The sequence below is a fragment of the Alligator mississippiensis genome, chromosome 5 (genome assembly GCF_030867095.1).
Source record: "Alligator mississippiensis isolate rAllMis1 chromosome 5, rAllMis1, whole genome shotgun sequence".
Classification (NCBI taxonomy): domain Eukaryota; kingdom Metazoa; phylum Chordata; order Crocodylia; family Alligatoridae; genus Alligator; species Alligator mississippiensis.
The window spans coordinates 187,753,908-187,867,559 of NC_081828.1; the positions used below are offsets into that span (position 1 = coordinate 187,753,908).

The 113,652-nt window shown below is 43.6% G+C and overlaps 1 protein-coding gene across 1 annotated transcript; it reads right to left on the bottom strand.

Moving 5' to 3' along the window:
• Positions 1–13,817: 13,817 nt before the first annotated feature.
• PRTFDC1 (phosphoribosyl transferase domain containing 1) lies at positions 13,818–80,673 on the bottom strand. The gene is made up of 9 exons (XM_006258399.4): positions 80,509–80,673; positions 73,810–73,916; positions 70,951–71,134; positions 35,598–35,663; positions 22,784–22,801; positions 21,214–21,296; positions 20,738–20,784; positions 17,333–17,409; positions 13,818–16,767 (listed from the first exon to the last, which is right to left on the bottom strand). The coding sequence occupies exons 1-9, from the start codon at positions 80,560–80,562 to the stop codon at positions 16,720–16,722; spliced, it is 684 nt and encodes a 227-aa protein (XP_006258461.1). The 5' UTR covers positions 80,563–80,673; the 3' UTR covers positions 13,818–16,719.
• Between the last annotated feature and the right edge of the window lie 32,979 nt (positions 80,674–113,652).

The window sequence follows — 113,652 nt, forward strand, 5'->3', positions numbered from 1 at the left end:
GAGACTGACATAAAAAAAAAATTGAAAAGAAGTAGAAGGTAGTGAATAGAAGCCATGTAGCAAAGGAAAACCCTAAGCCAACAATTTGAAGCAAGATTTCTTCTAGGAATTACTTCAGAACTTGAAACTTTGAAAGTAGTACCAGCACCTGATCCTAAATTACAACACTTCTGGGTTGAGGGCAGGTATGGAGGACAGAACTGAAGCTAATGTTACAATCTCCTGGCTCTTTTTGCATTCTGGGATTGTGTAGGCACTGCTCAGCTCCGCCTGTAGATCATAAGAACTTCATAGTTGCTACAATTTATACTTTGCTTTCCATCACTCCCTACTGTCCGTGGGGAGCAAGGAATAGCCACAGCATGGTGCACTGTAGAAATACCATCAAATCTGTGGTATGAGACTAGGTTTGGTGTGAACTTTTTTGTACCACCTTTACTATGGAGACTTTCCAGGGATGATTTTTACCCATTTTGCAGGTGCTTTATCTTGCCAAAGTGGTACAAAACTCAGTGCAACTGGCCTGAATGTTTGGTCATAGCTAAATATTTTGAATTGGTAATACCATAACTCAATACTTGAAATGTGTATTAAGACAGCTTAGAAGTGTTTTCCACATACAAAAGTAAGGGAAAGTTAGCCAGGGCAGAGATACAGGCATAAATGAGAAAAAAATTGTAAGAGAAAAACAAATTCATTTAAGATGGGCAAGCTGATGTTAACAGACCTTCCAGCAGAATTTAATAAAAGCAACCCACTAGTAAGAAGGGAAATTGAGGATCATCATAAAGTAAAAGCAAACTGTAGAAACCATATCTAAACAGGATGTGGAATAGACACAACCAGGAACCCTGCAACTAAAATACAAGGTAGAGTGTTAAATCCTATGTTTGAGAAAGTGCAAATGGAACGATGCACGTGGTTTGTTTGCATGCACATACTTAGGTGTGTGTCTACACCAGAACTTTTCATTATTGTGATAGGTTGCCTGGGATCATAATGCTAAGGAAAGATCCAAAATTGCAAAACCCTGGCAATGCTTAACTAAATAGATCATGATCCTTGGTTCAGTCACTGTTCTGAGCCATAAGTCACAGGCTTTTCAAGACTGTTTGTACCAAAGGGAACACATTGGCCATTATACACTGTGGCCCATATGAAGACATCTGTGAATATTTGCAATACATGCAGCTTATTAGCAATGATATTAAATTGATTATTTTTTTGGATAAGATAATAATGTAAGGAGAGCTTTGGGTTTTCTTTTTCTATTTGTTTGTTAAGAAACCAAAGGTAGGCAAATATTTGTGTATTATTGTCTAGTATTGCCTCTTAAGCTTGTATGCTGGTATTATACAATTAACTGGTAGTGTCAAAACTCAGATAAATTTTTAGTCAAAAAGTAAAAAGGCTATGAAATGAGCCCATTGCCATAAACAGCAGGTCATCCTATTTTAAAAAGCTTTTAACATTTTCCAGCATTGTTGAGATTTAAAGTTCTAGAAGAGCTGGTTTTGCTTGCTGTGCAGGTACTTCCATTTTAATCCACAGAGCTATAGTAATGATCATATGGAGACAATATCTGAAAGAAGAGACACCTTGACCGTGTCTGTCTTTGGTCAGTGTAGCACGGAGAGAGAGGGGAGAGAGTAAGTTCCCTTGTACCCTCCTCCTTACTAGACCAAGTTCTGGAGCCCATTTCTGCTGCCACCAACTTTGCTGGCATGCTTCCTGTGCTGGCTCGGAGCTGACCCTTGCCCTTTTTGGAGCAAGGGTTGGAGCCTATCTCTATCACTGCCAGCTTTGCCAGTCTTGCCTGCACAAGCACAGAGCCAAGTGTTCAGGCTGTGCCAGCATGGGGCACAGCAGGAAGCCCTGAGCAGGGAACAAAAAGCCTGGGAGCATGATTTGGAGTCCCGACTCTACTGCAAGCTTCCCTCAATCAAAGAGGCTTCACTCACCTGCAGGGGACCACAACACAGCTGTGCCAGAAGCTTCTGACCATGACTGGCTGGAGTACCTTGGAGGCTGGTATAAAAGAAAGGTGGGAGTGAATGTGAGAGTCCTCAGATGACAGACTGAAGATGCACCAGAAGCTGGCGAGGGGCAGAGATTGTGCCTACATTTTTGTTTGGTCATCTGAAACAGACTTTCAGAGATCTTGGGAGGGAAGGCAGGAGCCTACTTGCAAGGACTGCACCCTGGCCAAGCCGTGTCTTTGAAATGCTTCCAGTCTGAACTGGGGCGCAGCTGACTAATTTAAGACTCAGAGGCTTGTGGAGGGAGTGTAGGGGTAGAAGAGGTCCCCGTAGTCCCTCAATAGCCTTACTCAAGACATTGTCTGTCTGTGCAGGGTGGAGGCTGCCCTAGCCTGGGGCCCAGGGGGAGGAATGTACCTGATGGACCAGACAGCATGAAGGTGGTGACTGTACTAGAACTGTGGGAACCACCGTAAACAAAGGGGCAGACAAAATTTGCCAGAGCTACGAAAATGGGAAGGTCCCATTGAAATAATTCTACCTTTTTAAGATCAAGTCGTGGTGGGGGAGTCTAAAGGTGGGGCTGCACCTTTCTGTCTGAGGACACGAACAGGCAAGTCAAGCTGGTCTCAGCTGCAGCCTGTTACAGTCCATTTCAGTATCTCTCACTAAATTGTATCCTTTAAAGCATTGTAGAGGATAAAGACCAAAACTTCTAAAAAGTTTAGGGCCGTCCATTTAAAAGGTATTTAGGTGCTAAAAATGACCAATGGACTTGGTTGGAGTTAGACATCCAACCAGCTTTAAGCACTTTTGAAAACTATAGGTGGTGCTGGTATCTGTGGGGGCTTTGAAAATCTGGCCTTTTCAATCCAAACATTGGACTGGGTAGACAAGTGAAAACATAAGTTAGGAGAAAAGGTGTTATAAAGATAAACAGGTTTATAAAGAGGCAGCAGCAGTGAGAAGCTGAGAGAGTGGGGGGATGGGCGTGAGCACAGGGCCTGTGTTGATGCCCAGGGCCAGGGCCAGGGCCAGCAGGGGCCCAGGGTGGGGCAGGAGGAGTGTGGGCCTGGGCTGGCACATGGGACTGGAGCAGCCAGTGAGGGAATGGGGAGAGGTGGTGGCACTGACAAGCAGTGGCGAGAAGCAGCGATAACCAGTTATCTCCATTTACATTCATTCCTATGGGCAAGTGGGTTTCGCTTAGTGCAGTTCTGCTTAATGCTCGGTTTTTCTGGAACCAATTAAGAGCGCTAAGCGGGGGTTGCCTGTACTTAGTTTAGGAATTTGATGTATACATGAGGTGCTTAGTTGGGAGTTTTGTTGTTCAAGGAGTGGGTTTTATGAGTGCTTTGGATGAGGTGAGGATGGTGAAAGATTTTAGAAAAGGGGGCAGTATGAATAAATGCACAGAGATGTTTGTGAACAGAGCTGATGAAAAATTAAGGCTGATGTCACTAGCAGAGCAAGGGAAAAGGAATGCAAAGGGAGACAAGGTCAGGGAAAGAGACAGCAACTGGCATGGGTGCACAGCATTGAAAATTATGACAGGAAGTTTGAACACAACAGAATGGGGAACAGCAAAGTGACTCAAAGGAAGAGTGTGTTTATCAGGGGGAGGACATGCAATGGAAAAGATAGACATGACAAATAGAAGAGAGTCAAGTCACTCAAAAGAAAAAGATATGGTAAAAGTGCAAAATAATTAGGGGACAGCCAGGCAATTTAGGTGGAGGATAATAAGGAAGGGGTGAAGTCTTGAAAGCACTGTAACTTGGTGACAACCAGGATGTGGATGGAGCATGAGAAGTACTAACTGGCAAGAGTGCCCTGACTGTACACTTGAGTAACAGAGGAAGTGGGGATGGAGGAAATCATGATGGAGAATAGGTAATAAGGAGAGCTGGGGGAAAGACTGAGAGCTCAATTTTGGGGTGACTCTTAGCCATCTGAAGAAGAGAATGTCAGAGACTGAGAAATGTAGGTTTAGGAATAAAATAATGTAAGTGAGAATTATTATTGCAATGGGAATATTTAAATCTCTAAAAGTAGGTGAAGTCGCCTGAGAATAGGACATAAGGGGAGAAGGAAGCTGGGCCTACAAACAGAATATTAAGGGATAGTTAGCAGAAGAACTAGATATCAAAGGACTGGTTGAAAAATGGAGAAACCATATGAGGACGTGTGTCCCAGAACCCAGAGCCTGACCAGATATTGAGGAGAAGTGAGTGATTAGAATCCTAGTCAAAAGACAGGGAGAATTAGAATGAAGTATCAGACTTACCTAGAAACAGGTCATTCAAGTCTTTGGTCTGTTGGCCATGGAGAAGAGACTGGAGTGGATCCACCAGTGAATGTGTACAGAGGACATCAACAGTGGTAGCAGATGGACTGCTCAATGAGTTTGGAAATAGGTGAATTTCAGCTGGTAGGTTTTTTCCATAGTGATGTGAGATACCGATACCGGAAGGGGAACTATGCCAGAAGAAAGATGGCTAAACTTTGTTGAAAGGGAGATACCATGCCTTCTGATATGCTTCATGCAGAAATGACACTATTTATATATAAAGTTTTCTTCCCCTTCTTTACTGTACCTTTGGTTTTCTCCCCCTCCTGCCTTTCCTTCTCTCCCCCCATTTTCTTTCACTCTTCTCTTTCACTTCCATTCCTCTGCAATCCCTCTCGGTCCACTTTGGAGAGCTCAGATTAAAAATTCCACTCACCCTAGAAGTACACGTACTTGGAGCATTGTGGAAGGTGACCTGGATGAATGGGATCTTGCAGATGTCACCTTACAAATGTGGGTGAGTTGGTAGCCTTTGAAGAAGGGAGAACTGCAAGAGTTGCAGAAACACCATACTGTGACACTCGTTGTCCTTGTTGCTAACAGATTTTAAATATGCTTAATTTTATTTTAAAATCCCTTTGGTTTGTTTCCAAAAATATAACAGTAGAGAGACTAAGAGGCTTGAAAGGCATACAGAAAAGAACGCTGTGTGCCCATCAGCATGCCCAAACATTTTGGTTTGTTCCCAGATCTGAGATAACAGCTCTGCTATGAAATAGTCGTGAGCTGGAAGATAATTCTGGCTATTGAGACGCAAATGAGCACATCTTATGCTGCTGCAGTATTTCTAACTCCAGTATGCAGATTGTAGCAGGAGCGAATTCAGGGGCGCTGTGCTCTCTCCTGTCGCCTCCTTTACTGTGCCCAGGTTCAGACTTGCACCCTACTATTCTCGCCTGCCACGACTTTGATTGTATGTGAGTTCTTTATAGGGAGGCTACCTTTCTTTTGCTTGGCTACAGTTCCCCTGCTTCGGGTGTCCTGTGTACCCAAGCCTTGTGGGCTATGCGTGTACAACACTGTCTTGGCCTACACCCCTCTGGCCCTTCTCTGCAATGCGGCCCTCTCTCTCACAGGGCTCACCGCACCGCTACCCCCTCTTCTGGGGTTTCTCAGCCACCCCTCTCTGGAGCTGGGGTCTGTAAACCCCAAACACTGTGCCCTCACTGGGGCTGGGGTCCTCACACTACTGCAAGTCCCCTATGAGGCCTCCTCCATGCCCTTATAGCCTCACCCAAACCACTGGTCTAACAATAGCAAACATAAACTGTAACATAAACACCAGCCTCTCGGCAACAACTTAAACATAAGCCACTAGCTATAACTAGGCTCCGGCCTACCGGGTTTTCTCTCCTACCATGGTGACCAATGCTGCTCTGGCATTCAGGTTCTCTCTCTTCTGGCAGGGAGCTCCTTCCTCCTTAGCTGCTGGTAGGGAACTGCCTCTGGCCTCCTGCCTGTGCTTTATATAGGGGCCAGGCCCTGCCCCTTTCTTTAGCTGGCTAGGCAGGTGTAAGCCATTAGCTCCCTTCGGTTGCCTCAGCAACTGGCACCTGAAGGGTTATCCCAGCACTTCTCGTAGCAGGCACCCTAGTGCCTTGCTACACAGATAAATAGCTTTTACAATGGAAGAGGATTTATCCAGGTCAGATTTAAAACTATAGGTTCACTTTATTCCAAGATTTACCAACATGACAGGGTAGCCTGGCTAAAATACTTACCTGGTATTTTGTTCCTTTCCCCCAAAGGTCACCAGTCAAAGTTCAAAACTATTGAGTGTTTTCCAGACTGAGTTACATTTATAGAAAAAAGTCAAATATAAGAATAAGTCTCCTGAACAGAAAGGAAGAAGGAAATCTTGGTACATCATGGTTCTGCTTCAGGGTGTTTTGTACTGTTTTCAGTCAGGCCTAGAGCACAGGAGCTGATGTTATTTTCCATTCCTCAAATGACATTCATAATATTTAGGTTTTGGCACCATTTACATGAAGAAAGGTGACACCGTGATATATTTTAAAATACATAGGGACAAAGGCAACATTATTTTGAACTTTAAAAACATGTTTTCAAAACATGCCTGTAAAAATACCACCAGAATAATGAGGGGTATGAATTATTTCCTTTTGAATAGGCAAATAACATTGTAATGACATTGTATTTCTGTAGGAAGAGGACTAACTACTACCAGTGCTTCAAGCTGAGCACATACTTAAGCCTTTGCAGCACTGGGGCCATACTTATTAAAATATAGTATATATAATAATGTAGTATTTAAATCTCTAAGAGTAGATGAAGTCACTCAAGAATAGGACATAGAGGGAAAAGGAAGCATAAAAATGTAGTCTATATAGTAATGTAGGAGTCATGTGACAGTCTGGTAGCCTGTGGTACTGTGGCACCTCCATTTAAAGAAAGAAAAGGAAAAAGCTTTTACTGTTTCACATTGTCATAAATAAGTTGGTATAAAATAATACAGGATTCCTCCTGGCACATATTCAGCTGGATTCAGAGCAGTTTAGTGAGCGTGCAGGGCTGTATGTTCATGTTTTATCAAGAAATTTATACAGCTTTGGAAGCACTTCAGACATCACGTTACAGGTTTGCATGGCATTTAACAAACTACTAACATTATGGGCCAGATCCTATTCATCTTGTTAAATGCCTAAGTGAGATCTTGTTCCACTCTTCTCAAGTCCCTGAAAAAAATGTCAATGCAAATAGGTTGGTGGGTTCTCCTCCTCCACACTGCACTGCTTTTTGTGATTTAGTCTTAAGAGTAAGTGGATGACGCATGAGAAGAATAGATATGTTAACAGTTTTTCAGGGTAGAATAGGCTAGAGTTTAATCCCATTGAGATGAGATCTGTTTAAAACAGTAAAGGGCTAGAACAAACTTTTATACTGAAAAGTTTAACATACTCCATCAAAGTTAATGTCTTTAAGCCTTCCAGCCCAGTACTTTGTGTAACATTAAGAATTGAACTTAAAAAAAATCTTTTAGACTGTCTTTCTAATCCTTCACTCTCTCTTGCTGGTGTTTATACTAGTAGTCATTTCTCTTGATTCATTGAATTGCTTATTTGCTGAATATTTTGCAGATTTGCTTTGTTCACGTGGTCTGTTCTGGCTCTCTCCCCTTGCACTTCACTTTTCTAGTTTAGTGTATATAACAGCATTCCTAATTAGAACTGTGCCTTCCTCCAATCCCCTGGCCTGGACTCCTACCCACTGCTCCACTGAGGTCAATGGGAACTGCTGGTGTTCAGAACACTCTGAGGATCATGTCCCATGTGATTTACATGTTGAGGTTTAATCTCCAACATAGACTAGACAGTGCCAGGACACTTTTCCACTAGCCCTGGTCTGTTCTTTTATAAAATTAGATTGGATAGAGGACACTTTCTTTTCAATTATTGTTTTCGTTTGTCTTTTTTTTATGTCTTTTTTTATAACTCCTCCCCCACTCCATTTTGACACATTTCATCCTAAGAACGATTCTTCCAAATGCTCTCCAAGTCTCCTGAGACTTTCACTCCAGATAGACATCCAGACAAGTTCTGTGAAATGTCCATTGATATCCAGAGTCTAGTTCAGCTCTCACCAAATAAGTCATACCAAATTTGCCTAAAAATAAATTTGAAACATACTTCAAATGTTCATTTCCCACCAAGTGATTTATCAATATTGAGTATAACATTTCTTAAATGCTTCCTACTTCTATGTAAAATGGTATTTCCATGCTAAGGATAATTAATAATTATTAGTAAAAATGTGCATAATGGAAAATGTTTCAAAATAAACATTTTTACCCATGTGTCCTTAAAAAATATGTCAGCAGGTGCACATTTCCTTTATATTTTGCATTTTATCTGCATCTAAATTTTACCTTTTATTTGCATGTCATAATGTCTTTTCTCCCCAGAGGACCTCAGACTGGCATGGTTTACCAAGCCCCTGAATTTAACGCTCTACTTCAAATTCTAGTCACAAGGTTCCTGGTCATGCCTATTTCACATATTGCTTTTTGCCGGCTCCCCTTGACTTTGGATTTCCTTGGATACAGTTCCTGAAGTTTGGTTTTACTTTATGATACTCAGTTTCCCTCCTTACTAGTGGGCTGGTTTTATTACGATCTGCTGGAAGGTCCCATTTAACAAACTCGCCCATCTTAAATTTTTCTCTTAAAATCTTTTTTTCATTTGTTCCTGTGTCTCTGCCCTGGCTAACTTTCCCTTATTTCTGCATGTGGAAAACATTATAAGCTGTCTTAGTACACGTTTCAGGTATTGGGTTAATAGTACATGTAGGGAAATGAAATTTAGGGAAAGCAGTATTTCATGGTAGACCCCAAATCACTATCTTCAGTTACTGGCCTACTCAAAAAGTTATAGACATCACAATTTCAGCTAGAACCCCAAACTCTCTTTACTCTTTGACTCAATGCTGAGTCTTCTCTGGAGAAGTCATATTTTCCCAAGACAAGCTCTTTTTCCAGTATGCTCATTGCCATTACTAACCCTCTATCTTGGGAATCTTTCACCCTCTTTCTAACCAGAGATGATCATGCTAGAACAGTTCTACTGCCCTTTAGAATTTTCCCTCTCACAAGAAAGATGTCTCTAGGACAGGGTTTTAGGTTTGGTACTGTACCTTTTCTCCTAGCTGTCCATAGGGATTTTTTTAAGTGCTGCTCAGTGGTCTGTTGTGGCTGCAAGCATGGTACAATCAATCCGTTCTGTTGCTTCTTTAGAGTCCTCCAGAACCAGACAGTTTGGAGTAATGAAGCAATTCTCTTCTAAGGCTTCGTCATGTGGAAGAGCTAGCCACTAAATGAATAATTATGATGGGCATATGAAATTGGCACCAAGGCAAGTATTATTTCCAGTCTGCTTTATTTCTCACCTTTCTCATGGTGGGGACTGTGCCCTATCTTCTTCTGTTATTTTATTAGTGATGGTTAAAGACTGACAACTAAAATAACTAATTTATCATCTGGCTCAGTCTTGGAATCTTTTCCACCCTGTTTGTATGAGCCCATTCATGTTTTCACCTGTTCTTATCCAAATCATGCATTTGTTGCTCACCCCCCTTAAAGTCATGAAATTCATTCACACTGTAAGAAGGAATAGTAGAAATGTAGTAAATAGGTTAAATTCTCCATTACCATTTTTCCCACCCAAAAGACACTTGGATACTTCTATTCCTGAATGTTAAGACCCATCAATGGCTTATGCTTCAGTCACAGCCCTGAGAAACAGAGACCACAATCTCTCTTAGTCATTCCACTACATATGTAAATTTCGCTCATGAAACTAAGAGAAAAAGAAGAGAATAGCAGATACCTTTCCTAGTGTGCTTGCATGCAGCTGACCTCAGAACTTGCATTTATGTGAAGTCTTACACATATGGAATCAGATTTCTACTCCTTGGGAAAATTCTTATTAATATAAAAGAGCAGAAAAGACTCCCGCAGTTTTCAAATGAATGCCTTTATAAAATAGAAGGGAAACCTTCTCCTCTTAACGTTAACTCAGATCTTTCCCTCATCTTGAACCGAGGGAAGAAACATTTCTTGAAAATAGTCTTATAGGGTGCTTTCTCCCCTTCTGTCTCTTCTTACTTCAAGCATTATTAAAAGGTTTGCTTCTGTTCCTGGGAAACCATTTCAGAATACAGATGTCCTTATAGATTCATTTTTCATAGCAATCCTTCAATGCTAAATTGTTGCAGTCTGTTTTTCTGTTAGTTCCACAGTCAGGACCTGCTGGCTGAAATAGTTTTAACTCTGCATAGTAAAGGCTAGTACTTAGCAGAGTTTTAATATTAATATGAATTCAAGTGAACACTTAAAATCAATACATGTATTCCAAGGCATACCAAAACTACATAACCCTGTTGGAAGCAGAATGTAGGTCTGCATGAATGAGGAAACTACCATTCAAAATGTACTGTAATGTGGCCAAACATAGGCAAAAGCACCACTCTTCAAAGGATGATAAGCAACAAAAAAAGCCAGGTTTTTAGTTCTTATAACTCTGTTTCCACGTATCTGTCTTACATTTTCCAGAAAAAAAAATCTGACTTTACCAAAAGATCTTTGCCTAAGGAATTTCAGGCTGATTGATACAGTTTTATCAAAGTTTGGGGACTAAATATTAAAGACGGGATTATAATAAGTAGTGAGTGTCTACCTTACCTATGGAGATACTGGTCTCTCTCCATGGTCCGTAGAAAGACTTGCCACTAAATATATTTTCTGATTTTATTTTTATAGTCTTATGAAAGAACACTGCATCACTCCTACTGCTCCTCTTTGAACAAAGATATATTTGAAATCCTAATTGTCCACTTCACCGGCTCCTTTCCAGCTCTGTACTACTTAGTTCTTTCTGTGTTTTTACGCAAAAATAAAAATAACCAGCTTTTTGTTTAGGTATTTATAAATCTGAAGTAGCAGTCACGTTGACTCTGCAAACACCACAAGCCTAAATGCAGTAATTAAGGAGATAGACATGAAAGAGTGCAATAGAGAGAAAATGCTTTCCTACTCTAAATGCTTGATTCATTCTTTTCTTTCTTTCCTTCTTGCTTTCTTTCTAGCATTTAGGTGGCTCTCACCATCATAGTACTCCCCTAATATTCCTCAGGTGCTTATCTCTGTCCAATAATGAACCCAACAGAAAAACCTCCCACTATAACAGGGGTGGGCAATTATTTTGGGCAGAGGGATGCTTACCGAGTTTTGGCAAGCTGTCAAGGACCGCATGGGTAGCCCCACCCCCTGACAGGTGCCCTGCCCCTGGTCGTCATCTTAGGACCAGAAGTCCCTCCCCTTGGCCCTGGAAATACTCCTTTCAGCAAGGGGTTGTGCCATCTCAGAACCAGAAAAATACCAAATTATATTCTAAAAATCAAACATCTACAACATTCATTAATTTGATTTCAAAAAATATTTTTGTCCTGGTTTACATGTGTTTGTGTAGTGTACATTTTGAATGAAGTTTTACTTTTGTATACTGCAGGGGGATGGGGGAGTGGATATGTTTGTGGGGGGCTGTGGGTGTGTGAGGATTTGGGAAGGGTGTGGGTGTGTATAGGGGTGGATAGGTGTGGGGTGAGGGAGCATGTGGGGGTGTGTGTGGATATGTGGGGTGTGGGTAGGTATGGGGTTTGTGGGGGGTGTGTGCGGGGGAGGAAGGCTGGGAGTGGTGTGTATGGCAGTGAGAGGCAGGGTGTGGGTGCATGTGTATGGTAGGGTGTGCTTGAACACACACACATATACTGTGCCTCCCCCTCTCCCCCACCCTCATTACAGAGACAGACACCCCCCCTCCCCCCCCCCCCCCCCCCCGCTCCTGGCTCCAGGGTACTGGCGCAGCCCTGTGCTCCCGCGGTGCGGCAATGAAGCCTGTGGCCATGTGGTGCTGGAGCAGGCATGAAGGGAAGCAGTGAAAGCCAGGGCAGGCAGAGGCTTCTGGTTGGGAGGGGGTGAGGGTGGGGCAAGGCCGGGCCAGCCTTGCTCCTGAATCCTGCCAGCTTCCCCTAGGTCCTACTGCCCCTGGCTCCTGTCATCTTTGACAGACAGCCAGGAGCAGATAAATATTAATTTTCTAAACTTTTTATGTGCCCTGTGGCCTGGATAGAATAACTTGGTGGGCTGGATGTGGCCCACGGACCATATTTTGCCTGCCCCCACTCTATAACATAATGGTTTTAGGCACTAAAAGGGGTTAAAAAGTCTCACCCTTAATAAACTTAATCAGGAGTTCTTGGAAATCAGTCATGTTTCCACACCATTTAGCCTCGTGTTCCCACACTTCCCAATAATGACCCATTTTGAAAACTTTTGCCAAATAAAAAAAGTAAAAAAAACCTTGTAATTTAATTTTATGCAAAGAGAATAAAACAGTTCTACTGGAAGAGAACTGGATTCTGGGTTCCAAAAGTTGCTTATGCATTTCAATATCATGTGACGTTATAAGATTATTCAGAAGGCGGCAATAAAACTCAGGTTTCTAAGCAGCACTTGAAAAAACGTCAAAAAAATCTGTCAGTGTGACTTCTTCTAAATTTTGTTTTAAAGTGATACAGAAAAAAAACCTGTTTGTGGATTAAGAATTAGCATGCCAAGATCCAATTCACACTGAATTAGTAGGGACATGTAATCAGGATTTCTAACAGAGCTATACTCAAAATGATGAAGTGGGCGACACTACAATAGAAAAAATATCTAGTTAGCCAATGACTTGTAAAATATAGTGAGTAGAGCTAAGCTTCATTATACATGGCAAGATGAAGTCTGGATTTGTGCCCTTTTAGATATTCTACTTCCCCATATTTTTATTTCAGTATTCTTTTTTTAACTGAAAATTTAATTAAGTACTGTAGGTATCTGGAGTCAATTATAGCTTTCATGCCTGCCAAGTCTGATTACAGCATACTTTTTCACTGCCATGGTATCTTATCTGGAGAAAATGAAAATGCAAACACATGCAGAGTAAGTAACTTGGTCTTACTTCATACCCTTCAGTCAAAGAAATAATAGCAAAAATTACAGATGCAGTATCTTGACCAAAATAAATGTAATTCCAGTTGCAGAACAATGATGTACTGCAACATGAATAAATCCCCAAGTTAAGCATGATGATGTGCATAAACAAAACAAACCTGCCTCTCATGGAAACATCTGAGACTGTTTTCAGTGCTCTATAACTTTTGCTACTGTAAGCATTAATACTATTTTCTTAGCAAATATTGGCATTTTTCAAATTACTCCAAGAATTTAATGTTAAAATTCTCCTAGAATGGACACAGGCTTAGTTCAACAAAATTAAAGTCATTACCAGGCAGAGTAAAAAGACCAGACATGGTTCTATTCTTACTGTAAACAACTCAAATTTGGAAATAGATGCACCAGCAGATTATGCAGAAGTAAAAGTCTCTCTGGATCTAGAGACATTTTGTATTATTTAAACAATGATTTTTCCTTAAGCAAAAAAATCTTTGGAGTACTTTTTCTTGTGTGAAATCATCAATTAAAAATACAGCTCTTAGGAAAAAAGGAAGTGGCTTTTTCCTCGTTTTGCTTTCTCATCAGAAAATTACTGCTTTCAGATATTATTGGGACTGAACCAACTCTAAAGCATGAATGAACCAAATGAAGTTTGAAATCTGACCATTGATACAGTTTGTGTAACGCTGAACAAAATTACTGCACGTGTTCTTCAAAGAAGGGTAGGGGAGAAGTATCTGAGTGGTAGAGTGTACAAGAAGAATGCAGACAAAAATGGATGTCCGCCAAAACCAGAAACATGTTGTCTAGAAAAAATAACTGATTGTGAAGAACATCCTCTTTTATATAATCTACCAGATGTTGCTGAACTGATTTAAAAAAAAACAAAACAAAACATAGAACTAGCTTATGAGTCACAGGGTACAATTACAGTTGAACAAATGTTTATTGGCGCTTTAATTAAAGCAAATTGTGAGAAGTGGAATCAACATTTTTATTAAACTAACTATACATACAGGTATGATTTTTTTAAAAATTGTGCACATTTAAAACAGCCTTCTATGAAGAAAATGAAACCAACATTAATCAAAGAAATATAATATGTTGAATGAACAGCCCAGTCAGTTCCACTGGTGGTATTTTTGAAGCAGGTTATTAAAGAAAGTTGTTGGAAATGAATTCTTCATATGGAATTGCTTTATGCAGACAGAAAAAATAAATGCATGACTTAGGTGTGGAATGGCAAGTCAGAGGTCTGGAACTGCTCAATGGTATAAAGTATGGAATCAGAAAGGAAAATCCTTTTTAAGTCACAGCAGCTACCCATGCAAATTCTCTGTATAGAAATGTATTACCATCTTAAAAGTAGCAATTGTCTAGGATATCTGTGATGGGATATAAAAATATACTGAGAATAAACACTTAAATTCTGACTACACAATAAATGTGATTTTTGATAGTTTTCAAAACCAATATATTTGGGCAGGTCCTGATTTCTTTTTCTTGGCATTCTTTTCAATTTTACTGTTAGAACAGTAACTGAACTAGAAATAAGAGCAGGAAAAGGAACCATGAATGTTCAGTATCACTCCTGCACTTCTATTAAAATATTGCCTCCACAGATTGTAACTAGTCAATCCCTACCATTACAGTGACAATTCCAAGCTTTTACTGATTTGAACTTTCAATTAATTATTTTTATACAAAAGATCTATCTTTAAGTAATTTTACATCGATGTTTCCAAGTTCCTGTTTCTTTCCTATTGATGGATCATAACAGCAAATGACAAGTCATGTTTAACAGTGCATATTTAACAGATGTAAACACATACTACTACATACTACTTATGGTAAATCTAGAACTGGGTTTAACAATGGCTACATCCAAAATGTTCTAAAACTAATAAACCTATAGAAAACTAAAGCTTTGTACAGGAAAAATAAAGAGCTGCAATACTCTTTGCAAGTTCCTCCAATGAGAGGGGTGGGAATAGGTTGAATCCTTTTTGAAAACAGGATATTCAAGGAAGGAAAACATTTTCCAAGAGAAATCCAGATTATAGGCAATGAAAGGAATGAGCTAAAACATTTCCCTCCCAAACCCAACAGTTTTATGCTCACACTATTTTAAATCAGTAATGTAATAGGGCACCTATAAACACGACATGTGCTAATTAGCATGCATCAGAGCAAACTCAATTAATTGAGTCTGCTGGAGCGTGTTAATTAGCAGCAGCCTCCATATCATGTGTATTCAGCATCCCCGTATTTCAAAATGGCAGCAGGGGTGCTTTAACTAAAGCTCGAACAAGCTTTAGTTAAAGCATGCCCGCCACCATTTTGAATCTCTCAGAGCCGGTTTAATTAAAGGCCCCCCCCTCCATCACAGAGCACATGTACAGATGCCCCTAGATTTTATCCAAACAAGTACAGTTTTATGAGCCACAGGGTAAACACATACAGTATGTTTAGAGCACTAGTTCAAATGCACATTTTTAAAGAGCTGTTAAGGGCTGTGCAAAAAATGCTGAAGTAGGACAAATCATAAACAATTGTATAACGTAACAAGTGTTTTTACTGTTTCTTTATTAGTTTATAGGAAACTGGAGCCTAATAACAATATGCCTCATACAGTTCAGAATAAAGCAATGGTGTTATAGTTATTTACCCTACTTTGGCTTCCTTTGGGAAGTTATTGAGAACAGTTGTATACAGCACATAATTACATTTGTTTTTAAACTAACACAACAGGTAAATTAACAAACTTCTTTCAAACATGATGTGTAAGGAAAACAGGAAATCTTTAGAGTTGGCAATATTTATTATATTAGTTTTTATGTTACTGTGTTTGTTTTTTATAAAATGTTATTGCTTTTATGGCAGGACTGTTAAGTCATGTCTGCATTTATATATAAGACAACTTACTACAAAAATAATGTGTTAATTTGGACATACTATGAAAAATAATAGTTATAATGGAATAACTGCCTGGCAAACAAACTTTTGTGCTTGATTGAGTTTAATGATTGAAATATGCACTTGAGAACATTACGTTAATTCTGTCACTTTTTTATGACCTACACGAATAAAAAGATGCATTTGAGAAACTGAAGCCTTTCTGCCATTGTTTTCTTCTAATTACAATTCATCTAATTAAAATTCAGTGTATTAAATGCAGTTGAGTAGATCCATGCATACATGACATATCATCAGTCCCACATCTTGACAGTTTAAATCAAGAGTGTCTCATAAAGGTTAATTTCATATCATCATTCAGATTCAGTGTATTATTCAGTTCAAAAGATTATAAAGGAGTAGATGATAATCGCCTTCAATAAATCCATTGATATAAAACTTCATGTGAAGCATAGTAACACAGAATTAAAAGTGAACAATATTTCAAATTCAGTTGTGTCAGATTTGACCTGGACTAAAGTGATGCTTAAATGTCTGATTAACACATTTCTGTAATATTAGAAAAAGATTTAGAACACAGAAAGTAATGTTTGAGCAACTATATGCAACACTGAAAGGTATATTAACTGTAAAACTGACAGGTGGTTTAGAATGACTTACTAAATGTAGGAAAGTTATTCACAATGAGTGTGGAGGCAGATAACTTATTAGTCCAAAGAGATAGCATATTGTAATTTTAATATTTTAAAATCTACAATAATTCAAAAAGCTCTGTATTTTGCATTTAGATAGAAACATTCACTTTTCAATATCAGTCAATATCCCTACAGTAAAACACTTTTTATACCAAGTTGGGTAAGACATAGGACTGCTGAATTTGTCTTCAGGGAGATGATTCAAGGAATGTACTTAAAATCCTGGTTCACTGTATTTACAAATCTTCAGAGTAGAAAGGTGTTAATTCAGACTCTGTATTTTGCTTTGCCCTGGTCATTGATGACACATATGTGCTGGGGAAAAAACCAACAACATTGATTGCAATAGCATATATTGTCTGTACTAGGCTTTTGAATTGGTCAGACTCAGTTAACTGCTATTTTGCTCTGCAGAGACCTAGGTATGAGTCAAGATCCCAGTCTCCCACACTGACTATGCAATTAGTGAAATGCCACCAGAGGCAGACCACCATGGGAACTGCACGAAAAGACTCAGGCCTTCTTTACCCCTGTTTCATTGAGATCAACATTAAATAGACAGAGGATCTGAAAAAAATCCTAGCAGAAACAAGTCCTCATCTCTCCAGACTTGCAGAGGATGCTAGTGTGGCAGAGGTGATTCATTCGATTTGTAGTGGAGAGAAAAGGCCTGAAGGAAAGGGTAGGAAAGAATCGCTCAGATTGCTCAACCATCTTTCAGGACACTTACAGAATGGTGTTTCAATTCCAAAGGGAATTCTATGCAGTCCTCTTTGCTGAGGTTCATGGCCATAACAAAGCCTCAAAAAATGGGCAAATAGGCTATTCACAATTCCCCCCACATGAAAAAAATAGCTTGAATATAGTTAGAAACACTTACATTTAGATCTCTGAAATACTCATTGTAGTCTAAGGCATAGCCTACCACAAATATATCTGGGATTTCAAAACCATAATCTACATGGAGAAAAACAGAAAACATAAGTGATGTCAAATATGTTAACAAACATTAAACAAACCTTAAAACTACTTAGATGTGCTAGTTCTTTTATCAGGAAAATATATGCACATGGAGCCAAATTCTAAGCTGTGTTAGTTTTTGGCTTGTAGACATGTATATCATTACAACCAATGTCAGCTATCAATATGGCCAGCTGTGGCCCATACACAGCTCCTGTGCAGAGCCTACTTGTGCCAGAAGTGTGAATAATTCGTATAAACAAGTAGGAGGCAGTGGTGCACAGGACCACTGCCAAGTCAGTGGTCAATTTCTGGTCAATTACACTACAATTTCTGACCCCTATATCCTGCCCTAGGATGTCCGTCTGTGGTTCGTTATGGAAGGCTGCAAAATGGCCTCTCTGACACTATGGAAAGGAGCCAGAATCAAAGCAGAAAAGTCCCACCCAGGTTAGGATGCAGCTTCTCAGGCATGCACATGTGATAACTATGTAGTACCATACCACAGAGGAAGCAATTTAAACTTTAATTCATAGGGAATTCAAAGATCCAGCAGTACAGCCTATATACATTCTTTTTTGAGAGTAGCAAACACAATAATGGTATGTATGGACATTTGGGGAGGTTAGGGGGAAGGTTAGAGCACATTAAAAATGGCCACCTGATCCAACTTAGTTCGCCCATGTGCAGATCTAAAGTCAACCTAACTAGGGATCTAAGTGTAAGTGCAAACTGTACAGAAACTCCAGGAAGGTTATATCACTTAAAAAAATAATGGATGACCTGATCTAATTTAACTGCATCTCAGAGGTGCACTAATTTAGTTCAGGTATGGGAAGACTGACTTACTGGGGAGGTACCAGCCTCTTCCCGGTGTGGGGGCTGGGCTGGGTCAGGCTGGGAAGCTTGGGGGCGTGGGGGGGGGGGGTTGCTACCCCAAAATTCACCTTAGCCTCCTCCCTGCTGTAGCCACCTCTCCCAGTGCTGCTGTTGCCTACCCACCCTGTGCAGCTGAGCCTTCCCTGCTCCCGCCTGCTCCAAGCCGAGCCCTGGCCCAACCCCCCACTGGGAAGAGGCTGGCACCACCCCTGCCAGGAGTGCCGTACCTTTGCAGGTTCACCTGTGCGGGGCAGGCAGGTGGTAGTGGCACAGGGAGAGGTGGCTACAGGAGGGCTAAGGCAAATTTCAGGGTGTCTATATCCTCATCAAGGCTTCTCCTAGCAGTGCCTCTGCCTATCTAATTGAACTTCTGTATATATTCCTAGCACAGCCCCAGGGCTCATCCCAGCCCCGGGGCTGTGCTTTTCCTACTGCCCCCCTCCCCTGGCACCGAGCTAGTTTTAACTCCTAGCACCTTCCCCCATTCCCAGACAGATACCCCTCCCCCATGGACCAACCAGCCCCCACCCCGAGTCTGTCAAAACTCCTGATCCTGTAAGCTGCTCCTGAGGCCAGTTTTACCAGTGTTCACCAATGCCAGGAGCTGATGGGTGTAAGATGGAGTGGGGGAAGGGTTGCTTTGCCAGGGGATGAGTTGAGGGAGCAAGAGAGTCCCCCAGTCCTGCCAATACCTCCCCTTGTGGAGCAGCCAGCCCCTCCAATCCAACCACTCCGACTTACTTCAGTCAGGCTCTAGGGTTAGTGAACACTAGTAAAACTGGCCCTAGGAATGGTTTGTGGGATTGGGTGTCGTTCGGTGGCATTGGGGGAGTCTGGGGAAATTTGTTGGGATCAGACAGCCTCTCAGATTCCACAATCCCACCCCCCCACTCAAACCCACAAACCTGTACCTCAAAGCCCCCTGCAGACCTTGCTAGCCCCCCCAATTCCCTCAACCCACCCATGAACCACACCTTACCTGCCCCTCCCCTGATTTTTAGATTGGGGGCCATTGTTAACCAGATCTAATCCCGAAAACTGTTAGTTGTAATGTCTATACAAAGCCTATGTGTATTAGACTAGCACCTACAGTTGCTAATTGCTGTACAATTAAAGACCCAAATTCTACAAAGATTTAGTGAAAGAGACCAAGCATTGTGGTTAATTAAAGACATGTTTTTTCATCAGAATACAAATGAGGAAACAAAACCAAACAGAAGCAAACTGCCTGCTTGTTGCTTTTTAGCTCAGGGTCGTCATTGTTAGAAAATTAGGGGGTCTCATTGTAGGAACAACTGGCCTCATTCATTTAACCTTACCTAGGCCAATAAAATATATACTTAATAGACTAGCCCAATTAGATAAATTAAAAATATTAAAAAATGAGAATGATGTACACAAGGTGCTCCAGAGTGGAATGCCAGGGTGCTAAGCCAAGTTGCAGCAAATGCACTTCCTCCCAACCACACAGATTACACCAGACTTCCTGGCCCCTCACTCTCAAGTTTCAAACTAGTCCTCTACCTGGATTAGAGAAGTGCCATTCTCTCTCTTACCTGCCTTCCAAAATCCCTCCTATCCAATACTGGTACTTAATCTTCTCCAAGACAACCCAGCTCTTTCAATTTTTAGCCCCTATAATTTCTACTGGGTCATTTATTCTAATAAGCCTATCACAGTAATAGCATCGTGCCTGCCTCTATGCATCTCTGATCACACAGCATCATACAGAGGGCAATAACTTACCAGGTACCAACGTTTCAAAGAAAAGGTGGATGCTGGCTAGCAGCAGAGAAGCAAGAGGTTGGCAAATCAGAGAAAACAAAGAAGCCCAAGAATGTAGCCCAATGTATCTTGTGCTTTTCTCAGAAAGTTACCTGCATCTCTCATTGGCTGGTTGGAGGAAAGGCTAAACATGCTACCCTTTAAGTAAAAGTACTTTTCTAAAGCAAATAAAATGTATATCCTTTTGCCATTTAACAGTTAACTTGCACATAGGATGCAGTTCTCTGTTCAGATGGAATTCTACAGTAGAGTGCTAGGAGAATGTTCTTTTAAGGTATGACAAGCAGCAAAGAAAAGGCTATAACAACCCTTACAGTTGCCCAAACATAGAAGGAAAAACCCTGAGTTGTCATGGATAAAATGTAACCAATTAGTAACTTTCAGATAAACTTTCAAATAAGACAATAGCAAAAAAACCAAAACAAAACAAAACAAAACAAAAAAACTTTATAGTGCCAATGGCTAGGACCCAATAAGGAGATCAGACCTTCCAAACCCCAGAAAGTGGTCATTCCTATGCAGTCTTCTAATTTCACAGGCTATTGACTGTAGGAGCTGAACATTTTGTATAATGTTAGTAGAACAATATGCAAAGCTATAGCTAGCGTAATGTTAGCTTATTGTACCGTGATGTAAAGGAAGTTCTCATAGGAGCACTTACAGTCAGGTCTGAACCCATCGGGCTGAGATGTTCTTTTCACCAACAAACTATCATTAGAGAAAATAAAATATTTTTTATATAAAAAGCTGGATTTGTCTGCAAAACGTACATTTAAAAATGTGTTAATTTCCTTGAAATGCCTCAGACGTACAGATTCCCCCTCTGTTTTTGCCTCTCCTCCCTACAATGTACTAGCAGAGAAGAGATGTGTGTGTTCCCTTCAAATATGATCATGCCACTCTTGAAACGTCTAAAGTGGTCACTGTAGAGCAAAGCAAAACCATCTCCTCTCCTCTTCTCTAACTCCATGTATGTGGCTTAGTTAGCTGTTCCAGCAGTGCTCCCCCGATATATATAAATGGTAGAGGACTAAAACAAAATCTTAACCTGGGCTCCTCCACAGAAAAGCACGTCACTAGATGGGCCTTTATTTTCCTTTAATCACAGAACATGATTTTTGTAAATGTTTTACTCACCTTGCTACCTTGATCATTTTTGGCTCACATTTTTCTATGTTATTAAGCAGAGCCTTCATAGTCCTTCCTGTTCCAATAATATCCTTTGCAAAATATGAAAAAAATAAGTAAAATATAACAAGCAAAAAACAGGAAATCTGAGCAACAGGAGAGATGTTTTGTAGTTTTTTTTTAATTTCTGGGGAAATGGGGTTATTTTTTTCCTACTGTAGTGTAGGTTATATTCAAAAAAGGTTGGACGGAAGGCTGTTTTTAGGAGCAGGCATTTTCCCTACTGGGATACACTTCAAGAGAAATACCAACAGGTTGGAGGACTCCTGCTTTCTCCTGAGAAGGATTATGTTCTAGTGCCCTTAAATGCAGTTGTGGGTATTTCAAACACGTCTATCAGTGTTCTCTTAGGAAGCCTGTGATCACAGTATAACAGTCCTGTAACCAAGAGCAGAATGTGGTCCTAAAGAGCATTTGCCAAGGCACACAGAACAATACAACAAACAATCCTCTCAGATGTGTGCTTCCCCAGACATGTGCCAGAATATAAACACATTCCCTGAACAATAAATAAATGGTTATACAACAGAATAATCACATAGAAAGCACCTGACAGCTACACTTGCTAGGTGTGTAATTTCCACTTGCAGCCTTCAATTACCAAATAGTTTTAATATAATTTGCTGCATGGATTTTTTTTTTACCTTGCTGCAGGAATGAGCGCTAGAGAATTCCAGAGGTCCAGCTGTGTGGTTCAGGCAACCAGTGGTTTTTATACATTCATATTTTATCTCCTGTACTGAAAACCACTTCAAACCATTATTAATTCATTTTGTGGCACCTCCCAGACAATTCATTTTCTCACCTTAAATAGGCAGAGTTGGCCTGAGATGCTTATTTTACCCCAACCAGTCCACCAAATGCCTCCTATGTTTCCCGCCCAACCTTTAACGTATCTGTTTTAAAGAGAATTACAGACACAGAGAGTTTGCAGTGCCAGACTGGTGATATCTTATTTTCAGTATCCCTCATTTTAAGCACCAGATTCCACTGAGCCACTTTCTTTTGAAGTGCTGGCATGGTGGGGTACTCCGGCATGGACACTGCAAATGTAAGCAACTGTCTTACCCAAACGGCCTGTGGAAGTGACATGCAAAGCTCAGAGGCTGTGAGATATACACAGGACCATGTCATTTTACCAGCCCTAAGTCATGAAACTAAACAGTTTAAGGACATCACCGCAGCAGGTACCCTTGTTCCCCAGGCAACTGAATGATTCCTAGAAGCAAGCAGAAGTCTGTCTCACCACCAGAAGGAAGGTGGTGCAAACACATGTGCTCCTGGGTATCTAAGGATGGTTCCCAAATGGATTCTCTAGAGCAGCACAAATATGGTTTGATCAGTCAGCCAGTCACAGGTATTGGGAAGCCAAGGGGTCAGCAAACAAATCGACTGCTTCCTATTTACTGTTCTCCCAGCTCAGGAAACCAGAACATTATTGTGAGTAATATTTTAGAAGCTGACTGCAAAACTGTGATTTTGTTGTCTACGTGCAGCATTCCAGGAAGAGCCAGCTTACCTCCACAATCAGGACATTCTGAAACAAATAAGAGAAACTCAGTTATACAGCAAGCAGTACAAACTACTTCACAATTAAAATAAGCAGGCATTAAAAAACAAAAAACAAGACAAACCAGAAAACTTCGACAATTAACTTAGAGCCCTTGTACAGGTGTACAATGGGTTAAGATGCAGAAAGTGCTCCTAATATCATGTATGCTGAATAAGAGCCACCTCAAACTGTTCTGCGCTGTGATGAAACAGGCAGCAGACTGTAAATCCTATGCACAAAAGTAGGGAGCAACAGAGAATGCAATTGGATGAGAGAAATGTAATTGAGAATAAATTCATTTTATTTCAGTTTGTACAAACCCAGACTATCAATATGTTTTCCCCAGAGTCACACAAAACTGTAACAGCAGTAGCTTCTAAAATAAGCTAATGGTTTATATGTTTTTCTAAAATCTGTGCTTTCTGGTATTGGAACTGGGGGACAAATTGTACCAATCTTACTTGCATTGAGAAGTACCATCCTCCTCAACTATTCCAAGTAAAAATCAACTCAGAATAAAGTACCATTCAATGTAAGCACAGTAAAATCTGGTCCTACATTTGTGTAACCAGCAGCTGATTTTGCTGTTGATACGGTTCTGCTAGGTTAATTCATCCTCACACTCAGAAACAAGGTAGCTAAGATGGTTAATATTCTTCTATGAGAAGCTGGTCAGGCTGCAGTTGGAGTACTGCGTCCAGTTCTGGGTGCCGCACTTCAGGGGGGATGTGGACAACATCGACAGGGTCCAGAGGAGGGCCACCCGCATGATCAGGGGGCAGCAGAGCAGGCCCTACAAGGAGAGGTTAAGGGACCTGAACCTGCTCAGCCTCCACAAGAGAAGGCTGAGGGGGGATCTAGTGGCCATTTACAAACTAGTCAGGGGGGACCAGCAGGCATTGGGGGAGTCCCTGTTCCCCCAAGCACTACCAGGAGTGACAAGAAATAACAGTCACAAGCTGGCAGAGGGTAGATTCAGACTAGACATCAGGAGGTGCTACTTCACAGTCAGGGCAGCTAGGATCTGCAACCAACTTCCAAAAGAAGTGGTGCTGGCTCCTACCCTGGGGGTCTTTAAGAGGAGGCTGGATGAACACCTTGCCAGGGTCGTTTGACCCCAGTACTCTTTCCTGACATGACAGGGGGTTGGACTTGATGATCTGCTCAGGTCCCTTCCGACCCTACTAACTATGAACTATGAACCTATCAATAATCATCCAGGCAATTTGCTAACAGGCTCTGTCTATACAAAAGTGATTTGCAGAGGAATGAGACAGTCTTAGAGAATTTCTCTGTTATGAAGGATGATGAGGACTTGAATTTCCATACCCTTTTTGATATCTTACTTCTACTGTTAAGTTCCAAAGCAGTGCTTCTCAACAGGTGGGTCAGGGCCCACATGAGGGGCAGGGAGTGTTGACAAAGTGATTACATTCTAATGTAAAGGAGATCTGACTTCCTGATTCCCCACGTACTCTTTAGAGTAAAACATTCCCTGCCACAACCTACAAATACATTCTATGAATTCATCATTTTTATCACAGATACATTTTCACTTTTACTTTTATAGTTTGCATCAGGGGTATGTCTTTGAAAATCTTTACTCTGAATAATGGATTAGCAACTGGGACAAATTTAGAAAGAATGTTCTCTAGCTTATTACCTTTCAAGCTAGTGCTTTTATGACATGAACTGGAAAATTTCTATTATAAAGCATGTAAGAGGAATCCTGGCTTGCGATTAGCTAAAATGCTAAAAAGAAGAGAGTCAACACATTTCTACTGTTTACTTCCTCAGAGGTCACTAAAATATGGAGCCAGGTTAACTAATAAGATGTGTGCCTTGTGACTGACAGTTGTATGTGTTGTGGAAACTATATTTCACCTCCAGGAAGTAAATAATAAATTATTTCAGACTTGTGACATCATTTTCAATCTGAAGAGTTAGTGTCAAAGGAAAAAATGGTCCTACTTTTGAATTTAGAGAAGGCTTTTAAGGCAGAAAGCTAAGTCTGCTCCTGGGTCAGCACAGCACAAAGTGCTTTAACATGGTCAAATGCAAAATTGTACATATAAAACCGAAGAACATATGTCATACTTTACAGAGGGAAGGAAGGGAGATTCTATCCTAGAAAGCCCTAACTGAAAAGGACTTTCTGGCCATAGTAGGTAACGAATTGAACAATAACTCCTAACAGAGTACTATAGGCAAGAGGACAAACATAATCCTTGAATGTGTCAGCAGAACAATATTAAGTAGATACAGAGGCAGTAACACCTTTGTATATGAAATCATCTGTAGAATAACTAGAATAATTACCAGAATAAATCCATGAATATACAAGACCTTGATCAGCCCAAAGGATACATCTGTAATATATACATTAAATAAAATGGAGCATGGCAAAATTCCCAGATGTTTCTGAGAAAGCCACTCAGAAGGCATGTAAATATGTTTATCCATAACCACTGAGAACAAAGTTCAAATACTGGAGAAGATAAGGATTCCACCCACACCGGAACCATTCACTTTTGAGGAGTGAGATGTTAACCTCAGACACAAAATATCTCCTATCTTTCTCCTCAATTCATCTGTAGAATAAAATTTTATCATCATCAACATATGAGGACACACATGTGTAGGAACAGGTAAGCATAGTAACTACTATTTTTTGTCAGAAGATTTCTAACATTTTCATTAATGATTCTTCCTAAAGCTCTCATGATGCTTGACCACCATCACACTCAGAAAATTCTTCCTCATCTCCAACTTAAATTTCCTGTGCTGAAGCTTGAGGCCACAGAGGAAAAACCCATCTTCATCCTCTCTATAGTTGACCCTAAGGTATTTGAAGACTGTAATCAAATCCTCCCCCTCCCGCCCCAATCTTCTCCAGATTAACCTTAGCTTTTTCAGCCTTTCCTCATAAATTATACTTCCCAGGCATCTAATCACTTTTGCTGCTCTCTGCTGGACTCTTTCAAATCAGTCTACATCCTTCTTGAAGTGTGGGGCCAAAAAACTGGACACAGTACTCCAGGTAAGGCTTCACCAATGCTGAACAGAGCACAAGAATCAATTCCTTTCATTTGCAAGTGACACTCTTGTAAAGTAAGGTAGAGAAAGGGGTATTTGAGGTTTATGTCACATTGGTCTCCCTCAGAGAGAACTTCCGACTATTTACTGGTGTCCTTCACCTAAGCAAATCTTTGGGTCTATTTATTAAAAGGATATTAAAAAAGGAATGGAACAATAAAAATGATGTAAAAATGCACGTAATAAAATCAAATAAACTCATTTGGCCCTGCAGACTGGATGAGTAGTGCAGGGTCAGTCCATGGGCTGGATTGGGCCTATAGATCCCCCTTCTCCCCTTTCCTCCCACTCTCCCTGTGCCCCCTTCCCGGGAAACCAGATCCAGCTATGTGGTGCCCAGGAGGCATGCTGTACAAGTCAGTCCCCCCTGCAGCCAGTGCTCCACTTGGTCCAGGACCTGTGGGGCATATGGGTCAATTTACATCCAGGGGCAACACCAAGGGCTGGATGACAGGGCTCCATGGGCCGGGTCAAACCTGTGGGCCATCTTTGACACCCATGATGTAGAGGAATGCTAGAGTTTCTTTCTCTTCCTTTTTTTATTTGAAGAGCACATACTGAGACATCTGTACAGAAACAGTAGAACAGTCTGAACAAAAAGAGTTAACATAAGCCAGGGAAATAATATTATATGAAGGAAGTTATGAATTGATCAATATGATATATATACACACTATGAAATAATTGTCACCACTGAAACGTTAGCAGTAATGGATACACTCTGTAACTCTATTACACAAACGAGGTACCACTTTCTTTTAATTAGTGGATCTTATTCAATGACAAAATACAATACAAAATTATTTGCATATAGTTCACATTTCCACAGCATTTCTATTATAAGTACAAATACAGTCTTCAGTTTTCCCACAAGTATAAAATGCTATGCTCTTATGTTTTACAACAGTCCTTGGCATCTTGGCATTGTCAACTGCCTTCACTGCAGTATCTGAAGGAAGTCCAGATGAAATTTAAGTTCCCCTGCTGTCTTTATAATTTGTAAACTGATTTACTGATGGCCATCTTAATATAGTTACATGTCTGGGAGACAGCAGATGCAAGCTAAAGAACAGAGCTCATGAAAAATACCTCCTCACTAATAGCTATACTGTACTCCACTCATATGCATACTGAGTAAGTACATGATATGGTTAACTCTATGATGGTCCCAAGTTCTGCCTATTGCTTATGTTGTAACATTGGTTATCTGTATATTAGGCCTGTGCGAGTAGGCAGCTATTTGATCCGGCTTTGGATCTGGCCACTTTGGATGCCAGGGATCCGACCCAGAGTGCCGGACCGGGTTTCTGCTTTGATCCAGCCGAAGCAGCTCTGAAGCCTGGGAACCGCCTCAGGAGATCCGGCCATAGGGTATAACGGGGAATCGATGAAATATCAGTAACTTTGTTGTTTTTTATCTGATTTGGATGAAACTTGCAAGGGTGGTAGCCTCTGCTGAGAGAATGAAGCCGACCCAGTTTCAAGAAGATCGGTGAAGGGGTTTGTGGGGAACTGCACCCCAAATTTTTGAAAGCAAAACCTATGTCACGTGTATGTATTATACCCCAGTGGGGTGAAAACTGCTGGGGTGATGGCCCCTGGTGAGGCCACAAAGCCTGCCAAGTTTCAAGAAGATTGGTGCAGGGGGTTGGGGGGAAACTGCACCTCAAGCTGCAGACAACCAAAACTCATGACATGGGTGACACTGCGTGTTAAGGTGCAGCAGGGTGAAGGCTGCAGGGATGGTAGCCTCTGCTGTGGCCACGAAGCCTGCCAGCTGTCAAGGAGATCAGTGCAGGGGTTCTGGGGCCCTGCACCTCTAGGCCCTGACAGGCAAAACTTGTGACATGGGTGCTTGTACAACTGTGTCTGTCTTGGGGAAGGGTGTGGAGGTGGGGAAGACACTACTGCAGGCCTGGCTGCTAAGCTACTGTGTTACCAGTTACCAATCAATCATGATCCACTCAGGGACCAGCTCAATACACAGTAGCTAGCTAATGTAGCCAGTTAATTAGCTACAATTAACACCTACAAAACCACAGACTAAGGAGGGGAAATAATGGATACAGACAATCAACTGCCCCAAGACAGACACAGTCAGTTGCACAAGCACCCATGTCAGAAGTTTTGCCTGTCAGCAGCTAGAGGTGCAGGGCCCCAGAACCCAGAAGCCCTGCACTGATCTCCTTGACAGCTGGCAGGCTTCGTGGCCACAGCAGGGGCTAGCAGGCCTACAGCTTTCACCCTGCTGCACCTTAACACACACAGGGTCACCCATGTCACGAGTTTTGGTTGCCTGTAGCTTGAGGTGCAGTTCCCTCCAAACCCCTGCACTTATCTCCTTGAAGCTTGTCAGGCTTTGTGGCATTAACAGGGGCTACCACCCCTGCAGTTTTCACCCCACTGTGATGTAACACATACACATGACATAAGTTTTGCTTTCAAGAATTTGGGGTGCAGTTCCCCCTGAGCCGCTGCACCGATCTTCTTGAAACTTGGTAGGCTTCATTCTCTCAGCAGAGGCTACCACCCGTGCAAGTTTCATCCAAAGCAGACAAAAAACAACAAAGTTACTGATATTTAATTGATTCCCCATTATACCCTATGGCTGGATCTTTGATGCGGCTCTGAAGCTTTTCCGAAGCGGTTCGGAAGCTCAGGATCGCTTCAGAAAGCCTAACAAAGCCAGCGCTTTGATCCGAACATGCTGCTTTGGATGCCGAAGTGTCCGAAGCTTCTTCGCATCCGAAGCCTCGCACAGCCCTATTGTATATCAGTATATCAGTTCAGTTCATATACTACTCAGGAAATCTTTGGTCCCACTGTCTACTGTGTAATGTATATTATGTTATTTTTAACTACATCACAGGTAAAAATGACTAGGAGTTGTCAAAGTAAAGACTTGGAAAGCAGTCTTGAACTGACTACATCCAGTTCATTTCTAGGCTGCTGTTAGCGGTATAAGTGGCATCTTTATACATACTCCGGGGGGGGGGGAGGAAGGAGCATGCTAATTAGTTAATCGAGTCTTCTCTGCATTTAATCGAGTCTGTTCTGACATGCTGTAATTACAGTGCATCAGAGCATCCTCCCCACGTGTACAAGCACCCAAGGTTCTCTGAGAAACAGGATCAGGAGCCTTAATAGATACAAAATGCTTAGCCCATGCTGTGCCTGTAGTTAATAAAACCTGTTTACTTTATGTTGAGTTAACTGTCTCAGCTACTGAATATCCTGACTGTGAAGTAACCAAAGAGAATGGTAGGCATCACCTTGGAAAAGGCACAGGAGGCATAAATGAAGACTTGCTAACTAAAATTAAAAAGTGGAGGAAAAAAACCTGATTAAGTACCTACCTACACACACCTATATTCACTCATAGTTATACTCCAATTTTCCTTAGTGTTTAAAAAATAGGAATATGAGGTTAAAAGTATATAGCATTCCCACATATATAACAAGCATGATAAATATAGTAAAATATAGGTATGTATATACTATACACACACACACACACACACACACACGCACATATATGCTTTTACATTAACATAACATTTTAACCCTATGCCCCTATTTTTAAACATGAAAATAAATCAGACAATGAACTCCATAGAAAATGTATCCAAGTCAACTTCATTATAGAAGCCTTTATTATAAAAGTCTCCTAAAATTGGTTAGGAGTTATAGCACAGAGAAAGTAATGTAAAGGACAAATCCTGCCTGAAGGGGCTTTAACCCACATGGCCAACCCCATAACTTTAGAAATTAATCATTATAATTTTTCTCTATCAGACCACTTCATGCAGTAAATTCTATATCCGTGGCTCTCTGCTTGCAATAATCACTCTTTTTCTATTCTGTACATAATTCAGAAGTTGCTGACAATACCGTGAAACGACAAAGTATAGAGAGAGGCAATTTGCAGTGGTACTTCACAGTCTTGGTAAAATTATATGCCTGTTGCAATTTTTAGTGAGCTATCACTTCTCAGTCCAGTTTCAATTTAAACTAAACAATTTAAGATATAAGTCCTTTTATAGTATTAGCACTATGAAAGGAGTAGTTCTTCTGCCAAATGGCTTTTGGACATTTATATATAAATTGGTTTGATTTAATTTTTTTTAAATTTCACACTGAATGTTAGGAATCTTAACCATTTTTCTGAGTTCAACTTTTATTCCTTTCCTGAAGCATGCTAGGGATAATTTTCTTACAGTAAGCATCATGTCAGCTATGACAAATGAAAATTAAGCAACTATTTTAGCCATGAAATGAGCTAATGGGACACTTTAGGTTTACCATGTTAACTGTTAGAGGAAAGCCTTTCGTTGTCATGAACAATTCTGATTGTAGAAGTTGATTCTTCAGCTATACCAGTACTCTTAATTCCAGCAGCATACTTAGGGGTATGCTATCCCAGTAGCATACTTAGGTGTTGGCGAGAGGTGCACCTGCCCTGGGCACCAAGTTAAGAGGGGTGCTGGAATCACCTCCCATGCTCATAGAGTCTGTGCCCTGGCAGCATGGTCATAGCAGTGAACTCCAAAACAGTTCCCAGCTTTAAGAGCAACATCTGGGTAGGGAGAGCATGTGTGGTGGCAGCAGCAGCTCAGCTGAGACTTTGTAGGAGACCCAACATAGTTAAGGCTGCTTCTCCCCTTCTCTCCCCTCTTGCTCTCCTGCAGGGTTTGCCCCAGGTGAAACTCTGTTTGTTATGCTCCTGCCAACAACATTTATTTATGATCCATGTCATGAAGAATCTCCAATAATGGCTCCACAACATTTTAATGGAAGTCATTTAAACTGCAGAGCCCTTTTTTTTTTTAAACAGCATGCAGTCCTGTACTGTTAAATCTCTTCTCCCAGGGCATTTATTCTTCATGTGGTTTAAACTTGTTGACTAATTTTTCAAGGTTTTAAACTATTTTGTAAAGCAAAAGCCCAGTATTTGGAGGCTTACTGCAGGCTACATACCCTCCTCCTCCCCCACTTAGGAACTACCTTTGATAGCCCAATTGTTCTTTTTTTAAAGCATGCTTGTCTTCTTACAGCTTTCTCAAGCATGCAGTTTGAACTTGAGTAGGGGATCATCATCCTGCTGAGCATACTCAATGATATTAAAGGTTCTAAGATGATAGCCATTGATAAAGAATTTTTCAGGTGTGTTTGAATTATTTCTCCTTAAGAATCAAGACTAGCTGAAGTTGTAAATATTATTACTTAATAAAATGCATTCTAAAACTAACTAACACTTGAGCTTCTATTGGGCAAGGTTTCCAAAACAGCTTAAATTACTTATACTAACTGAACCTTGAAGGAACCCGTGCACTTCACTTAAGCATTTTGGAATACATGGTCCTTAATCATTACCATATTTACTTACATACCACACAAAACTTTTTGCCGAAAATTAGGCTTCAAAAACTGGGGCGCACATCTTAAGCAGGGAAAATGATTTCCTGCCCTGAGTAGAAGCATGTTAGACCCTGCTGCTCCTTTGTCTTCTCTTTCCTTCAGCAGCTGCATGGAGGGGGAGACAGAGTCCAGCAGGGGCATGTCCAGGAGGGGTGCAGTGGTGCAGTCACACACTGCTTTGATTCTTGCTTCTCCAGAAGTTTAAACCAACTGTCTAGCAGTGGCATTTCTATTCAGGCAGTGCTGAGGGGGTCAACTGACTTCAAGGCTCATTGTAATCTACTTGATTTCAGCTAACAGCTCTTCACAGAAAGGGTTAAAATAACAGGTTTTACCTGAGTAGGAAAGGGAGAGTGAATGAGCTGAAGATGAGGCTCTATGCCTGCTCTCTGCAGCCTTAACTCTGGGAAAAAATTTTTATTCATTCTGCCTTCCCAAAAACAAGGTGTGCGTCTTATTTTGGAAGGGGGGTGTGGTATAAGAAAACATCGTAAGTGAATATTTTTAATCTTTGCACAGTAAAAATACAAGTCAATAAAGTCACAATATTCTGTGAATATTGCCCAGAGGAGGAAGCAATATTGCACTGACTGCAACAGGAGAAATAAGTATCAGAACACTTGAATACTACACTTCAATCTGCCACTAGTATATTCTGTGAGCTCAAACTGGTCACAAGGGCTAAAATTATCAAGACTGGATACCCAAGATTAAGCACTTAATTTAGAAACCTAATGGAAGGATTAGGACTCGTAGTAGAGATGATATCTTTTATTAGACCAACAAGATTTTTGCAAAAAAATTTTCTTTAATTGCAAGCTTTCAGGCCCAAACACCCTTCATCAGGCATTGGAGAAAAGATTGTAAAAGTTCTTCTGCATAGAAATGATATGGCTACAACTTGGATACCTAATGGAAGGATTCACATATACTTCTGTAGACTTAAATCAGGCTTCAAATGGCCTGATACGCAAAGTATGCTGTGCACCTAAACTCCCAGTGAAACTGGTAGAAGCTGAAGGAGTTCAGCATCTTTGGAAATGAAGCTGCTCAGTCAGATAGTCAACTCTGTATACTCAAGCTTAGAAATGGGACAAATTCTATCCCAGTTTTCTGTCTACAAAAAAATATAACATTCCTGTCTGAGATCTATAAACTTCTTTGAAATACTGTATTTATCCAAATCTAAGATAAACCTGAATTTCAGACAACCCCCCCAGTAATGAGATTCTAAATATAGAAAATTTATAAATTTGTTATAAGTTTTCAGGTATAAAATCTAATTATTGGAGTGTTGTCTTAAATTATCTTCCACTGCTTCAGCACGTAAAGCAGTGGTTGGGGGCTATGGGGAGTCAGGCACCCTTTTGCCTTCTGGCCCCTCCACTTTTCCCCCTGCAGCCTTCCTGCCCCCCTCCCCCACAGCCTCTGCTTCCCCACAATCTCTGCCTGCCCCCCCACCCTGCCAGGCTTACTGTCGGATGCTGCTCAGGCTCTATTCTCCTGAGTCATGGAGCAAAGCACACTGAAACACAGCCCCTGCCAGGCCAAGGAGAAGCATCAGTGCTGCTGACTTGCTGGTCAGGGGATGGAGTTTCCACATGCTCCATGCCTAGGAGGTAAGTGGTGGTGGGGGCCATAAGCTGCAGAGGGAAGCGGAGAGGGGGGCAGGTAGCTGCTATGGGTCTGAGTCTGGCCCCAACCTGGGCTCAGGCCAGTTGGAGCCACAGCAGCTGCCTACCCTCCCTGCTTTGTATACAAACCCTTCACATCCCAACTGGGTAAAATCGATTTGTCTTAGATTTGAGTAAATATGGTATTTGCATGAAATCTACTATATAATGACAAGATATTTTATCTCAGTGTAAAAAAATATTTCATTTTCCAAATTCTCTTTTTAGAAACGTGCCGTTCCTCTCAGAAACCCCCCCACCGAAGTCCACAGAAGTTTTGCTTGTAGGTAAATCTGGCAGTTTTTGCTATGTTCTGAAGAGGCATAGTAGGCTGTTTTTATGGTATAGAATATTTGCTTCTGGGTTTATTATGTAGCATTGAGAAATCAGTTCTCCAAAGCTTCCAATTTCCTAAACATCTCAAAAGCTTGTTATAATCTTCATGTCCACATAACATAACATTTAAGTCCACAATGGGAAGCTTTATATAATCAAGACATTTGAGGTCATTCAGATTTTTACTTCTATCTTTTATAACTGAGAAGAAAATAAGTATGAAATACAAGATGCTGTTCTTTTTGAAACAAAGTGAAATAACAACAATTTTTTTTAGGCCTGAAATTGATACACTTAAAACACACACGCATTATACACAAAACTATGCTAAAACATCATTGAGGCTGGCTGGCAACGTCTAATACTCAAAACTCAGGAAATGTCAAAATGAAGGATGCCTGTGTCAGCCTAATTCAGCTCCCCTGTTATGTAGTAAATTTGGCACTTACATTACTGCATCAAGGCTGCTGGACTAAATAAGGGAATAATTAAATGCCCCTTTGTTTATGATAGCTGATATAGCTGCAAATCACTGTCCAAGGACCAGATTGCACACAAACCTTGGAAATGGCTGGGCTATCCAGTGCAAGAAGGTATCTGGAGGTCTTATAACGAACACAGGGTCAGGAGACTGATTTAAGTATGTTTCTGTGAGCAGAAGCAAACAGAAGCAGAGAAAAAAAGTCCAAAGAAAAGCCAAAAAAGAGGCAAGAAACGTACTGCAACACTGCCCTGAAACAAGGCAAAAAGAGTTTTTAGTGGCTGAGTTCGTAAACCTTAATAATGTTTCTTGGTAGCTGGAAAGAGGCTCGGAACTATGAGAAAGGAAACTGCCTCCTATTTGATTCCTGCTCTGTTCAAAGAAATGCTGAATATCATCGGCAAAAACAAACTGAAAACCTCAAATATTGACTATTTGGGCCAGAAGGAGTAATACTATTAAACACTCTTTTCCAAGCCAGTCCTGGTTTCACTCCTCTGTCCATTATCTGTCCTGGCTTCTCTCATCAGTCTCCTTGTTGCAGTCTATCACTCCTTTACCTCCCCTCCTCCTGCTGCCATCTCTCTTTTCCTCCCTACACTGAAATCAGACTAGTTCCTCCATTCTGCCAGACTGCCACCAGGACCACCGCTGAGATCACAGAAGAGACAAGAGCCTACTTTCCCTTGCTGTGCCTGCTCGTACTATAGCCAAGAACAGCCAGAAAAACTGGAACAGCATGAGCCCAAATTTTCAAAGTGGAACCTCAAAAGTTAAAAATTTGAAACAGCAGCTTCACTGCTAGAGATACTCAACACTCAATGGCCAAATCAGCCATTTCAAAGTCCGGTTTTGCCCTGGTTGCCCTGGGATGAAGCATGTGCAACGTGCAGAATTTAGTCAGCATGAAGAGCTGTGAGAGGTTCAGGCATACCCAGTGAGGACAAATTCTTCCAAGGCAGGGCTGTCCAGCTTCAAGTTTTATTTGAACCAGATATATTTCATAAAAGTAAATTAATTAATTAATTGCATCTTCCATGCCTTTTTCTCAATGTGAGAGAACACAAAACAAATTACTTTGCTCGTGTTACATTTTAATCTGATTTACAAAGGAAATTGATATTATTCAATGCTAGTTAATACAAGAATACCTGCATGCATAGTACAAATAGCAAGATGAGTATTGCCTACATTCAGTGAGGCTCACATTTCTTACCATTTTTCACAAAGACCATCTGCCTAATGAAATCAGTCTTCCTTCCTCCTCAAGTACTGATTTGTATTACTAGTCCTGAATCAAAATAGTATTTTAAAAGATTCAGCTATTTCTTTTTAATCATCACTATATTCAACCACAGCAGAAAAGAAACTCAATCATACAGAATGTGCAGATTGCCTAATGTTGAAAATAAAATATCCTCTCATTTACTTAAGCAGATGACAAGTCCCACAGTTGAACTATATAGTTCAAACTTTACTAGAGCTTTCAAGTGCAAATAAGATACACAAGCTAAATTCTGCTCATCTACAATCTTATTGAAAGAACTGGTGTTACAGAGATGTAGTGGCATATAATTTGGTTCTATGTTTACAGAAAGCAATAAAAATTAACATCCATTTTCATGAACCGGTTAAATAGTGGAAGTGCCAGAAGTGGCTTTTAGTATACAGTTAATGTACACTGTGTCCCTCCTTCAAATAAAATTAGCCAACCTTTCCCAAGAGCTTTTTGGTTGATACCTCTACATTTTCTCTCTTAACTTTAAGATTAACAAACCTTTCCCCTCAGGTCTGAAAGATCATCTTCTCCCATTATCTGCATATCTTCCATAGACTTATCGTTCTGAAAAAAAGAAAGGCAATACCGTAAAATTTTAGTTAACTGATTGTTAAAGGCGAAAAATTAGTTTGGGATCTTCTGAGATCTCAATTATCACTACTTTATGCTAATATCAATGTTGATATTGGCAGAAACATTTCTTGAGCTTGTCTCTTTACTTTGTTTAGGTTAAACAATTTTCTCCTTAATGGCAAATGTCTTTACTAAGTTTTCTCTGTCATTCATGTGATACTGGTTTTAATTCTAATTTCATCTATATGTAGCTTTCACCGAGTTGGACAACATTTCTTAATATTTTAAGGAAATGATGTTCTCATGTTGTTCATTCCTAGCTTGACAAATGTAAAACAGCATCATTGCTTCCATACCTCCACTTCTTTACCTCTCAGTACAAAAGGAAGAACCGAAACATATGCCCATTTCACAACAAACACCTGTGACCTCTTCTTAGCAAAATTTTAATATAGCCAAATACGCCAACAGGCATTACTCATGATGTATGTTAGGCTAGTTTAGAACAAATGCACTTGGCTAATTCTAGTAAAGAGAATCTGAGTGAATTTACCACCCCTGTGTGATGGACTATGGGTTTTGTTGTAATAGTTGTTTTAAATGTGTTCATGTTGTAATACTGTTGCATGTTCCCTGGCTAACATGTAAATATTGCCCACCAGAAAATTAAAGGAAACAAGGAAGCCATTTTACACCCCAAGTCTGCAAATTATCAGGAACTTGATTAAACCTCAATTTTATACCAACTCATGTATATACACATAAACATAACATTGAAATCTTGATAACGTCTTTCAGTAACCCTTCACTCAGGGACAGATCCAGAGGGTATGTGGCACTGCACTAGTGCTCTCAATTTTGGCTCTGCAATGCATGTGCACTTTGTGCAGTGAGTTCTTGGAGCTCACTGGCATGTCAGTGAAGCTCCTTCTGGGAGCTCTTCACGTACTGTGAGCTCTGTGAGCTCACCAACTGGACTTTCAGGCAGCTCTGGAGCATGATGCTGTAGGGTCTTCCCTCCCTCCTCAGGGTAAGGAGAGGACAAGCAGCTGGCAGATATGCTTTCACAGAGCTCCAGAGGTTTTGCACCACTGGTGTTTGTCCCCTCTTCTCCTTTCCTATGCTGCTAAGTTCAGGGTGTGGGAAAGAAGAGGAAGGAAGAAAAGAGCAAACAGGAGAAGGTGCCAGAGTTGCTTGAAAGCAGGGACTCCAGGCTGACCCACACATGCAGCACATGTGGAGTTCCCAAAAGAAACTCCACTGACGTGCTAGAGAGCTTAGGGAGGTCAGGGCCATCCAGGATCAAGGGGTTACTGTGTAGAATATGCACAATGAGCGTATTTCACTGTGCACGTGCCATGCAGCTGAAGGAGTTGTGGCTGCACTCCTGTCTCCATCATCTTAGATCCACCTGTGCCTTTACTAAAATCTCTCCAGGTATGGAATGCAGTCTTCAATAAGATAGGTTCCTTTCGCACTTCAATGATTCAGTGTTAAGTAACAGAATTTATTCCAAACAGGCTGCTGAGAAATTTTGAACTCTCGGAGAGATGGAACATAAAACAATCCACCTTCTAGGAAATAGATTTTTCTTTGATTTCAAGAAGTAAATTGGTCAGATATGCATGCAGAGAGAGAATTATTATTAGTATACCCTAGGGCCAACTTTATCAGAAGAACTGCAGTAGTTATTGAGAGAAAGTGAGATTTGCTCAGCTAAAAGATAACCACATAACAATTATTCTGTGGACAGTAGTATTTCTGGGTTAAAAACAGAAAACGGGAAGAGAGAATTAGATGAGTGAGAAGAGAGATTAATAAAAGAAGATTTTTTTAAACTTAAAAATCTCTCTAAGCAATTGTACACCTCTTTCTTTTGTATGTTGGTATTTTGGGCTTCAACTGTAAGAAAGATGCTAGAGCAGCAGCAGAATTGCTGGTAAACAGTTTTGCAAGTCTAAACACAAGAATTTTTCAGAGCACAGGGATAACAGTAGCCCATCAGAAACAGAGAACTGAATATTCATAGATCATTTACTGTGTCACAACTGTACATAATTATGTAAAAACCTGTGCTATTACTAGCTAATAACTACTGTCAGGTACAATGATAGGTATTCAGTCTATCTTCTGGGAAATATCCCTATGGCAAACATGCAGCTCACAGTCCCAGGATCAATCTGGGTGTATGGAATCATAAAAATTAAAAAAAAAGGAAGACAGTTATGCATCACTACTGTGTTATCCTTTGGCTTGGACAATTCCGTTTCAGAACAAAATTATTTTTTTTTAAAAATCATAAAAATATTTTCACTTTCATGCAGTCAATTTATAGCTCTAATAAAAATATTACCCAGAGTGACACTGCATCAAAAAACATGATATTGTAAAAATCATAATGCATTCAGAAAATGAGAAAGAGTTATGGTTGCTATAGGAACCTCCCTTTGATTTTTCTCACTTTCAGGTTTTAGAATCTCAGATTAACATTGCATGCAGTTTTAAGATTCATATATTATGAGCTTACTTCCCACAACTATAGATATCAGAGATGAAACATATATTAAAATATTCAGTACAACTCCACATTCATTCAAGATTATTCTCTACAGCACATTTTTAATTGCTTTACCCTGTGTAGTCTTAAAAATCTCCAGCAGTAAGGTTCTCACTCCTTCCATTTGGGAGATAATCTCAGTCTGATACAACTCTCTGATAATAGGGACCAACAGGGTCTTCCTACACAGAGTTTCCTAGTGGTTCATGTTGCAGGTCTCTCTCATAAATTTCTCTCTTAAGACCCTTCAACATTATGTCTTCTCTGAACTGGAAGGAGTTCAGAGGGAAAGAACTTTTTCCTCCTAAAGTATTTAAGACTGAATGCAGTATATCAGGTAGTATATAATACTAAAGCCACAGACTCCAACTTTGAGCGCACAGCCCCCAAAATATACTGGCCAATTTTTTAACAATTTACATTACAGTCGCAGCTAATTTGGGTCCATTCTCACCCTTAGCTCTTATTCAGTGTAAGATTTTGTATTCATATTTCAGATTATTTTTCCCCCTGGTGTATTAACATGTCTTTTTCCAAGCTAGGTCTCATTTGCTTGATGCTATTTTATTTTTGGTATTTATATCTTTATTATTATATGATTGTATCTATTTGGGGGCACCTCAGAGAGAAAACAGAATATTTCTGTGGCCACCTTCCCTTCTCAGAGTTTCCAATGTAGCACTGTTTGACTTAGATGCTGGCTGGCAGTACAGCCTTATAAATTCCATCTATATTGAGTCACGTCTTTTAAAATGGGCAGGGCAGTGAATTATTAGTTCCTTCACTTCTCTAGAGACTAGTGCCTGGCTTTAGCACAGGCTACAAGTGAAATGAGTTGGGTGGTCTCACAAAATTTCTTGTAAACAGCATTGCTCATATGAAAACTGCAAAAGGAAGTACATATCTGCCAGTCTGTACTTAATGAATAGGATCTGGATTACATAGGTACTGTACTTGCAAATGAAACACGCTCTAAACATGCCAAACAGACAGCTCCAGCTAATCAGTTCAAAGTTGAATCTGTATTATAAAACAGGAACAAGACAACTTCATGTTCATCCATTTTCCTACAACCTGGACAGTTCATTCATGTTTTTTGCAAAATGATGGTTAGTTTTGTGCTCATAAAGGTAAAACTGTGTTAAAACTGAAACAGTTTGATCCTTGCCTATATTCCACCTGTTTTGCAGTGCTGTACTAAATAGAAAGCACCTAGAAATCTGGTAGATCTGTTAACCTGAGAATTCCTTCAGTTAGGACTGTATTGTTTGGCACCCTCAACCTGTTTTCTACCATTGGGGGATTCTCAAGGAAAAGGTGATGGTCAACAGATTCTGCTGATTACCCTTTGGGGCATCAGACAGCTGGATATAATTTAGAAGAGTTACAAGGCCATTTTAAATTATGATTCATTAAAGATTATCCTCTTTCCCAGCACCCTCCCTCCCGTGGTCCCAGAATCAGAGAAATGCAAAAGTAAATTAAAGCCAGCTTTTCTCCCTTAGCTAAACTGAGTATATTATCTTGGTCACAGAAGGGAATCCAGCTCTGACATCTACTATTTATCCTCATAATATAAGTACAGCATTAACAACATCAGAGAAATATTCTCCCACTAATAAGCTCCAATTCTGCCCTAATGCATCCGCCAGTTGAAAAGCAAGGATAATTCATAATCTTCACATGCTAAGTCCTCACTTTCCTTCTTTCCATTAGACTTTTCAGCTATGGTGGTTGAAGCTATTGCTACTGTAATGGGGAGTTCTTTGATTTTGACAACTGCTTATTAGGAAACGGACCAAGACCACCAACTTATATGACAGAGACCACACTAAACATCATCTGAAGGAAATGACTTTCTGTCACTCCTGACATGGGGCAGATTAGACACAATAATATAAAGGTGAAAGACTGTTTCTCATTACTAACATCCTGAACTACTCAGTCTATGTACAAGAGCTCTGCTGCACATAAGCCTTTCCCCATCACTTTCCTCCCACCATAGGATATTTTTGTTGTATCTTTACCCTATGGTTTCTCTTTAATCTAAATGAACTGTGTAGAGATTTCTGAAGACCCAGCAAATCTCATTCTTATTTAGACATACATTGAGAATAAATATTTCTTCTTGTATAGCCAGCAGGGCCTTTGCAGCGATGAAGCAGTGGTTTGGAAATTACAGCTATTTTAACAGTATTTGACAGTGAGCAATTAATAGGTTGTTCACAGTCTACATTACCAGTACATGAATATAAAATTATTTACAGCTTCTCACTTAATTTTAAGTTTCTCTGAAAAATTTAGATGTGTGGTTACTTGTGTGAAAATCTCAAACTCTGGACTGTGAATATTACTGCAGTGCCCACAAGAGTTCTAGACATTCTATGCTTTGATAACATCTTAAGAGATGCCCATAACCATGTCCAGAAATTATTTTCCCCAAACTTAGTAAAAAACTGATTTCTCAGTTCAAAATTTAGAGGTTTTTAATCATTTTAAAGTGACAAAAAGGTGGAGCAGAATTGTTTCCAAATGCTTTTTTAAAAAGTGTGTATGTGTTTTCTTTCAACTCTTTTAAAATATCAGTATGGCAAAAGGCAATTTCATCAACTTAAAAACAAACACGTCTTAAAAAAAGTCACCTCAAGGCAGAGACAAAGTAGAGAAAAATTCAAACCTAACGGTAATTTTTTTAGAAATGTATAAAAATGATCCCAATAGAATACATCAACTAATACTGAATCAAGGAAAAAAGATAAATGAGAGACTTTAGAGTCAAGACCAGTTATTCTCAACCAGGGTGATGCAACATCCTGGAGTACCTCGGGATCCTTTTAAGGCTGCCATGCAATTTTAGCGCTGTTACTGAGAGACAAACTGTGTACAGCTAAGATGCTTTTGTTTCTGATAAGTATTTGTGTTCTAGGAAAGAGATGCTAAGCTTAAAACACTGCAGCCTGCTGAGGCATACAAAACTCAAACTGAAGTCAAGAGGAGTTGCAAGTGCCCAGCACCTTTGAAAGCCATGCCACTGTCTCTATAGAAAGAAAAAACTCAAAGAAAGTTCTTTTGTTGGCATTATCAAACAAAAAACTGGAAGCACACCACTATGAATGATGATAGAAGCCAGGAAGAACTGCCTTGCAATGAAAATAAGAAAACATTACATTAAAGCAAGGAAAATATGCAAAGAAAGCTGCTAAGCCTTAGTTATTTCAAGTATCTTCAGTTCTCACAAATATACCACCACTAACATAACTTAGGAACCATTTTTCTTTGGGCATAACATGACTTAAGCGAGTTCTCTTCTTTACCAGTGCCTTGTCAAAGCTTTTCACTTTCATCTTTTTCTTTCATTTTTTTATTTGACTGCAAGAATTCCCATGCATTCTTTCCACCTGCCTCACAGAACAGTGGAGCAGGGACTATGGAGGGGGGGCTGCAGGCTTGCCCAGGAGGTGCGGGGAGGCTGGGCGAGCAATGGAAGGGCATAGCCACTGCTCCGTGCAGATTCAGGGGCACATGTCTGCCCCGCACAGATCTGGGGGCACATGCCCACTCCCATGCCCTCCTGGACCAGTGGTGCACGGTGGCAGGAGCCCCCTCCCCGAGTCCCCCCACCCCAGCTGGGCAGCTTGTCCCAGCCCCAGCCCCAATCCCTCCCTTGTTGTGGGGGTGTTGATCTGCCCCCCCCTTCCCTCCTCCCACAACAGACTTAACCAGTTAGAGGCAGCTGTGTCTAGCGTTCTCGAGGACTGCTGCCTGTTTAGTCTACGGCTGAATCTTCAGATCTGAATCGGCTGAATCAAATTGGGACAGTGATTCGAATCACTGAATCGAATCACTGTCCCTCCGAATTGGGCAAATCCAAATCGAATAGTTGCCGCTTTGCAAAGGCCTAAAACACACATGCACCCCCCCTCCCGCCCCCGACACTGCCAGAACAGCAAAAAATTATTTTTAGTTAATAACCCCATGGGTTAGAATATGAAAACATGGGCTTTTTGTATTGGCTGCATATTAGAGCCACTGCACTTGCAAGAATGCAGAATTGAGGCAGTCTCTTGAGGTACAAGTCATTGCCAAATGTAGTGGATCAGCTGTCCTGGGATGTGTCCTGGCACAGCTGATCCACTTCATTGGGCAAAAGGCACATTCCACACAGTCTTGAAGAGTTAGGCCCCTGCTGCAGTTCCAGGCTGCCGCATTCTCCTGCCTTAAAAAAAACAAATATCTGCTTCAAAAAGCAGCACAAATCCATACCACCTATGTATGTCACGACTTCAAATGTTGGGCATTTGTAGCATGGCAAGGAGCATGTGGACATATGTTTGTTTGGCCTTTGTGCCACCATAAAAAAATTTTGGCAGCACAAAAGCAACATCTGTTTACATCCTTGGACACCACTGTAATCTGCTTTCAACACCTTTCATGCCGTGTAGGAGTTGTCTGTTCTAAGCTAAGAAACAGGGTCACCAGCTTTACAGATCTGTTTTTCTCCCTGTATTTTGTTCAACCCTTAAATATAATTTCCATCATGCCAATTAAATTTATAAAATAACTTTGCACAAAGCTATAAAAAGGTAAATTGAGTATCTGATTCAATCTCAAAATACTTCTTATAATCAGAAGCATCCTACATTTGTAGAAAGATGAGCTTCATGATAGCATAAATATCTTCAATCATTACTTTCTTTGCATAGAACCTATAGTTATTTCTCCAGCCAAAGTAGGCACTAAGGACACTGGATCTGGTATGTGGAGGGTTGCAGGAGAAGGCTCATGGGCCGAAAGTGGCCTACGGACTAGTCCCATGCCACTCATTTGGCTCATGGGGCACATGAGTTTGACACCCTTGACTTACGCTGTTGTATATGGAGAGTATCTTCACTGAAGCTAATGAAGTTACTTCAGATTATATGGATATAAATGAAAGCATAATTTAGTCCAGTGAGTTTTTTATTGTGGCCTGCAGGTGAATGATTTCCAGATAGCTATTGTAGTCTTAGCATATGAATTTTTATATGACTTCAGTGAAGTATATATATTCAGGTGTTTAAAAAAGTACTAGTTAGACTGGCAGCTCTATACCCCTCACCATCACACTTACAAAGAAGAGATAAGCAATCATTAAAAACTAGAATATATAATACAGCTCCATGAAAAGGTTCTACTGACAACATAAAACATAAAAGCAAACCTCAGGTTGGTTGTCAATAGAACTCTAGCTTGGGACTTTTTTGTACTGTACAGCATTTTGTTTTTCCCCCCAATAACCTTTTAAATTATAAAGGTGTGTTTTTTTTTTATTTGAAACACTTTTATGTTGAAAGAGTATAGAAAATAATATTACATCATCGAGCAGGGGTATGCATTTGGTTTCCATAGAAACTTTCATATCTCTGTATTTATATATAAACTTGTGTTCTTCATCTTTTTCCTACTTTCCCCCAGGGCCTAAAATAACACAAGAATTAGACTTAAAGCTACATTTCCAACCTTCAGGTGTAGAAACCCTGTAAAAGTCAGGCCCTGTCCTTCTGTGGCTCTATAAATAACTTGAAGGTAATCCATAGCAAATGGAAAAAACAAACAAAAATAAGCCCATTTTGTTGTCTACATCCCCCTTACTGATGTAATATTTCACTATGAGCTTTGAGTCTGACCTTGCATTTACTACAGACAAAACTCCTGGGGAGAAAACTCCAGGCTCTAATGACGTCAAGTCACCTATCAAACACAAATAAGACCAGGATTTCACAGGATCTCTTTTGTATTTTAAGACAACAGCAATAGAAAAACAATAATACAAAACATTATAATTGATATGTAACATAGAAGTATTAATAGGACAACCATAATAGTAATAGAACTAATTTGGATCATCCATTCTTAACATTTTAGAAAGAAACAGTAACTTTACATTTTAATGGTGTTGAAGTGCTGTTGTAGTTGTGATAGTTCAGGAAACACCATATGCAAGAGACAAAAATTTGTGAGAGCAGTTTCTTTTAGTGGGCCAACTGTATGATTGGGATTCATTCAGATACCACAGTACCTTTCTTCAGATCTCTTTGCATACTTAAAAATACATCAGAGAGTGTAATATAAAAATGATGTAAGTTTGTTGTGAACAATTATTTCTTATTACTAGAACTGTTCATAATAATGCTGTGTGTCTAGTCAAATGCAGTACTTAAATTGTAATAATTTAACTACTCCAATGGTTTATTCTTATGTTTGGAAAGAAGGCCCTATACTTTGAAAAGTACATAATAATTTGGGGGTATCTCAATTTGAATTTCCAAGCTTAAAAAGGACTGTTTTGCAGGAAAGTGTTCAATACCTGCCCTCTGAAAATAATGACAATGTAACAATTCTTCAGGTTGGGCACCCAAAAAAAGAGGCATTCAAAATGACTACTCACCTGTTAACAAACAGAAACATAGCATTTTATAAAGGAATCCTTGACCTACTTATGACTGTTAATATTCCAATCATCAAAATTATGCTGTCAGACATTCCTTAATAGCAGAGTGGTAGTTTATTACTGTACACATTACACAGATAGTGCATGTAAGTTCTCAGGTGAAAAAATGAAAGGTATTTTTTTTCATTCCAAACAGGAGAAGGATTTTCAAATATATCAAACATTAAATTGCCAGAAGCTTAAACAAAGAATAAACGAACCAAAGCAGATTCCAGGGAGAACAGCCTTAAAAAAATGTCAATATCCTCCTCCTCCTCCACTGCTAAAGGTGTCAGTCAGGGTATCAATACAACTCAGTGGAGGAGGCAACTTGTCTTCCCTACCTGCCCCTTGTACATATAATTTAGTCCACTGAATATTACTGTTTTCAAACTCTGGTAATACATACATCACTAATGAACACCCATTTGAAAAATTTATCACCAAGGGTCCTGGACAACATTTCAGTAAGATGACTATAACATTTCCAGAAGAAACACAAATATTCCATAAAAACATAACAACAGTCAACTCTACTAGTAGTTCATGCTCGCAACAGAAATTCATGATGGAGTTATGGTTTCTCTTCTCACCAGAAATACCAACAGGATAAAGCATAAATGCTAACTGCCACAAAACTAATTTGAAATATATGCATCATGTAACATAATAACTCATATTGTAATACATATATTAAAACTGCTATTTACTGTTAATAAAGACATTTCTTGCTTGTAGTTGCACACAAGTAAGCATTATCATGCTACAACAATGATGCTCTTTGGCATACTCTTGAACTGTAATGGCTTCTCTTTTGCCTTGTATCTCTCAGCACTTCTGGGGTGTGGTACTACCAAGGAAGGTATTACTTGTTATGATCTGTTTTAAGCAACAGGGAGTAAGAAGTGCCAGCAGAATGTGTCATGGAATTCCTAGGGAAAATTAGAGCCCTTGGGCTTCTTCTGATTAACTTAACCTACTTCCTGATCTTAATTACAAGAAAACACACCCTACATGGTGTTATTAGACTAAGTATAAGGAATCAAGGGTATGCTTTGTCAATGTGTAAATACATCATATTTCTTTCATACTTCTTCCCCACGTCCTATTTCAACAACAGGATAGACAACATTCATACTCTAACTATTGCTGATAGGCAGGATATAAATTCCACATTGTTGTCAAACCTGAGTGAGAAATTCACATTGGTTGAAACTGTGACAAGGGACTAGTCTTGCTCATCTTCAAATTCAGTATTGCTACTGCAAATATGGTCAATGTATCCCTTTATAGTAGCTAGATCACTTAACTTTGCCTGTAGAATATAGAATTAAATTATTAATAAAGTATAATTTTAATATTTTAGAGACAGCATGAACATCACATTTTGATGATAAAGTCAAAAGTTTGTAAAAATTCAAACACTGCAAAATGAAAACAAAAATAATAAACAAATACACATTTTGCATGGAATTCCCACTGAAATTGATAAATTTGTTGATATGGAGCATTTGAGCTGGATATCTTCACAATGTTTCTTATCCTAAGAATTCTGATGGACAGAATATTTCAGCCCTAATGGAAATGTATTTGAAATATTATGAGAAATTGGGCCTTTAGAACAGAGGGAAGAATTTAAATTTTATATAGCAGGCATGCTTGCCACAGTATACTGCAATCTTCTACAATTATTCAAATTTGGAAAACATTATATATGTAAACTATGGTGAGACAAAGTTCTGCAGCCAGATTAGAGAGAACCTGTAATGGAGTTCATATAGACTTTTTGTTTGGAGGCACAGAATATCAACAAATATTACAAAGAAGGTAAAAGCTATTGTAGAATCTGAAATAGAGACAAAAAATTCTGCAAAAAAAAGTAAATTTTATTGCTGGAAAATATAGACAAACACAGAGATAGCAAGTAAGTCTGTAGAAAGCAATAGATAAAAAATAAAATACCTTGGTTGAGCCAAAAATACCTTGGTTGAGCCTGCTTTAATGTGCCCAGTAATATCCTCAGGCAACACTTTGATACTACTCGAAAGCTTCAGTACCCTGATTTTCCCAGTAATTTCTTATTTGCCACTCTGCTTTGTCATCACACCTACACTCATTCTGTTCTCACAGCAATCAAAGCTGCTTCTTCCTACTCAGTTCCCCCATTTTATCTGTTAGCATCCCCCAAAACCTCACATATGAGTCACTGAAGAACTTACTCATTAAAAAAAAAATGAAGGTGCCAAATTTTATGTATGTGTATGTATGTATATGTATAGGTACACACACACACACACTCCACACTGTGTGTGGAGGTAAATGATTTGATAGATCAGGGGTTGGCAACCCCCAGCATGTGTACCGAGCATGGCACGCAAGGTCATATTCCTCGGCACATGTTGGGGTTGGGGGAGGCTGCAGGTGTTTGCAGCCTCCTGGATGCAGCTGACCCCGGCTCTGGGTAGCTGCTGCCAGCTGGGAGCCCGGGCTGCTCCCAGCAGGCAACTGCAAGGTGTGCTGCGAGCAGCCTGGGCTTTATGGCTATCAGCAGCTCCCCAGAGCCAGGGCTGGCTGCAGCCAGGAGGCTACAAACAGCTGCTGCCTCCCTGCCCTGACACCAACAGGCGCAGTGCCAGTACCTGCTGCCTTCCCGGAGCCCAGGCCCTCCCGGCTGCAGCCAGTCCCAGCTCTGGGTAGCTGCTGATAGCCACAAAGCCTGGGCTGCTCCCATGGAAGCCCTGCTGCAAGCAGCCCGAGCTCTGTGGCTATCAGCTGCTACCCAGAACATGGGCCAGCTGCAAACATGTGCTGCCTTTCCGCCCTGGCCCCAGCTGCCTCCCAGCCCCAGACCCGGCCCTGGGCTCTGGGGAGGCAGCACGTACAGGCAGTGCTCCCCTCGCCACTTCTGCAAAGTGGCGTTGGAACTCGGCGTGGCACAGCACAGAGGGGGTTGCAGAAAGCTGCCTGCTCCCAGCTCACCACTGCCCTGCAACACTTCCCCTGCAGGCAGGGGCAGCATGGAGGGGCACAACCCTGCGCTGCTGCCCATGCTGCTCCCGTGCACACAGGGGAAGTGTGGCAGGGCAGTGGGGAGCTTGGATCAGGCAGCTTTCTGCATCCTCTGCTGTGCCCTGCCCTGCCGGGTTCCAAAGCTGCTTTGCAGAAACCGTGAGGGCAGCGCAGTGGGGGGCTTTGCCAGTATTTGCCGCCTCCCCAGAGCCCAGGGCTGGGTCTGGGACTGGGAGGCAGCTGGGGATGGGACCAGGGCGGAGAGGCAGCAGATGTTTGCAGCTGGCCCAGGTTCTGGGTAGCTGCTGACAGCCACAGAGCCTGGGCTGGGGGGCAGGGGCTTTGGGTGGGGGGCAAGAGCCAGCAGGGCTGGAGGCAAGAGGCACAAGCAGGGCATTCTGCCATGTACCCTCTGCCCTCATTTTGTTTTTCTGGCATGCTGGCACTCCAGCACCTTTTAAGGTAGGCATTGTGGGGGGTTTCAGAACTCCGGCCAAAAAACGCTGCCTATCCCTACGATAGATCTATAAACTATATATTACTGCTATATATAATGGTGATAAATTGCAGAGCTATCTGATGAACTGCATTTATTACATACTTATAATTACCTCACCTGCACTACTCAAACTAATACATCTCCATTTGGGTTGTTATTAATATTCTAAGCCTCTGAGCAGCTTCTAACAGTTGTTCTTAAAATAGTAACTTAACACAGGGTGAATAGAAATCAGCGATTTAAAAAAAAAAATAAAAACACGGATTTTTTATTTAAATCAGATTTTTTTGTAATTGTATTTTTTTTTTGTTAGGATGCTTTAAAAAATAAACACATATAAAGATAGTGTTTATTTAAGATATGTTAAATATCAAGTATATCTTCACAGAATAGGGATTATAACTTCTAATTATATATTATTTGAGACAATATATTCATGTAAACTTTTTAGAAAAGTTTTATAAATAGGTAACAACAGGCCATGGACTATATTAGGGGTCCAATCTCATGGAGGTCCCAGAGGCTCCTCTATAGATTAGTAAAGAAAACTACTCTATCCAATGGGACTCAGTACTCAGTCTAGAAGATTGCATTAAGCATCTCTGTAACGCTTCAGTTCTCAAACTGTGGATTTGTGTCTCCAGAGATAACATCCTTGTTAACAGCAGTATATGGAGATGAGAGATAACAAACCTGATTACATACCCATGAGCCCTCTTGTCTCTCTGCAAGTTTGTGAACACAGAGTCAAGCCTTTACTTTTCTCTAAAAGTAGGGGTTCACTGATAGAGATTTTGAGGGCTGATATTGAAAGACGATTTTTAAGGAGGCATATTGGCTGATACCGATCCAATTTCTGATACACCTGCGTCCAGCTGGTAAGTCTGTTGTGGTGGATGGGGAGGGAAGGGGTTGGGGTGGGGGTGCAGATCAACACCCCCCGCGGTGAGAGAGGGAGTGGGGCTGGGGCTGGAATAGGCGCTGCCCAGCCTGGGTGGGGTGGGGCGTGGACGGAGCCCCAGCTTGTCTGGGGCCATTTGGAGAGGGAGTGGCTCCTGCTGCTGTGTGCACCCTGGGAGAGCATGGGGAGGGAGGGGGGGCATGTGCCCCCAGATCTGCGCTGGCAGGGAGGGGTAGGCTGCGCTGGGCCGGGGCAGCGCTGGGCTCTTCCCGGCGAGGTGGTCTGGCCCACGTGGCACTTGAGGCCGGCGGTGGCGACACTGAGATGGGGAGTCACGGGGGGGGGGCTATGGCAAAATTTGGGGTGGCTGCAGCCCCCCCCCATAGCTCCCCTCCCATCACTGCTGCCACCTGGGCCAGGCCCCCACCTCCCAACAGGAAGAACCTGGCACGGCCCCAGCCCCAGCTGCAGCCTACCCTGCCCTGCCCCCCCATGCAGATCCAGGGGCACATGCTCCTCCATGCCCTTCCAGGGTACACACAGTGGCAGGAGCTGCTGCCCCTCCCCGTGCCCCCTGGATGGCTCTGTCCTGTGCCCCACCCCAGCTGGGCAGCTCCTGCCCCTGCCCCAGCCCCACTCCCTCCCTCACTGTGGGGGGGCACTGATCTGCCTCCCCATGCCCCTTCCCTCCCCATCCACCACAACAGACTTAGCAGCTGCACACAGCTCTCCATGCTGCCAGGATGTGGTCCTCGCTGCCTGCATGCTGCGCTGTGGCTGCACACACACAGGCATTTATCAGCCAAATTATCAGCCACATCAGGCTGATTTCCGATATAGTCAATTTTCTTTATATCGGTGCTGATCTGATATCGGACTGATGTATCAGTGCACCTCTATCTAAAAGTGCAAAGTTTCAAGAAAATAAATGAATAAGGGATATTAAACAACAAGAATGTACTTTTCGTAGAAAACGATGATTAAATTGATTTGATTAAAATCAAATACACCCTGCTTTAATAGAAACCTTTTCTTCCTTCCCTCAAGGCTGCACTAGTTTGATGGGCAGAATGGGCCACACTGAACTGTGAACCAATGATAAATTAAGTTTCCGTATCTTACAATTCTGCTAAAACAATAAATGTTTGGAAAGGAAAGGAAAAGCTTCTAGTAGCACTTGTTTTTATTATGTATAGTATAACCATATCAAGAGATTTTTAAAAGAGAAAATCCCATGTTAATAAGTTTTTCAAACACATTTTCTGCTAGAGTTGAAATGCCTCATGACATATCTTATCCGAAAGGGGAATATCTGTGGTCATATGAATGGCTGGATATTAGGCCTGTCACACTAAAACCATGGTAACTAAGACATTTATTTTTACTAGTGAAACTTATGAAAAGAAGCAATCTACCAATCCTTTGCAATCTACCATTAATAGGTATTTACACAATTAGTAATAGCTAGCACCTGGGAACCATATACATCCTTTTTAAAAAATCTAGATATTTTATAATTCTCACCTATCCTTCTCTGCTTATCTTCTTAGATTGTAAATGCTTTGTAGAAAGAACCATCTTAGTAGGTATTTGGGAAGCACCAATCACTTTGATGGCACTATGATAAGGCAGACAATACAGCATGATATACAAAGGTGAAAAGTTTCAAACAAGTCTGCCTAAAGGTAAATTCCTGAATTCCTATTCAGACATGTACATGTAAGTGGCCCAACTCTCAATACTTTCAAGCATTCATAGAAATCAATGGAAGACACTGATACTCAGAACCTTAAAAAATTAGACAACTTTAATTTAGAAGACTAACTTTAAAGATACCACAGTTTGAAAACCCTGGCTGTTACATAGCATTTACAGAATACAGGATAGCAGAGTGGTATTGTTACTATCATTAATATGTAAAGGCCCACATAACTCCCTGGAGCTTTTACCACTTCCTTCTGATGTGGTTATTTTACATGCATCAAACCTTATACCAGATTACTAAGTATTCATGTCCATGATATTATAGATGGAGCTAGTAATGACAGTACTGATTAATGACAGTAATGATTAAGTCTGTTTAATACTTTAAAGCAGGGCCATGTAGGCAATGGGCTCCCAATGCCATGTATTGCCATGTATAAACATGGGCTCCCCTGCTGTGCAGAACTCCTGGGCCATGTCCAGACAAACGAGCATATGTCTGTTGCGGCATTTCAAAGCAGTTTGACATGCCACAGGAGACACGCTAGGAACGAAAATGTACCCCCATCCCTACAGCCCCCCCCCCCCCCCCCATGAGAGGCCTGAGGGCCCAATGCTGGCTGTTGCTGCGCATCTGTGCAGAGGGCAGGTAGGCGCGTGGTAGGCCTCCCCCCAACCCCCCAATACCCTCCCATACCCCCCACATACCCACTTACAAACCCTACACCCCCACCCACAATCCACCCAGAAACCCCACACCCCCACCCACATACCCATCCACAAACCCCAAACCTACGAATGCCCACAATCCACCCACAAACCCCACCCCCACTGCAACCTCCCCATAAACCTGATATACAACCCCTGCCCAAACTGTCCTGCTGTGGGCAAACTGCCCTTGCCCAGCTCCTTCCAGCTCCCAACATGCTGGAACAGCTGTGACACAAACGGAGCATAGAGACACTCCTGCTGGTACCCAGAGCATCTCACTGGAGAATCAAACCTCTGTTCTGGTGCACGGTACTGTAGCATGCTCTATGCTGCTTTTTTCCCCTGGTGCTTTTTTTTGCCGCACACTGCAAATTTGCAGCCCAGAGCACATTTTAACATTCCATGTGTGAGGTTTGTGGCAAAACAAACTGCATGCCTGTGCTCATCTGAAGGTGGCCTTAGAGCTTCTGAAGAGACATAAGCATGGAAGCAGTACTGCTCTCTGCTTTTGATTTAAAACAGGGATGTCCAACTTCAGAGCGAGCTGTGGCCCCCGGCTATATGCCACACAGGCTGCATGCCCCCCAGGCCACAAAGTCCACAGGCTACACAATGCACTCTATTAGCCCCCCTGCTACATTCTGCCAGCGCTCCAACACCATATCGCATGGCTCACCCCACCACGCCACATGGCAGATATCTCACATCATGCCACACTAGTACCTTTGTACTATGTGGGGTCCCTAGTTCCCCCTGAGCCACTGACTAATAGGTTCTTTCAGCACTGTAGGCTGTGCTTCCCCATCCCACCTCCCTGGGCAGGAGCAGGAAGTGGAAGCTGGAGGAAGAAGGGGGAAACTAGAGACTCTGGCAGCCTGGTGGGAGTAGCACCTTAGACTAGGAGCCCAGGGGCTGCAAGTTAACCTCTTGGGTCTGCATGCAGCCTGGGGGCCTCTAGTTGGACAGGCCTGCTCTAGGAGAAACTTTGTTGGCCTTGAAGACACAAGGAGACCTACAACTAACTGGTCTTAATAATTCTATGCATTTCAGTGTTGTTGTTATTTGGCCAGACCTCATATTCGTATCCTAAGAGACCAGCAAATTACATTTTCCACATTTTATAGATATTTTGTGAAAGGCTGAACAAGATTATTTTTGGTAAAGCTGGGAATAGATCTCTAGTCTGGCAGACCCATATATCATCTATGTTGTTTTTCAGTCTGAATGCATGAAGTCTAGCTAGTCTAGCTGCTTTTCCTGTAGAATATCAAGTAGTGTTGTTTACATCCTACACTACATTTCCCTGCTGAGCCAGATTGGAACCCCAGGAATTAAGTTGCAACATCCTTCAGAAAGTTGCTTAAACAACTAGAAGTGGGAGTGTGGCACCTCCCTCTAGTGGCTGAACTACACTAAGGATAATAGACAACTACTATCTTAACTCAAGGGGAAAACCCTGTCCAATGAACAATGCAACTGTCAAAATGATTACATACAAAATACTTTGTTAAATGAACATAAAGATTACAAAAATCAAGCTGTTAAGTGTCAGCAAATGCCGGAATGAAATGCCACATATTGTCCACTCAGCCTTCACTAGCATATTTAGCACGATACAGCTTTTACTGAAACGATCACATACTTTTTATTCTCCAAGACCCCTGCAGCATTTTGTAACAAAAAGCCCCCTTTTTGCTTGTCCCAATACCATAAAGCCCCCCCTCCACGTAGGCTTCTTGCCTGCACTGCCAGACCCTCCTTGGGGTATTTCTCTTTCTTCTGCATTTTTTTACTTCCTCTTTTTTCTTCTTTCTTTTCACTATAAGGATAAGGATATGGAATTATTTAGGTATTCTATAAAATTGATGCTTTATGAAATCATATTTGATAAGGGCTTATATAGATAGGGTATGGTATTGTGCATCTGTATTTTTCCTCTCATTTATTGGTATTCTATCTACTGTATGTGCCATGGCATTTCATCTTTTATATTTTATGCTTTCAACCTTATAACAAATGTATTTTATTTTTTAAGAAGTAAATTGTACCCTGTAACAATAGTAGCAAGGGCAGGAATTGAACTACCATCTCTATGTATCGGGCTGATTTCCGTGTGAATGGGAGTGAATGAATGATTGCATAAGGACAGTAGCTAGCTACAATAACGAGTTAAGGAGCAAGGATTAATACCTACAACCGCAGATTAACAAGAGGAAAGGATCAATACAGAGCTGGGAACTTCCTGAAACTTCATTGTCTAAGGAACAGAAGCCCTGGTTTGAGTTAATCAATGCTGGAGACCAGCTATTGGTACTGAATACCTCCTGATCAGTTGCTTCCAGAGCCTGGACAATGCCAAAAACTAATCAAAATCACCAAAAGACACTTGGAACTACATGTACTGAAGGACGTGACCCAGGGGGTTGACAGCTGTTCCCTGGCAGCTGCCCAGGGGATGTCCCACAAAGGTCAGGGATCCCTGGATTGGGCAAAACTGAAAACTGGGGGGAGCATGAAAGTCTGCCAGAGGAGGATAAGAGGCAGTGAAGAGTGACCCTCGATGGTGCCCTCTTAACCTGACCAGCACTCTATCTGTCCAGCTAGAAGGGCCAACCAGCGATCCCCTTGTTGAAACAACACCGCTTGGAGGAAACCCCAACTGGCCATTGATGGCAGACTCCACTGCTTAGGATAGGTATACCTGACACTGTTGCTCTATTTCAGCTGCAATAGAAATTGTGTGTGCGTGTGTGTGTGTGTGTTTGTTTGAGAGACAGTACCCCGCATAATTTGAAGGTTTGATTTATGGTTCTTGACTCTATCAATTTTGTACAATCCGTCTAATAAACCAGAATTTTAAGGATCGTGGGAGTAGGTCATTTATAGCCAACAATTTAGTGCACAGGATGGACAATGAATGAGGTAACTCTTCATCCTGGCATTTCCTAATCTTTGATAGTTTGGCTTTAAAGTTGCATAGATCCTTAACATAGTCTTTAGTAAAGAATATCAATATTAATATAAGAGGTTATCATGCTCCTTTGATGGTTTTCCTATTCTTGTTATCCTCAACCTATCTCCATGGGTCATATTCTAATGTTTTGGATATTTCAGCTGTGTTCAACAGCTGACATTTAAAAAAAACCTGTTTATCACCTAAAGTAACACTAGAGTGTGATAATGAGTCAACAGTATTTCACCTCAACAGGTTGAACATCCAATATTTAACACCATGGCACCTCTCATGGACCAGTGCAACGATATGAGAATAAAATACTTGTGTGCTAACCCCTAAAGAAGGGGTAAACTGTTGAACATTCTTAAAGTATTGGGCCTGCCTTCTTTCCCTTATAAAGAGTTTTTTTATAAAAGATTTTTAGTCAAATGTCAAAGGGAAGGAAGCATTTCAAAGGCATGCAATTTGGTCAAAAAAACCTCTCTAACAGGGACTCTTTAGTAAAAATATAAAATGTACATTCAAGTTAGGTATGCCTGGAATGGTAGCTTCTGTTTGCTATTTTTGGGCATCCAGCACAAAAAGCAATACAATTTTGCAAAGTAGAACATGTTTATTTACTATATAACTCTTACAGTAGAACTAACCCACACACATTATATAACTAATTTAGAATACACACACACACACACACACACACACACACACAAACAAACACACACGGAAGGGTGGCTGTTTCGATCTCAGTTCCCCTCAGAACTTGCCTGCCACGACTTTGATTGAAAGGGAAAGATGTTCAGTGTTAATACCTGAGGGGCAGAAAACACCACAGACCACCCAGATGATTACCTTCCTGGTGCTCACTTTATTTGTATCCAGGTTACAATGTTACGTCCCCCGTGCTAATTGCCTCATAAGCGGGAAAGTGATATGGCCGTTCCAATTAACTCTTGAGCCGGGGAGTCTCCTGGCTGCGTTAGTCAATTTCTGCTCAGGCTGGGCTCTCATTGCCAATTACCTTATTGATGGGATGTAGAGCTTATCATCAATCAGCCCAGCAGAGTGGCATCTTCACTGTGGCTTTCTGCATCTGGGGCTGAACCCTCTGCGCACCATACCTGCTTGGTGAGGAGACTGGTTTCACATGGTTTCTCCCTTTCTGTGCACAGCCCCAGAGTCTCCTGCCTCAGGATTCTTTCCTCTGCTTGGCTCTCCAAGACCCCTGGGTTCTCCTTGGATTGCCCATGCTGACTATTGGGCTCAGGTGGGTGCCCCCGCTCCTTACCCGCAGGCTGCGGCGTCCCCGTGTCCCTGATCCCCGGCTCTCCTCTGGTACCAGGTCTCCACTTCTCTCTCCATCTCTTCGCAGTTTCCTCCTCTTCCTCCAGTGCCCGAGGGTGAAGTACGGTCCCTTGCAGCCTGGCTTATGAAGGGGGCAACAGGCATAATTATCCCTGATTTTCCTAAGGCGTGCAAACTCCCTTCACCTGCATCAAGTGCTCCCCATGGTTACCTGAGTAACGAGGCTTCTACATAAGCCCCTGTTACACACCTCCCAACTTAGTTCAAAAAACCCCCTAAAAGAAAATCTTCCAGAGCTGTTGGCTCTGTCTGGCACCTGCCTGGCCCTTAGTCGAAAGTGTAATTTCTTCCATGCAGGAAAGGAAGTCGATGTCCTCGCTCTTCTTCCCCTCTCGATGTCTTACTGTAAAATAAAAGGGTTTAAGTGCAGGGCACCACTTCATTAATCTGGCATTATCCAGCTTGGCTGTCCCTAGCCAGTGTAGAGGCTCATGGTCTGTAATAATAGACTCCTGCCCGATTAGGTAGCTTCTAGATTTGGCATAATGAACCACAGGCGTGCGCACACACCCACACACGTGTTATGTTTATCCCAGGTTTATCTAATCGCTAATCAGGGGGAAAAGTTCTACCCCCCCACTGGATGGCTAGGCATTCTTGTTTGATCATGGAATACCGTGTCTCTGCTGGCGTCAGCTTTTTGCTGGCGAAGGCTATAGGCCTTTCCTCTCTCCCCTTTTTCTTGGAAGAAAACTGTCCCCAAGGCGGTGCCAGATGCGTCCATTTGTAAGAAGATTTTCTTGAAGTCTGGGTTGTACAGAACTGGGTGTTGGCATAGGGGCTCTTTCACTTGTTCAAAGGCTTGGAGGGCGCTGGGGTTCCACTTGACTGGGTTTCTTCGACCTTTGGTTAGTTCTGTCAGGGTGCCGCTTTTTCTGAGAAATCCTGGATGAACTGTCTGTAGTAACTGGCGAAGACAAGGAATGATCGCAGTTGCTTTCGTGTCCGGGGAAGGGTGTGTCGTTGGATGGCTGCCACCTTGTCTGCCACAGGTTTAATGCTCCCCTCACCCACCATAAAGCCTAAGTATTGCGTTTCTCTTTTACCAAGCACACATTTCTGTAGGTTGGCCATCAGTCCGGCCTGTCGGAGGTTTTCCAGGACTTTTCACAGATGTTGGTAGTTGGTTTCCCAATCCTGGGAGAACACGATGATATCCTCAATATATGCAGCAGTGTACTTTTGATGGGGTGCTAGCAACTGGTCCATTAACCGCTGGAAGGAGGCAGCTGCCCCGTGCTGTCCAAACAGTATCCGTTTGAATTGGAATAGGTCCCAGGAGGTCCCGAAGGCTGTCTTCTTCTTGTCTGTGGCAGCCATCAGAATCTGCCAATAGCCCTTGATCAGATCCAGGGTAGAGATATACCTGGCATGCTGACTTTCTCTAGCATGTTGTCCACCTGCGGCATCGGGAAAGCATCAAATGCCGCAATCTCATTCACTTTGCAGTAATCAATACACAGTTGTATCAAGCCATCTGTCTTTGGAACCGCAACCCTTGGGCACCTCCAGGGGCTCCTGGACTCTTTGATGATTCCTAACCTCCTCACCTGTTCGACTTCCTGTCTGACCATGGGCCACAAGTGCCGAGGTAATCTCCTCCAGTGGTTACGTACAATACGTCCCGGTGTCGCTGGTAGGTGTTGTAAGGCTTTGGCCCCTTTCTGGTCAGTGCCTTGTTTCTTAGTGACATCAGGGTGAGACCGCACCCTGGGGCCACCTAGATGGTTTTGAGTGCTGCCCCTACCAGCCTGCCACATCTTCGATGTTGATTGATGGGGAGGCAGTTCCCTGTCAGTGGTCCCAAAGGGGTCTTGACCCTGGTCTTTCTTCGTGGGGCTCCAAATCTTCCCTTTACCCCACCCTTACCACATCGATGACCTGGGAAGACACTACTCTCTGTAGCCTTCCCTGGGATGATCACTTTTCATCCACGTTACCTGCCTTGATCGGGGTCAGGTCTTTCTGACCGTTAATCTCTCCTGAGTTGGTGCCTGGTCTTCGAATCAACTTTTGGGTAACTAAACCTGCTCTTGCCTGGGGTAACTGTAACTTAGGAAATTCTTAACTAAAAAAAGGTGTTTGGCATCTGCCGATGGGTGCCTCAGATTCTGGCTCCCAGGACCCCTTTGTCCCCTGGGACGGGAGAAGGAATTCGTCCATCTCTGGGTGTATTCTTCCCAGGGACCAACTGACTAGGAGTTAATCACTCCTGAGCCCACCACCTGGTGATACTTGCCACTTCCCTGTAGGGTTCCGATTCAGCCGCCGCCTGCTCCTCCCTCTTCACCGGGCTGCCTGCAGGGTTTTGCTGCCGCTCGTTTCCCCTCCCCGCTGCGGTACCTGAGCTCTCCAGCAAGGCTGTGGTTTTGCCCGTGGTTGTGAGGAAGAACTGCTTCGATCCGCTGTGGCCCTCCAGCGATCTTCAGCTCCCAGAGCCTGGACTCTCTGTTCCTGAAGCCGGGCTTCCCCGGCTGATGCTGGAGCTTCCCGCCCTGTGCTCAGTTCTGCTTCCACCTGGCTCCGCCATCCATGTCTCCCAGCCAGCATGCCGCTCTTCTCCTCCCAGACAGCTGATCCTTTCCCCAGCTGCTCTTTGAGCAGCCCATGCTTCTTCGAGGCCCCACCCCCCCAAGGCTTGCCAATCTGCAGGCTCAGGCAGCTGTGGAACTGCCAAGTCTGCGTTGGCGTTTCCCCGCAGCTGCCACTTGTCTCGTTCCCTGCAGGAAGTACCGAGGCTCATTGGGTGGGGTCCCAGGACACATTTGTGGGGGGGGGGGGGGGCTTTTACCTCCCCTCTCACATCCAGTGGGGTCTGGATACTATGTTCTACTCCCTGGGCTTCTCCTGATGATTCCTTGAAAATGTCTTGGAATTCAGTTATCAGGGCCCCTTAGGTCCTCTTGCTGTAAGCTGGTCGTCAACCTCTGGTCTGGTAGGAGGTCCCTTGTTTCATGGAACACCCTAGTTTCCTCCCCCTCTTCTAGCTCACCTGGCTCCCTCCTCACCATCCATCGTTCTCGTTGGCGCCATCTTTGTAACAGATTAATGTGGTAAATCTGCTTCCTACAGGTGGGCTCAGTACGGAGGACCTCGTAGTTAACCAGCCCTATGCGACTGGTAATCTGGAAAGGTCCCTGTCACTGTGATAGCAGTTTGTGGGGCAATAGCACGAGTACCCAAACTCCTACCTGGAGTTCCCTTTCGACAGCCTGCGCGTCATAATGCTGCTTCTGTCTTTCCTGGCTATGTCCCAAGTTTTTTGGGCTATCTTTAGGGCCTTCTTCAATCTCTCTTTGAAGTTGGCCATGGCTTGGGGCTGGGCCTTGCCTCCAGGCCCTGTTTCCCATCCCTCACATATTACATCCAGCAGTCCCTGGGGGTGCTGGCCGTAGACCAGCTAGAACAGGGCATACCTGATGGAGACCTGGGGAACCTTCCTTATGGAGAAGAGAAGGGGGGTATCAATGTATCCCATCCCTGTGGGTCGCCTTGTATTCAGGCCTGCATCATCCCCTTCAGGGTCTGGTTAAAGTGCTTCACCAGGCCGTCTGGCCATCTGGGGGTGGTAGATGGAGGTGTGGAGCTGCTTGATCTTCAAGGTGTTATATATCCCCTTCAGGAATTTGGACATAAAATTTTTCCCCTGGTCAGTGAGGATTTCTTGGGGAATCCTGATCCACGCAACCCACTTCATGAGAGCCCTAGCTATTGCCGTGGCCATCACTGATCAAAGAGGAACTGCCTTGGGGAAGTGGGTGGCATAGCCAATGATTACCAGGACAAATTGATACCCTGCCTGACTGCGGGGGAAGGGTCCTGCAACGTCCAGGGCGACTCTGTCAAAAGGCTGCCCTGCCAAGGGCAGGAGTACTAATGGGGCCTTTGTGGGCTTTGCCCTCCCCCTCCCATTTTCTGACACTTGGGGCATTCTGTGCAGTACTTTTCCACCATCTTATAGAGACTGGGCCAGACAACCCATCACTTCAGGCGGGCTTCTGTTTTATCCCATCCTAGATGTCCCCCCATGGGAAGCATGTGTGCTACCCTTAGTAAGTCCTCCCAATACCTTTGGGGAACCAAGATCTGCCACCTTTCCCTCCCATCTTCCTTATCCTCCACCCAGTACAAGATGCTCCCCTGCCTTATCTCAAAGCAAGGGCTCTGTCTCATCCTCCATGTGTCCACCACCTCATCCTCCTGTTTGGCCAGTTGGGACTGCCAGATGTTCTGGAAAAGGAGTTCCTGTCTCTGCTCCTCTTGGAAGTACCCGTCCCCAATGATCTTTTCCATGTTGAGATCTCCACCCCCTTCTTCCACAGGGATCCCAAAGCGGGCCGCTCCTGGGCCCTTCTTCTATTCCCCTCATTTCTTTGTAAGGACTTTAGTGACCACCTCCTCCAGGTGGGGCCAATCAACCCCTAGGAGCATAGGGCAGGGTAGGGTCTTGGTTAATCCTACCACAATCTTCTCTGTGCACCCCAGCACCGTGAGCCAGATTTATCAGCGTTTGTAGGTATAAGAGGCCCCATGGATGCAAACCGTGCTCACAGTGCTCTTGGGGCTTCCCAGGTGTGATGGTATGAGGTCTGCTCGTATCATTGACTGTGAGCAATCCATGTCGATGACGGTGGGGATGATGGTATCCCCCACCTGGACTTTGACCACTGGCTTGTTCTGGTGCCCTGGTCCCTTGTGCCAGCTGAAACTGCAGTCCATCTTCTCATCATATGGGCTGTCTGTTAGCACCTCAACTTGGGCCCTTCGTGGACAAAACTGGGACACGTGCCCTTTCTCTCCGCACCTGTAGCATATTATTTCTCTGGAGTCCCAGGCTTGGGGTTCGCAACCAGGAGCTTGGGAGTTCTCCCCCCTCCTTCCTTGGCTGGGTCCTGCCAGGGGGGTGCCAGCCTCATCCCTCCAGAACGCTCCTTCCTCGGGGTATGCTCTTTTCCCTTGGCATAATCCTTGGCTAACCGGAGAGCCTCCTCCACTGACTTAGGCTGGTAGTGCCATACCCAGCATTGGGTGTTGCTTCTGAGGTCAGTAAAAATTTGCTCCATGACAGTGAGATCCACCACCTCATCTATCATCCTGGTTTCTGGTTGCAGCCACCGCTCTACTAAGTCTCTGAGGGTCTCAGCTAACCGGCATGGGCAAAGAACCTCAGCCCCTTTCTAGGCCCGGAACTTCTGGCAGTATGTTTCTGGGAAGATCTCAAGGCAGTATAATATAGCCTATTTTACCTTGTGGTAGTCCCGGGACTCAGGCGTGGTGAGGGCCCGATAGGCCACTTGTGCTGGCCCAATGAGGGGGGAGCCTATGCATACCGCCCAGCTGCTGGGGTCCCATTTGGCAGCTATGGCCATCCTTTCAAAGGCTTCCAGGTATGCTCTGCGTCATCTTGTGATGACCTGGCCACTTCCCCTTCTCCGTGCTTCAGCTTCCTGAGTCCGTACCTGCACTATCTCCTCCAGTTGGGCTTGTTGCCCCTGCAGGAGTCGCAGGATGATGCTGTGCACTTGTTGCCAGTCTGTCGGTGCTTGGGTATCCATGGACTCCATGGCTCCTTGGGTTCCCAGCCAATGCACCAGTTTCTGTGGGAGGGTCGCTGTGTCTATCTCAGTTCCCCTCAAAACTCACCTGCCATGACTTTGCTTGAAAGGGAAAGATGTTCAGTATTAATATTTGTGTTTTCTCCCCCTCCACAGACCACCCAGATGATTAACTTCTTGGTGCTCACTTTATTTGTATAAGGGTTACAGTGTTACTTCCCCTGTGCTAATTGCCTCATAAGTGGGAAAGTGATTAACGTTCCAATTAACTCTTGAGCCGGGGAGTCTCCCGGCTACATTAGTTAATTTCTGCCCAGGCCAAGCTCTCGCCACCAATTGCCTCATTGACGGGATGTAGAGCTTACCATCAATTAGCCCGGCAGAGGGGCATCTTAACTGTGGCTTCCCACGTCTGGGGCTGAACCTGCCGTGTGCCCCACCTGCTTGGTGAGGGGAGACGTTTCACATGATTTTCCTCTTTCTGTGCACAGCCCCAGAGTCTCCTGCCTCAGGGTTCTTTCCTCCACATGGCTCTCCAAGACCCTGCGGGTTCTTCTCAGTTTACCTGTGCCGACTACAGGGCTCGGGTAGGTGTCCCCGCTCCTTACGTGCAGGCTGCGGCATCCCCACGTCCCTGATCCCTGGCTCTCCTCTCATACCAGCTGTCCACTTCTCTCTCCATCTTTTCGTGGTCTTCTCCAATTCCTCCAGTGCCCGAGGGCGAAGTACAGTCCCACACAGCTGGGCTTATGAAGGTGGTGGCGGGCATAATTACCCTGATTTTCCTAAAGTGTGCGAACTCCCTTCACCTGCATCAAGTGCTCCACGCGGTTACCCGAGTAACGTGGCTTCTACATAAGCCCGTTACAACACACACACACACACACACACGCACACACACACACACACATATACATACATATATATGCACACATATGTAATGTAAATTATATATATATATATATATATATATATATATATATATATATATATATATATAAAATTATACAAACACACACACATCGTGAACTGACTTATTCTTCATACAACCCTATTAAACATATATCAGTGCAAAAACTGGCCTCAGGGTTTGCAGGAATTCATTCCACCAGGCAGGTGCCAATCTGCAATTAACTCATGCCCACGTACGAAGACAACACGGTCATCTGTTAAACCACATACTGTATATGGGCACAGTGAGCAGAACCGTTTGCTCCTTCTGAAGGCTCTAACCACTTGAGCTAATAGAGATTCTATTTTAATTTAATGGGAATGTGTTTTTTGGAGCAGAAGATCATGAATTCTATTTCCCACGCCACGCAGGAATGGATGTCCAGCCACCATTTTGTGACTGTACTATCTTGGTGGAGCCAGGTGCCATTGTTTTAAAGATCTAATGCCCTGTAGTATTTCTTTACTATAGGCATATGAACAAAAGCACTAAAAATTATCCCTGGCCTCACTAGATTTTACAAGATTATTTTCAGATGCATTTTTTATATTGATTTTGGTCTTAAGGAACGACATCCATACAGTAAAAATATACAAAATAGAATAATATTTGGTTACTAAACAAAGTGTGTACTTTTATTTTATATACATTTCTAATATGAGTATACCTGTCTAACTTTGAATGCTCTGTGAAGTAAATATTGTGATATTAAAAATATAAAAATACAAAAGAAACATAATCTGACTACATTTACCAACTGGCATAACATTTAATCACAACTGCATTAAACAATAATATAAAATATCCATATTTCCTTCCTTATAGAAAAGATAGATTTAGCAAAGTGGCATCATATAGACTAAACCATTCAGATTTGTAGCAAACACAATGCCTGTTTTGTTATTTGTTTTCAAAGTTTTATAGCACTAATGCTTCTGTTTATGTCAAGATTAATAATCAACAGTTGCAAACATATTTCAAACAACTGGAGACTAAAGTGGAAACAGTTCATTTCAATGCATGTGTGTGCGCACACATCAATGTAACTATTGTGTTTGAATTAACATTGAGAGGTCACATTTTTAAAATTAGTTATGTTCTGCAAACCATATTTCAAAGGATTAAAACCATATAATCCTCTGCTATTTCCTTCAATTGATTAGCAAAACAACATTCCTTTTAGGTTATTTATATTCTGGGAGGGCGGTTTTTAAAAATGTTACATTCTTGCCGCCAGTCAATAAAAATAATTTAGTACCTGCAGTTCAGAGTGTAAATTGAAACTACAAAAGCATTCTTTTCTTCCAGAGGTATGCTCTATACCAAAGCAAAAAAGGTGAATTTCCATCATGTTGGTCTGCAAAAGGTTAATCAAACCCTCTTACAAAAGGATACAAGGAAAGTTTTCTTAGCATCATTACTATCTTAATCGTGTACATTTCTTCACTACAAAAAAAGTACTGTGATGCATTAAAACTACCTCATTAAAAAAAAAAATTCAACATTCACACCTCATGCAGCTTTACATATTTCTGGATACTGATAATAAAATGTTGAAATTCTCACCAGAAATGAAGTAACTGATTATGTGAAAAACATCCTGGCCCATCTAATAAATGGTATGCTGTTTCTTTTTACCATATATTTTAAATTTCTCACTTTCAAACTCCATCCTAAACACTACACTTCCACTTTTCAGTTTCCACTCCCATCCCTCTGTCCGTCCTACAAGTCTCCAGTCATAAAGCATCTATTTCCTTCTCTCTTGACCAAAGATTGCTTAGCATCTTTGAAAGAAGTCTGGAGAGTGCATGAATCTTCTACTACAACTTTATTTTCTCTTCATTCCACTATATTATAACATTAAACTAACTTAAGCTATTATAGTTTTAAGATGGAAGTTGATACATTTATGAATTGGGTTATATAATGTCACTGCTTGCAATAGCAAGGTACTAGATTTGATGACATAGGAATATCATACTTTAAGGGGCCTTCTATTAGGGCTGTGCAAAACAGGCCCTATTCGATTCGGATTCAGCCTGAATCAGGGGCAGTGATTCGATCCATTGATTTGGATCACTGTCCCTGATTTGATTCGGCTAAATCCGAATCTGGTGATTCGATGCTGATTCGGCAAATCAGCAATTTGGACGCAGGCACAACTTTAAAAGTTTTTCTACATACCTTAAGGTAGCAGGCATGGCTTGTGACTGCTGCAGTCTGCCAGGGAGTGCGTTGGGGGGCCCCTCATGCCTCCTAGGCTTGGCGACTGGCTGCAGGGGGACCCTGGGTGCCCCCCCAGACCCAGAAGGCACCAGTCACCAAGCTAGTGGGGCATGGGGACTTCCCCTGCACGCTCCCCGGTAGAACAGGAAGTGGACTGGAAGTGCTTCTGGTCCACTTCTGGGTCTGCTGCTGAGTGCGCTGGGGAGCCCCTTACACTCCTGTGGGACACTGCATCTGCTCCAGCACTGCAGCATTCAGAGCCCCTGCTACCTAGAGGTATGTAGAAAAAACATATAAAGCTGTATCTATGTCCGAATCTGTCTGAATTGATTTGGAAGGTTCCGAATCAATTTGGAGAGATTAAAAGGTCCTCTGATTCGATTCAGATTCGGAGATTTGGCCACCGTATTGAGCTGAATCTCCACCGAATCGAATCAGGGACCAAAGCTTTGCACAGCCCTACCTTCTATGTTCTCATTCAACCTTCTCTTTCGTTATAGATTACTCTATTTGTCATTTTGGATGGACTCTAACTACAAGAGGCTCTTCTTAATATTTAAAGTTACTCAAACCACACCAAAACAATAGCCAATTTTAATCTCACTGTCCCACCCAGCCTGTTCTGTATCCTCCTTCCCTGCATGGAAGAGAGTTTTGTGAACTCCCAACCACTTAACTTTCTTTTCCATTTTGCCTTCAAGCATTGAGTATGCAGTCTATTCCTGTTGCTTCAGCTTTCTCTTCTCCAGTTTCTATTCCAAACTCACTTACCTTTGTTTTAGTTTTTTTTGTATCACCAAAACTCTCAGTCTCTTTCGCTCTTTCCCACTCCCCCAGTGTCAACTGCCCCTTGGATTCTATCTTCAGTTCCTTCCTCTCTTCCCATTACATTGTTTGTCTGGTCACATTATTCATTCTTATGGTGTAAGCTGCTGACTTCAAAATCTGCCCTCACCTATATTTTTCCCCCTCCTGTTCAGTCTCACATCTCTTGACAGCTCTTGAATGTTTTATTATCACTGGAAATTCAGTGCAGTGAAACTAAACTGATTTTTTTTCTTCCAGTGCAACCTTTCCAATCACAAACATCAATTCCACTCTCCTATATCCTGTCCAGGTGTAGTATGATACTCAAATCTCCTCTCACATTCTCCTCCATATCTATGTTGACATATACTTTTATTTGCTCTTACCTTACAATGCTTCAAAGATCCACTATGTCTGCTCCTAATTAATGCATAAATCCTTCTGCTCTATGAATTCCACACCGCTTGCTACTGTTCTCCAATCCACCCAAAATGCTAATGAAAAATTCCTCTCTCTCCATCCTATTGTGAAGACCTGCTTCCCCTTGTTTTTGCTGGCATCAGGTTCAAGCTCCTGTTCCTCACTTTCAAGACTCTAAATGCCCCTTCCACATCTCTGTCGGCTCTAAGACCCACCTTTTCTAACTCACACCTATAATGACATGGAAGAAATTATCCCTTATATTTAGAAGGTAAGAGCCACAAAACAGCCTCTATTCAAATTCCTGCTGAACAGTCTTCTTAAAATAAACCTTTCAATCAGAATCACCAAAATAAAGATATTAATAAAAGAGAAAGAAATACACAAAGTATTTTAAATCACCTTTGAGTCCAAAAGAAACTCTGTGCTCCAAGGAGCTGTAGTCCCTACTGTCACCTTCCTATGGTGGCTGCCATTCCACTTTCTCACTCACGATATTTTCTTTTTATGATTTTTTAACCTCTTTTCCATTTTAGAAAGAATACCATGTTTAGCTTATAAAGTATAACATGACTGTGCCACTCATTTATTATTAATAATTTCTTCTTTTTTTTCTCCAAATGTTTAGAACCAAGCTATTTTTTAAAGAAAAAAAATAGGAACATAACTTCAAAGAATCAGGAAAATAACAAGGAATTTAATTTGAGAAAGTAAGAAAAAAATAAACTTGATCTGTTAAATAAGTTTGGCTTCCAATAAATTTGATCTCTTCCATGTTAGTGTCTAATTACGGTTTGATTTGCAAAGATGCTAAATACGGCAGTTTTCCTTCTCTGACTTGGGCAGGAGTTGTGGTGCTCAGCACCTCCCATCATAAGACAATGAATCATTGTAAAAATTTGGCAAATATATTTTTTTACTTAGTAGGAAGACCTCAAAATGCCAGCTACAATAAGGCAATCCTTTCTCCTTGGTTAACGGTGTGCATCAGATACCATTTTACCTATTAGATGCCTAAGTGCAATCCTATTTCACTTTCTTCAAATCGCTGAAAAACTATTAACACCCTCTATTTTTGTTACATGTTACCACCTTAGGCTTAAACCTAAGTCACAAAAAACAGTGGGGAGGGGAAAACCCCATTCATGTTTCCTCAGGGATTCAAACAGGGTGGAAAAAGATCATACTTAGGCACTTAGGTGCCCAATAAAATAAGATTTGGCTCTATATTTCTCCATTTGCAAATTTAATTTTCTGCTTACATATGGGTGCTTGTCTAATCTATTCCTACACTGGATAGAATTTAAACCTAATATTTTTCTTTCTGTGTTGTACATATAAGCCAATAAATCTCTTCTTTAGTACAGTAACATCATTTTTACTATTTGGCAAAAATGTCAAATACCATAGCCTCTTGTAGCAAATAGAGTTAAATACATAGAACATCCAGTTTATTTTTGGAGCAAGTAAAATATACTTTTAGCCAAAACCTGAATTTCAGTTCTTAACTGTGTCAATAAGTGCATCATAAACGAGGTCAGAACGAGAATCACTTTTCATAAAAAATAAGTTCTAACGCACAACTAGCTTGAGTTAAAATTTCCCCAGGTAGATTCTGTTTTGTTTCTTCTACTCAATGCTTTAATCAAAAATTGTTCTCTTCCCTAGCTAACTATAATGCATCTTCCCATGGAATACATCAAAATATGGGCGTTTCTAATTACTCTGAATTGGAGCACAGTCAAGAAGATTTTCACTCCACACAAGGTAACAATTTGGGTCTAAATTAGTGAGTTATGAGAGCCCATTTTTGCTATGTAGTTAAAGTGAAAACTCTCCTTTCCACTTATATTTTCTAAAATGACTAACCTTTTGGTATAGAGTGTTGAAGTTAGAATAAGACAACTCAAAACCCCACCGATATCTAGAAGAGCAGGAAAAGGTTGCTGGATTTGGGCAGCTGGAGAGAGAAAAGGACACAGCTGAAGATAGTGTAGTGACAGCAGCATGGCTCCCTTGAGAAGGAGAGAAAGAGGAAACAGTTAGTGAAGAAATGCTAAAAGAACAAAAGGTAAATTAAATGAAAAGAAAAGCAGCTGGGAAGTGAGACAGGTAGAAAAGAAAAATGAACAGAGTAAAGTAAAACACCAACAGAAAGTAGAATGGAAGATGTGCAAGGCAGGAAAGTGGAAGTGAAAGAAATGCAGACAAAAAAACCTAAATGTGTTTACTTTTAGCAGTCATATTTCGTATTGCAGATATATGAAACTCACTAGAGCCCTGTATTGGATCTAGACCACGGGGTTCATTCAGGGCTGGATCCAGCCTGGGGAGTGAGGGCTGCCATGGTGGAAAGCACAGCAACAAGGATTCCAGTGACAGTGTGAGTCCAGCAGCGGCAGCAAGCCATGCTTGCCACCGATGGCCGTTTTCAGTGGGGACAAAAGGCCCCAGACTCTGTGGCAGGCTGTGCCCCCACCCCTAATTTCTGTGGCTTGATAACCCTTATCTTATTGCAATGAGGGACTGATGTGGTTGAAATCTTTACTATATTTTATTTCAATGTAAGCATTATTTTTCTCTCTAACATACAGAATTCTTACCTCCAAAGAAGGAATTAATTAATTCTGGTGAGGAGTAAACAGTTGGAGAAAAGAGATACTACTATATAGAAGTAGGTAACTTTTCATTGATTTGGGATTTGAGAGTTCAAGCTGTGACTGGAAAGGCAGGGGACTGGATCATTCAGCTTTTAAGGGCTAGTTTCTCACTTAAACATTTTGATCATTGCTGAATTTTACAAGGCTGTGATCTCATATTTTATAGGACCCAATTTTGCTTGTAATTGGCTGGAAAACATCCAAATGATAACCAGAAACCTAAATGGACCATAAGAAATGGTACTAGAGATTCAGTATATGGCATCCTTGCCTATGAATCACTAAACCAGTGCTCTAACCTTATTATTGTTGCAAAAAGACAGGAAACTATTGTGCTAGACACAGTCCAAAAACATTACCCTTGTATTGAAGCATTTACAATCATATAATTTATTATCTAAGAATGGTGTTGACACTAGTGTAAGAAGGTGTCTTCTTCCAGCTGAGGTGTGAAACCAAGGTTCTTCACATTCAGAAGACACTAAATATACAGCACTAATATTCTCACCCACACACCCAAACCAAGGATATTAACCCCAGTGGTCTGGTCAAATTTCAAATTCAATAATTACATTCTTCTACCAAAATTTCCACTGCAGTATGTACTAGATACTGTATTTTTTACTTCCTGTCCTAAACCATTATGTGGTAATGCTGTAGGTTTTAGCTTTGCAGTGATGTTTTTGCCTTTACTATCCTTCAATGGCTCCTGGTTCACACTGCTAATCAGATCTGGCCTGTCTCAGAAGACAGAGGATAACTGCACAGGACTGAGATACCTTTCTCCTAGATGAAGGGCAACAAAAAGGCACATGCACAGGCAAGTGCATCTCTAAAGCAACAACTAATTTAAACAATCTAATATTTCCGTAATATAAGTAAATAACGATCTTGAAATTTCACTTCTACTTTCTAGGTGCTTGTACATCAGACAAGCATCTCTTTCCCCACTTCTATTCACTAATTAGACTTCATGCAATGGTGAAATCTTTGTACAGTACATGTGCTTTATATCCCAAATCAGTTCTCAGTACCAAGTCCCTGGGCAGAACTCTGATGGCAAAGGTTTTCAAACATGTGGAATCAGTACTCTACTGTAGCAAAAATGCAAGCTGCATTTGGGAAGGTCTGGAACAGGGATGATACCAATGGATCTGAAGCAATGCTGCTCCACCAACTGTTCCCCATGGAATGAAGGCACAAGTGCTACGGGAGTTACCAAAATCTTGATGCTGCATTAATGGTCCCAGAGTAGCTTTATTGCCATACTTCAGTTGGAGGCAAAAGCATTCTAACTCCCTGTTCACTCATTCTTCAGTATGTTGCCCTGGCCATTTTACAGACCATAGTATTTCTAAGACTTAGTCCACCATGAACCGCAACATGTAAGATGGAATTCAAGTATGAGACCCAGAAAAATGAAAACTGTTACCATGACCTACAAAGAGATGGCTCCAAATAGCTCATCTCACTAGCATTACCACTCTGAAATCAATGGACCACTGTTACGTAACACATAGGCCAGTTCACAGTGGCTCTGGCCTCCTGTATGAAGGCTGGATGTAGTTCAGCATCTTATTTAATTTTATTGCAAAGCAATAACATCATGTAGTGGTATGGTTTGCCATATATTTTTGATGACCCATTGAATAAAACATTCCAGTAATTTTTCTGGGCTTCAATTAAAGAACAAATTTGAAAAAGATTCACAATAAGCAACAGTTTTGTTATCTTTCAGTTTAACAACATAATTATCAGAGCAGGTGAGAAATAAAAAAATAATAGATAACCTTGACAGAACAGTTCACATTTTTTAGAAAATCAACACAATACATTGACAGATTATAAAACCCAATACTCAATTCAGTTTCTACTTAGAGATATGAAGATAGTAAAAAAAAAATCTTTAGGTTGTTTCACATTTATCAGAGTAGAAAGAAGGGCATTTGTACAAATGCATGCACTGCAATGCCAAGCACTTTTAAAAGTGCCCGGAGCTGTGGCGCATGCATTTGTATAAATGGCGAAATGCGCATCAGTGCTGAGAAAATGGTGGTGACACGTTTTTTAACTAAAACACGTGTAAGGTGTTTTAGTTCAAAAGTGCACTGCCGCCATTTTCTGCGTTCTGATGTGCATTTTGCTGTTTATAAAAATGCATGCAATGCACAGCTGCATGCTAGCTTGCATGCTTCACAGACTTGATTCATAGAGCCTGCTCCGATGTGCTAGATTTCTGGCGTGTCAGAGCAGACAAAGGTATGTGTGTAAATGCCAGAATTGACTATGATTACATCTTTCTTATATTATTTGGGAAAAATAAAATACTTTGGAAGTAAAAGAAAAATATTTTTAGATCGATACCTTTTGTAGATGCATTACATACATTTTTCTTTTTTAAGTTTTCCCATCTACAAACCAATCCTTTATTTCTAGAATCAAACCACTAATTAATCAAACATTTATATAACTGAATTGTTGACTTACATGGTAACTCTTCAGTCTAACAAAATCAACTTTCATGGAGATGAACCGTTCTGAATTTCTACTGAGATTCTTAATGTGCTCTACAAGGTCAGCACAGAACTTGTAGCCACCTTTAAGGACGCAAAGAACCACGATGTCATTGTCTCCAATGTCTTGGGCGATGTCTTTGGCCAGGCGCTCTGTCCTGAAGTAAAAATTAAGGATAAGCATAGCATAATATGCAGATTCTCCAGCATAATATACTTTCCATGTAGTTACAGAAAAATGAACTCAGACAAAATTTATCTAAAGCCCATGCCCAAAATTTATTTAACAGCCCAAAATTTATCTAAAAGCCAAGTTCTAACTGATTTCAGCAGACCACAAAGAGGGTGCTGTAAGAAAGAATGGGCACCTATACACATGCAGCGAGGATGCTCTGATGCTCTGCAATTATAGCACGTTGGATTAGACTCAATTAGTTGAGTCTGCTGGAGCATGGTAATTCCCACAGTCTAGCAGACTCCAGTGTCACGTGCATCAGCGTCCCCGCATTGACAAATGATGGCAAAGGTGCTTTAACTAAAGCTCATTCAACGAGCTTGCACCCACTCACCCCCATTCCTGGAGCACATGTATAAATACCCAATCTGATCAGTCATTGCAAGATTCTAAATGCGTATAATCACACAGGCTAGGACTTCTCATTAGGCATATTCCTCTAATTATATAAAGAGAATAAGATACAGCAATACATACATATGTTATAAGGGAATTGGAAAGACTTTCAGGGTGATCAACAAACTTGGCCTTACACTATCTCATCAGACATTAATTGAAAGTATTTCCACCATCACACCTTTTCATGCTAATTGCTACCTAACAGTTATTGGTTAAAAAATGCTATATAAAAAGGAGGAATATCAGAAATGCTTTAAGTAGAGTAGGATAAGGAAAAAGTCACACCTACATTTTAATAATAGATGTAAAGACTTAATACATACAGACTTATTTAAAAATCCCAAAGCACTTTGCAAAAAAAGACTACAATATCTCTGTGTTAGAGCTGAAAGAAAGCGAGATGCTGCCCAAAGTCACACAGAAAAACAGCAGAGACAGGAAGAGTCAAGATTATTCAGGATTAATTTGGGGATTAAGGTTCTTACAATATCTACATTCTAACTGATAAAGTCTCCTTTAAAAAGCAAAATGTAGCATGTGAGAAATAATATACCCAGTTTTTCAGTAGGATAAAGATTTTGGCTTAAAAAACTAATGATTTTGGGTGCCCCATTTTTAGCAAGGACATAAGTGCCCAGCATTTCTGGAAATCAGGTCTCTACGTTGTCTCACATTGCTGGGCACCTAAAACAGTTACATTTTTTCATGTTAACTTCAATTTCTAACATCTAGCAATGATGGTTTCTGACGAAGATCGAATAGTGTCTTGCTCTACTACAGATCAGTGTAATTTGAGCTAGAAAGCAACAACAGAGTTTAAACCCCATAGATATTCGGGACGTTAAATCAGGTTCAAAATGGCCATCCAATTTAAACTTAGCTTGGCCTGGTACCGACTTTACACTTACAGACCCCGTCTCAATGAATGGAAATTAGTCTAAACCTGTAACTGTACAGAAGTTCCGTGCACACAAATCAATCTAAAAATTGCAGGATTCAGTTTAAGACAAACCTGGATTTATGTGGTATCAAACTTATTTGATTTAGTTCAAACTTGTGCATGGAACTTCTGTCCACTTTCCCTGCACAGCCCCACCTCCCTCCCCCTGAAACCTGACTTACCTGATGTTGGGCAGCCATTTTGAACCGATTTAACTTTCCCCTATCGCCCCCGAATGTCTGTACTTAGCCCAAATGTATAACTGCATCTTATTTGAGAGGAAGGATAAGCATTCCTAAAATGGGAGTTGATATTAACTGATACTACAATAGAGGAACGAATGAATTCAACATTGACTGGAGAAAGATAATAAAGGGAAGTTGACTGATACCTGTTCTCACAATCATTTGACATGAGGGCATATGAGTGGATGGATCTCTTCACAGTGAACCCAATATCATAAGATTTTAAAACATTCTATTATGATAGATTTTTTAAATCATCTTTTGGGAAGTTCTAATATCCCCATTATTTGTAGCAAGCCTTTGAAATGTATGGCAGTAGGAAGGGGAAAAGACTCACAGGCTAATGATACCTTAGGAATTCTATTTACCAACATGTTGATAAAAAAAATCACCAATTCCTTACTTTAATTTGTGCATTTTAGGAAAAATACCAGTATCCTGCCAAAATAATAACTGAAAGCAAACTGAAAGCTGAGTTTTTATACATTTGCATGCAATCTTTAACTACATGACCCAGGATGCTTTTTTTTTTTCTGATTAAAAACATCCCAAATTCTCTGATTATCACCGCCCCCCAACAAAATCCACATTTTTCCATGTTTAAACAAAACCTCACTCTATATTATCTGGATTGATATGGAATTTTGTTTTAATCATGGGAAAATATGGATTGGGGAGAGGGTGTTAAAATCAGAGATTTTTGGTTTGGTTTTTTTTAATCAGAGAAAACCGGGATCTTTGATGATCATATAATAACTTTTCTACAGTACTCCTATTTCATTCTGCACATAGAATGGCTATGAAAAGTGGATAACTAAGTCTGCAGCAGCAACTGTAAATCTGACATTTCTCAGCTTTCAAGTGCTCGACTTTCAAACCCAGTAATACTCTTTTATAATACTCTTTATTGCATGCAACTTTGCATATAGTTTGTAGGTGTCCAGCTGCATATCTATAAGCAAGACCACAAAATACTGCAAAGTATTTATTTATTAATATTCAAACCACACATACCTGTCAACAATAATACCATGAGGTATGAGCACATATTCCAGATCTCCATAATAGTGCTGTGGATAAGTGAATAAATCCAAACTGTACCCTGGCCAATCATCTGAAATCTGCATATAGAGTAATAACATTAGAATACTTTGTTTTATTCAATATAAGAAAATGTGCCACATGATAAATACTAGACTACACCCCTCCATACTCAATTTGACATTAGTTAGAAGCTCCGATTAGTGCAAACATTTCTCACATTCAAAATGGTATACATTTGAAAAATCATGTGATCAAAGGCACAACATAATTGCTACCCAACTGCTTCATTTTTGTCTATTAGTCCATTTCCTCCTAAAACTACTTCTACAAATAAAACCTATTGAATGGCTTTAGGCTAGCATTCTTCAAAAATCTGCCACAAAAATGTTGTGAACTTATTCCCCAACTCAAATGGGGAATGCAGAGGGGACAATATTTAATATTGGACCAGTAACAGGATTAAAGTTTGATGCATCTGATAACTTTAAAAATACTGCCAAACTAAAACTGTGAGTGTTATACATACTATAGGTGATGACAAGAGTCTCAGATGCCTAATGGGATCCAGAATTTAAGAACTGAGACTTTAACTTTGTGCTATTTTAGCAACAAGAGCAAGAGGAAGGTCAGGGAAAGTATGGGTCCCTTACTGAATGGGGGAGTCAACCTAGTGACAGATGATGAGGAAACGGCTGAAGTACTCAATGCCTTTGTTATCTCAGTCTTCACAGGCAAGATCAACTCCTAGATTACTGCACTGGGCAGCACAGTTTGGGGAGAAGGTAAAAGAACAGGTTAGGGACTGTTTAGAAAAGTTGGACATGTAAAAGCTCATGGGGCTGGATGCAATGCATCTGAGGATGCTGAAGGAGTTAGCTGATATGACTGCAGAGACATTGTTCATCTTTGAAGACTCGTGGCAACCAGGGGCGGTCCCAGACTATTGGAAAAGGGCAAATATAGCACCCATCTTTAGGAAAGGGAAGAAGGAGGATCCAGACCAGTCAGCCTCACCTCAGTCCCTGGAAAAATCATGGAGCAGGTCCTCAAATAATCTATTTCTAAGCACTTGAAAGTGGAGAAGAAAGTAACCAGGAATAGTCAGCATGGATTCACCAACAGTAAGTCATGCTTGACCAATCTGATAGTTTTCTATGATGAGATAACTGGCTCTGGGGATGCAGGGAAAGCAGCGGACATAATATACCTCAACTTTAGCAAGGCTTTTGACACTATATCCCACAGCATTCTTGCAAGTAAGCTGAGAAAGTATGGGTTGGATGAACGGATTGTAAGATGGATAGAAAGCTGGCTTGATTGTTGGGCTCAACGTAATCAATGGTTGAATGTCTAGCTGGCAGCTGGTATCAAGTGGAGTGCCCCAGGGGTCAGTCCTGGGCTGGTTTTGTTCAGTATCCTCATTACCTATCTGGAAAATGGGATGGGTTGTACACTCAACAAGTTCACAGATGACACCAAGCTCGGGGGTGTAGTAGATACGCTGGAGGGTAGGGCTAGGATTCAGAGTGACCTACAAATGGGAGGATGGGGCCAAAAGAAATCTCATGAGGTTCAACAAGGACAAGTGCAAAGTCATGCACTTAGGACAGAAGAATCCCATGCACTGCTACAGAGTTGGGACCAACTGGCTAAGCAGCAGCTCTGCAGAAAAGGACCTGGGGATTATAGTGAACAATAAGCTGGATATGAGCCAACAGTGTGCCCTTGCTGCCAATAAAGGTAATAGCATACCGGGCTGCATTAATAGGAGCCCTGAAAGCAGATCGAGCGAACTAATTATTCCCCTCCACTTGGCACTGGTGAGGCCACATCTGGAGTAGTGTGTGCAGTTTTGGGCCCCCCCAGATATACAACCTCAAACATCTTGACTTTCTTCCTTCCAGTTTGGACACATAAATATCAACGAGGAAAAGAACAGCTTTTTGGGGTACAATATCTGAATGACATCTTTGCTGAACAATCTTTCAGATTGAAGGAAAAAAAGTCTTTGAAAACAAACAGGGCATGTAGATATACCTGTTTATGAAGGATTAATGCTTCTTCATTTTAATAATTATTCAATCATTTTGGTTACTCAGTTCTATTATTAGTCTTGATGTGGCTTCTACCTTTCTCATTGATATATTTTTTTCTGCAGCCAGTTTGGTACACTAAATTATGCTTTGAAGAAATAATGCTTAGCTAATGATGGTAATTTTGTAACATAGTTTCTTAGATACACAACAGAAACTGTTTCCTGTAGAGCTTTGTCTTGTTCAAAATTATTATTTGTTGGCAATTAATATTTAAAGACAGCATAATCCAAAGACCATTGGTGTCCAGAGTTTTTCCACTGATTTTGATGGGCTATGGATCTGGTCATTAAAAAGAGCTACTCAGCTGTAGTCCTTTTTTCACAGGACAAGCAGTTACTAAGGGTATGCAAAGAGGGCCCTATTCGATTCGGATTCGGCCGGAATCAGGGACAGTGATTCGATTAATTGATTTGGATCACCATCCCTGATCCAATCAGCCAAATCTGAACCTGAAGATTTGATGCTGATTCGGAGAATCAGCGATTCGGACATGGACACAGCGTTAAATGTTTTTTCTACATATCTCTAAGGACTAGTGTGGTTTGTGAATGCTGCGATGCTGGGGCAGCCTCCATGTGCTCGGCGGTGAACCTGGAAGTGGACCGGAAGTACTTCTGGTTCACTTCGGGGTCTGCCAGGGAGTGCACTGCCCCCCTCCCTCCTCCGGCTCAGCGATCAGCTGTGGGGGGACTCTGGTTATCCCCCCCCAGACCCAGGAGGCACCAGTCATTGAGCCGGGGGAGAGTGAGGGGGTCCCCCTGGCATACTCCCCAGAAGTGGACTGGAAGCACTTCTCATCCACTTACAGGTCTGCTGCTGAGCATGCTGGGGAACCCTCCATGCTCTTGTGGGACACTCTATCCGCCCCAGCATCGCAACATTCACGAGCCACCTGCTACCTAGAGGTATGTAGAAAAATCATTTAAAGCTGTGTCTATGTCCAAATTGCCAAATCTTTCTGAATCAATTTGGAGGGTTCTGATTTGATTCAGATTCAGAGATTTGTCCACCAAATTGGGTTGAATCTCCACCAAATCAAATCAGGGACTGAAACTTTGCACAGCTCTAGCAGTTACATCCATCCTGACAGTTGTGTTATAGTAAAAAACAAACAAAAAAACTTTACAACTGCAAAAGGTCCAGAAAACTTATCTGTAAGTCTTCTTCAACTCTAATTTAAATTAATCTATTTACAGGGGACTTATACTTTAACATTTTTTATCGACTTCAAGACGCTTTGTCTAGTTATGGAGCCTAGGAGCAGACTAAAAAAAAAAATCAAAACTGATCCAAAAATGATTTAAAAATAACAATCTTTACTGAAGTTACGATAGATCTTTTTACAGTCAGTATTGCATTCTAATTCTTCTATCAACCATTCTGTTTCTTTCCCCAAATCCACTCTTACCAGTGAAACAACACAAACTGTATCATCCTATAAAGATCCCTACTGATTACCATTTTAATGGGAAATCAATAAACCTTCTATAGCTGTTCCTTTCTCTTTAGATACATAGCCACCTACCAATAACAGGCCTTGTGAATGAATTCTTTGGAACTGATCTCACAAGGTCCCTTCCAGCCCTAAACTTCTGTGAATCTGTGACCCTACTTCTCATTAGATGCAAACACAGCTACAGCATTAAAGAAGAAATACTATAACATGATTTTGAAGAATCTCCACTGGAATCCCTACTTTTCAGGCCATAGTAATTTTCAATAAAGAAGGGCTGAAAGATTTCTATGCTTGTTCTTAGACAAATGGTGAATTAAGAATATATAAAGAAAGAACCTAAAGGAAGAAACTATAGCTCATTTAGTTGTTGTCAGTTATGTAAGTCTGAAGAAAGGTTTGCCATGCTTTTCAAAAACATATTAATAGTAGAGTAAGTAAAACAATTAAGTTCAAGCATGACACGTATTGTATTCAAATGCGGAACAGCGTGCCAGTAATTGTTGAGGAATAAAAATTGTTGAGGAAATATATTACATGACAATCAGTCTGAAAGCATGATATGTCTGAATGTAATCACTTAGGACATCTGGAACAAAACTACAGGAATACCTTATTATGCCATGAAAACACACTGGACCGAAAGAACTCTTAGAAGGGAGTGGAAAGTGGTAATCTGTCAAAAAATAGGGACTCTCTCCTTGTATCTGACACACACAGGCAGTATTTATTTACAGCAGTTAAATTTCATTGCAGTATACAACACAGGTCTGGTTCCACTTTCATGTAAACTGGTAGGCTGGGGCATCAAGCAATCTTCCAGAAGAATATGAGAACCGTAACAACGTCGTTATCTTTGTAAATGGCACTTATCACAGCAATTACCATCCGGCTACCCAGTCTGTAAATGAAAGTACATTAACAGCTCCTCCATGCATTATAGCTGCAATTGTTTGCAATTACAACATGGTGACTTTTGGGCTATAGTCCAGAGCAAGGGTTAGCAACTCCTGGCATGCATGCCAGAGCCTGGCAGGTGGGAAATGGGCTGGGGCTGCACTGCTGCAAGGATCGGGTACCTCGCATCTCCCCTGAGCCCCAAGGCATGTGTGAACCTGCTGCCAGCAACGAGCTGGGCCGGCGCTCTGCAGACCTCAGCACAGAGGATTATAGCTTTCTCACCACCTGCTATGGGCAGCCTGGACTCCGTGGCAAGTGGCAGAGTCCTGCCCAGAGCCTGAGCCAGTCGGAAGATGCAAGCCAGTGCACTGAGATCTGAAGAGCCCTGCCCTGGCTCGTTGCTGGTGGCAGGTGCAAGCAAGGGACCTGATCCTTGTTGTGGCAGTGCAGAACCACCCCTTCCTCACTGTCTACCCCTGGGTGCGTGTGCACCTGCCGCCAGCAATTAGCCAGGCCAGGGCTCCACAGACATTGGTGCAGTAGATTCCAGCCTCCCAGCTGCCTGCCACAGCCAGCCGACTCTAGACAGGCCCCTGCCACCCGCCACGGAGTTTGGGCTGCTCACAGCAGGTGGCAGGGAGTCTGCAAGCTACTGAGGTCTGCAGAGCCCAGGCCCAGGTTGTTGCTGGTGGCAGGTGTGTGCGCAACATGGGTCGGACAGCAAGGAAGAGTCTGGGGCTGCGCTGCCACAAGTATTGGGCCCCTCCCCCCCGCTGTCCGGCCTCTTGCATGCCAACACGTGGACCCCCTGAGATTGGCCATGCACCCCTTGGAAGTGCCAGCTGCAAAACCAGTGCACTTCCGGTTTTGCCACTGGCTTGGCGATTGGCTGCTAGGGGTCCCCCACCATCTGCAATCTGGTGCCCCCCCCAGACTCAGGAAGCACCATTTGCCCATGCCTGGGCCTGAGAATTGTTTTGGAAGCTAATTAAGACACTGCTGGTAACACTACCATAATGCAACTGGAATACGATGATAACCTATTCCCTAGTGTTTTTACAGTGTAGATAAAAAATGGCTGTTTCTTAGAACGTCTTTGGAAACCTAGCTTCTTCGTCTGCTGTTATAAGCCCATAAATCCCTGGAACTTTACAAAACATGTAGTTTTAGACAATTTCAGTACACAGAAAGGGTAAAATGAAAAGAACTCAAAAGTAGGCTTTTATTATTGGGCCCCAAACCCATAGATAAGTGGATGACTAGCCTTTATTTAGGTGCTTCAGTGGATGCTAATACCTGAATATTTTGTGTATTTGGATCTACATTCCTTGTCACAGACCCTAGAGGTAATGCTCAAGACGATTCAACAGAGGCCTTGTTTTTCCTTAGAAACTACTAGTTTTGTAATGTGTGACACCTTTGCTAGTCGCTGCTGAGTTTGCTTCTACCACTCACAAACTGCAGTGCTGTAATCACCAGACTAATCTAGAAACCAGAGGTTTTTCTCTTTCTCCAGCAGCCAGCCAGGCACACACATGCAACATGGGGCGGAGAAAAACGCAGCGCAGGGCAGAGCAGAAAAGAGTTCGGTTTAAAGACAGGGAGACCGAGCTCAGGTTTGAGAGCAATGGGGCAGGGCTGATGAAGGAAGAACAAGCTGGCAGAGGGCTGATCACAGAGCGGGAAGGGTAGGATACAGCAGGGCAGGGCTGATGAAGGAAGAACAAGCTGGCAGAGGGCTGGTCACAGAGCGGGAAGGGTAAGATACAGCAGAGCAGATAACAAGCCGGATGTGGGGCTGGATCAGCGCAAAGCAGGATCACTGCAGAGATGCAGGAGGAACAAGCAGGGGGGCCAAGGCTTTGCACAGACGTCTGGCAGCACAAAGGCCAAAGCAAGAGGGAGGACGTGGCGGGAGAAATCAAGGACCTATCCAGGGAGAGGTGCGGGGGGAAGGGGGGGGAGCCCCAGGTCCCGGGGGGTTGGGGGGGGAGATGGGGGAGCGCTGGCAATGGGGAGGAAGGGGGGGGATGCAGAGGACGAGGGCGGCACCCCGGGGGCAGGGGCTGGGAGGAGGGGAGGGGAGCGCCTGGATGAAGGCAGGACAGGGCAGGGCAGGGCAGGGCTGAGGCAGGATGTGAGGGCAGCCCGCAGCCCAGGCCCGGCGGCATGAAGCTGGGGCCGCGGGAAGAGGCGGGGGAGGGGGGAGCTTCCATTTACCACAACCCCGCGGGCGCTGCCTCTCCGCGCCGCCAGCCCGCCCGGCCCGGCCATCTTCTCGCGCCCGCCCGCCCGGCCCGGCCCGGCCCAAGCGTGGGGACGGGGATGGGGCTGGGAGCAGGCGCCGGCCTACAACGTGGAGCCCAGCAGCTTCGGGCCGGCCCCGCCCCCAGATCCGGCCGGGGCGGGGCCGTGTCGCCCCGCCCCGAGGCCCCGCCCCGCCCCGCAGCGCTCTTCGCGCCGCACGGGGATGTGGGGGGTGGGGAGCGGCGGCACCGAACCCGGCCTAGGCCCGGAGGTGCCCGCTGTGGGGGTGTGTCGCCGCCGCCGCGCGCTCGCCCCTCCTGACACTGAGTGCACACCGGTCTCCCCGAGCAGCAGCCATTTTTGCTTGGGAAGAAAAAAGCCCTGCGCACGTGCGGACGCCTGCTGTGCCCGGGGCCCGGCCCAGGCGGGAGAGGCGGCGAACAGGGCAAGAGCATGTGCGAGGGCGCAGAAACGCCTTCCTGGGCGATCAGCGCCGCAGGATGCGTGGGAGTCAGCGCTCCCCGCACAGTCAATTTCTGGGGGCTGCTGAGAAGACAGGAAGCTCCTTTGCTCACATGCCTGGTTGTGGGCAAGCCCTCCATGGGAAGATGATCCCCGCAGGTCATTGATGGGTCTTGAGATAATTTAAGAATCCAGTTTTTGGGCCACACGTTTGCCACAAGCACTGCTGTGGGAGTCAGTACATCAGCTGTGTCTGTTCCTGTCTCTAGATACGTTGCCACCTGCCAGTAACAGGCCTCGTGAATGTAATTCTTTGGAAATGATTCAGCTAAGCTGCTCCAACCTGTTAGATATTCAGCTCTTGTTACGTTTGGGCTTCAAAAATTTCCACTTACGCTTGGAATCTCGTTACGCTGGAGTCTGTTGCCTCACAAATGCTGACGCAATGAAAATATTCCCAAGCTCCTCCCAGGGGCCCATGTGCAGAGCAGATAACAAGCCGGATGGGGGACAGGATCAGTGCAAAGCAGGACTGCAGAGATGCAGGAGGAACAAGCAGACCGGCAGGGGGGCAACGATGGCAGCACAGCAAGGATTTGCACAGGTGTCTGGCAACGTAAAGGCCACAAGGGCCAAAGCAAAAGGGAGGACGTGGGGGGAGAAATCAAGGACCTATTCAGGGAGAGGGTGCAGTGCGGGGTGGGGCAAAGCTAAGTGAATCTCAAAACATTTGTTACTACAAAAAATTCGCTACAGCAAACACGTTTTTCAGCCCTTGTCTGTATAGTATTGTATTGCTATACCAAGCAAAAAAAAAAGGTAACACCAAAATCTTAGACATTAACAAAACATGCTTTGATGAGATATATTAGGAGAGGGAAAAACAGTTCCTGAAGGGAGAAAAGTTGAAATTGGTAGAAGCAAGATCTGGCTGGGAAGAAATGCAGGGAAAGAAATTGGCTTGACTTGGTCTTAAACTATGTTTTGAACACTTTTGCATATAAAGAAATTTCAGTGCTATGAAATAAACTGGACTCTCTTTTGATCAGGCTGCCATCACATCCTGCCTGGTGTAACAAGATTCCCCCTATATTAGACCAAATGAAAATTATATCCATTTCTGTGTCTTGATTCCCAGCACCTAATTCAGCACTACGTCTGGAAATAAATCAAACCTTTGACTAAAACTTCTCTCACTCCTAACTTTTGTGACTGACTATACTATAATTTGTGTCTGCTGGTGCCGGTGCTATGATATACTTTTCATACATGGACGATGTTGTTTTGCCTACAAAGGCTTATAGTCCAGGAAAGGACGAAAACAAAAAAAAAGTACAAGAGAGGTCAGGTGGTCAAGTGGAGATTGGTTCTGTCCCATCAACCAGTCTTAAGTACACAATATCTTTGCTTTTGATAGAGAAGGTAGAAACAGCCTTACACACGCTCAACTATTACAGCAATTTGTAGATGTCATGTGGCTGGATGAGGAGCCGCCTGGCTAGAAGGGGCGATACTTAGAGGAGTTTAAGTCTAGTGACTGAAGCAAAGAAGCAGTGTTGCCAGGTGTACGATAATTATCATATTTGTGTGAAAATGTCAACCCTTGTACAATGTATAGCCAATAATGGTAAAAGTTTTCAAAATGTACCTGGCAGGGCACATTTGGTGCCTGCCACTTTAAGGGCCTGTGTAGGTAGCAGAGCAGCCTGTGGGTGACTGCACTCCCAGTTAGGAGAGTCACATGGCCAGCGGGAGGCCGCCTGTTTGGAAGGAGGGCCTAGCTGCTAGGGAATAAAAGCAGGCCCTGAGCAGTAGAGCTAGCAGTTGCTGTAAGGAGCTGGAGAGAGAACATTGTTTGGTTGGATCTGCTGCTCTCAGAACATCTGGAGGTAAAGAGCAGGAACTGTGGGGGCTGCAGTTATTGGGCCACAATTATTGCCCCTTGTCATGACCCAAAGGTCTGATTTTTTTTGTGTGCGCTTCGGCACTCGAATTATCCCCGTGGGTTTACAGCTTCATTGCACGGAGGAGTTCTGCTGCGCAGAGAACCCGCGTGCAAAGGAGAGTTCCCGCCACTTTGCAGCGGTCTTTGCAGGGTGCATTTCCTTTGCAACACAGAAATGCACGGTGCAAAGGAGTTCCCGCTCGTTGTATGCAAATTTGTGCCCCGCAATTGGCTAGTGCTAAATTATTCACATGTGGCGGCTAGTGATTGGCCTGCTAGCCGTATAAGAGGCTTGAGCAATTTCCACCCAAGCCGAAGAGGACTCCGCATCCATCTCGTGGGGACTCTGGGTGTGTGCGGCAGGGTAATAGAAACCCTGTGTGTTGCTCAGAGGAGTTTGGTGGCCTGATCCACCGCCCACCTCTTCCCGTCTTCGAACGGAGCCTGCTATAAGACGTACCGACGAGTTTTATGTGCGTTTGTCCTGGACATCCGGAGTTTTGTCTGCGTGGAGCCTAGCAAGCTCCACGTGATTGTTTGAGTTCTGTCTGCGTGGAGCCTTGCAAACTCCACGTGTGTTCGTGTTTTCTGTTGTAACCGCAACTCAAGCAAGTTCTCAGCCTGCACCGTGACCATCTCGGTGTAAGTAAACAATCTTAAAATCAACCGTTAAGTGTCTGTGCCTAATTCTAGCTCGGCGACCTCCCTCTCCGACCCGGCCTGCCCAGGCTACCGGCCACAGCCCGCATGCAGAGTGATGAAAAGGACCCGGGGCCTGACCCCGCCCGCACACCCCTAAGGCACATAAGGCCAGGAGGGCCATGATTTATTGCTAAAGGGGTAAATTGGGTGCAAGCTGGGCATGTGGAGAAATAGACAGTTGAGAGACTGGAGCTCACTCTAGGACCCTTGGGCATCCTCCATAAATATTAGGAGATCCATCAAGGCATAGTAGGTGAAGTAGAAAAGGGAGGATAGCCCAAAGAGCTGGAGTGGGGCAAAAGTTGCATAGCCATCGCAGGGCAGGGGGTGTCATGGCTACCCCTGGCTCTGCTACATTGAACAATGAGAGATTTGAATAAGGGAAAGTTGATCAAGTCTCTTCTTTGCATAGGTTACCTCTTACTCTCCACGGGGAGCGGTAAGCTTCCTACTTGCCACAGTCTGAGTCAGACACCAGCAGAGCCAAACACCAATCTCATACACTAACAAACAAACACACAATCCAAACATCTCAACGCACATGTGCGCACGCACGCACGCACACACACACACACACCTCTGCCATGACCACGCTCAAACACAAAACAGTGCCAAGATGTGGGGATTTCAAGGCCTCAGTCACTCCACTTTACTAACCAGACATCTGAGGTAAAGAGCCTGTCACTCCATATCAATCAAACCTCTGGGACCTCCTGCTGTGTCCAGCCAGGGGCATGGACCAAGGTGGTCAAGGGCCCTAAGGCCCGCCGCACCAAGGCCCCACCCCCGCCACAACTGAGCAACAGGTATGCACCTCTTGCTGCCCCAGCAGAGCCTGCTGAGTTGCCGGCCCCCACAGGCAACATGGGCCCAACTGCAACTCCCACCCCTGCTCTCCCCAAGACAAAACGTAAGGTGTTTGTTGTGGGAGACTCCCTCCTGAGGGGGACGGAGAGGCCAATCTGCCACCCTGACCCCTTAGCCCGGCAAGTCTGCTGCTTCCCAGGGGTCCGCATCCGGGACATTGCGGAGAGGATCCCCAAGCTCCTCAAACCCACAGACCGCTATGCCATGCTCCTTATTCATGTGGGCACCAATGACACGGCTCGGAGCACTCCCAGCCAGGTCATGAGGCGCTACAGGGATTTGGGAGCGGGGCTTAAAGGTCTGGGGGCACAGGTGGTGTTCTCGTCGATCCTCCGAGTCTCAGGCTATGGGCTGAGAAGGGACAGGAGGATCTATGTGGTCAACCAAAGACTGCGGCGCTGGTGTCGTCAGGAAGGCTTTGGCTTTCATGACCACAGCCCGCTCTTTGGCGAGAGAGGCAGCGAGCTGCTGGGAAGAGATGGTCTCCACCTCTCTCCCCTAGGGAGGAGGCTCTTCTCAGCCAGACTGGCTGACCTGCTCCACCGGGCTTTAAACTAAGCCCGCTGGGGGACGGGGGCACGACCGCCACTGCTGGCCCGCTGAGCAAATCTTGCAAAGCCAGCGGATCATGCCACTCAAGGGAGCCCGCCCCAGCCCCAGCCCTGGTAAAATCTGTGGGCAAGGAAGGAGCCCCCCAGGGGGCGCTTGCCTGCCTGTACACAAATGCCAGGAGCTTGGGGAATAAGCAGGAGGAACTCATTCTCCTGCTCAGTGCAAACAATTACGATGTCATAGGGATCACGGAGACCTGGTGGGACTCCACCCATGACTGGACCATGGGGATAGATGGCTATACCCTGTACAGGAGGGATCGTGTAGAGAAAAGGGGTGGGGGTGTAGCTCTCTATGTTAAGGAAAGCTACGCGTCCCTGCAAGCCGATATTGGCGACCAGGGTGGACGGCTGGAGACCCTCTGGGTTAAAATCCGTGGGGAACACGGCACAGGGGACACAATGGTGGGAGTCTATTACAGACCTCCCACCCAAAGTCCTGAGCTAGACCAGGAGTTTGCCCAGGAACTGGCTGAGGCAGCTTGCTCCAGGACCATGGTTGTCATGGGTGACTTCAATTACCCAGATACCTCGTGGGAGGATCGCTCAGCAAAATCTGAGCGGTCGCAGAGCTTCCTCTCGTGCGTGGATGACCTCTACCTGACTCAAGAAGTCTATGGCCCAACGAGAGGCAAAGCGCTGCTCGACCTGGTGCTGGCTACTGGGGAGGACCTAGTCGGCGACCTAGTGATCGATGGGAAGCTGGGTGACAGCGACCACGAGCTGATCACCTTCACCATCCGCCGAAAAGCTGGCAAGTCGGTCAGCAACACGCAAGTCCTTGACTTCAGGAAAGCCGACTTTGACAAGCTCAGGAGGCTTGTCAGTGAGGCCCTAAGGGACTGTGACCGCAGGGAGAGGGGAGTTCAAGAAGAGTGGTTGCTCCTCAAGGGAGCGATCCTCAATGCACAAACTAAGTCTATTCCATCTTGGAGGAAAGGCAGCAAGAGGGCACAGCAGCCCCCCTGGCTCTCCAGGGACCTAGCAGACCTCCTGAGGCTAAAAAGAAAGGCCTACAAAGGATGGAGGATGGGAGTCACCTCCAAGGAGGATTATTCTGCACTGGTCCGGTCCTGTAGGGAGCAGACCAGGAAAGCCAAGGCTGCAACTGAACTCCAGCTAGCTTTGAGCATCAAGGACAATAAAAAGTCCTTTTTCAGATATGTGGGGAGCCGGAGGAAAAGCAGGGGCAACGTTGGACCCCTGCTGAACCAGATGGGGCAACTGACGCCCAGGAAAAAGCCAACCTATTAAATAGGTACTTTGCGTCGGTCTTTCACCAGCCCCATGGGACGCCCATGCCTGCTACAGGGCCGGGAAGTCCGGGTGAGGGTGATCCCCTGCCCTCCATTAATGCTGACTTTGTGAAGGAACATCTTGAGAAGCTGGATACCTTCAAGTCAGCCGGCCCTGACAATCTTCACCCCAGGATACTCAAGGATCTGGCGAGCATCATAGCCCAGCCACTAGCGTGGATCTTTGAAAACTCTTGGCGCTCGGGTGTAGTGCCCGAAGACTGGAAGAAGGCCAACGTGGTGCCTATCTTCAAGAAAGGGAGGAAAGTGGATCCGGCTAACTATAGGCCCATCAGCCTGACTTCTATCCCGGGGAAGATCTTAGAAAAGTTTATTAAAGAGGCCATCCTTAACGGACTGGCCGACGCCAACATCTTAAGGGATAGCCAGCACGGGTTTGTTGCGGGTAGGTCTTGCTTGACCAATCTCATTTCCTTCTACGACCAGGTGACCTATCACCTGGACAAGGGAGATGAGATTGATGTCATATATCTTGACTTCAAAAAAGCCTTCGATCTGGTGTCCCATGATCGTCTCTTGGAGAAACTGGCCAATTGTCGCCTTGGGTCCCCAACGATCCACTGGCTGGAAAATTGGCTCCGGGGTCGGACCCAGAGGGTAGTAATTGATGGAAGTCACTCATTGTGGTGTCCTGTGACCAGTGGGGTCCCCCAGGGCTCTGTCCTTGGACCCATACTGTTCAACATCTTCATTAACGATGTGGACACTGGAGTCAGAAGCGGACTGGCCAAGTTCGCCGATGACACCAAACTTTGGGGCAAAGCATCCACGCCAGAAGACAGGCGGGTGATCCAGGCTGACCTGGACAGGCTCAGCAAGTGGGCGGATGAGAATCTGATGGTGTTCAACGCCGATAAATGCAAGGTTCTCCACCTTGGGAAGAAAAACCCGCAGCATCCTTATAGGCTCGGCAGTGCTATGTTGGTTAGCACTGTAGAAGAAAGAGACTTGGGGGTCATCATTGACCACAAGATGAACATGAGCCTGCAATGCGATGCTGCAGCTAGTAAAGTGACCAAAACGCTGGCTTGCATCCATAGATGCTTCTCAAGCAAATCCCGGGACGTCATTCTCCCCCTGTACTCGGCCTTAGTGAGGCCGCAGCTGGAGTACTGCATCCAGTTTTGGGCTCCACAATTCAAAAAGGATGTGGAGAAGCTTGAGAGAGTCCAGAGAAGAGCCATGCGCATGATCAGAGGTCAGGGAAGCAGACCCTACGATGACAGGCTGAGAGCCCTGGGGGTCTTTAGCCTGGAAAAGCGCAGGCTCAGGGGTGATCTGATGGCCACCTACAAGTTTATCAGGGGTGATCACCAGTATCTAGGGGAACGTTTGTTCACCAGAGCGCCCCAAGGGATGACGAGGACGAATGGTCACAAACTACTACAAGATCGTTTCAGGCTGGACATAAGGAAGAATTTCTTTACTGTCCGAGCCCCCAAGGTCTGGAACAGCCTGCCACCGGAGGTTGTCCAAGCGCCTTCATTGAACACCTTCAAGATGAAACTGGATGCTTATCTTGCTGGGATCCTATGACCCCAGCTGACGTCCTGCCCTTTGGGCGGGGGACTGGCCTCGATGATCTTCCGAGGTCCCTTCCAGCCCTAATGTCTATGAAATCTATGAAACAGCATCCAGTCATCTCGGCTCAGTCTTCCACTAGATGCATTCAGCTGTCACTCCAGTTCAGTTGCTCACCTTTACCTCAGAACCACACATGACTTTCCTGCTGCTCGCTCTGACCTTTTCTGTGTGTGCTGGAGTTGTTAAAACAGGGCAATGGGTCCTAAAGTGTAGGTCTTCTGGAGACCTGGGATTCCTAGATTGTAAGGCTGGAAGGGACCTTGAAAGATCATTGGGTCCAGCCCCCTGCACCAAGCACGAAAGGTAACTTGGGGGTCAGATGACCTCAGCAAAGTGACTGTCCTGTCTCCTCTTGAAGATGTCCAGGGTGGGCGATTACACCACCTCCGGAGGGAGCTTATTCCACAGTCTGGACACCCTGACTGAAAAAGCTTTTCCTAATATAGAGCCTGAAACAGTCTTCCAGGAGTTTGTAACCATTACTCCTGGTTTACCCCTCGGGTGCCCTGGTGAACAATTCCTCACTGAGCCCTTGATGTACTCCCCTAGTATAGTGGTAAGCTGCTACTGGGTCCCTTCTCAGACTCCTTTTTCTCAGGCTGAAGAGTCCCAGATCCCTCAGCCTTTCCTGGTATGGATTGCCTTTTAAGACTCTGATCATGTGGGTGGGTCTTCTTTGGACTCTCTCAAGCTTGTTCACGTCGTTGTTAAAGTGTGGTGCCCAGAACTGGATGCAGTACTCCCGCTGCAGTCTCACCAGTGCTGAGTAGAGCAGAAGAATCACTTCCTTGGCTTTGCTGGAGATGCATCAATTTGATGCATGCCACAGCATTATTTGCCTAACTGGCTACATCATCACACTGCCAGCTCATATTCATACTGTGGTTTATTTTTACCCCCAGGTCCCTTTTATTCGTAGTACTGGTCAGGTTGGCATTGCCAAGCCTGTAGGTGTGCGGGGGATTGTTTGTCCCCAAGTGGAGCACTTTACATTTCTCGACATTGAACTTCATCTGGTTCTGGTCTGCCCAACTTGCAAGCCTGTCTAGGTCTGCCTGTATCTGCAGCCTATCTTCAATCATGACCACGCTCCCCCATAACTTGGTGTTATCTGCATACTTGGCCAGTGAGCTCTTCACCCCAACATACAAATCATTAATTAGGATGTTGATGAGTACTGGACCGAGCACTGACCCCTGTGGGACACTGCTGCCTGCTTCTCACCGGGATGACACAGATCCGTTCACTGCAACTCTCTGGGTTCTATCCTGCAGCCAGTTTCTTGCCCACCTGACTGTCTTGGAGTTAAGCCCACAATCCTCCAATTTTCTTGCGAGGACATTGATCTAGTATCCCACAAAGGCCTTTTGGAAGTCTAGGTATACAATGTCAAACTGCTCTCTCGTGTTCAGGTGGCGAGTTACATGGTCATAGGAGATGAGGTTGGTAAGGCAAGACCTGCCTACAATGAAGCCATGCTGGCTGTCATTCACAATCTTACCTTCTGCAAGCTTATTGCAGATAGACTCCTTGATTAACTTTTTCTAGGATTTTCTGTAGGATGGAAGTTAAGCTGATTGGCATATAGTTATCTGGGTCCTCCCTCCTGCTCTTCTTGTGGATGGGCACAACATTGGCCCTCTTTCAGTCCTCAGGGACTTCTCCAGAGTGCCACAAGTTGTGGAAGAATTTCACCAGGGGTTCCGCAATGACTTTGGCCAGCTCCTTCAGCACGTTTGAATGAAGATAATCCAGTCCCACTGACTTATGTATGTCTCTCTCTTTTTTTTTTTTTTAATTGGTCATACACCAGTTCTGTGGCAATAATAGGAAGGCAATTTATTCCTACTGTGATTATCTTCTACTCTACCTGGCGTGGTTTTCCCCTTGGTCTAGTAAAAGGCCGAGGCAAACTAGTCATTCAAGAGTTCAGCTTTCTCCTAGGTGCCAGTAACCAGCTCTTCTGAGTTGTTGAGCAATGGCCCCACACTCCCACTTGTTTTCCTCCTGTTCCCTATGTACTTAAAGAAGGACTTTGTTGTCCTTGATTCCTGTTGCTGATCTAAGCTTGGCTGTCACTTTAGCCTTTCTTATCTGTTGCTTGCCATTGTGGGCTGTTGTGGCTATCCTGTATATTGCATACCATTCAAGTAGTATGAGCTCCCATCAGTAAACCATACAAAGTCACAATGATCTACATAATTAATAAATACAGCCCCACTAATAAGCACAGGTTTCTCGATTTGGGGACACCCTTGATCTGCTCCCCTCTATCATTAGTCCATAAAGCATCTTGGGTACTACACTTGTGCTTCTACATTGCAGTTAAGCAATGCCAGTGTCTACTTTGCAGTCCGCAGACTTGAGATGTTAGAATCCTTAATCCTTCTAGACAACACATACCATACAAGTATGTGGCATGTTCTCAGAATGATAGGGGACATGCCTGTCAAGTAAGTCCAATACTGTAATGCTCAAACTAGTGCTAAAATTTCTCTCTCAGAGTGAGAATTCTTGTTCCACAGGGGACGACATTCTCGAAGCATATGCCACCAGCCTGCATCCAGTCCTGGTGTCCTGGGACAAGACTGCCCTGATTTTTATATTTGGGTGTTGTGGACAAGAACAAATGGCTTGTCAATTTGTGGACATAAAAGTGGTGGTGCAATTAAAAGTGTAGTCTTTAGTGCATTTACTTCCTCTATTTGCTCTTGGGTCCAAGCCCAGGGCACTTCCTTTTTCAGTAGGTGGTACAGAGGGGCTGCTTTGCATGCAAAATCTTCTACAAAGTCCCTCAAATCCTATTACACCCAGGAATGAATGAAAGGTACTCATGTCCCTTGCTAGAGGTAGACTTTTTATGAGTTCAGTCCACTGAGCATTAGGACTGCATCCCTCTGGACCTAGCTGCAGGCCCAGGTATATTGTACTTCCTGTTTTACCAGCTGTTTCTTTTCAGGATTGGCTTTGAATCCAGTGGTCATGATTAACTGCAGCACTGTTCTTGTTCTCTCATAACATTCATCTTCTGTAATCCCTATTTCAAAATGTCATCCACATATGACATTCCACACTGTCATGATTAGTGGGAGAGTCCCACATCCATGCAACATGCTTGTGACAGATTGCAGGGGAATTATGAAACCTCTGGGGTATTCTTGTAAAGGAATACCGGCCGTTGCAGGAAGTAAATGCAAATTTGTACCAATATTGGGGTGCAACGGGTATAGTGAAAAAATGAGTTGCCCAGATCTATTGCTGAGAACCAGGCTGCTCCACGAGCCATGCTGGCCAAAACTTCGGGGTACTTGCTTACTACTGGCACTAAGCTTGGTGTTACCTTTATTGAGCTGGTGATAATTGATTTATTAGGCGCCACGTAACGCCATCCGGTTTTCTCACCAGCCCTATCGGCATTGCACATGCTCTTGGTTTCTACTAAGACATCCTGTTCATGGTGCTTGAATGATGGTTTTGATGCTTGGTTCCATCTCTCTGGAGAAGTGATACTGATCCTGAAGTGTCAAGACAGGGCCAGGAATCTTCACCACTGCTTCAATCTTGCCATATCTGAATTTGGTTCTGGCTAAACATCTGGAAAATCTATTGTGAGATTAGCTAGCTGCTATTCCCACTCAGTCACTGCCAAGGTCTCGTATGCCTTTACAGCCATACACTGATGTCTGGCAGATACTTGGATAAAGTCAGTGGACCGGAAAGGACCTGTAAAATCATCAAGTCCAGTCCTGTGCTATAGGCAGAAAGTTAAAGAGCTGAAACTAGCTCAATAAGCTGCTTCACTTTGTTCAAAGCAGTGATTCCTTCATGGTCGGGCTGAAGATGGGTGACAGTACACCGCAGCTGGGCATGAAAGTTAGCATTAGTGAAGCAAGCATGACATCAGGACTTGATCTGATACATAGCTTTGAATGTATGCTTGCAAATGTAAGTCAATCCAAATATAGACTGTACTTTTGCACTTGGAATATGCAAAGTGTGTCCAGCAACACATGTGTATAACTCCTGAATGGAACTTGCATGCAGTGCCACGTAAGTTGCTTCCTGTCCCTACAAAGCTGACATGTCCTTTTCCAGTTCATGCCTGGGAACATGAAGTGTGGCAAGGTGTCTCATTTTTACAATGGGAAAGGTGTAAGGATCCTGTAGTCTGCTGGTGCTTTTCTGTGCACTTTCACAGAATTGCCAAAATGTGATGAAAACATTTCTTGCAGCTGCTGTAGTGTAGTAACAAATTCCTCTCTTTTGACGCTTCTCAGAGCCTCTTCACATGCTTCATTTAATATTGGGGAAATGCGTGAGGTCTCCTTTAATTTGAGTGATGGAAAAACTGGCCACAGCGCACATTAACTCATCAATCACTTTCCTCTCACTCTGCAGTTGCAAATTTAGCTTGTTTAGATGCCCTGTGAGGTCAGCCAGAAATGACAAGTCTTCCATCCAGCTGTCATCTTTTAATTCAGGGTATTTATCTTCCTCACCAATTTCAAATAAAAACTGCATGATTTTCAGGAAGTAAGACCACAAATCTTTGAAGAACTTTCCCTCGATTTTAGTTATCTTGCTTCTGTGTGCAGCAGTATATCACTGCATGACAAGTGGATTTGTTGAAGCAAAGAAACAAAACAGTGGTGTAGTAGAAGTTGGGCATGAATGACATTCACTACTTTTTTTTTTTCTTCACATTTGTGTTAGTTACTCCCTTCATGCGACTATCTCCTAACTTGCTGCAGAGAGCCTGTTGATGCATAATACAGTGAAATGTCGGCTGCTCCTTTGTCACCAGCAAATAGTCCCCTATGTTTTCCAGTCATACATGGAGCTCCATCTGTTGTGTTGTATACACACCCTGGAATTTAGTGGCACATTCATTTTACTGCAGACTTGGCAAACAGCAATGTGTACATATCTTCCCCATGAGTGCAATCATGCAGTGACTTCAGCAAAAGTAAGTCTTTGGTGATTTCAAAGTTGACTGTGTCAGTGCATCGAATTCACATGTGAAGCTGGACTACGTTCTCCTGTGTCTGTTGATTCATCAACTGCTAAGCTTAAAGCTGCAGCAGAGGTGATCTTTGCTTTAAGTTGGGCAGACAAGTTTTCCAAGAGATCTGAGATGCGCCAACATACTGTGTCATTGTTTAACTGCAATTTTTTTTTTTTATCCTCCTCCTAATGACTGCATTTTTGTTTCTCAAATCATTAAAAAAGACAGTCAGTGGATTCTAAGAAGCATTCTTTCACTAGCGCCACCTCATTAAATGGTTTTCCATGTTTGGCAAGTATCCAGGACATTTTGTATGAAGCAAGTGTCACAGCATCAGCTCCAGTAAATGTGGCATGTAACACTTTTCTGTTAATCATTCAGTGATTTCTCAAGATTACTAATTTCAATCTTTACGTTTTTCAGCATATTTAATTTGAAAGCCTTGATTTCATAGACATTAGGGCTAAAAGGGACCTGGAAAGATCTTCGAGTCCTGCCCCAGGGGCAGGAAGTCATCAGGGACCATAGGATCCTGACAAGATAAACATCCAAATTTCTCTTGAAGGCATTCAAAGTAGGTGCTTGAACCAGCTCCAGCAGCAGTCTATTCCAGACCCTGGGAGCTCGGATAGTAAAGAAGTTCTTCCTTATGTCCAGCCTGAAATGATCATGGAGGAGTTTGGGACTGTTTGTTTGTTTGACCTTGTCATCCCTTGGGGCGCTCACCAGATCCTGGTGAGCACCCCTGATAAACATATAGATGGCCATCAGATCACCCCTGAGCCTGCGCTTTTCCAGGCCAAAGAGTCCCATAGCTCTCAACCTGTCATCATAAGGTCTGTTTTCTTGACCTCCTAATCATGTGCATGGCTCTCCTCTGGACTTTTAAGCTTCTCCACGTCCTTTTTGAATTATGGAGCCCAAAACTGGACGCAGTACTCCAGCTGCAGCCTCACCAAGGCCAAGTACAATGGGAGAATAACATCGTGGGATTTGCTTGAGAAGCATCTAGGGATGCAAGCCAGCATTTTGCTTGTTTTACTAGCCGCAGCATCACATTGAAGGCTCATGTTCATCTTGTGGTCAATCATGACCCCCAAGTCCTTTCCGTCCATAGTGCTAGCCAGCATAACACTGCCGACCCTATAAGTATGCTGCAGTTTCTTCTTCCCAAGGTGGAGAACCTTGCATTTTTCGGTGTTAAACACCATCAGGTTCTCGTCTGCCCACTTTCTGAGCCTGTCAAAGTCAGCCTGGATCGCCCTCCTGTCCTCAGGTGTGGATGCTTTACTGCAAAGTTTGGTGTTGTGGGTGAACTTGGCCAGTCGGCTTCTGATACCAATGTCCACATCATTAATGAAGATGTTGACTAGTATAGGCCCAAGGACAGAGCCTTGAGGGACCCCACTGGTCACAGCATACTACAACGATTGATTTGCATCCACCACCACCCTCTGGGCCTGACCATGGAGCCAATTCCCCAGCCAGTGGATTGTGGTGAAGCTGAGGCTGCAGTTGGCCAGTTTTGCTAAGAGGTGATCATAGGATACCAGCTCAAAGACTTTTTTTTAAGTCAAGATATATGACATCAATTGCTTCTCCCTTGTCCAGGTGATAGGTCACCTGCTTGTAAAAGGAAATAAAATTTGTCAAGCAAAACCTACCTGCAACAAACCCATGCTGGCTATCCCTCAGGATGTTGTCATTGGCAAGTCTGTTAAGAATGGCCTCTTTGATAACCTTTTCCAAGACCTTCCCTGGGATAGAGGTTGGGCTGATGGCCTATAGTTTGCTGGATCCATTTTCCTCCTTTTCTTGAAGATAGGCACCATATTGGCCTTCTTCCAATCTTCGGGCACTTCACCAGAGCACCAGGAGTTCTTGAAGATCTGTGACAGGGGCTGAGCTATGATGCTAGCCAGCTCCTTGAGTACCCTGGGGTGTAGACTGTCAGGGCTGGCTGACTTGAAGGTGTCCAGCCTCCCAAGGTGTTCCTTTACAAGGTCAGCATTGGAGGGTAAGAAATCTCCCTCACCCGGGCCTTCCCGCCCCGTAATGGCCAGGGGCGTCCCTTGGGACTAGTGAAAAACCAACGCAAAGTACCTGTGCCTGCCTCTGTTCGACTAGGCGCTCTCATGCGGCCTTAGCCCGGACTATTGATCACGCCTGTCCTGGGCTTGGGTGGACCCCAAAGACTACCCTGGCTGACATCAGGGGCTCCCCTTGACTCACCTGCCACGACTTTGAATGTTACCTCAGTGGAGGGGTTCCCCTTTGAGGCAGCCTCCAGGGTCATCGCGCCTCCCGGCGGGCACTCATGGGGCTCCAACCTCCCCTACACCCCGGCCACTTGCCACCTTGGGTTGCCGGTCTTCGGGCCCCTTTAGGCGTTCTTGGCTCCACCCGACCTTTTCCCGCAGCCGGCCCGCTACGTGCCAGTGTCTTCAGGCCATGCCCTGATGTACGGACTTCGAAGTCCTCAGCTCTGGGTTCCAGCAACCGGAATCCCTATCGCCCTATCCTAACCACCCTGTGACTTGACGTGTAATTCCCACCACTGTGATAGCTGAAGCACTAAGGCTACTGGGCCAGGAGGCCACAAAGGGTGCCCTTGGCCTATGGGCCCCGTGGATCCCCCTGTGCCCAGGTCCCCAGCCCTGGTGGCTTGCCCCACTCGGGTATTGAGTCCCAGTCTTTTATCCTAGGGCTGTAGTGGGCCCTGTCCGTTACTTGTTTCATCCCTCCTTGGGGTCTTCGGCTGCCCTCCAGCGACACCCAATGGGGTCCCCATTGGCCACGCCCCTGTTACCTTCTCTCCGAGGCTTTACTGCTGGCTCGCTCTTTGATCCCAGCGCCGGCTTGCCCGATGCTGCTTTCCCTGCGTCTGTAACCGGCTCCTCTGCTGGTGCCGCTGCCGGTTCTGTTGCAGGTGCTGCTGCTGGAGCCCCTGCCGGCGTCGCTGCTGGCCTCCCTCCCGACTTCGCTGTGAGCCCCGCTGCAAGCATCACTGCCGGCTCCTCCGCCGGCGTCACTCCCAGCTTTGCTGCTGCCTTTGCTGACGGCGTCATTACTGGCCCTACCGTTGGCTTGGTTGTTGGCCTCGCTGTCGGCTCCTCTGCCGGCGTTACTGCCGGCTTTACTGCTGACTGTCGGCTCCACTGTCAGAGCCTCTCCCAGCTCCGCCCCCGACTTCCCACACTGCCCTATGCAGCAGCTGAGCCCCTCTGGGTGAGGGCTCCCTCTACAAGCCTCCGCTCATCTGCCGCCCCGCTGAATGCTCGGGACAGCTTTTTATTTCCGCTGAGCGGTGTCTCCAGCCCACGCTGCCCGGCCCCAGCTGAATATAAGCGCGGCTGATCAGCCGTGATGGTGGTTTTGCCGCGTGCATCTCCTCCTGCTCTTCGGGCTCTGCAGAAGGTAAGTGAGGCTCTCCTTTGGCCTGGGGCCCTCCTGCAACCCCAGTTCCCCTGGGACAGTACCCATTTAGCAAGTTGGCTTTTTTTCTGGGCATCGGTTGTCAGTCCCATCTGGTTAAGCAAGGGTCCAATGTTGCCCTTGCTTTTCCTCCGGCTCCCCACATATCTAAAAAAGAACTTTTTGTTGTCCTTGATACCTGTAGCTAGTTGGAGTTCTGTCGCAGACTTGGCTTTCCTGTTTCACTCCCTGCAGGTCTGGACCAGTGCAGAATATTCCTCCTTGGAGGTGAGTCCAGTCCTCCATCCTTCATAGGTCTTTCTTTTTAGACGCAGGAGGTCCACTAGTTCCCTGCAGAGCCAAAGGGGCTGCTGTGCCCTTTTGCTGCCTTTCCTCCAAAATGGGATAGACTTTGCTTGTGCATCCAGGATCGCTTCCTTGAGGAGCGACCACTCATCTTGAACTCCCCTCTCCTTTTGGGTTGTATTTTCTTAGGGCCTCATTGACAAGCCTTCTGAGCTTGTCAAAGTCAGCTTTCCTGAAGTCAATGACTTCTGTATTGCTGACTGACTTGCCAGCCTTACAGCAAATGGTGAAGGTGAATAGCTCGTGGTCACTGTCAGCCATCTTCCCTTCAATCGTTAGGTCGCTGATTAGGTTATTCCCCCATTGCCAGTACCAGGTCGAGCAGCACTTTACTTCTCATTGGCCCATCGACTTCTTGCGTCAGAGCTCATCCACGCACGAAAGAAAGCTTTGCAACTGCTCGGATTTGGCCAAGTGCTCTTCCCATGAGATGTCTGGGTAGTTGAAGTCTTCCATTATAACCATGCACTGGGAGCGTACAGCCTCAGTCAATTCCCCAGCAAACTCCTGGTCAAGGTCTTGAGCCTGGGTAGGAGGTCTGTAGTAGACTCCCACCATCGTGTCCCCTGTGCCATGTTCCCCACGGATTTTAACCCAGAGGGTCTCCAGTCGTCCACCCTGGGTGCCAATGTCGGCTTGCAGGGATACGTAGCTTTCCTTGACATAGAGCTACACCCCCGCCCCTTTTGTACACTCCATCTCTCCTGTACAGGGTATAGCCATCTATACCCGTGGTCCAGTCATGGGTGGAGTCCCACCAGGTCTGTTATCCCTATTACATTGTCATTATTTGTGTTAAGCAGGAGGACAACTTTCTCCTGTTTATTCCCCAAGCTCCTAGCATTTGTGTACAGGCACGCAAGTGTCACTTTGGGGGCCCTTGTCTTGCCTACAGATCATTCCAGGGCTGGGGCAGGGGTGGGCTCCCTTAAGCGCCTTGGCCTTCTGGCTTTGCAAGGATTGCTCAGCGGGCCAGCAGTGGCAGTAGTCTCCTGCCCGCCCCCATCCCCCAGCAGGCTAAATTTTAAAGCCCAGTGGGCAGGTCAGCCAGCCTGGCTGAGGAGAGCCTCCTCCCCACCCGAGAGATGGAGGCCGTCCCTTCCCAGCAGCTCACTGCCTCACTCACAAAAGAGTGGACTGAGGTCATGGAAGCCGAAGCCTTCCCAATAACACCAGCACCACAGTCTTTGGTTTACTACCTTGATTCTCCTCTCTGTCCTCAGCCCATAGCCCGAAACTGGGGGGATTGAGGAAAATGCCACCTATGCCCCCAACTCCTTGAGCCCCTAAATCCCTGTAGCACTTCATGACCTGGCTGGGATTGCTCCGAGCTATGCCATTCGTGCTGACATGGATAAGGAGCATAGGGTAGTGGCCAGTGGGCCGGAGGTGCTTAAGGATTTTCTCTGTAATGTCTTGGATACGGACTCCCAGGAAGCAGCAGACTTCACGGGCTAAGGGGTCGGAGTGCCAGATGTCCCCCTCAGGATGGAGTCTTGCACGACAAACACTTTGCGTTTTGTCTTAAGGAGAGTGGGGGCAGTAGCTACAGTTGAGCCTGTGTTGCCTGCAGGAGTTGGCAGCTTAGCAGGCTCTGCTGTGGCTGCAAGAGGTTCATACCTGTTGCAAAGCTTCAGTGGGGTGGGGACCTTGGTGTGGCAGGCCTTGGAGCCCCTGACTACCTTGGTCCAACCGCCTGGCTGGACAGAATGGGAGGTCCCCATGGAAGGAGACCTTGGTCTATCCTCTGCCTCCAGAGACTGAAGGGCCTGGCAGTAGAAGTCTATCTTCTGCGCCTCATCCCTGATGGCATGCAATCTTTGGACTGTGGCCTGGAGCTCTTCCAGCTGTTGCGCCAGAGACCCCAAAAGGGAGCAAACCTCACAAGGGGAGGTGGCCATGCTCCCGGACCCCAGAGCCTGAAAAAGGGACAGGCAGCCCCTGCAGCCAAGGGCCAGAGGCTCTGTCTGTGTGGAGCCCAAAACCATGGGCTCCGTCTGGGTGGAGGCTTCGGAGGCACCGGGGGGTGGGGCACAGACTCCAAGGGGACCCTCGGGGTGCGGCGCATGCCCATCTGCATGGTGCTGCTGGTAGGCCGGCTACGGCTGGGACTGCCTTCCCTAGAGCTCAGTGGCAGGGCCTTGGGCCCTCCTGTGTGAACTCCCGCACTAAGTCGTGCACTGGACAGACAAGCACTCCTGTTTGCACGGCCTGTTCGCAAGGCTCCAGTCACGTGGCTGCCTGGGAGCTGGGCGACCCTCCTTGGCTCCACGAAGCCGCCTCCTTGCAGCTGTCTGGGGTTAACCCCCTCCCACCACAGGCCCAGCTTTACCTCCGGCTGTGCTGGAGGTTGGAGGGGTGCTCCAAGGCTGCTGGGAGTCATTAGAGGGCTTTGGGGGAGTGGGGGCTTAGCGGGCATGCACTCGCACGTCTCTTGCCGCTCCCGGAGCCTGACTGGGGTTTTGTTTCCTTTGGCAGACCCTTTTAAACTACATGCATGCGCAGTGGGCCCGCTGCTGGAACCGCACTGCTCCCGGGGTAGGGGGCACCCTACCCGGGATTTGGGGGACCCTGCCCCACCAGAGAGGGACCGGTAAGTACTCCCCTCTCCTACACTCTCCCTGGGAGGCCGGGCCAAGTAGGAGCCAGGGAGGGGCTCCACTCAGCCGCCTCCTCACAGCTGTCTGATGTTTGTCATGAAGCATCTTTTGACATTGTATGTTTTATACACAGTGTACTGTATGACACAATAAGCAAAATGGCTTCCTGTCTCTTTCAGTGACAGCAAACATATCTTTCCACCTTCTGCTGCCAAACTGCAATGTTTCTTTCCTTCATCTGCCTTTTTACCTTCATTGCTTTCTGAATCCATGCAAGGTTGTTTCTGTGAAATACAAAGTGATCCATTTTTCTATGTCTAAAGGCTGTCTAACCTACTCCACAGCTCCACTCTAACAAACTATGGGCAGCAATCTTTACTCTTTTTTTTAAACAGGGTGTTGGGCCACAGACTGAGAACCACTGCTCTACCTCATCACTTGATTTAGTGTGTCCAATCAAAAATTCCCAGTTTGGAAGGTCAAGTATAGTCGCTAACTTCCGTGAGATGTCAGATCCAATTATATCCCTACACCATCTAATTTCATCGTGCCAAATATCAAATGTCCAATTTGTTTGCCAATTCAAAATTGTTTTGATGCCGAAAATGGAATGTCATTTTTCTGTTCATCAAAACCTTCTAGCCTTTTGGACATCCTGGGTGCCTAATCACAAAATGGTTTTTGGTCTAAATCAACAATAGATATGGGTGCCATCTTTTTGATCAGCATTCACTGGCTGTGCCACAGTATTTTTTCCATTTGATTTCACAAAAATCTACCACAGTGGTGGGGCATCCCCAGTAATCATCTTGTATCAGTGCCATAGGCATAACTTTGGTTGTAGGGAGCCAGGAAGACACTGGGCTTTCTCATAAGGAATTGGAGACAGGTGCTGGTGGAGGTGGTAACTCCTGTACTGATCTCCTTCAGCTTCTCTTTAGCATACACTCTGGCCTGAAGTTTTGCCGAGATTTCTATTAAGTTATGGGTCGGCAGACCATCTATGTCCTTTTTGTTCTTGTACTTCAATGATTCCCACCAGATCTCCATCATGCAGTCCCGAACCTCGAAGTATCTTACTCTCCTTCTGGTAATGAATCTTGTGTGTTTAGTCTGGCCTCAAGATCTCTCTGCCTGACCCAGATGGGTAATCTTCCTGATTCAGTTTCTTGCTTAAGAGTACTGGAATTCCTTAACAAAAGAAACTCTTGGTTCTTTTCCCAGCTAGGCTCTCTGTTCTCTCTAGCCTTATGAATATCTATTCTTTTTCTATAAACTTTCTCTTTCACCTAGGACAATAATCATCTGTGATCCAGTCAGTATCAACACAGTCCTTCTGCATTTCTTCTTTGCATGCAGACCATGTTGAGTTATTTCATAGCCATCTTTGGCCTATCTAATGATGTAATTTAGTTCTAACTCTGCCATACCTCCTCCAGGCACATTTCAGTCTGGTGCCATAAAACCATACACAAGTGATTCTTCAAAATCATGTACATCTAATGTCTCTAAAATCCCTGTCATTCAGTGGCAATTTTGCTGCAAGGTAAAGGAGCTTTTTCTGCTCGATTGTATGGTTCAGGCCTTTCATTTGCCTGCTGCTTCTCCTCATGGAACAGGACCACTGCAAGTTTCCCCAGAAAACAGAGGTCCAATATCGCATCTCTCACAACGTCCTCATCCACAATAGTCTGATTTCTTATCTGGATAGGCAAACAGCAAAAGTCTGTCCCCTCCATGCACTCCTGCAGGAGGGCTATTATGTCAGTTACTGTATACTGGCTGGTTGTATCTGCTGAAATTAGACCAAGCCACAGCTGTTTCATTTGAGAGGTTCCAGCCTGTCGCTCACAATTGTTCAGGTGTGAATGGGGCCATAATCTGAATAGTTTCAGACTGAGGCTGTTGCCCCCTACCTCCTGTCTGTGTCACCTCCCTGGTTCTAATGGATACCCCAGAGGTGGGTGGCAGCTCCGTATACACTCTAATAGACTGCTTCAGTGACAAATCCACAGCATCCTTAATTGGCAGAAGTGCCTCTCACTTCTGCATTCTTATCAAACGTCACAAATGAGCTGTAGCTAGGCTGCTCTCTCTACTGCTCATGCTGCTGACACCACCAGCTCCTTGACCTCTCTGATTATACAGATAACATTCCTTGCACTTCAGATAATTTTGCTTTAAGATCCTTTATAGTTCTTTCACACGCACTATGATCCATTCTGGATCGTACATTAAAAGACTCCATCATACAGCAGCCTGAATACTGCCTGCAAATTTTAAAGTTTTTTTTTTGGGTTTTTTTGTTTGTTTTTTTTATGGTGCCAGGCCTTGTGTTCCTTCAACCTGAATGATCTCTTGTTCACAGTGGTTTATTCACTTCTATAATTCAGCTGTGGAACTGGCATCTTTCCATAAGGTGGCCTGAAGTGCACAAATCTGACATTTTTTTTTTTTTTAAACCTGTCATTTTCCAAGTTCTTATCTTTTCTGACACACTCTACCTACTGTTCCAGCCTTTTCACCTGCTCTTGCAGTGCAGTCACATGTTCTACCTCCTGTTTAGCTTTCTTTGTCAGTTCTTGGTTGCAAACAAAGATACCAAGGATGCTAGCTGTTTACAAGTCTTCTTGCTCTGATGTTTCCACACAAGCCACTGTTTGGCTAAGGACTTATAGGCATGCTCTATTTTTTTTTAAGTTATCTGTATCTCAAAACTGCATCCACCACTGGCTCGTACCAAAAAATCTTTTTTAGGATGACCAATTCAGTCCAATCTTTGAATGTCTTCACAGCGGAATTCTTGTTCTCAGTACCCTCTTCCACAACTGTCTGCATTTCCAACAACAATAATCTCAACTAATAACAATTTACAACCTCTAAATCCAAAAATGCATAAAACTATACTACCAAAATCCAATATCAACTTCCTTCAACCTTCACTATTGCTAAACTACAGTTATTATCCAATTTATTAGTATGTTAACTGGTTAGTGTCTCAACAGCCCAAACAGTTAGTAGCTTTTAGTGAAATTAAACCCTTTCAAAATCATGCCTGCACAGGGACATAAAATTTGTCCTCACAATAGTTTAAGGCTGGCAAACCTCAAAATGTGATCCCACTAGGTAGATGGTACAGGTGGTTTCTCTGGAAAGTTGAATCGGGCTGCCTAACAACGTGGGTTTTCCTCACACTGTCAGGTGGGGTTCCTGACCTGACTTTAGTTGATAATAGATAATAAACACTGGGAAACAAATGTTAAATAGCGAATAGATAAAAAGGGGAGAATATTGATGATGCCAAGATGGGTGAATACATACTAACAACAAAAGCAATATACTTTACCAACAACTGTGAATGAACAGCAATCTGGTAACAGCAAGTACAGATGGTGAACAGCAACAATGAAATAAGCAACAGCAAACAGGTCTGCAGAACAAACAATTGTCAAAATCCAGTAAACACTCCAAAAGTTCAAAATATGATGGTAAAATATTTCCCGTCCCTTGAGCTGGGAAGTTGTTCAAAGGACTGAGCTTCTGAGCAGGGTTACCTCTCACTCTCCACAAGGACTGATAAGGTTCCTGTAAGTCCCAGTCTCTTGAGTCGGACACCAGCGCAGCCAAACACAAATCTCATACGCTAACGAACAAGTTTACACAGTCCAAACAGCTCAACAAACCAACTCGCACCCAAACTCACACACTTGGACACAAAACAGTACCAATATGTGGGTATTTCACTCATGCCATTTTCATCAATCAATTATCGGAGATAAAGGGCCTGTCAACTGTACGGGCCGGGGGCGAGCCGGGCCTGTCTTTGTGCACGTGGGCTGTGGCCAGCAGCCCGGGCACACGGGGCCGGAGGAGACCGGGGGTGAGCTAGAATTAGTCACGGAGGCGTAATGGTTGATTTAAAGATTATTTACTTACACCCAAGATGGTCGCGGTGTAGGCTGGACAGTTTCCAGGTGCAGCTCCGCTTAAATCCTCGTTGGAGGACTACGACAAATTCGTTCTAGCCCCGGAGTTGTTAAAGCTCCGCAGGTTCGGTAATTTCTCTCCCACGGAGTTGTCGAAGCTCCGTGGGTTCGGTTCGGTTCTCTTGCCCTGGAGTTGTTAAAGCTCCGCGGGTTCGTATCTTTAATATGCAGGAAGGGATACATCTAGGAATTTATCAGCGACGGGGAGAGGCTAGAGGCTGTTCAGGCCTCTGTTGCCTTTTAAGAAATGCGTCGGGTCCGTAAGGATCCGTAGCGCTTAGAGATCTTCACGCTCTCCCTCTCGAACTCCAATTGCTCTCTCTCCAACTTGGGCGGAAACCACCCAAGCTCTTTACACGGCTAGCAAGCCAATCGCTAGCCGCCACGTGTGCATGTATTAGAATCGGCCAATAATGTGGCACGAATCTTCATACAAATGGCGGGAACTCCTTGCACCGTGCATTTCTTAGATGCAAAAGAATGCACCATACAAAGAAAGCTACAAATTGGAGGGAAATTCTCCGTTGCACCAGGGTTCTCTTCTGCAGCAGAAAACTCCACCGTGCAAAGAAGCTGCAATTTAGCGGGAAAATAATTTAGCAGTGCCGAAGCGCACACAAACAAAAAATCACAACTTTGGGTTGTGACATCAACCAATGTCAATCAAACAGCATCCAATCTTCTCACTCGGCTCACTCTTCCACTAGATACATTCAGCTGTCACTCAAATTCAGTGGCTCACCTTTACCTTAGGACCATACATGCCTTTCTGCCATTCATTCTGACCTTTTCTGTGCATGCCAGAGTTGTTAAAGTGGGCCAGCAAATCATAAGTTCGGGTCTTCTGGAGACTTAGGGTGGCAACATTTTACTGGGCATGCTTAAGATGTCAACTTTAACCATTTGCATGCTGGATCAAAAACTCCAGCTACAGCCACATCTTCTGGCCTGCTGGGTTCCCCACAGGCCAGAAACTTGGCAGCAGGGGAGGAGTGACAGCCATAACAATTAATGCTGCCACCACTCCTGTGCTGCTGTAAGTAGATGCTGCATTGGGCCCCTGCAGGTAAATTTCTGGATCTGTGGGGTAAACCTTTGGCCTGGATGACATAGCACCACAGACAATCTATAGCCTGCAGGCCAGATTTGAAGCACCACTGGTTTGGACCATTTGGTATCATCTCTGTACCAGTTCAAAGGAGTGTTTTTTATTCTTCTGCTTTAAGTCGTCATATATAACCAATTTCTGATTGCACAAATGAAGACAAAAGAGATTATCCTTCCTCTAACTACAGCAATCTGTGGACAGAAGGTTAAAGAGTTGGAAGAAACTATCATGAGAAAGAAACCAGAAAACAAATGCCTGTTAATACTGTGAAGATAAACTTAAGCAAGAAACGTTAATTATTCTGCCTTCCCTGGCTGAATTCCAGCATAGCCATCCCATCATGTTCTCTCTCAGGACAATTTTATAGTTTTACAGAGTTCATTTCAGAAATACATTGAATTGTGTCATTTCTCACTGCTGCCAGAAAGTAAAAGAAATGGAACTGTTGAATCATAGCTAAATATAATTGAAATAGAGTTTAAGGAATAGTGCTACCAGCAAAGACAGCCAGTTCAGTCTATCACATTTGCTTTCTGCACTTGGGTTTATTTAGTGCAATGTATTTGTCTTAACTTTTATATTATCTAATAAATGCCTTTTTTAACTTGGGTACCAAAACAGTGGTACAAGCTTACGCATATGTAAGCCCATACAGGTCAATAGAATAAGAAGAATAAATTTAGTCCAGTATGTATGGAGGACTTTTTCCTGTAAAGACCTGAAGGCTGCAACTGATTTTATGCATAAGAAAAAATGCTTCTAATAGCTGTTAAGTAATTTGTCAGCTGATGTACAGTGATATTACTGCATGTCAGGGACTCTCCATGCAGATTATTAGTTTTAACTCTGACTAACTTCAGTTCTGAATACACTTTCCCATTCTTCTTCCTCTTACCTGTTTGTAAGCTAAACATAGGAGGAAAAGAATAAACACCATTAGATACACAACTAAGGGAAGTGATCGGTAGCAAGGAAAAAATAAAGTAGAATAGAATAGTGAACTCCTACAAACAGGTAGATCTGGACACACAGCCAAAAACATAAGGCAGCAGATGGAAAAAGCAACATACAAGGAAACCAAGTATAAGCAGAGACATGACTAATATGCAGTGCTAGTATTTTAGGAAAGGCTTTTATGACAATAGTATTTTTATGGATTGTCCCAGAGCAATCTAATTCACTTCCAGCTCTTCCATTTCTGCTCCATTAATGAAAGTCATAAAGCGGCACATACAGCCTCCACACCTTCCTACCCATATGTTAAATTTAAAAAGAAAATTGAAAGTTGGTGAAAGCATCAGTAGTAAAAGATGAAAATTAATTATATGGTAATCTCTGCATTTCCATTCCAAGTTCTTATACTAAAGGCTTTATAACTTTTAGAGACTCTATTAAAGACAATATAGCATGAATTACGAACATTTAACAATCCAGTTTAGTACGTAACAGGGATCATAGGTATGATTTATCTTTACTGATTTTTAAGTAAAAAGGAAAAAATGAAGAAAGCATAGAAATCCAGGGTATGTCAAGAGCGTGACAACAACCTCAACATTTAGAACTAAGTTTGGATTTAAATAGTAATGAAGGAAGCCATCTCCAGATAAGAAAAGTCACAAACATAAAGAATAATGAAAGTCCCAAGAAAAAATGAGCCACCAATCCAAACCCAATGCTTTATTCCCCTCACCTACTTGATAATGACTTTGATATTAGCAATGAAATTATGTGGGACTGGTAGCATCACCAATTATTAAGGTTGTCTGATGGGGCTCCCATTAATAGACTTTGATTATGTTTGTTTATAAATCTAACTGTTTATAATTTTAACTGTTTTGGTTGAAATGTCTCATGTAGGATGTCTCCTTCAGGGTGAAGTTGTATTCGGGCTGGTGAAATATTGTGGAATATTTCAGCCAAAGTAGTTCAGCTATTTTTAAGAATAAGACTTAGGAAAAATAAAGTATTTTACCCGTGTTAAAAATTCCAGAGATCTTTACAGTTGTCCAAACAGAGTGTTCCCAATGCTTTGGAATAGGGATTTGAATTTTGGTGGGGGGGAGAAGGGAGGGAGACTTTCTGTCAAGGAGAGTCCTTTTGCCATTCCTATGATTAATATACCCATATATGGTCATGTTACAGTTTTCACACTTCAGTTTTTGATAGAGATCTGCTATGTTGTATTACTTAAATCTCTGTAGAGGCTATTATTTATGCAGGATCTTTACCCTCATTTGTTGCAGCAGTTGGAAGGTACTTAGTGAGTGGAGCAGGGGACTGAAGAAAAAAAAATTGACAATGCTATGGTTAAGGCAACTGGGTCATTCTCTGAAGAAACAAATTCTATCCAGGCCTTTGTTACAAAGGTCCTATGTGTTGCCAGTCAAAATATTTAAATTAAACTTTTCTTGTAGTAATGAATTGTGCATTCTTCATTTTCTGGATGTCAGAGTTGGGCCTTAGATCTGGATTGCAGAAACACTGAGGATTCACAGCTGCAATTGTATTAATAGACGTATACCTTGGAACACTAATACATACTGTATAATGAAGTATTTTGGAAAAACCACAATACATCCAGAAGCAAATAGGTCTAAGGCTATGCACTGGACAATGGGAAGAAGACAAATATTGAATAGCTGGTCATTACTTAAGCAATATCCATCTGGCATACAGAATGAGGCAGGAATCCTTTGACAAAAATAGTATATTATCATGCCACTATAGACTGAATAAAAAAACATACATGCATGTTGATTGTTCAATTAACCTTCATTGTGGCATTTCCTAATTCTTAATGCTTGACTTTGTGACATTAGCAATACTCTTTTTAACATTTTTGTATGAAATATATAAATATATAACAGAAAAAATAAGAAATGGACAGTGTCTACTGGCTAGAGTAGGAAACTGGGAATGAGGAACTTTTGGATTTTTCTAATTATAATGTCTTTACACTGTGTGACCTAGAGAAAGTAAAAAACAAACAAACCAACAAAAAAACAAAAATCTATTCCTCACCGATCCTCTTTGAAAAAAAATGGATATAATATTAATGAAATAATACTCATACTGAACCATCTCTGTAAATCACTGTGAGGTTTTTGAATGAAAGGAAGAAGCAATGTTAGTATTGTTACTTACACATAAGGTAAAGTTGTATATAAAAAAGAGCAAATAATTATGTAAAATATTAACAGGTTAAACATATCATCTGCTTTTTAGAGTATGGTTAGAAATATGATTAACTCAGCCATACAGCTTCCAAGCACTTTAATATACAATTTATCAAGCTATAAGTGTGTAAACCTGTACATTTTATTTCAGACCTTTAGAATGGTTATCAGATAATGGGACACTCTGTACACCTCATACATATCTGAGGTTTTTTCTCCCCTTCATAAATTACTTTTGCTTTTGCAAGTTGGTGAATGTTTCCTTTTTGACATATTAACATACAGTTATAATAGGAATAAACTCTGCACAATTAACTGGCATGTTAAAATTATTCTTAATTCTTACACTTTATTCATATTGTCTGTGCCACATGGTATATTTATTTGAAATGCAATCAGTGTTCATTTCTCAGTGGCTTGGTATCTGAATCTTGGTTGGCAGTATGACCTCTAAGTCATTATACTGATGCTACTATTGTCTGCTAAGTTATGATTTTTATTTTATGTTCCATTTTTATCTTCTCGATGTGCCTAATCCCAGTAGCCTCACTCATTTGACTAACCTCTAGTCATGTGAACAGCTTGGCACTACTCACATGACTAGTTCTTACTCATGTAGGTCTATACGTATAGTATTGACTTTCTTGGTGTTCATGTTTCCAGTGAATGGCTTTTAGAATGGCTGTTGAACATGGATCACAGGATAAGGTCTCCTTCACTGAGCTCCTTTTCAGGTTTCCCCTCAATTTTCCTGGGGGCCAAATTCAAATCAAATTAAATGCTGTGCAAACCTCGTGTAAGATTTATTCACAGGCTCTGTGGCAGGCTACCATATTTGGCAGAAAAACCAGCTGATATGAAGTTACAAAACAAATAACAGTCCACTTCCATGACAGCGAGTTGAACTGCCCAACTTCCACAACGTCCAAGTGTTAAGGCTGTCCATTCCATCATGTTCTAGGACACTTCTACATGTGCTTTGTGGGTACGGTTGCCAACTCTGGTTGAATCTATTCTGGGAGATTTCCAAAATGCCAATGTGCCCATGACACAATACATATATGCCTGTGTGCTTGCATATAATCAGTTATGGATTACGGGGTGTAGACTTTGTCAGGAAGGCATTACATTTAAAAAAAACCCACTGGACTACTGTATAAATTGAATTCAACATTTAATATTTCTTTTAATGAACGTCCTATCACTTACTTTGCAGGTGACTCTCAGTAGCTCCTGGAGATTTATACCTCATTCCTGGAGACTCCAGGGCAATCCTGGAGGGTTAGCAACCCTATCTGGTGATGCAGGGGTGGCGCGTTAATTAGAGCGACTTAGAGAACCATTCAAATTAAAGTGTTACAGTGTCTCATGTATCAGCGTCCCCATGTTGACCCTGGACTTAATTAGGACTACTTAAGTGGCTGTTAGTGATTCCCAGTCAATGAGGGGTGGTTTTTGATCCTGGGCCATTTAACGGGTTAATCGGAGTGTGTCTAATCACTGCCTAGTTAACCCGGCTATTAGTGGGTGTCACGGCGGAGTCCTTTGGGAGGGCAGTGGTCTCCTTGAGGTCCCTCGCTCCGTGTCAAGGCCGGCCCAAGGCACCCTCTTATTCTCACCCGCCATGTCTTGCTGGTAAATATAAGGTTGGGAGGCTGCCTATGACTCCCTGGGCATGGCTACTCGGGACCTCTGTCCCCACAGTTCTTCCAGACTCCTGTGGTCTCCCAGTATAATGGGTGCTCCCCAGGCACCCTAGCCTTATGGGCTACGCGTGGCTCCTACCACCCCTAATACCACACCCCAAGCCTCGCAGATGTAATAGACGTTGGTGTGTCTGCACGCCCGCTTCCCGGGCCCTTCTTCTATAATCTAGCCCACTCTTGGGCCTTCTCTACGATAGGCTAGTCCCCTCTGGGGCGTCCTCTCAATCCACCGGTCTTTTAGGCCCACCGCACCACTACCCTCTCTGGTACGGGCTCACCGCGCTACTATCCCCTTTTGCCGGGGACAACCGCAGCACCTTGCCCTTCCCCTGGGGCGCTGTGCTGCCAACCCCTTTGGTTTGGGTCCACCGCAGCACCCTGCCCCTGTCCTGGGTTTTTCTGCAGTGCTAGCCTTCACCCAGGTCTACTGCGCCCGTCCTGGGCTTCTCCGGAATCGCCCCTCTTGGGCTCCTCAGTAATCGCCCCTCCTTGGGGCTGGGGTCTATGCACCCTGCAAGTGACACCCTTGCTGGCGTCTGCTGCGCCCGTCCAGGGCTTCCTAATATGGCGCTTCCCCTCTTTGGGACTCACCGTGCCCACCTTGGGCTTCTCAATAGTCCAATATGGCACTCCCCCTCTTTGGGGCTCGCTCTGCCCACCTTGGGCTTCCCAATAGTCCAATACGGCGCTCCCCCTCTTTGGGGCTTGCCGTGCCCACCTTGGGCTTCCCAATAAAATAGCCCCTCTCTCTGGGGCTGGGGTCTACGTACCCCGCACACAACCCGGGGTCTGTGTCCCCCGTCCGCAACCCACTGGTTGCGCTCCTCACTGCCAGTTGCGCCTGCACTGGCGCTGCACCTGCACTGGCACCAGGGTCCCCATACCACTGGGGTACCTATGAGGATAATGCACCCTCCTGGCGCTAGACTGCACCCTCAGTGGTGCCAGGGCACCCCACCCCTATGGGGTCCCTATGAGGCCTCCTCCAACCCCTACAGCCTCACCCAAGCCTCCGGTGTAATAAACAATCACAAAATATACTGCAAGCCTCCTGGCTACAATTAAAACCTATGGCACCTAGCCACTACAAAGTAAGCTGCCTGGCTATAATCTAGCACCATTACTCCAACCTTTGGAGCACTCATGAGCTGTACTAGCCATCAGGCTTCTCCCCATCTCTCGGCCGAGGGAGCTCCTGCCTCCCCGGCTGCTAGCAGGGAACTGCCAGCCTGGCCTCAGCCCTAGGCTTTATAAGGGCCAGGCCCTGCCCCCTACAGGCAGCTGGCTCCCCTTGGTTGCTCCGGCAACCCTCAGCTGGGCTCGTTATGACGTGCCAGGGCTCTGTCTCTCTCTCCCTGGCAGTTTCTCCTCTCTAGGAGCAGGAGCACTGAGGTGCCCTGCGACAGTGGGCTATGAATAATTAGTACACTCACACAGGATGTAAACTGAAACTAATAAAAACAGTTTATTGTCAAATCACACAAATCACAAGCTACAGGTAGGTATATCAGTTCAAAATACACTCTCATGCTATAAATACCGATAACAAATTTTACTATCAATAATCCTATTCTTATCTAAATAATAACTCTTATCTGATCTAAGAACGCTTATTATTAACAGTATAATCCAGACTCGGGCAAAAGGGAGGGGAATTTTATTAAAGGGGAAGAGTTTACTGTACTCGGGCCAGTGATCACTGACTCTGGCCTCTGTTTTCTCAGCCCCTGAGCAGCTGCTGGTGGTGGCTTACCTTCCACTATTGTTATGGGAAGGGGTGACCCACTGCCAAAACAAACAAAGGAAAGAGAAATAGAGTAGGTGGGACGGGGTGATACTTGCCTAGTAAGGGAGGCAGAGGGCTGCTACCTTATGTGCAGAGCACACCGGGCAGGGATAGAAGGCCGGGGAGCCACCCCTTTCTACCCTAATGAAGACTGTGATAGATGGAGAAACCAAAGGGCTGGAGCCCTGCAGGATGCCAGGGTCCAAAGTGGTATGCCTCTACGGCACACTGACAACTCTGCTTCATATCTCTGATGAATCCTCAAACACTTTCCCCAGTCACCTCACACACCTTCACAGCTAGACAGTCTGGTTATGCCCAAACACACACCAGACAGCCCCAGTCACATGCTGAGCTGTCAATCACAGAGGCTTATATAGGTGCTCTGCACCCTGCATGCTACGCCACTGCACACGGCTCTCTGATGTTCACACGGCACTTCGCCTCGACACCTATTCAGGTGGCTGACATTGTTGGTACCAGTAGGGTCGGGTAGGGTTCACAGCTTGACCTATTTAATACCAAACTCCATGACTCCAGGCCTGAATTTCCTCCTCAACATCCACGCTTCAAAATGACAGTGGGGGCGCTTGAACTAAAGCTTATTCTACTTATGTTTAGATCAAGTGCCAACCCCACCATTTTGAAGCGCGAGGCTGGAGCGCAGTAACACCATGCTCTGAGGATCTTCCTATCGGTCAAGTACTGCATTGGACCTCCTGCATCATGCGTGCTGCAGCTGCATTGCTGTGCCCCTCTTTTACCCCAGTCACTTCTCTGGTGAGGATTGCTTTGAACTGAAGGAACCCTTTTTTCCCTCCTCTGTAGTAGACCTCTGTGGATCTGTTTGACTGGGAGAGTTTATTTACTTGTTTATTCCCATCTCAGTGAGCAGCACACTGGCTGAGAAGTTTCTGGTAATTGTTGGTACCTAACTTGCGACCCTTTATAGGCACCTAATTTTTAGGAGGTGATCAGCACCTGCCATCTGAAGTTCAGGCCTCTTTCAGGTGTCTCCGTTTGGGAAGTCAAAAATTGCTAGTGACTTTTTAAAATCTTGGCTTCTCTGGGTAGAAACAGATGTGGTATTTGACTGATTGTGGTTCTAATTGATCTGAGTCAAAACCTGAGAGCAGCATAGCATTTTACACACCTAGCTTGTCCCTGGAATGAAAGACAATTAACTTGAATTAGCACTTTTCCCCTGGACAAGGTTATCTCAGATACTTTACAGGTACTACAAGTAGCATGGAGGATACTAGCATAAAAGGCTTTGTGGGGAAGAAATCTTGCTTTACTCGCTGAAGGAGATGGGTGGGATCTACTCCTGTGTTACCACCCTAGTGCTAGGACAGGGGTGGAAGTTCTGTGCAGCAGTATTGTTTAGTAGGTGGCCAGACATGAAAAAGTAGCGATGCATCAGACCCTTGAAAGAGAACTGGATTCTGGTGTCCAATACACTTCTAGTCACTGTTTCCTCTAGGCAAAATATGAAGCACACGAAAAGTACAACATATAGAAAGTTGAACTATAAGCAAGCACAAAACAAGCTCTTAAACTGGTAATCACTTCCTTAAAATGCACAGGATTCTTGTATTCTTCAGATTTTAGAGGGCATTATTGAGAGAAAAAACAGAAAAAAATCACAAGAATTTTCTGTAAAATGTCTCTAGAAGTTAAATCTAATACATAGGATATGACCCAAAATATAAGTACAATTTCCTGACCATTTTCCAGGGTCTTATGTGAATAATTCACCACAGGATATGACATGAATAGTTTTTAATAGAAATAATGCTGTATGATTCAGATTTAAATGCTTATCAATAGATGGGGAAATAACTTACTCAACATTTTACAGGAAATAACCAAAATATATGCAAACAAAATATGTCTCTTATTTTAACAGTAAACTTTAGATTTCAGCTATCAAGGACATTTTATTAAAAATGTATAGCAAAAACAGTATCTTAAGAGGCCAGGAAATTGCAAAGTAAGGGTGCCAATTGCTCTAAGCTAGCAAAGTGAGATTAATAAAAAATAATTTAATATAAAAGATGCTTATCATGGATCAAACAAGTGAATTGCAGTTTACTTTTACTTTTAAATCTGAATGTTATAGATTTCTTAAATTTAAGATGTCATCTTTCTATTGCAGTAATGGTGACAGGTTACCATAGACCAGGGGCAGGCAATTCTTTGGGCCCACGGGCCACATAGGCAGTTCAGGGGAGCTGTTGCAGGCCGGTCAGTAGGCCTGCGAGAAGCGGCTAGTATTCGCTTCGGATTCTGATTTGGCTGATTCGGGGGACAGTGATTTGATTCAGCGATTTGAATCACCTTCCCAAATCAATTTGGCCAAATCACCCAGGCACATCCCCCACCCACTCTCCCAGCCCGGCAATGGCTGCCCCGCCTGCCTCAGCTCCTGGCACTTAGGAAAAAAAGAAAAAAGCCCAGTTCACCAGTTCCTGCCCCACACC

Excerpts from the sequence above, each read along its gene's own strand:
- PRTFDC1 (XM_006258399.4), bottom strand. The coding sequence starts at position 80,562 with ATGGCCGGGCCGGGCGGGCTGGCGGCGCGGAGAGGCAGCGCCCGCGGG. Across the intron at positions 17,410-20,737 it reads CGATGGGTTCAGACCTGACT|ATTATGGTTTTGAAATCCCA; the intron begins GTAAGTGCTCCT and ends TTCTCCATGTAG. Across the intron at positions 16,768-17,332 it reads AGTATTTCAGAGATCTAAAT|CACATATGTGTCATCAATGA; the intron begins GTAAGTGTTTCT and ends TTTTTTCCCCAG.